At 34.8% G+C, this 144,179-nt stretch overlaps 6 protein-coding genes and 1 long non-coding RNA gene across 9 annotated transcripts in view; 5 read left to right on the forward strand and 2 right to left on the reverse strand.

Annotated features, from left to right (window-relative positions):
• Nucleotides 1-13,186: 13,186 nt before the first annotated feature.
• LOC125675108 (ras-like protein family member 11B) lies at nucleotides 13,187-28,491 on the reverse strand. Its single transcript, XM_048912607.2, has 4 exons — nucleotides 27,915-28,491; nucleotides 22,825-22,881; nucleotides 18,390-18,463; nucleotides 13,187-13,911 (listed from the first exon to the last, which is right to left on the reverse strand). The coding sequence occupies exons 1-4, from the start codon at nucleotides 28,045-28,047 to the stop codon at nucleotides 13,468-13,470; spliced, it is 708 nt and encodes a 235-aa protein (XP_048768564.1). The 5' UTR covers nucleotides 28,048-28,491; the 3' UTR covers nucleotides 13,187-13,467.
• A 10,180-nt stretch (nucleotides 28,492-38,671) lies between these two features.
• On the forward strand, nucleotides 38,672-42,610 carry LOC125675103 (toll-like receptor 4). 2 transcript variants are annotated; one of them, XM_056160222.1, is made up of 2 exons: nucleotides 38,672-40,974; nucleotides 42,484-42,610. In XM_056160222.1, exons 1-2 carry the CDS (start codon nucleotides 39,153-39,155, stop codon nucleotides 42,486-42,488), a joined length of 1,827 nt encoding a protein of 608 aa, XP_056016197.1. In that variant the 5' UTR covers nucleotides 38,672-39,152; the 3' UTR covers nucleotides 42,489-42,610. The 2 variants fall into 2 exon arrangements, with proteins under 2 accessions (XP_056016197.1, XP_056016198.1); XM_056160223.1 differs by having other exon boundaries at nucleotides 38,672-40,414.
• A 17,610-nt stretch (nucleotides 42,611-60,220) lies between these two features.
• Nucleotides 60,221-65,737, forward strand: LOC125674259 (uncharacterized). Of its 2 annotated transcripts, XR_008801814.1 has the most exons (4): nucleotides 60,221-60,255; nucleotides 64,232-64,280; nucleotides 64,580-64,972; nucleotides 65,062-65,737. It is a non-coding gene; the product is annotated as an uncharacterized LOC125674259 (long non-coding RNA). The 2 variants fall into 2 exon arrangements; XR_007370065.2 differs by lacking the exon at nucleotides 60,221-60,255 and having other exon boundaries at nucleotides 63,873-64,280.
• Nucleotides 65,738-89,484: 23,747 nt separating this feature from the next.
• On the reverse strand, nucleotides 89,485-93,439 carry LOC125674258 (uncharacterized). Its single transcript, XM_048911387.2, has 2 exons — nucleotides 93,009-93,439; nucleotides 89,485-92,537 (listed from the first exon to the last, which is right to left on the reverse strand). Exons 1-2 carry the CDS (start codon nucleotides 93,271-93,273, stop codon nucleotides 92,092-92,094), a joined length of 711 nt encoding a protein of 236 aa, XP_048767344.1. The 5' UTR covers nucleotides 93,274-93,439; the 3' UTR covers nucleotides 89,485-92,091.
• A 5,407-nt stretch (nucleotides 93,440-98,846) lies between these two features.
• Nucleotides 98,847-105,675, forward strand: LOC125676671 (fibroleukin-like). The gene is made up of 5 exons (XM_048914502.2): nucleotides 98,847-99,720; nucleotides 101,951-102,087; nucleotides 103,318-103,414; nucleotides 104,335-104,496; nucleotides 105,353-105,675. Exons 1-5 carry the CDS (start codon nucleotides 98,847-98,849, stop codon nucleotides 105,595-105,597), a joined length of 1,515 nt encoding a protein of 504 aa, XP_048770459.2. The 3' UTR covers nucleotides 105,598-105,675.
• Nucleotides 105,676-115,620: 9,945 nt separating this feature from the next.
• Nucleotides 115,621-126,433, forward strand: LOC125676670 (fibrinogen-like protein 1). Its single transcript, XM_048914501.2, has 5 exons — nucleotides 115,621-116,473; nucleotides 119,265-119,401; nucleotides 120,895-120,991; nucleotides 122,794-122,955; nucleotides 126,112-126,433. Exons 1-5 carry the CDS (start codon nucleotides 115,621-115,623, stop codon nucleotides 126,354-126,356), a joined length of 1,494 nt encoding a protein of 497 aa, XP_048770458.2. The 3' UTR covers nucleotides 126,357-126,433.
• Nucleotides 126,434-142,147: 15,714 nt separating this feature from the next.
• The window catches only part of LOC130053284 (fibrinogen-like protein 1), an 11,085-nt gene continuing 9,053 nt past the window's right edge, over nucleotides 142,148-144,179 (forward strand). The window contains exon 1 of the mRNA XM_056160227.1: nucleotides 142,148-143,074. Within this exon, the coding sequence (XP_056016202.1) occupies nucleotides 142,201-143,074 (874 nt within the window). The 5' untranslated portion in view covers nucleotides 142,148-142,200. The remainder of the gene's footprint in view (nucleotides 143,075-144,179) is intronic.

Raw genomic sequence — 144,179 nt, forward strand, 5'->3', positions numbered from 1 at the left:
TTACGGCTAATCATAGAATATCAGTCACAAGAGGGAACCAAAATTCCTGGGTTTTTTTTGTTTTTGAAAGAATATTTTGTATCCACTCTAATTAGTATTTAATGAAACTAGCGATGTACATGTATATCCATGACCGCGGGTCCTGTTCGTGATCATTTAATGACAGTCACCGGACGAGAAAGCACTGAAACAGCCCGTCTCTCGATCTCGACTGTAATAAATGGTCCACAATTTGTTCGGATATTATAATCTTTAATTTCCTATGCAGTTTCCTCTGTATTATCTCCTGTTCAGAAATCTCGTTTCCTATATATGATATCTTGTTCAGAAATCTCGTTTCCTATATGTGATATCTTGTTCAGAAATCTCGTTTCCTATATGTGATATCTTGTTCAGAAATCTCGTTTCCTATATGTGATATCTTGTTCAGAAATCTCGTTTCCTATATATGATGTCTTGTTCAGAAATCTCGTTTCCTATATGTGATATCTTGTTCAGAAATCTCGTTTCCTATATGTGATATCTTGTTCAGAAATCTCGTTTCCTATATATGATATCTTGTTCAGAAATCTCGTTTCCTATATATGATATCTTGTTCAGAAATCTAGTTTTCTATGTATGTTCTTCTATTCAGAAAAAGTTTTTCAGTTAAACAAATATAGATTATTTCGATCAACTGTAATGTACATATATTTGAATTTATATATATCAGTGATAATTAGAAATATACATGCACGCGAAAACACACACACACACAGAGAGAGAGAGAGAGAGAGAGAGAGAGAGAGAAGAGAGAGAGAGAGAGAGAGAGAGAGAGAGAGAGAGGAGCTTTATGAAAATGTTGAAATATGAGAAACAAAATGCACATGGAAAATTGTGAGCCCCTGCAGCAGTATTGGAAATACTCAGCGCCGAACGTCGAGGACAAAAACTGTGCGTGTTTGTTTGTGGTTGGATAAAAGTCTCCAGAAATAGCTTATTGTTGTGGTGAAATGTCTTTATTTTTACTTTTTGTTTCATTAAATACACGAAGGCCGACACCACAATTAGAATAGCGCTGGTAAACAGATTTTGTGTCATTTGTGGATAAAGATATCATTTTATTTACAGTCTACCATGAAGAACAGGTGAACAAATCGAAAATAAATGAATTAAGTAACCTAGAAACGCGCAAGTGAAAAAATCTGTTTAATGTTTGGAAATTTGGCGAAACCTTTGGCAATGAAGAGCGTTCTATCTACGTCGATAGAGGGACGACTTACTTGCATATGTTGGTTATTTGTTGATAAGTATTTCAATGGTAATGTCTTCAATAAGTTTCCTATCTTGTTCCTTTACTCTTTTATTGTCTTTAAAACACTCATAGGGACCCAATTTTATTTTTGTTAATGAAACGATTGCAACAATGACAGGCACACGACACAAGTGGAGATGAAGTTATGGACTTCCGGAGAAGATCTAAATCTCGCTGATATTTTTAGATATCAAAGATAATTCATTTTCTACTCGTGTTTATAAGTTGCTAGCGTTTTCATGTCTTCACAGCTTATCATTATGTTTACAGACAGCCTACAGTTAAGTCCTAATCTAACGCGACATGTACCGTGTATACCAGGTACTCGTTATGTCATTATTTTTGTCGATTTTGAAGAAGTTGATAGGTTTACTTAGATACAGCAAAAAACCTGAATGACGTGAATCAAAAAAGTCAAAGTATTTACAAGACTGATTAGACATGACAGGCAGACAAAACGATTATGTAGGTATACAACTGAAATAACGCCCACTTAACACGAAAACCATTCCGTTCATTCAAAATCATTGAATTCATCACAAATCCGTATTCCCAAGTTGACATGCGTACACGATTATTAATTCCGGAAAAAAAACCTACACGTTACTATTCTTGAGTTTATGATATGCTATGTAATGCTATATGTGTTTGATATTTACATGATGTACTTCGCGTTAAATTAAGCCATTTAGCATATTTACACTTATCATTGGTGTTACAGTGATAACAATCCATTGTGTTGCTCAATAAAAGCAAATTTTTTAAACTTGATACTACTCTCTCTCTCTCTCTCTCTCTCTCTCTCTCTCTCTCTCTCTCTCTCTCTCTCGCCAGGGAAAGAAAAAGAGACTGAAATTAACTAACAACACGAACTTTTAGATTGTCAATTTTTCGGGACGACCTATCCCTTCCTCAGGTCAAACGAATTTACATAAGTAAAATATGTACAAAGAGCTAGCACTAAATCTACAAACTGCATTACATGTTTGATCGTTTTGAGCAACAGACTGATCCACAAAGCGCGAAGTGATGATCGAAGACTTAATTATTGCATAGACTCGAAAAGGCAAAAGAAAGCAAAGTGGACCAACACCGAAATCAAAGGGTTAGTAGCCTAGCAAGTGAAACAATCATTAGGCATACCCGCATTCATCATGCTTTGGGCAGAAGGAACTCAACTGTATTCCGATGATACATCCATCCATTCTGAAAGCCATTAAAAAGGAATGACTGGTGTTTTCAAGGAACCCCTTATCGCATCCTTTAGACGCCCAGAATCCCAAAGGACATGGTAGTAGGGACTTGACTGGATATGCCTGTACCTAATGGAGGTTTCAAAACTTGCTCAGAACTCAGATGTTAATAAATCTCAGACACCGAGAGTTTTTGCAGTCCTGTCAAAGGTCGAAGTCATTGAAAATATTGGGATCCTCCCCTTGTAAATCTAACAACTGTATCTATCTCATAAATTGCGCTGTCTTCCATAAACAAAATGTAGGAGTAACAACAGACCTCGTAAAAGAGTTAACAACCACTGGTGTTCTGTCAAAACCAATAAAGATTTACCAGTGGTTACACAACCACCGGCCCAAAGCCAATAAAGATTTACCAGTGGTTACACAACATCTGGCCCAAAACTAATAAAGATTTACCAGTGGCTACACAACCACAGGCCCAAAACTAATAAAGATTTACCAGTGGTTACACAACAACCAGCTCAAAACTAATAAAGATTTACCAGTGGTTACACAACAACCAGCCCAAAACTAATAAAGATTTACCAGTGGCTACACAACAACCGGCCCAAAACTAATAAAGATTTACCAGTGGTTACACAACAACCGGTCCAAAACTAATAAAGATTTACCAGTGGTTACACAACCACCGGCCCAAAACCAATAAAGATTTACCAGTGGCTACACAACAACCGGCCCAAAACTAATAAAGATTTACCAGTGGCTACACATTTCAATGACGGTGATCACCAATTTGAAGACGGTTGTTGGTCATGACACAAATTGATCAGATACCCAGAGAAAGCAAACGAAAAAATATATGGATGCATAGACTGAAGTCATTCGACCATCACGGGATAAACAAATCCGCTGACTGCACCAAGATGAATATGAACTATACCTTTACCAGATTAAAAGCTTCATATATACTGGTTTAATCCTGTTCACAATTTTATAGCTGTATTTTCCATTTCATTTCTAACATGAAACCCTATTCACTAGTTTTACATACTAATTTACTAGTTTAGGTAGTCTAGTTTTCATTTGCACGTGCCCTTCAATGGCAAAATAATCCACCAGACGACCAGACAATAACCTAGACTCTTTGATCAGTTTAAGTTCTGTGGTTCTATTTCCCTCTTCAATACGAGTATATTGAATGTCTAAGGATAATTTCACTTCCAGGCCTGCTTATCCTTTGTCTCGTGACTCTGGTCCATTTTGTATACGTTTTCTTGACTATGTATTATTATTTTTTTACAGTTTAAAGGAATCATACTGGGTACGAGTTGAAATATGCACTAATTGCTATCATTAATTAACTCATCCTCCTTTGAAAATAATTATGTCAATGATTATCACTTCGCGATTTTCGGAACATCCCATTGGACGAATAGAATGTCCTAATTAGCTCACTAGAAATAATTAGCAAGCCAAAATAAAACTTTAAAATAAAAAGTAGCCAAAGGGGGGGGGGGGGGGGGGACAAAACAACGAGAAACATGTGACGTGCAGTGCATCTTTTATTTATGTAAAACTTTCTTCGTTTGCAACGACAATCTGACAATGTATTTGTTTGTGTCCTTGGTCATTGTAGGAGTCCTCGATTCTATCTCCGATCGATCCAAAGGTTTCCATCTCCTTTCTTAGTATCCCGTGGAAATCTGGGTTAGAATAGGTCCTCAGTACCCCTTGCTTATCGTAAAAGGCGACTAAATGGAGCGGCCTTTCGGATGAGACCGGAAAATCGGCGGCCCTGTGTCACAGCAGGTGTGACACCATAAATATCCCTCCCTGCTCAAAAGTCATAAGAGTTGAGCATATGGCTACATATGAGTGAAAGATTCTCAAGAGGGATCGACGTTATGCAGTATTCATTATTCAACTAACCCCTTCTTAGCTGCAATAACTTCGTGACGTGCATAAATACAAGCTTCTGTAATTCATTACTTGCCACAACCAGGAATCCAAATAAGCAAACATGGTAATATACCCCAAGTTTTTTGTTGTTGAAACAAGATGGGATAACAGTGAATTGTGCCTATGATAATACGAAAAAAATAGCATCAGTAAAAATGTCGCGTATAAACTTAAACGGAAAATGGAGGTCGAACACACTGCAGAAAAACACACACCCCGCAAATGTGGGTTTTGCATTTGTCCTTTAATGTTTGCAACCTTTTTATTTGGCAATATGTGTTATTCAGTTTTAAATTCATTTGAACGCAAAACCATTAATAAATTCCATTAAAATCTAACTCTATAAATTTGAAACTACCAGATCCAAAAGTATAGAATACGTAAATCCAACATAAGGACCAAATCATTCAAAATGTGATAATCATTCGAACATTTACTAATCTTTATTGGTTCATTAGGCAGAATATTAACGACAATAACTGCTACCGGACATTTAGTTCTATACAGTCTTATTCCCGTAGAAACAAAATGAGGCGTTCAACTATTACAACTATTACAGTATATCTATCAATTCGAAAAGAAATTTCATTGTATATTTACAAAATAAAAATGATTCATAGAGTTCAAATTAATTTGTGTTAAGTCATCATGTTTGTACTTGCTCATTTATGTTCACATGGGTTTCGATAATGACATTCTTTGATATAGAGACGCTCTTTACAAAGATGCATTGTACGTTTCATCTTTTAGATTATATATTTCGCTGCACAGCTGCAGCATGAGAGCATCTTGTCACCCTGAAATTGTTTATTTGCAACCCCAATGATTGTTATTCACTCTTCAAAATTCCTCTGACGCCACAAAGAGGACATATCGGGGAAAGTTTAAAGGTGCAATGTCTCTCTGAATAAATTTCACCGCAAACGTGTTCCTCTATTGTCTTTCCTGCTTGTTTCTCAAGTCGACGTAGTACCGGTATGTAATTCACGATCGATAAATAGAGAGGAAGCTTTATACTGAAGACGAATTTAGACTGCACTGCTACCTAGACGAAAAGAAAACCAACGAACTCAGGTGGAGAAAACTGATAACCGACGAGTACAACCTATGGAAACCGATAACTGGTGAGAAAAAAAAACCAACCAGAGATACATTTTCGGTTTCAGACGACATTAGTTAGGGGTCAAAAGTCAATGTAAAAAAAAACCCACCGACGATATAGTGTGTAAAATGGAAGAGTACTTGTTTGCACGGGTTGTGGAGCTTGTATTTCCTTCTGCTTAAAGAATAGACACATTTTCAGAAGGAAGTTTTCAGGAAAAGATATTCATGAATGTATTTCTCATATACATACATGTAACCGCCCACTGTCTTGTCACTGCATAGTCAACGATCAGTCTTTGACCAGTCACTGCCTAGTCATTGGTTAATTGTTTAAGAAATTGCATATTATGACATATTTACACTATCCAATAAAAAGAAAATAATAAAGCGCTATATACAGAAAGAGAAAAATTATACAAATGCTTCCGACCAATGCTTCTGTTTCCCTTAATAACCGGAAGGGATGAATACTAGCAGCAATACTGTGGGATCATTTGAATTCGTGGGGGCTAAGTTTGGAGGATTGTCAATGTTTTACACTTTTGTTTAGATGTCACTTTGTGTATTTTGTTGTGGTTCGAAATTCGTGAGATAGGGCTACCGATAAAATCCATAAAAAATGGGTCCCAGAATACCTTTACATATCCAATATGTGTTTAGCAATATTCCATCATCATTTGCATATAATGTTTCTGTCTCTCTACTAATTTGGTACGTGTAGGCAGAGCATGTTCTGGGTATGACCAACTTTTGAATTGTGGCAAGCTACTGACAAATACGTTGATCTTACAGGGGTTTCAATGGTATCGTTTTAAGTCAGCGCTTCACGAATTCTATTGTCTTTATAATGGCCCTATTTGCAAATACATCATGTTTTTAGGTCGAATGCAATCTGACGTGTTTCATACCAATTGTTAGGCCGTGTTTTCCCTACTTTCAATTTCTCTGCTTTCTGGGATTTTTTTTTTCGATTGATGAATTTTTGTTACCTTCATTGTTCTTGGGGAAAAAATCTTCATAATTTGTTCTTAAATTTTTAACCCCCCCCCCCCCCCCAAATGAAAAACAAAAAAGGTAAATAAATAAAAATAAGGTGAAAATAAAATTTTAAAAAGGATGAAGTACTAATCTACGAATCACAAAACTTAACTGGATTGATTATTTACTACATGTTGTTACGATGAGAAACATATTGTCCGATGTGAAGGAAAGGCCTACTTACTTTTAAACTAAAGACATTTTGAGAACGTTTAATGGACAAGACGACTTTCGTACGTAGAATCGTGGTTGATTTAAGCATTCCATGCAAAGAAAATATCTTAACAATGTCAATTTTTCCTTCAGTATTGGTTTAAAGCCTCTTTCAATGCAAGATGTTAATATCACAGAGCAGCTATTAGACACTTATACAAAATAAACACAAAGCGCAATGTACATTTCATGATATGTTCGGCGATTCCATCAATTCCCAACTCTTATCAGAAAGCCACAGAAACACGTTGTTGATGATTGAAACACCTTATACGCCAGAAGATGACTCCAGATTAAGTAATGGTGATGCGTGCGTTGTAATGGCCTTTAAAACACGTAATTTGGATGGAGTTCATCTTTCAAACACTCAGGAAGCATACAGCATGTGTGCTTTTATTTTGATTGAAGTCCAAGTGCATTTCTGCGATTCGAATTGCATGTTTATATGCTATTTAGATTGAATCATGCATTGATGTAGCAGTTGTTTATTTTCGTTATCCGTAAATCAATCTACATGCATTTCACTAAAGGCCTCTGACGCAACTCTTCATGAATATTATTCTGTCAGATATTTCATTAGTCTTCAGTTATAAATCATAGTAATTATTTCCGGATATGAATTATATGAACTGCCATGAAGTAGATATATAGAGAAGATCCTTTCAGTGAAAACAAATAAAGATAAAGAACAGTGATCACTCTCATATGTCATATAAAGAATACCGATTCGAGAATAGGGAAAACTTAAGAACAGGGCAAAATGCAAAATCGGACTTCCTGGAATCGCAAGAAGTGAGATCTGGTGTCTAGTAAGGAGTAAGCATCTCCTGTTGATCGGTCACACCCGCCGTGAACCCTATATTTCGATCAGGTAAACGGAGTAATTCGTAGTCAAATTAAGTATGTATAGAATCACATGACAGTTGGTATGAAACACGTCAGACAGCATCTGACCCAATGACAGGCTGTATTTGCAAATATGAAAATTATGATAACCATAGGATTTTGCAAAATGCTGTGTTTAAGGGAGACTGTTGAAACTCTTGTAACATCAACTTGTTTGTCAGTAGGCTTCCTCGGTATAAAAAGTGATCAAAATATGCTTATCGAAGCAGTTGAGAAACATAAATGGCATATGTAGGTGATAATGGAATATTGCTGCATAAATATGGAGAAGCTGAAATCATCCTGTTTGTCATAAAGTTGAGTTATTAGGTTGCCTTTAACGTCTATGTTCAGTAAAATATCTAGATATGGAACAAATGTGGAAGACTTTGTGGTGCCTTTAATTTCGAGTTCCCTGGGATGCGAAGAATCGGCATATATTTTTGATAGATATTCGAAATGAAGAACACAGCAGGTATTTTTGTCTTTTCTTTCAACGAGATGATTTTTGCCACTCCATCGTCAACTTTCCACAATTATGTAGCAATATTCCATATCTCACCTATATAGTCTCTTAACTTATTCGATACACGAGAAAATGTTCTGTATATGATAATAAAAAATAACCAAGGAAGACAACTGACAGATGTATTGATGTTACAAACAGGATCGTTTAAAGTCAGCATTTCGCAAATTCTATCGTCGTTATATTGATTTTATTTGTAAATACAATCTAGCATTGGATCGAACGTTGGTGATACCATTGTTTGGCCATTTTTGACTACGGATTACTCCGTTTACCTGATAAAGATATAGGGCTAGGGGATATGGCCGGTCAAAAGGGGACGCATACTCCTCGTTGTCACAGGATCATATCTTTGGAATGTCCACGAGTTTACTTTTAATTCTGAATTCCTTATAGGGTTTATGGCATGGTCCCGGTTCAGTTATTCCTATGTAATGTCCAATGGTGCATCATGGTATATCATGATACCACGATGCCATCTTACGACAAGGCATGTTACTAGAGGATGTCCCGCCTCATGGAACACTTGTTTGTTGCGGTAAAAGAAACGACATGCAGGTTTTACGGTTATGGTTTTCTAGTAATTGCTGTCCTTTTGATAACCTTTAACTCATCTTTTCCACGCATATCAGAAAATGTTACAAATGAAATGAGTTGAAAGCATGTCTCTTATAGATCAAACGTCTTTGAAATTGACTTAATTCGTGTTTGACACCGCAGGATGAAAGCGGGAATTAATGTAGCTAAAAAAATATATCGTCCATCAAACCTGTTTTACGATAAGGTTATAGCGTTGCCAAGGCCAATTTGATGGGGAAAACACGCACCGTGACCTTCGGAACAAAGGTTGTTTAATTTATAAAAGCCATGTTTTTCTTATATTTGTACTGCGACATAGTTTTTAACAGATAAACACGTTCACGTAGAAAGAATTTTATCGAATATCTAAGATTTTGGAATATAACGAAAACGTAGATAGAATATTTCTCAGACAAAATGTACTGACATATCTATACTGAGTACAACATGTAAAACTTATACGGTACCAATTTTGATGCACCAGATGAGCATTTCGACAAATTATGTCTCCTCAGTGATGCTCAACCGAAATGTTTGAAATCCGAAATAACAATGAAGTTTTAGAGCTATTATAGGCAAAAACAGTGTGCCAAAACGTGGAGTCAAATTCGTTTAAGGATAAGAGCTATGTGTGAGGGAGATAATCCTTAATTTTGAAATGAATTTCTAAATTTTATAACAGCAATTAAATATACATCCGTATTTTCAAGCTAGTAACGAAGTACTTAGCTACTAGGCTGTAGAGACCCTCGGGGACTAACAGTCCACCAGCAGAGGCCTCGACCCAGGGGTCATAATGTAAAACTTATACGTTACTAATTTTTATGCACCAGATGCGCATTTCGACAAATTATGTCTCTTCAGTGATGCTCAACCGAAATGTTTGAAATCCGAAATAACAATGAAGCTTTAAAGCTATTATAGGGAAAAACAGTGCGCCAACATATTACAAAATAAGTAGAGAATACCGGAAGTGATGTCATCTGAAGTAAAATAAGACAACGATATCCGAAGACTGCAAACCTTTTCCCTAACGTATACATAAGTCGGTCTCTTTCCCATTCTGGTAAGCAAACATTTTCTTTGAAATTCACACACACACACACACACACACACAAACTCTAATATTCCAGATTGCAATTTAAAGACATAAATGTATAGAAAGTATATACGAGAGAGAAAAAATCATGTTTAAATAGTGGTACGGCAGCTGACAGAATATTTTTCTATATCATTTCTAAAAATATGTTAAGACTGAGAAAGCCTTATGTATTTTTGTAGTTTGTTCTATAGGTTCGCATCTGAGTATTGTAAAGATGTCTTGAATAATTGTGTACAGAACTTCGGTAATCGAAGATCGTGATTTGAATCAGAACACAGACGATAAGAAGCAGAGGATTGAAATTCAAATAACTCACCAAGATAATCGGGAGCCAAACCTCGACAAATTTTAAATAATAGAACATATTTGTGTAAATCAACTAGCTCATAAACTGTCAGCCAACCAAGTTTCCAAAACAAAGGTTTAGAAGAGGAACCTAGAATTCCATACACAATTATCCTTGCAGCTCTTTTCTGTAAATTAAATATTGTTTCCATTCTAATTTTGGTTGGATTGATTTTTTATTGTTTAACGTCCCTTTCGAGAATCTTTCACTCATATGGAGACGTCACCATTGCCGGGTGAAGGGCTGTAAAATTTAGGCCTATGCTCGGCACTTACGACCTTTGAGCAGGGAGGGATTTTTATCGCACCACACCTGCTGTGACACAGACCTCGGTTTTTGTGATATCATCCGAAGGACCCCCCCCCCCCCCCCCATTTAATCGCCTCTTACGATAGACAAGGGGTACTGCAGACCTATCCCCGCGGGACCCAAATTTGGATGTATTACCCCTAGTAATCAAACAATAGTTAATAGACGGCAGGGTATATGCATTGTATTAAAGCTTTCGGGTATGCAGGGTTTAGAGCTTTTTTTTATCTTGCGTTGTGTAAATAATTTGTAGTTGATGTTTTTGCATACCGAGTCAATATGATTGATGTAATGTAATTTGGCATCGATGTGTACACCAAGAAGCTTCTCAGTCTGAACTATTTCAATTGAATTGTTTCTAGCAACACACTTTAATTCTCATTTTCATACGCCCGTCTTTAGACACAACAACGTCTGTACGTCCTTTAGTCCGCCCATCTATACATCTGTCCGTTCGGGGTATTCTGTTTCTAATTTCATTCCTCTATCACATGTCAAGCTGAAACTTGGTATGTAGCTTTTTTGTGGATCACTCTAGATCTTGTTGTAATTTTTATCTATTTCGACCTCTCTTACCGGAGTTTTGATCCTTTATTTGATATGTATTGTATATGGAGGGTAAATAATTTGTCCGACGAACCCCCCCCCCCCCCCCCACGCAATTTTCAAGTGAGGATCATTTTGTTTTATAAAGTGGTTGTGTAGATATTGAAGATGTGCATATGACAAGGACTTTTATTTTCTTCACTTTTTGAGAAAATTACAGATTGTTGAACTTGTCTGTTTTGAGGAAATATTACAAAGAGAGTACGTTATTCGGTTAACTCCTCCCACAGTTTTCAAGTAAGAACCACCTTCTTATTTTACAGAGTGTTTATATGGGTATTGAAGGCTTGCATGTGGCACGAATTACGATTTTCGTCACTTTTTGAGAAAATTACAGGCTATTGAACCTGGTTAATTATGCGGGATTATTACATAGAGTTTCTTTAAACAGTTTGCATGTGATGATCTTCTTATTTTACAGAGTATTTGTACGAGTAAGGAAGATGGCAAGGAGTTTGACTTTCGTCAATTTTTTAATGAAAATTATTGGTTGTTGAACTTAGTCCGTTTTGAGGAAATAATATATAAATCAAAGGACATGGTCTATCCTTATCACTCCTCTCGCAGTTTAGAAGCTAGGGTATTTGCAAATAACTTGAAGATGCGCATATTGCAAGATTCTCAACCGTTTTAAATTTTCTTTGACATTTTGAACATTTACAGGTTGTTGAACTTGGTCAATTTGGGGAAACATTTTACACACAGAACTCTTGGTTTGTCTATCTATCTCCTGTCGCAGTTTTAAGCTAAGACCTTTTATTCATTATTATGCAAATAAAGTCTGTCACAACCTGAAGATGGCTGATACTACCTGAAGCAAAGTTCTACAGATTATGGCTTAAGAAAAACACCCTATGTAAGCATTTGCACGGGCGTACTATGCACCGTTTGTGTACTCTCGTTATTTTCTTTGCTGTGTAAACATAAACATACATTTTATTTTATCTACGTTAAGCACCATTTTATTCTGCGAGCGCTAATTCTCAATGTCACAAAGATCTGAACTGAGTACATTTTCTAAATATCTTATACTGTACTAAGACCTCTAGAGTGTTGAGTAACATCGTCAGCAAGCACAAAACAGTTCAATTCTATACATGTAACGGAAGGTCATTTATGTATAAAGAAGTGAAAGAGGACCCAAAATAGAACCTTGAAGAATTCCTGCTGTGACAGAAAAGAGATCGGAAACACAAGTTCCAATTCTTACACATTGCGTCCTGTTATCAAAATAGGATTTAACCCACTTAATAGTCATATGGTCAAATCAAATGTTTTACTGAAATCTATAAATGTAATACAAATTAGTTCACCACGATCCATTGCATCTAGCCAATTTCTATGTTAGACCGATCAACAGAAAATTCCTACTCCTCCTAAGTACTTGATTCCATCTTCGGTATATCTAGGGGTCCGAGTTTGCCCTTATTCTTAATAGGAGTTTTGATATTGATCACTGTTCATTATCCTCACCTCATTAGTTTGATCATTTCCTTGCACATTTAAGCTTAAAACCACGTGTACTTACTTGGCTTAAGATGTCATCCTTTTAAGAACGCAGAAAACCCATGACATGCATATCTTGTTGTATACAAAGACTTTCAAAACATATCATGTCAGTGATCTTGACCTTTACATTTATTTTGTACGTAAATTACAGTTCCTGTAATACGATATTACGAAATTAAGAAAGGAATGTCGTTTTTATTTTGTCCATGAACAATTTGAATTTCGTTTTAACGATCTTGCAAAAATCATTCTACATTGAACATCCATCTTCGTTAGACAAGTGCACGATTTGCCGAGAGTAAGCGAAGACGTGAAAATCGAGGGGAATCAAGTATTTATTCTTGCTTGTCTGATAACACTTGGGTGGACAGAAATTAGCTTATAGCGAAGAAATGGCGAACCGGTAAGAAGGCATTTACGGTGACGGAAATAGCCGAGTAGTTACGATTGTTTCATATACATATTTGCCAGTCCATCATGATTTTTAACATGCAACCTTTGGGCAAATCTGAATAAATCACCGATTTCAAATTTTTTATTTCGTGATATGACCAACAACACAAATATGCACATGACAAATTAGTACATGTGAAATTTCTTTATGAAGTGAATTAAGAGGGAAAATGACGCGAAGTGTACAGTGTATATGAACGTGTTGACAACACGTGTACATATAATGACAAAATGTTAAAATGAACTGTAGAATGATATCACAGGTAAATATCTGTCAAACATTCCCGCCAAAATGTGATTAATAGTAATCCCAACTCTTCACAAAATTACACGAATTTAGCCATTGTTTCACATGGTCGGCGCACGTGACCTCCATTTCATTTCTAAGCCTCTAATTGGATTTCGGATCTGGAGTTTGGCTTTAATGGCGGGGTTTTGCATAAACTTGGATATTTTTTCTCTCTTTTTATGAGTCACTTTTACTTGTTTGCACAAAGACATGTACGCATTTGTCACAGAAGTATAGCTTTCACTAGCGGAGGTTTCAAAGAACAAGCAATTGTACTCAGCACAAAACTGTGTTGCTTCAACGTTCGTCACAGTACTCATGTGGACAAGATCGCTCTTGTTTGCTACCAAAGCCATGACGGTTTTACCGACAGTCTTCTTGGAAATAACATAATCTGCGAATTCTTTCAACTTTTCGAAACTTTTCCTCTCCGTTATGGAATAGACCATCATAATGGCGTCCGCCCAAAGAATTTGGTCATCTTTGATGGTGAAGCCATTAGCCTACAATGAAAGAAGAATGAATGAAACCCAAATCGATATTGATATATACACAAAATCTACAATATTATATGCATTTCTTAAATACAGACAGACAGACAGACAGATGTCTACAGATAGATACATACATAAGATAAATAAATTAGATAGATAGATAGATAGATAGGTATGTAGATACAGAAAGAGAGAATAGATGAATAGAGAAAAAGATATTTATTCCAAGGCTGTTTTGTTCTATTTATTCATCTATTCAAAGCTTTCAAAATAAAAGTTCCATTTTCCATTTCTAACTAACAAAAATAATCAAATTGTTGTTCATTCTACATAGGTAAACAAAGGATTATGCTTCCTCATCAACAGGTTTACTAAACACAAACATGGGATAAAACGTTGGGTGATCATTCGGCGCTATTACAACCTTTCATCATGCGATTCCAACAGATCTGGTATCGGCGTAGAGATATAAGGAGACAGGGTGATTGATGTATTTGTAATTCCACAAGAAGAGATCTGAAAGTCTAAATGTTTATTCTTAATTATGTCGGTCAGGTGGTACTTTAACGTTTTATATAGGTGTTTACTAATATTATGCGAACAAACAATCCGTAATAATTATATTAACCCACAAATAAAACTTCAAACGTCAACGTTTGCGTTGCATTAACATTGAAAAGAATTATGATTATTGGATATAACGAGTAATATTAACTGCATACTACTACCGTGGACTATATTGGGATTTAACACGTCATAGAGAATAGAGATATCAACTATGGTGGAATATTGGGATTTAACACGTCATAGAGAATAGAGATATTAACTATTGTGGAATATTGAGATTTAACACGTCATAGAGAATAGAGATATTAACTATGGTTGAATATTGGGATTTAACACGTCATAGAGAATAGAGATATTAACTATTGTGGAATATTGAGATTTAACACGTCATAGAGAATAGAGATATTAACTATTGTGGAATATTGGGATTTAACACGTCATAGAGAATAGAGATATTAACTATTGTGGAATATTGGGATTTAACACGTCATAGAGAATAGAGATATTAACTATTGTGGAATATTGGGATTTAACACGTCATAGAGAATAGAGATATTAACTATTGTGGAATATTGGGATTTAACACGTCATAGAGAATAGAGATATTAACTATTGCGGAATATTGGGATTTAACACGTCATAGAGAATAGAGATATTAACTATTGTGGAATATTGGATTTAACACGTCATAGAGAATAGAGATATTAACTATTGCGGAATATTGGGATTTAACACGTCATAGAGAATAGAGATAGTATCAGTCGTAGAATATCGGGATACTATCCGTCGTAAAGATTAAAGTCTTTATTCTTCATAGAATATTTGGACATTATCCACACTAGAGTATCGTATTTCAGGCTACCACAGAGTATCGGATTATCATAGATCTAGAGTATTGTGTTTTAGGCTATCATAGAATATTGTGTTTTAGGCTATCGTATAGTATCGGATTTTAAGGTTTTATAGATCTGATCTGAGACTATCATATATTATCAGGTTTTAGGCTGTCGTATATTACATGTATAAGGTTTTAGGCTATCGTATAGTATTGGGTTTCAGGCTATCGTAGAGTATCGGGTTTTAGGCTATCGTATAGTATCAGGTTTTAGGCTATTGTAGAGTATCAGGTTTTAGGCTATCGTATAGTATTGGGTTTCAGGCTATCGTAGAGTATCGGGTTTGTATCCGACCATTGGAGAGAATTTATCTCACGTAAAATAATAATATATCCTTGGTATTGACAAATCACTAGCATCGAAATTCAGAGATTTTCTGTGGAGTTGAACCGAATCTGGCCTGTGAAAACACCATGTTTTGTACATAACCTTTTCCCATGTCTCCCTGAGACTAATATTTTCATGGTATTAACACCTAGGATGTAGATCCTCGTGTTTCTGATAGCTAGCATTCTTATGATATTAGCACCTAGAATGAAGGTATTCCCAGCTGGGATCTTGGCAGTGATGTTGTCTAAATACACTTTCCGTGATTGCAGATAAATAAAAAGCTTTTCAAATAAAGATGCTTGTAATCAGAAGGATGTCTCGATTCTCTATATCTATGTACTTCATGCCAGCCGAGTGCATATGCGTACTCTGAGAAATCCCGTGTCCCAAATTTTCTCTGTTAATTTCTCAAATAAAGAATCTCCCGCACTCTAGTTTGAAATAAACAACGTGTAAATTTTCTCTGATTTGCTAATATCTACTAACTATGCACAGTTCCTTTGAAAACCCAATTGAATAGCTATAAGTGACAAACAGTCATTATTAAAAAAAAAATAATATTCTAAATATACTTCTGTCTTATTAATCAATCACTTGTTATTTTTGGGACGATTTACTAGTAAACGATAATGTGTTCAAACCTTGGAAAGAACTAGTTATTTTGGTATACACACTTGTCTCTAGTCAAGGGCGCGGAATATGTAAAATTATTATCGGCTATAATATAACCAATATAATTATCGTCGACTGTCCTATTTCGGTGACTGACCAGAATCGGTGACCTTTTGTTTACGTGTGCGCGTTGTCGTTTCCGGGTGTAGATTGCGTCATCAATTTTGCCTTCCCCCCCCCCCCCCCCGAAAATAAACAACTAGAAGGAGAGTATGCAAAAAATCAACACGAGCACCCCAAAATAAGCCCATTTACTTATTACTTTTTCAAGCAAACCTTCAAATTAATATAAAGTATACCAAAAGTCTAGAATTCTACACTATGTTATTTAATTCATTGACTTTTAGTTGTACATTCCTCCTGTATATTCGTTTTAACAGTTACAAACTTTTGGCAAACCTATACCAACAATGGTCACCGAAATGGGTGACGTCACCGTTTTAGGACCACAAAGTGATAGGTTTTTTGTTACGAAAATATATTCAATTAACGTACCAATGAATTTGGAATTTTTGAATGAAAGTAAAGGAATTTAATTACTTTAAAGGTAGGTGTGTAATTTATTTATTTAATCCATGTGATAAATGAGAAAATCGCGGTTTATCACTAAGGTCACCGAAACTGGTCAATCGAAAAAATATATAAAACCCGAGGTGTTAACAGAAAAAAAAATATCCTGCATAATTCACAACAAGAACTTTTTCCTATTCTACTACGTCTGAGAAATATACAGCACATTGTTTCCCTATACAGCTACGAATTTGGTCACCTCGTGACGTCATGAGTTTCTAAAACGGAAAACATTTTTTTAATCTGTTGAAGGAATGGAGAGATAACAGGGTCTACTATTATGAAAGATATTTCAAACACATAGTTTGAGGTTGGAGGATTATATCTATGCGATGAAATTTTCTGATCTGCTCTGAATACACAATTCAACAAAACTACACACACGTGGAAGAGGGTGAACTCGTCTATGCATCGCCATGTTTATTTAAACTTGCATCGATCCTTGAACGCAGACGACTGCTTTTTTGTTGAATGTTTAATATCCTTCAGTTGATTGATTAATCGATTGATTGGTCGGGATTTTTTTTACGTCCCGTCGAGAATTTTTGACTCATTTTGAGACGTTACAAGCTGAAGGTGAAGTACCACAAATTTAGACCTATGCTTAGCGCTCAGGCCCGTTGCAATAGGATTATAGTGAACTTAGTTTATCAATTATCGATTTTATCATTGTATGTATAAGCAAAACACGAAGTGTAAAAACATGCAGTCGGTATGAATGCGCAAGAGCCATAAAATAGGTTTACAATAAACAGCTGTTTTAAGGCAAAACACACTGTCTAATCGGGTCAAAGACATGAAACCAAGTATTACAATCTAAAACCACATATTTATTGTCCTTAAGTTAGTTATATAACACTGTTCTGGTAATTCATTGACGAATCGTTAGATATTGGAGAATAATGGACGTGGTGTTTCTTTGATCTCTATAATAACCGCGGTAGAATTGTTATTATATCAACAAACTGCAAAGTTCAATTATCACGTAGTAAAACTTTCAAACCATAGAAAGATCCCGGAAAATATATATAATAAGATATACATTCGAGATAAATCCATTTCATATACCTAAATTACAAACTGGGATAAGTTCCAGTAGGTAAAACACACGATGTGTTGATCAACACAAGTTAAACGTGAAAAGCGTGATGTGTTTTGCGACTGGGAAATCACCTTTATAAACCATCAGTCCCTATGTTTATACATCATTAATTCTACTAACTGAGAACGTTTACCCGAAGATCGCCTTTAAACCTTGGATCAGCTAAACCTTACCACTCAAAACGAAGAGTTCCTCGTGAAAACCCCCACCAACTGAGTACGCTGTGTTTTTAGCGACTTCTTTGCCAAATTATCTATCATAATTTAATATGCTTACTCTCCCTCTGGTGCAATAAAGCACAAACATCTTAATATGAATGAAATGATTGGAGGAATATGATTGACGCGCACCTGCCAAGCAGTGTCCAGAATGTGGACAGTGATTGTCTTTCCGTCCAGCGTGCATTGTTGTGCGTACACTGCTTCTGAAAAACAAAGAAGATAAAAACTACAAAAGTAATTTACACGAATAGAAAACACCATAAATTATTTTACACGAATAAAGAAGACATTTTTTTTGTGTGAAATCGTGACGGAATGAACAGTTATCATCTTTATCATTTTAGCTGCAAATTTTCCGAATCAAGATTTCACGGAGAATTTGATAGAAGACACGGTAAGGTTTGGTTAAACTTTTTTTGTGAGTATCTGAGAACATTTTAAGCAACGCCTTATTTCATCGTGTCCCGTGTTTTTATTTCCATTTCATTGAAAATCATGAATTATTGATATACAGATACATCTTTGACCTTCAACAATTGGGCTTCATGCAGAATATTCAAAATTCACATGATATACATCAAATACAATCATATAAAGGGAAGGCTGAACTAGAAGAGAACCATCTGCCGTGATATATTGTTTGAATTAAATGAAGGACATAAAAACATTAAAGCAGCAGATTCAAGAGCACGCCCAGCAGTAATGATATTCGTCAGTCTAAATGACGCTCATCCCCGGTTATCTTCAGTTACAGAAGAAGGCAAAACACCCCTGTTAATGGCACACCTCCTTTAGTCTCAGAGCAGGGATACATTTGATTATATGTAATTGGATGAAGCCAAAGATATTGTTTCTACAGTTAGATCTATATGTACATGGACGCACATCATCTATCAAAATTATACAAGTCCGTGATATTCAACAGGTAGGCGAAAACAGTTTAAATAAATTTACGACATCATTAAAATCTCCTGAGTTCAAGGCCAAGGCGGAGCCCGAAGAGAGGTTGAAAATTCAACATAGGAGCATTCAGAATTTTCTTCAAAAAAGTCTTTTTTCTCAAGAATCATAGGTCCTGAATTTTGTCAAATCAATATGCGGGTATGCAGTGCGGATTTAAGTTGACCGTATTACATATAAGAAGGGATACAACTGACAGCAACAGTACATGTACAATTAATCTACACGTGTTCTATTGTACAATTAATGTACACGTGTTCTATTGTACGATTAATGTACACGTGTTCTATTGTACAATTAATGTACACGTGTTCTATTGTACAATTAATGTAAACGTGTTCTATTGTTCAAATAATGTGTACACGTATTCTATTGTACAATTAATGTACACGTATTCTATTGTATAATTAATGTACACGTATTCTATTGTATAATTAATGTACACGTATTCTATTGTATAATTAATGTACACGTTTTCTATTGTACGATTAATGTACACGTGTTCTATTGTACAATTAATGTACACGTGTTCTATTGTACAATTAATGTAAACGTGTTCTATTGTTCAAATAATGTGTACACGTATTCTATTGTACAATTAATGTACACGTATTCTATTGTATAATTAATGTACACGTATTCTATTGTATAATTAATGTACACGTGTTCTATTGTACGATTAATGTACACGTGTTCTATTGTACAATTAATGTACACGTGTTCTATTGTACGATTAATGTACACGTGTTCTATTGTACTATTAATGTACACGTATTCTATTGTACAATTAATGTACACGTATTCTATTGTACTTTAACAAAACTTACACTGTACCAACCTGTTCACCACCTTTAATGTATGCACATGGGATCATCTTGGGATATGGGAATATTTTACCTTGGGATGTGGGATGTTTTATCTCGGGGTATGGTAGGTTAGTTACATACGTAAATAAAAATGTTTATGGATATGCTTTTCACAAACCACAATAAAAAATCAAAATATCGATTCAGGCATCTTCACACCATGGTCCTCGGAGAGAGAGAGAGAGAGAGAGAGAGAGAGAGAGAGAGAGAGAGAGAGAGAGAGAGAGAGAGAGAGAGGGAGGGAGTAGGGTTTCGATAGGTACATATGAGATTTTTAATTTTTTTTTAACCTTCTCAATGATTATAAGAGTTTTATTTAATTGCACTTGTAGTATGCAAATTTCTTGTAGATTCAAGCTTACCTACAAATGTACATCATAATCTCGAAGAACGTAGGTCCACATCTAAATGGGAAAATGCAGCTGTTTTTATGGCCTTTTGTTTGATATGTACCTTACCAATTCATGCGCAAATAAATTTTCAAAATTTGGTAGAATTTTTGGGAAAATAGTTTCAGGGAACTCGTTTTTGCCTGCAAGTACTTCATCCTAAAAGATATGTCTACATTCATATATATAGTCGAACGGATAGGATGTGTCTACATCCATACAGACAAACAGACGGACGGACAGACGGACGGACGGACTGAGAGAATGCATCTACAGACATACATACAGTCGGACGGACAGACCCCCCCCCCCCCCCCGATTCCGATATATCCGCCATGCCGGTAACACAGAAAGTTTTTTTATGAAGCAGTTAACAGATGCTGTTATGGCAACATAAATGTGTTTTTCATCATATCTGTGAAATTGTGCCATATGTTGACAAAAATAGAAACCAATCATCAGGCACCGAGGTTGTCTAAATAAAACAATTAATTAAGCAGTATTCTTTTATCAAATACAATTTCAACTTTAACATACACTGAAATTGTCTAAATAAAACAAGTAATTAAGCAGTATTCTTTTATCAAATACAATTTCAACTTTTACATACACCGAAATTGTCTAAATAAAACAAGTAATTAAGCAGTATTCTTTCATCAAATACAATTTCAACTTTAACATACACTGAAATTGTCTAAATAAAACAATTAATTAAGCAGTATTCTTTTATCAAATACAATTTCAACTTTTACATACACCGAAATTGTCTAAATAAAACAATTAATTAAGCAGTATTCTTTTATCAGATACATGTTCAACTTTTACATACACCAAGATTGTCTAAATAAAAAGATTAATCAAGCAGTATCCTATTTGATATCAAATTAAGGAGGGATGCTACGCTTGAGGAATTGTGACGTGGTAACCTACTGAGCTACTCAGCTGTGCAATTTAATCCGAAAGTAATAGACTAATATTACTGAAGTTTATATTTTCATTCATGTTTTAAAAAGGAAGTCTGCCATTATCACAATGTAGAGTACCACCTTAAATTCAGTTTTTTGGTTGAAAGCAACATTGCATTATATTAAATTTATATCAGTATATACGAGTCGAAATTCAAGGGACCAAACAGTTGTCCGCCGTTTACGTCAATCTATGGAAAAAAATACATTCAGCCTCGGTAATTTGATTATCGTGCGCTTCACACGTAATTTAATCCACAGTAAATATATTTTTCAAATTTAATAGGTTAAACCTTGGAGGACAGGGTTGATTTCCTTACGCCGTGTGGAGGAGCGGATTAGTTTTAATGAGATTTATTTCCTCTGCTTTTTGATTCAGCTTGACAGTAACAAGCCACTTAATAAATATAAAGTACTCAACACTCGTGTTTCAATCACTCCTTTTTACACTAACAGTTTATGTAAAGCTCTGCCAGTATGCGGGTTTATTGACTTCAGCGTGTAATGTGTTCTTGAATTCAACATGGATTGGTTTTGACAAAACTACTACAACAATATTTCTTTTCTCTGTTTAGATCCCCAGACTCCCAGCAGTTCTAATGCAGACACTCTTTCTCATCAAATTAAATCAAGAGAAATTCAGAGTAAGATCGTGTCGGTGTAGAGTTTTGTGAATGTAGAATTTCGCCACTTTGACAGTGAATGTTCTTGCTTGATATAGACGATAAGACGAAAATTAAATTGTTTCAGTGCCCTCATCCGACCGATTGAAATAAATCTGCCGAACTCGAGAGATTGTTTTTCATGATTTTCTTTATCACACTGTCTCATTTAGAGTACTATTCATACATGTAAAACTGTAAAATCTGAATAGAGCAAAACCATATCTACCCCCCCCCCTCCCTCCGCTGGCACCACAACAAAAAGTGTTTGATATAAATCAGGAAATATAACACAATTAAAATAAATCGGGAGAGATTGCACAATTTAAATGACCTACATGTCAGTGATATTCATACCACCGACGACCATTTTCACACAAGCTTACATAAAGAAAGGTGAGGATAACAAACAGTGGTCATTCTCATAACTCCTATAAGAAATATAAAATAAATATTTGGACGCCTGGATATACCATGTGTGAATCAGTCGCCTAGAAGGAGTAAGCATCCCCTGTCGATCGGTCACATCTGCCGTGAATTGAAATTCCGGATGGTGTTTTTAAAAATTATTTTCATCATGAAATATTGATTGAAGTAAAAATGAAACATGTTATTGTCTGTGTATGGTATCCATATCTGCCGGAATCATTCTCTCCATCCGAGATTGTACATATATTATGTAGTCAGTTGGTTGGATTTAAAAAGAATTTTAAAATACTTACCAATTTGAGAGTCATAGTCTCCTATAAAGCGCTTTGTCAGGAACCGCACAGTCAGAGCTATTAAAGAAAGAGGCGAGAACGAACTCATTAAGGAGATAGAGCAGTAGCCATATGCATCCATTAAGGAGGAATATCGCATCTATCCAAAATACCAGAAAACTATGATAGATAAAGATATATTGAAAAAAAAATTGCTTCCGTTTAGTGTAAATTATAATTCAAATTTCCATGGTACTTAGATGTTCGATCTATGGATTTTTTTTTAAAGAAATGGTGATATTTAAGATGTACTCTCGATTTCAGAATTTAATGATGTGTTAATCGTCTATAGATTTATCTACGATTAATACATCATCAATTTCTGAAATCGAGAGTTAAAAGGAGCGCAGTAAACGCGTGTTCTACTGCATTTATAGTATAAGATTCACTATTCATAAGATTTCAAAAATTTCTTTATTTTCAAAGCATTCTTGTTTAAATCCGTTTTTGTGGATATATTGCATATATATGAACATTTCGGCTAAGTTACATGTATATTCATTGTACGTAGTTTTCATATTACAGCGAAAGTTAGCAAACATAAGTATATATACCGTATACATAAAACTCAATCAGTCACCACGCTGTATTCAAAATTTGATAGGTAATTTCATATTCAATATGGTCTAGATTTAAACAAGTAAATATTAACATACTTTGGAACTAACCGAGCTTCATTTTCAATGTGGTGTATTTTTGTACTTATTCTAACACAAATAAGCATAAAAATGACGTCTACAAATTTTCTGGTGCGACCAGAGCCTAATTATTACGGCAATGATTTCCGTTTGACAGACAGTTTTACAAACTAAACCTGACGTCGCAGACTGCCGTTTGGCTGATGATGAGTCGGATGAGCATAATTTGTAATATTTTTGCTGTCAGTTTATGTTCTAAAGCAGTGCAATGACGAGGAGTTTTATATCATTTTTACTACCAAAGTAATAAATTCCGTAGATGCATCGTAATCACTGAATACTTGTAACGATGGTTCGTCTGAGCGTTTGTCTATTAGAACAGCTCGTCACTAAAATCAAGAGTTCAATGACTGAGATTGGAATTGCTGTTGTGCATATCGAAGCATAATTCTAGGTGGACACTTGAGTAATGTTATAACCCGAAGATGGGAGGATTTAATTTTATTGTAATAAGACATGATGTATACCGATAATGCAAGCCAAGCATTCGTCTATAATTATTTTATTTAGAAAAAGAGTGGACAACTGAGTATAAGACGTACTCTTCATGTATACAGCTATCATACAACAAGTGCTTACATAAAAATGAAGGTGTCGTAGAGTGAAAGGTATATATTCTACAGAGAGAGAGAGAGAGAGAGAGAGAGAGAGAGAGGTATATATTCTACAGAGAGAGAGAGAGAGAGGTATATATTCTACAGAGAGAGAGAGAGGTATATATTCTACAGAGAGAGAGAGCGAGAGAGAGAGAGAGAGAGAGGTATATATTCTACAGAGAGAGAGAGAGAGAGGTATATATTCTACAGAGAGAGAGAGGTATATATTCTACAGAGAGAGAGAGAGAGAGAGAGATTTGGGATTAGTTTTATAGATACATGTAACATAAACTACTAGCCATACAATCATGCCGTATTTTAAGGGATTTGATCGCTGGTAATAAGATTTAGGTTTAATCCAAGTGCTCCCTTTGGAATACATAGGTTTATACAGCATCAAAACTGCTATTGTTATTGTTGTTGATTTTTATCAACATCTACGAACAGATCGTCTACTTCACTTAAAAGAATCTGGACAGTTATTGGTACCTCAGACTGTACCAACAATCTAACCACCACACCTAGCAGATATCTTTGTGAAACAGTCACTACATTTATTGCAGAAAACCTCGAAGAGCTGATCAGTGAAATATTCTAGAAAAGAAGTAAATCAAAAAGTAAAATGTCGGGAAACATGAGTCATTTCAATAATCGATATCGTCTAGAATTGTTGTAGAGTGAAACACGGAGAACTATTTTGTGTGCAATCACCACAGATTATCTGTTGGTTTTCTAAGACTTTGGTATCTATTTATAGTTTATTATTTCAGCTTCTTGCACTTCCCCATCAGAATCGTGTTGATAAAACAAAGGATTATCACCGTGTCTTAGCATGATTTAAAAGACTAGAATTATTTCCGAAGTGTGCAAGATGTTCTCAAGGTTGTGGAAAAATTGAACACAGCTGCAGAACGGCACGTGCTGTTCAAACAATTATGCAGATTTAATTGTTTAATTATAGTTACTTCTTCGGGTTATCATCATTTCAAAATCTTGAATGCAAACTAGCAGTTTTTTTGATTATATAGAAATATACTCACGTCGCAAACTGTATACTGTCAAGCCGATTACAAAGTCTATCGGATTTATTACCAGAAACTTATTAATTAAATTTGCATGTTGTTTTCCGCATTTATATTACCTATTACATAAAACTGATTAGATATACGCGACACTCTAATGCATGTTGATGTTTGTTCAATGAAACGAAATTTTCGTTGATTTTGCAGATTTCACAGACACGTGTATGGGATTTTCTCACACATCACTTCAATTTATGTTCGTCAGTGCTTAGAGTTCATTTACGTGATAATATATAAATCTGCCATTTAAAAAAGTGACATCTTATGGAAAAAGAAACTCTCTTTATCTCCAGCGTAACGTTTTAAACCAAGACGATTCGAGAAGTAAACATGTTATGAATGAACACACCATATGGGCATTGTGACCTTGAAATTGAACAAGGCTGATCATGAGTATAGTGAAATATTAGTCACGCCATTTAATGCCTGCATTTAGATCTTTTTCTTAAATTGCTTCTTGAATTATATTCAGTGATGTTTCATTAATTTCGAAAATGGTTGTAAAATCTTTCACAAATTGTGAAAATGATAAATTATGACAATGTTAGGAAACCGTATTAAATCGAGTGGTCATATTCAAATTTTGTTACTAAATATAGAAATATGTCGGTGAAGACAATGTACTGTGAGTTTACACCCCATCTATCTACAACAAATACTGCGTTATATTAAGACAAAGATTATACTAGGAATGGCGAGAATCCGTTCTGTCTGGTATTTAGATCTCCACTCCGTAATCTGCCCGGATTTCCACTTCTTCATATTCTATGTCGTAATTTCAAGAGACATTGAATGGGTTTGCCTGACAAATGTTTACAGCGGAACCTCACGACATTTCCCCCTTTTTACATACTAAGTACTTATGTCTATTTCAGAGCTGGTAGAGCAATTGTTCATTACATACATTACAACACAAAAACCCATCATGACAGTGGTATTTAGAATGTAAGATAAGTAATGAAATGTGGAAACAAGGTACCTTCTAGATGTTTAACTGTTCATCGGATCATTTCTTATGAAAATATTCGCAATATTCCTCGTAATATATGATAAAAAGCTTCTGTTTGAGGGATTAATTGAACATGAAATGGCATTGACCGACGAACCCCTCTAATTTCTTTCCCTGGCTGGTCATGATAAGGTCGATGAACAAGGTGTGATTAATTTGAATTTACTACCGGCTGACATATCCCCATTCTTTATCACTTGCGTAACATAGATGTACGACGAATGTTAGCAATCTGACACGGGAAATTATCCCCCTGATATCGCGGGGCATTATTACCACCGCTGTAGTATATAGCCCCGGCGTAATATGTAGGTCACGATGAACGAGGAGAGGAGGGGAGGGGGATACGTTGGTCCGTTAAAAGTCAGGTTCACAGGCAATCTTCTCGAAAGTCAGATAATTTTGGATGACATTATCATGTAGCTGAAATTATATCCCCGTTTAATTCGAGAAATAGAAACACTCTAATTTAACTAAGTAAAAAATTAGGACGAGCTGTGCAAATTTGCTACCTGGGAAACGAATTTTACCACAAGTGCAATACCGCCCCTCACCGCTTCTAGATCAACCTCGTGTACTTTATAAACTCCACGTTAGTGATTAAAACTGAATCATTACTTATCTCAAGCATCCATTTACATATCTGAAGTTGCAATAAATACTTTCTAATTCATGTAACATCAGCTAAACGATTTGAAATAACAAACATTGCGTTTGTGAATAAGTTGCGTATGATGTAAGAGGAATGGGCTAATTAATATCTAATTCCACTTAACGCAACCAGAACAGTACGCATACACGTATACTTCAAAGGTTTTCAAATTCAGACGTGCAAGTCGATGTGGCTTATTGACTTGGATGTTTTTTATTTATCTTTGCAAAGTGCTTGAACATTTAGGACAACTTTTTGAAATGGAAGATAACTTTACATGTGATGGGGAATTACACAGCATTTCGAGACCACCTGCCAGGAAGGCAAATCGTAATACAGACACGTATACAGATGAGGCGAACAGCGAGCAGCACATAGCGTGACCGACAGTGGCCAGCCAGCCAAACACACTCCTAGAATTATACTCAGTTAATCAATTAATTCACGGGAGTAAAAAACAAAACAAAAACAAAAACAGAACATTTAAAAGAAAGAAAAACACAGAGCAATTCTGAATTATTATACATGGCATGATGTTGAATATGTAACCCAAGAAATTATCGAAAATGTGAAGAATTTGATTAATCTCAGAGTCCGTAACAACACCTTCCCCAGGTCTAATGAGTATCGTGGAGAGAGATGGTCGAATAGCCTCCTTTGAAGCATGATATCGGTAAATTTAATAATCGTTGATTTGCAGATTTCTGTCTGACTCGGTTACACGGAATTGACCCACAATTCAGTTTTGGTAAAAAGAAAAATGTTGGACAGAAAGCTACCGATTTTTAAATGCATCACAAGTATGGCACTCAAAGTTTCTTACATTAGTCAACCGTGGCAAATAGAGCAAACGAATACTGTGAATTTCACTTGAAGGATGTCACCCAATATGATTATCCCTTTTGTAGAAAGAACCTTTTACGATTATTGAAATCATGGTATGACTGTTAGACGTGCAGTCTGATTATTACAATAAGACTGCACTGTCATATTCATATTTAAAAATAGACTTACCGGACTTCCCCACTCCTTTTACTCCGACCACTAAAATATTGATGTCTTTCCCGTTATGGTGACCTCCCCTGGGTAACCTGGAGTCATCCATGACGGGTTTTGGGTCTTTATCCAAATAATTCGGAAAAGGCATCCGGCATTCTTATAGTATTACAGAAGCAACCTCTTAATCCCAGTTCAAATTCTCCGGATTCACTGACTGAACGATTGAACAAACCAGTTTACCGTTTTATCACATCTTGTAATGTTTCACAGTTACGTTAATATTCCATAAAAAGAATAAAGAAATCTTTAGTTGAAAGTTCGGATGAAATATGCACTGCAGTGTATATTTTCTAAGAAAAACTCGACTGACTATTAACAAATGTCATTGAATTAAAGAGCGGTATTAGAGAACGTATTGAATGAAGAGAGGATATCGTCATCCGCGTGAGCACGCTATCTAGAGCGCGTTCCTCGTCTCGTTTGCTTATAACGTCGTGACACGGCTCATGAACCATATCCCACTTCCACCTTTTAATGAAGCCCCCCTTCACTGCGCTGACGATAGGGTTACCACAGACTGAGAACGTAAACATCTTTGGGAGAGAGGATTAGATTCAAAGAAATATTATTTATCAGGTTTCTCCATAAAAACAATTTGTTTATGCATAATTCTAGAACATTCATTACGCGGGGTCAGAACAATAAAAGAAAATCGGGAAAAAAACCAACAACCCAAAACGATTAACATCATTCGATCTTTTATTTTGTCTGTGAAAAATTGATAATTCTGTTTTATGATTATTTAATCTTTGATTTCGTATATAAGATGCCTTTTATGTTTACATCAAAATGAATTTTCTCTAAAGAAATGCGGTATGTATAAGATGCCTGCTGTGAAGAAAATATCCAGTTTTCATACCCTAGAATTACAAGAAATTCCGTTTGTAGAATGCAGCCGATGTCAGCTTTGGTTGAACATGCAACAACCGGTGTTCAATGTATTAGTTTGAACCTATATCTCTTATCTTGTCTTTGTGTTAGAATAAACATACAACAGTTCTATAATATATAGATCTGTGTTTTTATGAACTAACAACAACATTTACGTGTTTACAACTTTTTATATGCTTTGTTCGTATTCGTATAAACTTACAGCAATTATATGTTATTTTGCGTTACAATGAACGTAGAACAAAACCATCTTATCTTTTTATTGATTTAAATGTACTCTATGTTATTTTGTGTTAGTTTGAATATATGCCATCGCTATGCTATTTTGTGTTAGTTTGAATATATGCCATCGTTATGCTATTTTGTGTTAGTGTGAATATATGCCATCGTTATATTATTTTGAGTTAGTTTGAATGTATGTCATCGTTATGTTATTTTGCGTTAGTTTGAATATATGCCATCGTTATGTTGTCTTTGAGTTAGTTTGAATATATGCCTCGTCATGTTGTCTTTGAGTTAGTTTGAATACATACCATCGTTATATTATTCTATATTAGTTTGAATGTATGTCATCGTTATATTATTTTGTGTTAGTTTGAATATATGCCATCATTATGTTGTCTTTGAGTTAGTTTGAATGTATGCCATCGTTATATTATTTTGTGTTAGTTTGAATATATGCCATCGTTATGTTATTTTATGTTAGTTTGAATATATGCCATCGTTATATTGTCTGTGTGTTAATTTGAATGTATGCCTGTCTTTGTCTTACGTAAATATACAACAATTGTATGGGGTTTTTTTTTTGTTACATTAACTTACAATTGTATGTTTTCTTTGTGTTACTTAAAACGTACAACAACTGTATACTGTCTGTGTACTAAGTGTAAACTGACAATGACACGTATTTTTGTATGAATTGACAACAACTGTATATTGTCTGTGTACTAAGTGTAAACTGACAATGACACGTATTTTTGTATGAATTGACAACAACTGTATATTGTCTGTGTACTAAGTGTAAACTTACAATGACACGTATTTTTGTATAAATTGACAACAACTGTATAGTGTCTCTGTGTTGGTATCAACAGTTACGTGAAAAGTGAAGATAACGAAAAGTATGCCAGTGTTTAGACCCATACGTATTGTCAAAATGACTTTAATTACATTCTACTTTTTTTCTGACGGAATTCTCAGTCATGAAAATAGACGTACTATATTTATTGAGATTCATACGCGCATTGTTCACAACTGCACCACATTCATGAGGAAATAGCGATCATTATGCAATTATATCAAAGCAAAAACATTTTTCCCCCTCTTGCTCTGGGTTGCAGCATAGGCTAGACATTTGCTGTTTAGCTTCTCAGTTATACAATTACAAATCTTTTTTTTTACCGATTAACTCACTTTTAAAAGAGTTAAACGTGTAACACTTTGCAAAAAATTGATTTCTTCAATTTTGTATTTAGGTATAAAATGTTGACATATTGATATATGCGCTTTGTAATAAATATCTACATGATCATCTAAATATACATATGATGGCTTACCACTTACATACATGTATATAGAGCGAAAGGAATATAAATTTCCACATACCATGTTCAGAGATATCTTTTGAAAATTGGTCAATTCGTATTCTTTAAATTTAACCGTCAAAGATCTTAAAATTTGAATAATCGTACCAATGATCACACTGGTTGGTCAGAAAAACCGTTTTAAGTCACGAGCTCTATTTTCAAAATTGTTTTTTCCCAGTTTTGTTATTGGTTCTCAGCATGTCTCTATATGATAGTGATGCACAATCTCTCCGGTAAGCATGTCTCTATATGATAGTGATGCACAATCTCTCCGGTTAGCATGTCTCTATATGATAGTGATGCACAATCTCTCCGGTTAGCATGTCTCTATATGATAGTGATGCACAATCTCTCCGGTTAGCATGTCTCTATATGATAGTGATGCACAATCTCTCCGGTTAGCATCGCCTGGAATACAGAAGGAAAGACAACCCAATGACACGCCGATCAATAGAGAGAGGGGAGGGGGTGACAGGTTTATCCTGCTGATGTTCAATCCCATTCAGTACTGAATAAAATAAGTTAAAACAAAGCAAAGTCGTCTTGGCAATGTTTCTTACGTCGGAACATAAATATTGTTTAAATTAAGCTTGTTCTGCGTATAGTCAGTTTTTAAATCGAGGTAAGCTACCGACAAACAAGTTGATGGTATACAGGAGTTTCAACAGTCTCGATTGAAGTCAGCATTTCGCAAATTCTATGGTCGTTATAACGATCTAGTTCGTCAATACAACCTCACATTGGGTCAAATGCTGTCTGACGTGTTTCATACCGATTGTTAAGCCGTTCTTGGCACACTGATTTTGACTACGGATAACTCCGTTTACCTGATCAAGATATAGGGCTCACGGCGGGTGTGACCGGTCAACAGGGGATGCTTACTCCTCCTAGGCACCTGATCCCACTTCTGGTATGTCCAGCGGTCCGTGTTTGCCCAACTATCTATTTTGTATTGCTTATAGGAGTTATGAGATTGATCACTGTTCGTTATCTTCACCTTGCATGTGCAGTAACAGTAGCTAACACTTGTTACGGTATAACTGGGCAGTCTGCACTCGGAAACCATGTTCAAGTCATTGGTTATATATGTATGTGGTTATAGATACAAGTGCAATTTGGGATTCAGGACAAGTTCCTAAATTTTGGATAGTGATTTCCTTTTCGATGATGTCATATACGTAGTAAATGAAAATGCACGACATGATATTTGAACATGTACAAGAAACAAGCTTATGATGACGATATACAGCGGTGCATGTCTTGCTTACATAGCACTTAGTTGGGGACCACTTCATTTCTCATAGACCTCAACACTAACCGTAGGCTCTCTCACCAATAAACTAAATTAATTTTAGACAAACAAATGCCAGCATTTCAGATTTCGCTCCAAGTGTTAATAAAACTCGACAAAAATTATACAGGGTCCCATTGCTCCATTTTGTGCTGTTTTTTTTCCCACCCCGACAATTAATCTAAACTTCTATGATATTTCTTTCAATTCAAATAATTTCACTCTTGATAATAGCCAATCACGCAACACATAGGCATTCATACCTCCGCTCAATCTTGAGTAAACTGCGTTCGGGTTATGCGTCCGGGGGTTTGGTACTATAATTCCAATTCTCTCCACAACAGGAGGCGCATAAGACCACAACACACTCTCTCCAAACCATTCCGTCTCTTGCTGCCATCTTGACCTCATTCCAGCTTCTCCAACCTGCACTCCTTCTTCCTGCTTCCACTGTCATTCTCTCGAGGTTGTATTTGGTCTCTTTCATGTTCTTTTCCATTCTGGTGTCCATCCTAGTGCCTTTGCAAAATCGTTGTCATCTTCCCTTGTAGCATGTGTCTTATCTAGTTCCACACTCGTCGCTTATTGCATTCGTGTTCGCCCCGATATCTTGTCTATTAACATGAATGATAAATATATTTAATGAGTTGGAAATAATGAAATGTGCTCTGTTATCTTATAAACGCATGTATTAAAGAGAAAAGGTGCTGATTTTCTACATTGATTAGTTATCTTTCCATAACAAAGTATGTGTGTTAATCATATAAAAAAGAAGGTAACGAACAGTGGTCAATCTCATAATTCCTATTAAGAAAAAATAATATGACAAACACAGAGACCATTGGGCATACCAGAGATGGACACAGGTGTCTTGGATGAATAAACATCCCCTGTTGACCGGCATAACCTGCCTTGAGTCATATATCTTATCAGGTAAATAGAGCAATCCATAGTCAAAATCAGTATGAGAATAACAATTGGTATAAACCACGTCAGACCACATTCGACTTCATGAAAAGTTGTATATTAGATTGCTATACATAATAGTGACCAGAACGTTAGCGAAATGCTGACTCTGAACGAAATTGTTGAAACCCCTGTAACATCAACTTATTTGTCAGTATCCTACCTCGATTTTAAAAATTATGATTCGCAAATTATGCACTCCCGTATCAGCCGAGAGACAAAAACACCACATGAAGATGATAATGGAATATTGCTACATAAATAAGGGAAGTTGACGATGGAAAGCTGAAACCATCCCGTTTGTCATAAAGTGGAGTTGTTAGTTTGTCAAAATTTGTCGTATGGTTGATTGGTGGATCCAGAAGAGAGGTCTGGGGTGTGGTGCACACCCCTTTAAAGTTTGCGATAGTGTGTTTTGATACACGTATATGAGCAGTCATGGTTATTTGGAGCACCCTTTTGAATGTATATTGTTTACGCTATAATTTGATATTTTCCGAGACTACCAATTTTAATCTTAGATGTGTCAATGGTAATCTTATATATGTATGTGTGTGCTCAGTTAATTAATTAATTTCAAAAAAAGTTCATTGACCGACATTGTTGGTAAATTTTGTGATAACTAGGAAGAATAACACACTAACACCAATTCGTGGTCAACAACCCCATGTGAAGTGTATGTATAAAGGCACACATACACTCAGAAATAGAAAGATAGATAGATAACAAATGTCGTGATGATAATGATAAGTTTAAGGTATCTTTAGATTCCAGCAGCAATATAGGAGCACTGATAATGAGTAGATATTTTGTTACAGTTGACCTGTTCTAACCAAAAACTGTAAACTTTCATGATTGAATGAACGTTTAGCCATTTACAATTACATCTACATAGAAGAACGTCTTCAAATTTTGATTTCAGGATTTTTCCCCACTGTGACTTGATTTAAGAAGCTGATATTTCGTATGTTTACAGATCAAGTTTATGTTTTAACACATGAGTTAATTTTACGAGAAATATGGAACGTTGTGTGGGAAATATTATCCCTAAATTATTGCTACAGTGCCTAAAGTGAGGAATCTGCATTTGTCTGTGGTTATTAAATTCTTTCAGTTTCATGCAGTTGAGTTATTGTAAGAGAGAGAGAGAGAGAGAGAGAGAGAGAGAGAGAGAGAGAGAGAGTAAAACTTAACCTTGCGGTTAATCTTCATTAAAGTATTTTTACTCTGTTTAGTTCTCTGTGTATTTTATTGTGTGGGATCTATATACATGTACATGTAATTTCAGGCATAATCGAGTTCGCCTGATTCACCACATCCTTTCATAAGAGATGGAATTCCGCTATCAAAAAAAAAATAATAATAATAATATCCGCCCACTTAAATATATATGGTCTGCATATTATATGTATATGTTCTTGTATATTAACATATCTAAAATACTATGGTGACACGTATTGCTTTTACTCTCAGAATGCTTGTTTATAAAGGCAATATTATGCTTATTTATTTTCAATATTAAAGGAATTCATTTTCTTAAACTCTGTTTTGACAATTATTGTGCATATGTCATATGTGTGTCATGTGTTGTATACATATAACACGTGTATTGTAATGCGGTTATCTTGCAGGTCTTTGTGTACTGAGTATGTACCGTACATAATAGAATCCCTTTTTACAAAGTGGTTTCCATATGAGTGAAATTTTTTTTACATGTAGTGATAATTGATTAGTAATATTTTAAGCGTACTTTTAAAAGTATCACTATTTAGTACTATATGTAGATCAGAGAGTCTTCGTCGGCACCGTACACAATCGTAATTTTTCTCTGACATAATTCAAAATGTTTGCAATATTTTGTATTTACATATATGCATATTTTATGCTGTAGAATCATGTGTATGTGTGTGTGTGTTTTATGGTGTTTTTTCAAATAACGGAAATTTTATCAAAATTGTTGCCATTGTCATCAAATATTTAAAATAAATTACTGATGCATTGTCATCTCACCAGTACATATAGAAATGATTATATGTCTCTGTATATTTTGATATCGGGTAATTGGTTAATTCCCATCAAAAATACGCATTTCGTTTGTCGGGGTCCAGTTGGGGTCAGGCTGTCCTGTACTCGATCTGCTTTCTGTTCCTTACATATCTATAACTTTTGCTATTTCCCCAAAACTGATAAGAGGTAATATCAGCAGAAAGTAACAGTATACATGATATAAGAGAGGGCGGGCAGGATGAGAGGAAGGAGGTGCATGGAAGAGGAGAAAGAGGTTTAGTGGGGAGGTTCTTATACTTCTTTTCTTATAACTCCTTCGTTTTTCCCTTTTCACATCTAATCTGCATCAACGGCTATACGTATTCGATGCCGTACCCATTGTGTTTTAACAGATAAAAGAAACAATTAACAAATACAGAATATAAAGAATACATTTGCAATATCGCGTAAGCCTGTTATATCTATATGTATCATAATCGTTGCCGTGCATATGGGTAGTGAACTGGCATGCACTACGCTTTAGTACCCAAATGAAATATGCAATGCATCACTATTCAGGGGAAGGGAGGGGGAGAGGGCCACCCCTACCCCCCCCCCCCCCCCTCATGTAAGGAGTCAAGTTCATGAGAAGGACCAACATCTTCATGGAACTTTACAATATTTACGCTATGGAGTTGATGCGACTAGAAGTAGAAATCCTCGTCCGTAATGTCACTCAAATGACTGTCCAGTGTACACTGGTGACCGTGTTTCTATATATTCTGATTCATTGTCCTTTTTATAGAAACTTCTTCATAACTGTAGTCATCTACACCAATGTCTGACGGTGACCCAGCGGACAACAAAACTGAGCCTGTATCGCTTACAGCGCTATACTCCATGATTAAATTATGCGCTGTTTATGTTGCAGTCATGGCAATGTAACAAGAAATGGAAATATTTAGTCAAAACAACTCATTTGCCTTACTTGTACTGAAGTTATTTTTCTTTAAATTCTAACAGATTATTATTGCAAATAAACGGAAAAATCATAATCTAAACGCTAACACTTTTAAATGAGTATACATACTTACATCTAACACACACTGACAACTTGCTCGTAATGATTAACTTATAAAAATGTACATTTTAGTCCTTTCCATAGCCTACATCATATTTATTGCCTATTCATCTAATGGAAATATACATATATACCTTTTTTTAATTCATGCATGCGAGACACTCAAATGTAAACAAAACTTTATTCTTCTAGATTATATAATACATGTACGTGAAAAAAGATAGAGAGAGAAAAAAACACAAATTCCGTGCGCTTTAGCCATTTTTCACACACATATACTTAGGCTGAATGCGGACATGTACGTGAAAAAGATAGAGAGAGAAAAAAAAACACAAATCCCGTGCGCATTATACCACCTTCACACTCACAGATTTTTCTTACGAGTCCTTACGGATCTCCGACTCGTAGTCAATCACAAGCATTCGTAAATCACTCGTCGGTATCCAAGTCTAAATCGTAACATTCCGTGCACTTTTATGGATTTGTGGAATACGTAAGGATCCGTAAGAAAAATCCCATATACCTAGGCTGAAGGCGGACACGCTTACACAGGGAAATAAATGTACATTGTATTTAGGTTGTAAAACAGTAGTTCTAATTCATAAAACAAAAACAAAAGCCCAATCACAGATTTACCGTTATAAATTTATTTACTTTTTCCACGTAAATATAGTTATGTATCGTTATATAATCTATTTGCGCAACACACACGCACGCTAATGTCAAATGACGTCAAAGTGCATTTTTATCGCGTTTAACTTGTAAAATGCATTACTTTCATGAAGAAATAGGTCTATGACACTTGCCCGTACATAAATATGACCGTAAGAAAAAAAGAAGCAAATGTTTCAACCTTTCCAAATATGATATACGTTTTTAAATATTGTGTTGTTTATAAAACATTTTACTAACAGAATATAACACAATTTTTGTCATTTCGGCTTAATTTTCCTACTTTCCGGTAACGATGTGCGATTTTGAATGCATGTTTTCGACTAGTTCCCAACATCGTACAGAAAAACTTTGAGTAGAAAAAATGTTTAGTTTTTACTCTACTTTTAGAAAATATCATATGTTTCATTATATTCCAATTATTAACAAAACGCCCCCAATTTAATCCTATCGGCACATAAAAGGCGTCAAAAGGCGTCACTGGGTGTTAAAGGGTTAAGAAAGAATTTCCTTATCGGTCAAACATGCACAACATTATCTTAATTACTATGCTGATTTTCATATATTTCTATTTGAAATGAAATCACGCTTGTTCGCGTGAAATACGCCTAAACTATCTAATGGTAATAATAGTCGAGCTTTACTTTTCGGCAGTTTTTCTAAACACCAAAGGTGCATGAAAGTGTTACTTGTTACAAAAAGACGCTTGGGAACCTGGAAAACAAAATGATTGCAAACATTTTATTACAGATGCAACATTTATTATGTTTATAGACTGCAATAAGTAAGTAGTCTTCAACCGAATTTTTCACACCTTTCTCTGACAGGTTTCATACATGTTAGAATGTCAGGTTGTTATAATGGCAGATATATTCAGTATTTAGTCCTCTTTAATTTAAAATATAGGTAAACAACCGCGCTAATGAGTGTTTTCAGTAATGATATCATGGCTATCCTACTTCATCGGTGAAAATGACGTCGCCTTTCTGTATATAATCTATTCATTCCAAGTGTGTGATAGTTTAAATCAATATTATATGTTTCAACAATTAATAGTACATGCAATATTTACAGATTCATATCAAAATTTAGATGCATTGGTCATTAATTGGATATCACTAATTTTTTTGGAAACATGGTCTTAAACAACACCACTACCATGCCATTTTGCAATCTATTTTTAGTAACAACATTCGACCGGTAATTCCCAAAATGTGTTTTATTTTCTAAATTAAAGAGGACAAAATGTGTGTTTTTTTTTTTTTTTTATTAAATTCCTGATTACTCTATATTAATTAGGGCACATTTAAGATACGCTCATATTGTATTGTATGTAACTTTTGGGTTGTTCTCATTTTCCTTCTGACAGGTGTAACATACATTTTATATAAGACAATACTTCTACATGTATAAAATGTATTGTTTTTACTTACAATGGCGTTTGTAATAAATGCTGTTTTTCTTAAAGTACTTTCTATATTTTGCAAAATGATATATGATAAAAACGGTAATTATTTGACATAAAATTTGACTTGTGGATATGAATAATTTTACTACAATGACAATAAGAGAATAGGTATGTAGATATGCCACATGATGACAAATGGATAAATTTATGTATATGCCACTCGATGATTATTGATGGATAAATTTTATTTTTTTTTTATTTTTAGATATTCCACACGTTGTCACATAAATTAGTAATTTAGTTATGTGTGGATTGGATAATAACTGTGTTTAAATATAGTTTTTGCCATCCTTCTTGGTTGAATGAGATGTATTTCAAATTTCACTCTACTTAAAAATTATAAACGACTCGTGTTACCCTGTCATGGTATAGCTCTCTCCCATTCGTCTCCTCTGAATGGGGCACCTGTCTCTAACCTGCTGGTGTGCGAGAAGTTGCTGGCATGGTTTTAATCAATCAAGCTAGTCCCATATTTTCCCCCCAATTTTTTAGTCATGTGTTTTTTAATTGTTTATATAGTTTTTTTTAAACTCCAGATTACTCTATATTAATTAGGTCACATTTAAGATACGCTCATATTGTATTGTATGTACCTTTTTGGGTTGTTCTCATTTTCCTTCTGACAGGTGTAACATACATTTTAAATAAGACAATACTTCTACATGTATAAAATGTATTGTATTTACTTACATTGACATTTGTAATAAATGCTCTTTTTCAATTCAGAGTATGTTACTATTATCTACTGGCAAAAAAAAAAAAAAAAAAAAAAAAAGAGCAGAGTGGACTCTGGTAGAAAGATTTGAAGGAACAACACAGTCTATGGTATAACACATACACGATGGTATAAGTGGATACGTTTTTGAATACGCCACATGACGCCGAATGGATATGTTGGTGGATGTGACACACGATGAAAATAAAAGGATAGTTTGGTGGATATGCTAAACATTAATTTATCCTGTCAATTTGAAACACTGAAAATCCTTGTAATAAGATTTATCGTTTACTTTTGTGTGTATAGAAATAAAAGATTCATGGGTCTAAACCACAAATTTTGTAAAAACTGTTAAAGTAACCGACATATCAAATCTTGGACTTCCGTTTTGGCTAATTCTTGTCAAAGTGGTCTTATCACTTTAAATTATTCTGACTCAATGGTCTGATGGACTGAGCATCTCTTAACACCCATCCCTCGTTTCTTCCGCTTTGACTTCCGTTTAAAACAAGACACTGCAAAATTACAAGGGAGATGTTTATCAAGAAAGATACTGCAACTATGTTGCAAATCACTGTTTTTTGTGTCGAATTATTTCTGCTATTTCCGTGTGTCTTCTTTGGAAAGGGCTATACTAAAGGAAACTTTTCATGTTCTTCCGAAAATAGATGTGTTTGCAGACAAGAAGGATCATTCTATAAAGCCAACTGTGTCAGTCTCTCTCTGAAAGATATCCCTTATTTCGCTACCCATGTTAACTGGATCGATTTGAGCAAAAACAAATTACAGCGAATTACACCGGAACGCATTCCACAAAATATTGTGGTTCTGATCTTGACGGAAAACTACATACAAGATCTGGAGGGTTTTCCTTTCGATGGTCTTACCAAATTGCAGATTCTTAGATTAGGACAAAATACTATAGAGTACACGAATACTAACTTTTATAAAGGAATATTCAAATCTTTGATGCATCTGAAAGAGTTGGACGTTAAAAGTTCTCCTACTTCGGTCGAAAAATGGACATTTCCTGCAGAGACGATTTCAGAGCTGTTGTCTCTGAATGTCTTAAGGATAAATGGCCTTCCAAACATGGTTATCCCAGTAGGCTTTCGGAAATTGAAGAACTTGCAATATCTTGATATTTCAGGAAAAACAAGCTACTGTTCCTTGAAGCATATCACTAGCTCTTTCTTTGACAACGTCCCGCAGTTGAGTCGTATCGATGTGAGATTTTGCAATATCCGTTATATTGATCGAGGAGTGTTCAGCAGGCATCCAAATATTTCCTTCATTGACATATCCCATAACCGCGGAATGGGATTAGCTGTCCTGCCTAATGTAACTCAAAATTTTAATTCTACGAAAATTAAAACCTTTAAATTCGACTTCATTACCTGCATGACTGGTGTGGGAACTATGCTGAGGCATTACCACCTGCGAAACCTTTACAATACATCCCTCACAGAATTGTCAAGTTCGTTTAATCGGATTGAACAATTTGAAATGGGAGTTTTGAAAAGTCTTCCCAAGTCATTGAAGAAGTTAACGATGAAATGGAATAGATTTACCCCCGGTCTGTACTTATTCGAACTGAGTCAGTTATCAGGACTTGAAGTTGCTGATGTGGCGAGGCAATATGAAGGATTATCTTTTCCTACAGTTTGGGTGGATTCTTGCGTAGAGAATCCAGACATACCACAGGAAAACAAGGAGATCGTGGACACATTTTATTCCCAAGACGCTGAAAATATTGAATTTATCACGAATACGTTTCATAACATGAAAAAACATAGGTATGCCACGATTTATTTACCTCCGAAATTGAAAGAATTGTACATGTATTCCTCTCATTTTTATGGGGAAGTCCGAATGTTCGGTATCCATGCAGAAAATTTAAAAACAGCTCGCATGTACGATAACGGCCTTAACTATTGGAAGGGACCAATGATAGGGGTAGAGAACATCACATATTTGGATCTTTCTAACAATCAGTGTTATGTAGTCTCACAGCATTTCTTTGAAAACTTATTCTCTGTTTGCACACTGTCGCTGTCAACCAACATCCTGGGACCGTCGTTTTCCAAAGATATCGATGGGAATATTTTCAGAAATCAAATACATCTTGAAGTTCTGGATATTTCTATCAATCAAATTGAGTATCTTCCAAGAAAGTTCTTTAAAAACGCTGTCCAGATGAAATCTTTAATCCTTGGCAATAACAAATTGTCTGACTGGCATTCTGACATAGCTCACATGACGAAGTTGTCATTACTAGATTTATCATACAACAGAATCAGCTCTTTCTCTCCGACAGCGATGCATTTACTTCAGAGAGGCATGGACAACAGACAAGGTAATATAAGCATTGACCTGTCGGGGAATATTTTTGCGTGTTCATGCCAGTCCTTGAATTTTCTGAAATGGGTTGCCGTAAATAAAGATCAGTTCAAGAATCTCACAAATTACAAGTGTTCCCAAAATGACGTATCTTTTCAATTTTCTGCATTAGATGAATCTGTACAAAGACTGGCGAGTTATTGCAGATCTTACTTATACATATATTTGCCTTGTGCTATTGTTTTAACACTTGGGATCAGTGTTTTGGTAGGGCTCTGGATACACAAGAACAAGTGGAATCTTCGATACCTTATTTATAAGAGTAAGCAGAAATTCCGAACCCGAGGCCAACTTTCCCATAGTCTACCATCCACCGTTCACTATGAATATGATGCATATATTTCATACGTAGGAAGTGACAGATCTTTTGTAGTATCAGAAATATATCAACGGCTGGAAATAGAGTGTGGTTTAAAGTTACTCATCCGTGACAAGATATTTCTTCCGGGTCAATCCAAATCCACCTGCATCATGGAAGGCTTGCAAGAAAGTCGGAAAACAGTGTGTGTCATTTCCAAGCGGTACCTCTCCTCCAAGTGGAGGGACTATGAACTCAGTATGGCTAAAGTGGAGGGTATTAAGGACCGAGGAAGCATGCGCTTTGTGATCCTTATCTTAATGCCTGACGTGTACAATGGTGTTTATCCCAGTAAAGTTATGGACTTAGTTAAACATGAATGTTACTTGGAATACCCGGATAATCAACGAGGTCATGAGGAATTCTGGGAAAAGTTAATGCAAAGAATAGATGAAAACATCTGAAATCCAATTTAACCCTTTCACCACAATCACGCACTTTAACGCAGTTTGAATGCGCATTCGTTTTGGTGGTTTTTTGCCCTTCTTATAGCGAAAAGTGTGGATTTTGTTTTGTTATCATCTTGGGTTAAGAAACAAATCAGTGACAAAAATGAGAGATTTGCCAGATTAATATTTCCAACATTAGCGAAGATACACTATATGTACGTGAATTTGTGTTTGTACATGTACAGTTTCCAAGTATGTATATATTCATGTATACATGTATGTATGTATCAGGGTATCAAGCCAATTTTGGTCTAAAAGCTATAGGATTATAGGGATTTTCGTTTTGCAGTTTATAGGACAAAAATGGAGATTTTTACAGCAGATTTATAGGAATAAATAGGGGCTTTTTTTTTTAAAGGAATTTGTATAAAAGTTTATTGTTTCTACGTAAAAATCTAGCAAGATCTTACTTGAGAAGAAATAATACTAAACATAAACAAAGACAAAATCCTTTCAGATGTGGACAGTTTTCCATTCAATAGACAGTTCTTATACAATCATCATAGTTATTTTCTTTGGTGCTGAACCATTTACTTGATAATGATATTCACCATCATTCATTGGAGACCCATGGTTTGCCGTAGTATGGTTGTTTTCACCTCCATTGTTTGGTTATTGAGTCTTTGATATAATCCACATTTCCATTATTATTTTTTAGGTTGACAGTTTAACCACACGTTTGTTATATTGAGCTGACAGAAGGACTGATATTGATCAGCATGGCAGTTTCAAAATGTCAGAAGTGGATAAATTGAACATTTAAAATAAAATAGAAAGATTTGAAATTGCTTATTTGAAATTGATATTCATGAATTGAATTTAAAAGCAAACCATACTTACAGTGACACTCATCAAATGGATGGCGGATTCAGTAAATGTTATTCATAATAAGAATATGCTAAAATGTAAATTTAAGAAGTTTTGAGATAATTAATTCAGTTTCTTAAAATGCCATTCTCTTAGTATTGTTTTGTCAAAATAACAAAAAGACATATTTGAATGTATAATAGGTATGATTGTATCAATAAGCATGGCTTAAATTTTGCTGCCCTGGCTACAACTGATAGATGGTATCAACTACAAAGTACTTTGCCAGAAAGAGCTTATCTGATCTTAATGCAAATATAATGTGAAGAGGTTTGAAATAACTTCTTTATCAATGATTAAGATATTCATATATACATATATTTATCATTTTGGAAAAAAAGGACGGTCAATTTTTTTTTTTTTTTTTTTTTGGATATATAGGGATTTTAATGACTTATAGGGAAAATAAAGGAACTTTCAAGTTTATAGGAAAATATAGGAATAAATAGGGACTTGGCACCAGTGTATGTAGGTATACAGTATGTATGTATGTATTTATTTACCTGCGAGGTAAATACGAAATTAGGGAGAAAATAAAATATGTACAAAGTCATCTCCAATTGGGATATGCTGATAGAGAGCAACCCTATGCAAAACCGTGTATTTCAAAACTCAGGCACTCAGGTAGACAGGAAGTATTACTCATCTCCGAAACCCACACAACATAAAAAAATGATCTAGACAAATAATGTCAGTAACAGGCACGGAACTTAACATTCTATCAGATTACAAATGAAACAACAAACATTGGTGCAAGCACCAAATTTATGGGCCGGAAAGATTATGGGAATTTTAAGAAATATTTTTTAAAAAGATGTTCCAAAGCATTCCTTAGTTTAAAAGCGCTTAAAAAATATTATTTTAAATACAACGCAAAGGCTGGCAAACTTTAGAGAAATTTCGATCAAATCTACTAAGTGAAAGAATCGTTAATTATACAAAGTAACTATTCATTGGTAGCTCAATGATGCAACTTATATCAAAATTTTAACTTAATTCACAATACCAGTGAACAGCTAGCAGGCTATATACCGTTTACGCTTGTCCAATGGATCAAAAATACGTTTGTCCGATCAATTGATATACTTTGCCTCCACTAAATATATTTTTCTTCTTTGTGACGTTGCACGTGAAAATTTCTGATCTTCGCAGTTTCCGTAAAGTCACGTGATAAAAATTCTTATATTTGAAAGTCCTCAAAATGGGGAACATTTTTTCACAATGCAGCGCGAGTTATTTCCCCTTGAAAATAAAGGCGCACAACATGCCGGGGTCCTCAATTCATAGCGTCAATATAAGGATTTACTATATCTTATTTCAAACATTTTGGACGTTCAAAACACAATTAGATAGTAGAAATTATATGCACAACCAACACCATGTACATTTTACTTTGACGGATTTACAATGTAGAGGTACAGACGTTGCAACACACGTGCATACCTACATTGTATGGTTTTGTGCAAGAGAAAGATAGATAGATCAAAATATGGTATTTATATTTTTCCGGGAACATCAATACTGCATTGGTTGTCGGATAAAAATCTAGGGAAGGGGGATGGGCTCTGTAAGTTTATGCCATCCGACATCGATTTTCATTCACTGATGATTATTATCATTTTCAACATTCATCGGTTTTAAGGGGGAGGGGTGTTGATGAGAAGTATGTGAATTTAGTATTTTTGTCAGACAATCAACATTTGATCGCATAAATTCTTTTCTAAAGTGTTTTTATTTGGTACATGTAGTTAACCCATAAAACCCCATGCAGACGATAAAAATGTACAAAATACACATCATGATATCAACAACTTAATTTTCTGGTTCAACCCCCTCCCCTTTGAAAATTTTCTAGATCCGCGCCTGGACAATGTTAAAACATGTACAAAATACATATCATGATATCAACAACTTAATTTTCTGGTTCAACCCCCTCCCCTTTGAAAATTTTCTAGATCCGCGCCTGGACAATGTTAAAACATGTACAAAATACATATCATGATATCAACAACTTAATTCTCTGGTTCAACCCCCTCCCCTTTGAAAATTTTCTAGATCCGCGCCTGGACAATGTTAAAACATGTACAAAATACATATCATGATATCAACAACTTAATTTTCTGTTTCAACCCCCTCCCTTTTGAAAATTTTCTAGATCCGCGCCTTGACAATGTTAAAAACATGTATCTAACATCCGTATCTAACATGTCGAATCTTTCTGTAGAAATCTGGGTTGGTTTTTGTTTCTTCACGTGGCATTTAATATATTTTTTTTATTCCAATCAACTTTAATATATTGCACAGCTCGACCTGCATTGCAGACACAGGCACTCGACGTTTTAAATATCTACAATTAAAAAAAAAAATGTCTTCCTGTAAACACATTATGTTTACAGGAAGACAATCGTTTTTTATTGTAGATATTTAAAACGTCAAGTGCCTGTGATTGCAGATACTTACATGTATAGCATTAGAGGGTGGACGTGGGAACTAGCCTCACATTAGAGGGTGGAGGTGGGGACTAGCCTCACATTAGAGAGTGGAGGCGGGAACTAGTCTCACATTAGAGGGTGGAGGTGGGGACTAGCCTTACATTAGAGGGAGGAAGCGGAAACTAGCCTCACATTAGAGGGTGGAGGTGGGGACTAGCCTCACATTAGAGGGTGGAGGTGGGGACTAGCCTCACATTAGAGGGTGGAAGCGGAAACTAGCCTCACATTAGAGGGTGGAGGCGGGAACTAGCCTCACATTAGAGGGTGGAGGTGGGGACTAGCCTCACATTAGAGAGTGGAGGCGGGAACTAGCCTCACATTAGAGGGTGGAGGCAGGAACTAGCCTCACATTAGAGGATGGAAGCGGAAACTAGCCTCACATTAGAGGGTGGAGGTGGCGACTAGCCTGAGGCGTTCTCCACATCGTTCTTTCTCCCAGGAAACGTTGGCCTTTTTTAAACGTCGAGTTATAGGCTGGTTCCCGACCTTTTTTGAATGATAATTAATTGTAGTGGAAATGTAATCAAATTCACCCAAGAATTGAAATAAAACATCAACCCTTGTCCCCTTATTCTAAAATTTCAGGACTTAGAATTCATTTTGAATTTTGAAAGATAAATAATCTCGGACAATTGTGAAACCAACTTACTCTCCGGCTGCCCCCTCCCCCCGGTTATAAAAAACAAAACAATGCAACGTGCCTGATTATATTTATATCATTATATTTTATGTCTTATGAAATTCTCGGGATTCATTGTATTACAACTTGAACAGAAATAAATACAGCTGTACCCCTCCCCCCATTTTATGTGATGCTTATGACCGCATCCAACATGCGATGTAATAGGAGTAACGGCAAAAATGAAGCCCAGGTCATATATGTAAATAAATTGCTCACTTACTTTACCACTGATGGCATAAAGAATGGATGGAGATGTGTTAAAGTATAAATTTAGTTTGCCACGCTCAATTTTCTTAAACCGTGAAATCGTTCCCTTTAATACTTTACCAAACTAATTAATATTTTTTCTTTGCGCATGCGTTACTAGAGAGGTGGTGAAATTTCACTGTCCGACAATTTTCAGAATTATAACAACATATAGTGTGAAGGTTTTGTGATCTGAATATTCAACAATAGAGGATAAGGTTGTTTCTTGAAAATGAACTTGTAAATGTGTGCATAACTTTATATTTTGTTGGTTTCGAACGGTGCTACAATTCCTGGTGAGTTGTTTTAACTCTGGTCATTGTTCACTTTCCTGACTTTGAAGGTATACCGATAACGTATTGCACCTGTGAACTGTGTATTGTGATATTTCTATCTGTGACTGTGTTATGCTAAAAAACTGAACTCTCTAAACGTAGACGTTCCCAAGAATCTACGGATACTGAACTCTCTCCTTCTTCAGTGCAACTATCCAAAAAAAAATGGCTAGTACGCAAAATTCAGTCGGTCCTTCAACTCCTATTACGCACTCAACTCCGAGTCCAACACAGTACCATGTTCCTTATCCACCTATGGGATTTCCAGGATCATACCCGATGCCATCACCGGGGGCATGTACTGGGCCTCAACAGGCCTTCATCTCCGACGTAGACGTCCAACGCATTGCCGAGGCTGTCAGGGGCATCATAGTCAAGGACGTCCAAACCACCATATCACCGCTGTGACTGCATTCGTGTAGCTGGAATTTCTGAGGATAGGACGGACACAGACGACGTCATATTGGATATTGCTGACAAACTTAAGATTCCCATGAAAAGAGAGGAAATTGCTGTATCGCACAGAGTTGGTCCCAAAACAAGTGATAAACCGAGGCAAATAATTGCCAGGATTACAAATTATGAACTGCGTCATCGAATGCTCAAATCCAGCAAACATCTGAGAAAAATCACGGGGATGGAAAATGTAGATGTAAACCAGGATCTTACGAAAACCCGGAACAAACTTTCATACGATGCACGGAAGTTAGTAAAATCAGGTAAAGCCAAATCTTCTTTTGTATGGGATGGGAAAATATTTGTGATCGATTACAGTGACAAAAAGCACAAAATCCTTTGTCCAGCTGACATGATTGAACTCCTCACTCAACTGGGTGTCCAACCTGAATCTGAGGGTTATTCGTCTGTAATGGAAATGTGATGTGTTTTCCAAATAAAGACACTCTTAACACTGCTTAAATGAGCTTAATGAGCTCCAAAACAACACTTTTTCTACATGAACACCTATGAATTACTCATAAGTAACTGTCTTAAAATTCCAATATTGTTATAATGTCAACACGTGTAAAAACAATCTACGTCAAACATACGCTTGACTATGATGTGTAAATGTTTGATCCCGATGTTTAATACCAGTTCTTCTTGTAAACGACCTATATTTCAAGAAGTCATTTTGTAAATTCAATAAATTTATTCATGAAATCTGAATGTTAGTTTATATATATATTTAAGTCCCATACTTATAAACAATATACCTTTTCGAACATAAATTATTATAATTACTTTCTTCAATTTCAGGCCCTCTTAAAATCTATTTTTAGATATATTAGCGAGTGAAATAGATCACTTTCCTTTCACTATATAAAGACTGAATAATTTTCACAACGTATTTCATAACTGTATATATGTTTTTTTCCCTAACTATCATGATTGTATTTGTTTTTCTGGGATACAACTCCCAATACAAAGCTGGAATTGATTCCCTCCTAAGTGAGGGGATGTTTTACTTATTTGTTTTTTGCATTTTACTTGTGTCCTTGAGCCTGATCCTTACTGTCTCTATTCTGCTTCTTATTTTCTTCCACAGACCTATTACATAATGCCAGTTAGTAGTACTATTCACAGGATCAGGACAGGTTTATACTATGATATGTCTCAAACCGTAAAATACAATTATACTCTTGATTTGTTGACAATATTGATGGTTAATTTGCTTGTGTCATATGGAACAAATGCTTTTTCCATTATTGTAATAATCTCTCTTAGCTATAATGCTACGAAGGTCAATACAACTTTTGTAAACGCAATTGACTGCTCAAATCCAACCCTGTGTAGAAATGATAGCGTATACCTTAAACATGTACTAATCACGAATCTTAATGCATTCATCTGTATTTTTGTATATTTGATATGGATTTCATTAACCCTACTATTGTGTGAAGATATTGAAAAAACCCTGGTCCATTCGAATATCAAACAGATTCAGAAGATTCGGTAGATAGCAATACTAATTCTCTTGATTTTTTGATAGAAAATTCAACTTCATTAGTGCATCTTAATATCCAAAGTATAAATAATAAGCTTGATATTATTCAAGCTGAGTTTGGTGGATTCGATATCATAACATTAAATGAAACCTGGTTAGATAAAAATATACTATCTCAGGATATACTGCTACAGGGCTTTCAGGAACCATTCAGGCGTGACAGATTAGAAAATCGATACGGAGGGGTGATTGTTTATATTAAAAATCATATTCCATGCAAACGCAGACTGGATTTAGAAGTCGAACAAATAGAATGCATTTGACTTGAATGTTGTATATACAAAATGAAATTCCTCATAGGAACGTTTTACCGACCACCTAATTCGGAGGTCAGTAAATGGGAATATATAGCTTACTCACTGGAAAAGGCCAAAGATACACGCATTGATAATATAATCATCACTGGGGACCTTAACTGTAATTTAACACAACCAATTCCAAAATGGGTGATATTATAAGTGATCAGGGAATGTCACAACTTATTTCAGAATGTACACATTTTACCGAAAATTCCGCAACATTGTTGGACCTATTGATTGTTAATAATATAGATATTGTTGAATTTTCAGGTGTTGGGGATAATATTCTCCCGAACACAGTACGATACTACTGTCCCATTTTTTGTGTATTAAAACTACCCAAATCACATACAAGAACTTATAAAAGAAAGATATGGTCTTTTTCTAAAACAGATTTCCGAGATTACCAAACTCACTTAAAGAATACAGATTGGGATGCTCTGATTTGCAAAGATATTGATCAAACATGCAATGGCATATCAAACTGCATTATTGATTCAGCCACAAAAACAATTCCAAATAAAATCATTACATCACGCCCTAATGAACCTCCATGGATGCACAACGATATTCGGAAATTTATTAGAATTCGTAAACGTCACCATTCAACTGCTAAAAAAACTGATTGTCCTTGTGATTGGGCACGGTATAGAAAAACAAGAAATATATATATCAACAAAATTAGAAATGCAAGACAAACTTATTACACAAAAGTAGCTGATACATTAAAATCAGGTATAGTAAATTCTAAACAATGGTGGACAAAACTAAAAAGAATCATTAGTACTAAAAACTCGAGTACTTATCCTCCAATTAAAATTGATGAACACAGCCCGCCGATAAGTGACACTAAAGGAAAGTCAGATTTATTTAATATTTATATTTGTTCCCAAGCAGTAGTAAACGATGAAAATATTGAGTTACCCTACGATGACAATCCTAGTGACATAAACACTCTTTCAAGCATAGTAATTTCTACTCAAGACGTTAAAGATGTCTTGGAAACACTCGATACAAACAAGGCCACTGGGCCGGATTGCATCAATCCTACTTTACTTAAACAAGCATCATCAACTATTGCTTTACCTTTAAGTAAGTTTTATAATTCATCGCTTCATAGGTCTAAAGTTCCAGACCAATGGAAAATAGCAAATGTTATCCCTGTATTTAAAAAAGGCAATAGTAGTATCGTCAGTAATTACAGGCCAATATCTCTATTAAGCATTCTTGGTAAATGCATGGAAAAGTGTGTCTTTAAATATTTATATAATTTTATTCATACCAATGCTATTCTTACGTCACATCAATCTGGCTTTAGGCCTAACGACTCTACAGTCAATCAATTATTAAGTATTACTAGTGACTTCTACAAGGCACTCGATCAGGGAAAAGAAGTTAGAGTTATATTTTTCGATATAAGTAAAGCCTTTGACAAAGTATGGCATAAGGGGTTATTATACAAGCTTGAAAAAATTGGAATTCGTGGTGAATTACTCGCTTGGTTTAGAAGTTACTTAAATGATAGGAAACAGTACGTCGTTATTAATGGTAGTAAGTCAGACATAGGATACATTAGGTCTGGGGTGCCCCAAGGGAGTATACTTGGTCCTCTACTTTTTCTTATTTATATAAATGACTTGGTCATAGATATTGCATGTGTGGTCAAACTGTTTGCTGATGATACATCACTTTATATTGTTGTCGATAATGCAGACACTTCAGCATCTTTGCTTAATGAAGATCTCGAAAAAATCAACAAATGGTCAAAACAATGGCTTGTATCTTTTAATCCCACTAAAACAGAATGTCTAACTATATCTAATAAGGTCAAGAAACCTTTCCATTCTTCATTGATATTTAACGATGTTCATCTAAAAGAAGTCGAATCTCATAAACATTTAGGGGTCATTTTCAGTAGTAATTTATCTTGGCAAGTCCATATAGACGAAATAGTGAAAAAAGTCTATTCACGCCTGAGTATATTACGAAGGGTCAAGTTTATCTTAGATAGAAAAACTCTGCAAAAAATATATTTTTCATTTGTAGGACCCGTCCTGCAATATGCTGACATTATATGGGACAATATACCAGAATATTTAGTTAATAAAATTGAAAACATACAGTTAGAAGCAGCCAGAATAGTTACGGCAGGTAATAGACTAGCATCCAGGCATCTTCTATATAAGGAAACGGGATGGGATCCATTGTCAAAGCGTAGAGAAAATCATCGACTTATTCAACTCCACAAGATATACCATAACATGTATCCCAATTATCTAAACAATATAATTCAGTCTCTGAGAAATCAAGGTCACAACTACAACACAAGAACAACTAATTCACTGCAAGAAATCAACTCTAGAACCAAACTTTACTTTAATTCATTTTTTCCATCTACAATAAGGAAATGGAATGCACTTCCTCGAAATGTCCAATTAATTCCATCTCTAGCTAGCTTTAAGAAGTATCTTAATATAAGTGTCATTAATATTCCAAACTATTTTTATTTAGGAACAAGAATCGGACAAACTCTTCATGCAAAATTGAGATTAGAATGCAGTGCTCTTAAAGAGTTTTTACCACGATTTTTAATGTAATTAAAATCAGAAGGAGTAACCTTAATAAAGCACGTTTCTGCTGTTATATTGTTTCATTACTCCCAATAATTGATACAAACATGCATTTTATCTGCATATATTCAAAGCTTCCGCTTCTCAAATCGTCACTAATGAGCTATCTAGTCACGTCATACGTCATGACGTCATACGTGTCAATGTGCTGCAGCAGCTACATTCGGCAAACCTCGGGTACCGGAATCGGCCGAGGTTTGCCGAATGGCAGCAGCTATGTATATGTGTGTGAATAGATTCTGCTGAAAGTCATAAATCATACAGAATGGATAGTTAATGTTCCGACATCGATGACATCCCGTTAGTATTTAATATTCCGCCATACATATTTGAACCTGCTGCTGAGCTAAATCTTAAAGAAATTCCCTCAGCAAACATTTATATTAGCCTAATACTACATCGACATTGACCACTCGGACGGAGATCCCGCTCACAGAAAGGATGGAACGTTTTCAACTTTTGGTAAATATCTGAATGACACATTTCGTTTGCCAACATTTTGACTGTGTTCCCTTGTAGATCATAATATTTTTAAAGCATTAGAGGTCTGTATATATAGAGTGTAACATGCATTAGCCAATGCTGATCTAATTAAAATCAGTTCTTCTCTAACCGTTACACTGGAGAAGGTAGAGAAGATTTGCTATTAATTAAATTGATGCATTGACCTAGAATGTGTCGAAGGAAACAGTCGATTTACGGATATCGATTTAATTTATAATTTTATTTTTCAAAAGGAGGGCGGGATAGAGAGGGGGTGGGGGTGGGGTGGGGAGAGAAATGGGACCAATAGTCGTAACCTCTACCTTATAATCGTCCCTCTCATTACTTTTAAAAAAAATATAAGGGGGGGGGGGGGGGCTGTCATTCATTATATTGCTGCAATTTTTTTCACCATGTTGGCACGCAACGTCATTTTTTAAAAATAAAGCCGCCGTATTTCAGCATTTTTGACGATTATTAACTGGCATTTTTTCGACTTTTTCATTTTCTTACTATTTTAATCTGGGGGGGGGGGGGGATAGTCATTTCGTACACGGTATCAATACTCAAAACTTAAATCGGGGGGGGGGGGGGGGCAATATATCGTTGCATATGAAATCAAAGGTGCATATATATAAAACAGTGTATGCTACACAGAAATTTCTGTGTGGTTGCCAGACCCGCGCCTACTTCAATGATTGCCTCAATATACCTGGTAGGTTATTTAAGAGTTCTCAAACTGAAGGCAGTCTTTGATTATGTCCAGTCCAAAGGACAACGAGCCTGTTAATTTGTAAACAGAAATGTTGATATCATGAATTAAATGGATTAGAATGCAATATGTAAGTTCGTCTCCGTTGGTTTGAAGTATTTCTAAATTTAGTTCTAAGCTCACAAAATTTCTCCGACTTGCCTCGTTGGTAAAAGTAAAGAAACTCTTCTTTTTTTGTGCTGATTATTACAGCTATATACTGTACAACACAATATAATGGGACTTGTAACTGTTGAATCTCTCCATTTTGTATCAATAGCCTGCTGTAATGTGCTGTTCACAACTTGTTTAAATGTTTTCATGCTTGCTCGCTTCACCGCGATTGACACGTATGACGTCACATACTAATGGCGCGAAAATCTCTAACGAGAATATGCATATCTGGCTTTTTGCACTTTCGAAACAAAATAATCACTAAAGCACGCTCTATATTGAAAAAATAATAATAGCACGATTCAAAACACCACATTTTCATATAAATTTACAAACAATAAAAATCGTGGTAAAAACCCTTTAATCTTCATATGTTTCAAAGAAAATTATTTAATTCACCCCTTTGCATTTGTGGAGAAGTAGAAAGTATTGATCATTTTCTTTTACGCTGTAATATGTACTCAAGAGTTAGGACCAATACAATTTTGACACTTCCATATCCACTTAATGTAGAATTATTGTTATACGGTAATGAAAATTTATCTGAAAGTGAGAACAACAACATTTTTTATTTAGCCCAAAAATTTCTTGTTGAAAGTAAAAGGTTCTGAAAGCTGTTCTACTACATCTACATGTAATACTGTCATATTGTATATAAAATATACTCATGTGCACCAAGGTTGTAATAAGTGGAAAACCTGTGTTTATTACTTATTGTTTATATGGCACAACTCTACAATTTATTATTTCAACTTTGTCTATAGTTTATATGCATTTGATCTGTATCGACACTTATCATACATATAAACGTGTGTTATTTTTTCTCCCAATACTCAATTCCAGTTTTTCTTTCTTATTCCTATTTCTTTTTGCATGTATTGTAATAATTAGTATACGACTTATTTTACTTAGAATTTTCATTCACCTCCTACTTGTAAGATATTTAGAGCGAGATTAATATAAGCCTTTTGGCTTGTTTCTCAATTTATTTGATGTATAAGACATTGTTTGTAAACATTATCGAATTATTTACCAATAAATATTGTTTAACCTAAACTAATTAAGTTCCAATCAATAAAAGTCGGGAGAGGCTACTAGACTGATGCATTTATTTCCCCATGGCAAATAATGATATGGTATAACTATTCTATTAAAAAATAATCCACATGGACACAAACTCATACAATACATGTATCGCTGTTAGTTATCTTCACCTTTCATGTACATTACAATGTAAACACACTTCCCTAAACTATTTTATATCGAAATACATGGTCACCCCTTGGATTTTTAAGGTTAGTTTCTTAACAAATTTTCATGATACTCAACTCAAAACCCATCTCATCTCTTTTATTTGACAAAATCGTGCAATGATCGGACAGGGCTTCATTTATTACGTGTCACGTGATTGGTCCGCGAATAATCCCGAGACCATTCGGATGATCCCAAGACTAAGCAATGTCTTTGCGAACCAATCACACGGCGCGTAAAACAAATTCGTACTCTGTGACTTCCTTTTTGGCTGTCAGTGGAAGAGATGAAGCCCTGTCCGATCAATGCACGCAAGATTGTGTCATATAAGAGATGAGATGGGTTTTGAGTTGAAGAGATTTGTAGTATGGCATCAGCCATCAAAACAAAAAAAAAATATCAAAAGGGTGGGGGTGGGGGTTAGTAATATCCATACTTCAGGTGCCTGTGGTCAAACATCGTCCTCTATTTATAGAATGCATCGATCGCTATGTGTAACATTCTTATTGATTTTCTTGATATCTAAAATTTTACAAATTATACCAAGAGTTATGTTTTTCGTGGTCATAAAATTGTATATAATTATAAACATTTGTAAAAATAAATAAATAAAGATTTCATACTTTATTAGAACACCTCAGCATTAACAGACATCTATCCCGCAGAAACGCATGCGACTTCAGCAGAATTCTTATTTCATATAACAGACCGGCTCGTGCCGGCCCCATCATTGCTAGTCAGGGTTTACGATCTGCTCCGCTTCTCTACAGAGTTGCAGAGAAGCGGAACAGATCGTAAACCCTTGGTTAGCGATTATGTGCCGACCCATAATGATTTGCAAAATGAATGCAAACCATTTTGAAGCGTTGGGCGCATGCGCCAGTGATTCGCGTTGCATCATCGACCCCTATCGCCTAATGATCTTAGTATACATGACCAATGGGGTTCTACAATATTTATACAGGGGCTTCTTCGCACACATTTGATAGGGGTGACAAGACTAGAAACCTTTTTAGATTTCCATGAAAGGTGAAGATAACGAACAGTGATCAATCTCATAACTCCTATAAGCAATACGAAATAGGTAGTTGGACAAACACGGACCCCTAAATACACCAGAGGTGGGATCAGGTGCCCAGGGGGAGTGAACATTCCCTGTCGACGGATCACACCCGCCGTGAGCCCTATATATAGAAAATACGTATATTCAGTGAGCACCAGATGTTACATGTTTAGTCATCATTTATTCACAAGTACTACATCTAAAAGGTGTCAATATATCAGTCATATAATGTTCTTTAAATCTATTTCTTTTCAAAATACAACAAACATATTTTATGAAATCAATTTCACAAATTGTACGATATACCTGTAAACATTAATTAATTTGTAAACACCAAATCATATACCAACGAAGTGTGGGGTTGGGATGGGGGGGATGATTGTCAATGGGTTTTTAAAGATGAAATAAAGCTAAGCAAAATCTGATTCTGACGATGAATTTCAAAGAATCAGAAACAATGTTACCTTTAGTACTTCAGTCTATGTGTTTAACATCTAAAAGACTTGAATCAAAGTTAATTTGCATAACCTCAGTTCAATCTACATACACATGTACTTTGCACATTTTAGTGTCATATCAATTTCTTCCCCCAAGGAGCAATTTCATTGTTAATATATCATGTTAAAATGCATTTCTTTTAGTCGTATCAATTTTGGGATCAAGTGTATTGTTTCCGTTAAAATCTTTTAACACACTTTATTGTATATAATTTGTTTTAAAAAATGATAAAAATCCTTTTAAATTTGAATTCTGAAACATGGACTCTATGTTGAATATTTAAGGTACAATGCAATTCATGTATTTTGAATTATAAACAAAAAGTGAAATACACAAGCCCGTGAAACGGGAAATATTTGCATCTTTCAATTCAGGAAATTACTTTGCATAACCGGACATAAAAAAAATGATACTTATCTGCCTGCATAATTTCCTGCCTTCACCATCAATGATGCAAAGCTTTGTAAGCCTGCATTTTCATCACGATTGATTGATTACAGTTGTATGCCGTTTCGGCAATATCTCCGCCATTTTACGGCGACTAACTAATTGAAATCAATTTAATGTGTATGTTTGTAAGTGTTTGAGTTTCCTCTGACGGCCCCCAGTGAGCCTACTCTTTTTCGAAAATCAGGGAAACGATCTTTTGCGTGCCAGGGGTCAGGTATCCTTGACATATCCCTTTGACGTTCCATCCGGCGGACATCCATCATGATTAATGGAAAACGTGAACTGTGTCTAGAGAACACATAGAAAAGAGTTGATAACTGGTTTAAAACTATAGAGGTTGCATTTATTAGAAATACGAATTTGTACTGCAGGTTTCAGTGTCTGGTAGACCGGTTCCTTCAATCAATTTTATTTTCATCAAGACATCTTCAAATGTGGAAAAGAACAGGGTATTCAAATATCCTGCTATTATAAACATGTTTGAGAACAGAGCATCATAGTGTGGCAGAAACACAACTATGGTGGCGAAAAGGTGACAAATTTCTTTCTAAATACAGTGTAAAATTAGATTCAAAACTTTGATCGCGCCAGATTAATAGATCCGCCATTTTCTAACAATCGCTGAAGTTTGAAACTGGATAATATCATCATAAAACAAAAACGCATCTGATAAAAACGCATTTTACAGAGAATGGGGAAAAACATATCAAAATAATTTCATCCCAACAATATTGCAGTCGGTGAAATTTTGGGTTGGTCACGTGAGTGCGTGATTAAGGGAACACACAAATATTTTGATTTTACCTTAACCATCTAAGCAATTTCTGTATGATAAAATAAATTAGGGATCTCAGACAGGTGTCTATTTTTTTAATATATATATTCACCCCCCCCCCAAAAAAAACAAAAAAACAAAACAAACTAAAAACAAAAAACAAAACCACCCCCCACCCCCCCAAAAAACAACGTGATGTAAATCTTACAAGGTATTGTATCCATGGATATAGATAAAATATGATTATAACCAATAATCAAAATATTATCCAACTTTCTAAAACTTGGTTTATTGACCTAGTCGCTGTGTGATTTATTGACCTAGTCGCTGTGTGATTTATTGATCTACGATGTTATTTTATAACACACACCCTACATTATTTTACCAAAGATACAAATTTTGTTTTATAAATCATATTTGTAAACTTAATTGGTAGTGGACTTCATAGTCGCAAATCCATGGATTCGTGAAGTGGAATGGCACCAAAAAACCGTTAATGAGATTATATTTACAAACAGTATATGTTCATTTACAATGACTGTTTTAAAATGCATACCAAAATATATTGTTAGATATACATGTGCATATGGTAGAGAGCGGTCTAAGTTGTAAGAACTTGTGTTCAATCCCTATTATGTAAATTCAATTACAATGAAATATGTTGAAACAAAAAATGAAATAGATAAAGATAGCAGATAGAATTCTCAAGCGTCTAACAGACCACGGTAGTGATCAGATAGAATGCTCAAGCGTCTCACAGACCACATTAGTGATCAGATAGAATGCTCAAGTATAATACAAATATATACATACCATAGTAGTGATTAGATAAAATAATCAACAATATTACAAATATATGCATACCATAGTCTTGATTAGATAAATAATCAAGTATAATACAAATATATACATACCGTAGTCTTGATTAGATAAATAATCAAGTATAATACAAATATATACATACAGAATACGTTAGTAATTAGTTAGAATGTTCAAGTAGAACAGAAATATATACCATCAATATAGGCTAGGCTAGTGTGTTTCTATCATAAGTAACAGAGAGAGATCTTAACTGTCTCTATGCCTGATGTGATACGGAATATTGACGCTTGTCGAAGGTAGGTGCAATAGGTATTCCGACATACATCATTGTGGAACCATTAACTCCTTTTGAAATGAATGATACCGCCTTTTACATTAATGGTTGTCTATTATTAAGTTTGTTCCCATGATGCTGGCTTTTAAAATTTACCGATATCAACGAATGGAGCTATGTCCTAATTTTGTAGTCTGTAAAACAACGGCACCTCTTATCTTTCTTATCCTTCAATCATTCCATTTCTCTTCAACGGCAATATGAACAGAACCTTTTCCTAAATCTGTATCTAAGTTCAGTGTCAAAAAACCCATATATGAAGGGATTCACTACATTGTTAAACAGATAGAAATTGTCGAAAAACATGAGCACCGCGTACAGATTCTTTTCTTTCCGGAAATAGAAATACCTATCTTCATTGTATAAAATATCTAAAACTAACTTTGGTATAAAGCAAACAATATTGAGCACAGTCATCAGAATGAACATCCACGTGAGTCGGTTGTTGGTAATGAAGATTGTGATGGATCTCGCCGAGATTTGTCTCGTGAGTCGTCGTTTCTGGATTTGTTCGGAATTTCGGTCTAGGCGAGACGAATCTGTACTACATGTATGTAAAGAGCTACTTTCTTCTGCAGAATGAGGTTTTGAAATTGTCTCATTCTTTCGCTGTCGTATTTGGTTACCCACGAGTGTGTACAACACAGTTAACGCTGATGTCCAGATCAACGAGTTTATGGTTAAGATGTACAAATAAACATTCGAACTTGTTTTGTTTTCGAATTCTTCCTCAGTACCGCAAACATAGGCTACGACTGTTTGATTTGGCATTCTTTCGGATTTCATCGTAACTACTGTTGATCCATAGAAGATGTATTTTGGAACAGAACTTCCGAAAATGAAAATGCTTGTAACTATTATTATAATGAATTTCCACTTTCGTGTTATTGTTTTACTGTGGGGTCTGCAAATCAAAACGTACCGATGAACAGCGATAGCAAAGTAAATGCAAGCAGAAGTGATTACCAAAGCGAGGCCAAAGAACCGTGTCATTTTGCATTCAATGGCATTGTCCGCGGATTTCTGAAACGGCTGAATCTCCATCTTAAATTCAACTCCACCATTAAAAATAAGAGTGACGAGATCTGCAAGAGCCATGAAAGGGATGAAAAGTCGACCGGAACCGAACACATTTTTCATGTCTCTCACGTACACGATCAGCACGGATATATTCCCCAGGCTTCCGACGATAATGTACAATACAAGGACGACGGCATTCGGAATAGCATAACTCATATATTCTTCGTTTAACAAATTCACAGAAAAATTCAACATTTTCCCCCACTTTCAAGTTAGCAGTGTTTCACGATCGCAGATGTTTTTTCCAATGAACAATCTTATGTATTGCTAGATGGATAAAAATGAAGTGGAAGGAAATTCAGCGGAGGAAATATCTGTTGTAGTATATATATATTGTGTCAATCCGAATCACGTGCACATAGTTGTCATCCTCCTTCTACCACTTCAAATTTATCTTGAAATAAACTTGTTTGGTTTCTGGAAATATGATTTCCGCGATCTCTTTTTCGTCCCGTGAACTTGTCACTGTGTGGATTATATATCTTTTCATCCCGAGTAAATGTGTGCACTCATTAAGAAAGTATACATCTATTTAACTCGATCATCACGACTGACGTCAGACCAACAAGGGTTTCCTGTATATATACATCATCCATATAGACATCGAATGTTTCTTTTCCATAGTCACCCATTCATGTTATAAAACATCCTATTAAACGTTAGTCATCAATGTTGTAAGATTGTAAGCGGATATTCTTTTAAAAATCCAGTTCATCACTTTCACTACACAATACGGTATAGCTGAACTTGTAATTTCAATGAGTAATATATATATATATATATATATATATATATATATATATATACATATACATATATATATCTGTGTGTGTGTGTGTGTGTGTATGTGTGTGTGTGTTGTGTGTGTGTGTGTGTGTGTTGTGTGTGTGTGTGTGTGTTGGTTTCTGGAAATATGATGTGTGTTGTGTGGTGTGTGTGTGTGTGTGTGTGTGTTGTGTGTGTGTGTGTGTGTGTGTGTGTGTTGTGTGTGTGTGTTGTGTGTTGTGTGTGTGTTGTGTGTGTGTGTGTGTGTGTGTGTGGTACACTTCTGGTATATCTTAAGGGACGTGCTTTCCTATTATTGAATATCTATTTTCTTTTCTATTTTCTTTTAAAGCTTTGATAAAAATTTGATCACTATTCGTTTGTATCACTTTCAGGCGCATAGCATTGGTTTTCAGCGGGAGACAGGGGTGAGTGGTACAGCCGAATACTTCACACTAATAAAAATATTTTGGCGAATCTTCAAACTCCATAGGCTCTCAACCTTAACAATATATAAAATATAAAAATGTATTCCTGTGAACAAACTATTCACTCGTGAATAGTTTATTTACAGGACGATATTTTTATTGTCAAATATATTTTAAAACGTCGAGAGCCTGTGTCAAAATCCCAGTTTGTTGGAAGCTTAAGTAAGTGGAAATTGTTTTTTTTTTAAACCAATGAATACTGGAGATTTAAATTGGAGTTAAATCAGCCGAAATTACATGTTCCCCACTAAGTTACTGTTTTTGAAAATTGCTCGTAACTAAAGCGTTTGTTTAAAGTAATAGTCAGATAGAAATATTGACCTGCTCATCAAGGTCTCCCAAGGGGTATCTACAGGATAATGAAAGGCGAAGATAACGAATAGTGATCAATCTCATAACTCTTACAAGGGATAAAAAAAGGTTGAGCAAACATCGACCCCTGGATATACCAGAGGTGGGATCAGGTGCCTAAGAGGATTAAGCATCTCTGTCGACCGCTCAAACCCACCGTCAACCCAATGTCTTGATCAGATAAACGGAGTATTTCGTAGTCAAAAAGTTGTCATATTGTTAATTTTGGGTTTACACCAAATTAACTAAAATTAAATTAAAAATTTACACTATGACAGAACTAAGAGCATTTCGAAATGAAGTGAAAAATAAAATTTCAAAGATACGTATGTAATCCGAAATGGTGCGAGATTTACTACACTGAACTTTAACACGATTAAAATATTTAACCAATTACATGTATGTCTTTGCTAAGACATTTAATTCTAGTGAAATCGTGCATCTGTATGTACGTATAAATGGCACCTGATCCCACCTCTGGTATATCCAGGGGTCCGTGCTTGCCCAACTCTTCATTGTATTCCTTGTAGGAGTTATGAGAGTGATTAATGTTTGTTATCTTCACCTTTTCATAAATAGAAAGATAGAGAGATAAAGAACTTATCATTTTTGCAATCAAATTGTATTGGTGGGATGCATGGCTTTTTATACATCTCGTAAATATACTATGAAAAGATTGAAATAGAGATTAAAGTAACTTTAAAAATGATTACTTCAACCCAAAATTCACAATCCTAAATGGTGTCTGTTTGTCTGTCTGTCTGTCTGTCTGTCTGTCTGTCTCTCTCTCTCTCTCTCTCTCTCTCTCTCTCTCTCTCTCTCTCTCTCTCTCTCTGTCTGTTTGGTGTGCTTATGTAATCTATGTACATGGCTTTTTGACAAATGATTTGTATTCTCCAGTTTACTATGTGTAAAGAACGATAACCCTAACATTTGAACATCATTATAAGTTCTGAATTGGCTTTGAGAATAAAATGTCTGGATCTCTCTAATAAGAGTGATATTAAAAGGGCATTAGGTGTAAAAGTGATGACAACCATTTCCCCCTCAAAATATCTTAATAGAATAGGAGTATATATTAATGACTGATCAAAACCTTTTTTTTTTTTTTTTTTACAAAAACAAAAGGAACCTAATAAAACTACGATAACCGCTTTTGATGTAAAGAAATAATCATATAAGGACGAATGTTTGTCTTGCAAGAGAATAATTATTTAATTACTGAAATTATACATTGATGTGCCTGCTTTAAGATTAAAAAATGTTTGAAATCATTAAATAATGGTTTCATTACTGAACTATATAATATAGGGAAATATTCATTGAATTCAATTTTTGGTGCCTAAATGGCAGCTAATGCCCATTTAAATGATAATCATTCTGATTAATGTACATTTTATTTATACATATTAATAACACAGAATGTTAAATGGTTTGGGTGGCTAAACTTTGAGACCCTCTAATAAACAAACTCAGGGCCGTAAATTACATGGAGGCGGAGGAGGCAGCTGCCTCCTCCAACTTTTGAGCCAAAAAAAATTTAAAATTTAAAGTTCATTAGAATTTATGTTGTATCCAATAACTAAGAACATGATATCTTCCTTAAAAAGCATTCCAAATCTTTCTTTTAGAATGAGTTAGTCAAGTAACATCTTAGAAGGCCCTAGAATCAAGGATTTTGCACGAAACGTGTTCAGTGTGCACAAAATGTGCTCATCGTCTGGGAGCCTGGGCGCCCCCCAGACCCCCGCCTAATTTCCTGCCTCCTCCAAATTGAAGGTTAATTTACGGCCCTGCAAACTAATATGCAAAACCACATGGTGTTTCACAATATGTGTTACATGCATTCATAAACATAAATTGTATGATGTTTAGCAATACACAAACAATGGGAACACCGTCAAGGCTACTTAAGATAAAACAGGAGACATTTACTTTATCAAAACACCCGATCATTCTACAACATACGGAGAACGTTTCGAAAATGCGATTCGGCGTCTAAATTCAAACATCGAATTTTGTAAACATATACTATTCTTTAACCCTCTCTCTACCGGTGCATTTCAGACTTTTAAAGACTAAATGACAATATTTCAAAATTGATTTAGATTTATATAAGCCCCGATTTGGAGGTCAAATTTATCTAACGATAGAGATACCCCATGGTGAGAAAATATGGTTTGAAAGGTTTTACGGATTTTACATGCATGTAACCTTGCAGAACGACATGAACCTATGTATTTAAGAAATAAGGTATCATTTAATTTTTTTTTATCGGGATATAAATACGGGTTGGTCACGTGATCAAATTCCATAAAGCCCGAAGGACTTTATGGAAAATTTGATTACGTACCAACCCGTATTTATATCCCGATAAATATTTTTATATGATACCTTATTACTTATATTTACATTTTTGATGGGTAACATTGCTGAATTGTGTTAACAACACGTTTCCATACATTTCACATTGTTGACGTCCACGACGAAGCGCCATATATTTTCAAAATGACGAAAACACAAAAGAAAGTTACATCAAATGAAGAATTGTTTTAATTATTAAGACGCTAAATAGCAAGTATATCAACTTCCCATATTTATGTAGCAATACTCTATTATCACCTGTATATGGTGTTTATATATCTCAACTGATTCGATATGCAAGAGCTTGTTCTGGTATAGTCATTTTTTTAAATCGAGGTAAGCTACTGACAAACAAGTTGATGGTACAGGGATTTCAACAGTCTCGATTGAAGTCAGCATTTCACAAATTCTATGGACGTTATAACGATCTAGTTCGTCACTACAACCTCTCATTGGGTCAAATGCTGTCTGACGTGTTTCATACCGATTGTTAAGCCGTTCTTGGCACACTGATTTTGACTGCGGATAACTCCGTTTACCTGACCAGGATATGGGGCTCACGGCGGGTGTGACCGGTCAACAGGGGATGCTTACTCCTCCTAGGCACCTGATCCCACCTCTGGTGTGTCCAGGGGTCCGTGTTTGCCCAACTATCTATTTTGTATTGCTTGTAGGAGTTATGAGATTGATCACTGTTCGTTATCTTCGCCTTGCATATACAATATTGTGGTAATGAGTTTGTGTGTAAATACATTTTTAAATCCCAAAATAAATAAGTTTATACATGTCACTAAATCATAAAGTATTACATTAATTGCTTTCCATAAGGTTATTTTAATAATTCCTTGATAAATCATTATGTCTAGTATGGATTTCCATAGATTGTCCTTAGTGACTAGTGTTGTTTATGGGTGATTGATTTGAGAGGTTTTGGTTGGTTAAAAGTTTAGGTCAGGTGATTTTCTTAGAGTGTTTTCTAGTCTATTCAATTATCTTTGAATATAACACTTTTGTCAGTTAAGATGAATGGTTGCATTTCCTATATACTATGCTATTTCTTTTTATGGGACTTTAATAATTGCAGTTCAGGTCAGTTTTTTTTTTAATCACATTGATGCCAAAGTATGAATGAAATGAGATTATCAATTCTTTTGCATTGTATGCTTTAAATATAATTGTGAATATTATTTCTTGCATATAGAGTTACCTGATGTGTTGATTGGTCGTACTGGTCTGGTACCACATATTGGGTAAGGATATATGATTAGGAATAATACACAGATGTGAATATTCGGCATGTATAGTATCATCTCATGATCTGTATGTATTTATGATATATTCAGTTTCTATTGAATTAATAGTAAAGATTTGCAATTTATATTTTATTCTGATCAAATCATGATACATATAGTAAAAGTAATTTAGTTTTACCATTTCTACAACACTAAGATAATTTCTGTGATATGAATAGGTGAAATTATCTGTCTTTGTTTCATGTTACTAGGTCTTATTTTATTGTGTATTGAATGTGAATATATGTTTGTTTCAGGCTATAATTTACAGTGCCATCAATACAATATTGAAAACAGCGATTGTATTTTTTTTTATGGTTACTTGGAACCTGGTAGCATATAAGGGAAAATTCTTCCATATATCTAATTTTAGGGGAGTGGGGTTATGATTTAAACGGGGGTGCGCAAGGCTACACTTAAAGTTGTGATCCGCTTTCACGTTTGAAAAGAGAAGACGTTGAATATCGACTTTGAAAGATATTATGTGGATATTACGGAGTTAACAGAAGACTGAGGTGGATGAACATGAAGAACAGGGCGGCAGTCGTCAGGTGTAGACAAATCATTTATAGACAGGACAGAGGACGCAGCTCAAATGAATCTCTGGAAAGAACTAAACATCGCAGAGAAGAATGTGGAAGTGCACGAAGGTAAGGGACGGTTTGGATTTGGATATGTAATTGTTGACAAACGTGAGCTCACGGAACGCTTCTTTTGACTCGATGAATTTCTGTAATAGGTTTCTAACGACGCCTAGCTTCGATGTCCCGACATAAACTTGGAAACCGACATCAATCACCTTATAGCTGCTGTGACACGGAAGCAGTGTGGTGTGTAGGTCTTAATGCACGTTGACAACTTGTCGGCCATACATCCTGTGAATGACCCTTTTGCTAAAGCCTAATGTCCAATTATGCATCACCGATGACCAGGGGGAAGTTGTAGCAGGCGAAATTTTAGACATACATTAGTAACTAAAGACATTGTTTACAGAAATGCTTTTATCAATTGTTGATGAAAATTCACTGCATGGAATAGAAATAAAACCATAATTACATTTTATGATGTTCATTTCATCTATTGATAGACTTCTGTAGTAAGTGAGAGCGATTGCTAGATGTGTATTGCCTTAGTAAAAGTAGTACCTATTACCTACTTTTAACAAATGTTCATACGCACAGCCCCGTAGTGGATTTATGCAGTGATATCATAAATACATATTGCTCGTAATAGTGTTATGTAGGAGAATACAGTTGAAAATGTAAATATATGAGATTTAAATTATATGGCGAAATACATGTCCTCGCCCTTCATTCGATTTTGACCAAAATTTTAAAGTTTCATGGGTAAGGTTTAATTTTTCATTAGTTTGCTGTATTTTACTTTTATTAAGCGTTGTAATTGATACAATTAGTTTGGTGTATATCTAATTGTCATAATCAACTTTTTAAAGAATAAACTGAAAGTTACGTCCGAAATGAACAACATTTTCATGCTCATCAATCAGATTCATTTTTGTATGTATGGAAACATTTACTGTCATAACTTTATATAATTGTATTCTATCGAAGTAAAATATCTGTCGTTCAATATTAGTTTCAGTTTTTCACTAGACATGGTCTGATCACCATACTGAATAAAGCTCCACCTACACACACCGGATGTTTACGATATTGAGGTTGACGTCATCTGCATGTCATGTCATGTACTTAAATGTCTATAGGTAAATGATAGAGAGATGGATAGAATGGTAGATAGATATACAGATAGATGATAGATATATCTAGATAAATGAAAGTAGGTACAGGTATGGAGGTGGATAGAAAGATATAGTTTTACAATTATGAATGGTGTATAGGTAATGTAGCTAGTTTTAATGCTTTCAATATCGATAACATTTTGTAATGTTTAATACTTAAATACAATACATTGAAATCAAATCAAATTAGAGTGTTCTCTGTAAAAGCAGAGTAGTTTTGATTACTAACTTATCAAAACTGTGACATCTACAGAAATGACAGATTATACAGGTCACGGTAGCGCAGTTATCAGGCTGGGGAGAGGGGGAATGTAGTGACTTTGAATCCTGCTCGTGCCATGACGTCAAAAAAAAAAAGAAAAAGGGTTGCAATCACTGCTTCGTCAAATGTTCAGCATTTAGAACCCCCATGACTATTGAGAGCCAAAAAGTTCAATATTCTATCTTTGTAATTATGTATTTGTTGTTACTAAATGCGCCATTGGTTCAATGTAAAATAGAAAAATGTTAATCGTTATCTTGACATTTGTAGTACATAACGGTATATTCTTTATTTGAATGGCGTAAGATGTAAAGGAATGTAATGTCTGTGTAGATGCGTAACAAGTGAATGCATTATTTATTCAATGTAAATTTGAAATTAGATCTTCGTCATCCGTATTTGAGCATTTGCACATTGCAGTTGCGAGTTATAGTAAAACGTTTTGGTAATCCGTCCAATGATAGTTCGACATTCGAATTTGCTCATTCGTTTACTGCATTTCAACATTTGTTCGTTGTTTTACCATTATGACGACAGAGGGCGCGCGCTACATCGAATCTTTTGGGAAACAGACTATAGAATCATATTGGAGGACCAGTTTATGTGACATTTCCTCGGAGTTATTATTTTCGCGGCCTTTTGAAGTCCGAGGTAAATTATTTTATTTTGTGCAAGGAAGATAATTTGATTTATTTTCTGTGAATGTAACTAATTCATAAGTATTAATTTGATAAATGAATCCAATGATAAAAAATACATCAAAAATGCATTTCAGAAATCACCCCAAATTCTTTACCAATTCATTCTTCATTCAATAATAAACAAATTTAATACTTGAAATTAATCGATTATCATTCAATCATAGTGCGTCCGATTATACTGATAATCAATCATGAAAAAATATTTCGATGGTTCATCACTACGACTGTTGAAAAGGTTGGACACACTTCCCTAACAGGGCAATTGTTACACTAAAAAATGGAATTGTTACTTTTTTCTAGTGTAATTAACTGTATCATGGGATTTTCAGTTGTTTCCCCTCTATTCTCGTGTTTGCTTGGAGTAAAAAATGAAGTGCAAGAATACTTCTACATCCTCTAAATATTTAGAGTCTAGGAAGCGTATATTTACATATATGTACAAGGACTCTACATGTGGCCAACAAGGTTTATAAATAACCTCGAACAGCTAGACTATGAAATAAAAAGATAATGTTTCTTTCTCTGCTTTAAACAGACAAAATGAGTGGTTTACAATAAAGAGGCTTGACAGAGAACAACTGGAACAATTTTTTGACAAGAGAAAAGTATCTCAAATTAAACTATATCAAAATACCCTCGGTAATGTTGATTAATGATACATTTTTAACAAAAATATAGGAGTTTTGAAATTGGGGTGTCTGAAATTGAGTTAGCTATCTTGTGGAGAGAAAAAGAAGGGGGTGATCAGATACGAAACAAGTGCCTGTGGAAATAACGTAAAAATCAAATCTAGGCCATGGCCCAGACTACTGGTTTTATGGCCTGGCCTATTAAAAGGAAAAATAGCCCGACTGGTCTATAACATAAAAACGTTAAATATGTTACATTCAAGGTTGGCTGTCATTTAATGAACACAACTGGTAAATGATAACTGATTAATTTTGTTTACAAATATAAAACCCATAGGCGTCGGAACCCGGGGGGGGGGGGGGGGGGGGGGGGGGGGGGGGGGGGGGGGCTAGGTAGGAGCTTAGCCCTTCTCCACTTTTTTATTCAAAGATAGACATAATACCCCCCCCCCCAACGACGTAGAAAGCTTTTTGTTGGTTTAGCCCCCCCCCCCACTTTCCGACGCCTATGAAACCAGAATAGTTTTTGCGTGTTTTAGAATTCTTACCCAATGTACATATTAACTATTTAATATTGTGAATTACGTATTTTAGTGACAGCTATGTAAAAATGGTGGGGAAGGGGCGCAAAAACGAAAATATATCCCAATCAAAGCAAATATGTACAATAGTTCTTGGTCTCGCATAAATAAATGTAACGTCCCTGGTGGTATATGGTTACTAAATGGCATACACTGTTTGTTTAAAGTAGACTCATGGAAAAAAATCAGTCCAGTCATCTATATTGATGCTTACAACAATGTTCTACATCAAGTCTCTGATCAAACTACTTCAGCAGCACATTTTCAACGACTTTTAGCGCCAACCGGTTAATGTTGAGTGTGCTAGACACCCAAGTAGTCCCGAGCGTTAACTGGTCATCCTATATGATTCTATAGTCTGTTTCCCAAAAGATACGATGTAGCGCGCGCCCTCTGTCGTCATAGTGGTAGAACAATTTACAAATGTTGAATTGCGCAAATGCGAATGTCGAACTAACATCGGACGGATTACAAAAACACATTTACCACAACTCGCATAGACTTAACAAACTACAATGTGCAAATGCTCAACTACGGATGACGAAAACCCAATTTCAAATTTACATTGAAAAGATAATGCATTCACTTGTTACGCATCTACACAAACATATATTCCATTTACATCTTACTCAATTCAAATGACGAATATACCGTTATGCACTACAAATGTCAAGATAACGATTAACATTTTTCTATTTACATTGAATCGATGGGGCATTTAGGAACAACAAATACATAATTACAAAGATAGAATATTGAACCTTTGGCTTTCCATACCTGACGGCTCTGAGCACTGGGCATGGGTCTAAATTTGTGATACTTCAACTAGAGCTGGTGACGTCACAATAAAAGTGAAAAATTCTCGACGGGACGTAAAAACAATCCATCAATAAATCATGGCAAACTAATAATAATTAATTCAGCTTCTCCTTAATTCGTCTACTCCCCATATTATATAATTGATATAAAACAAAGAAATAAACAAACAGACGAATTACATGATTGTTGATTGCGTTTAGTCACAGGAATGCTAAGGTATATACATGTATCGCCGGTTAGTGGTCATAGTGTAAAGTACCGAAGAAGGTATGGGCAGATTAAATGATTGAATATTGTTTTACGTCCCTCTCGAGAATAGTTCACTCATATGGAGACGTCACCACTGAAGGTATGGGCAGAAAAAAATTTGTCATGGATGAAAAGTGGAGTATACACTTGTGTGTACAATAATGTTTTCCAATTGAGAAGTTTTCAAATTTTCTTTATCAATTGAGGAGATGCAGTTTGAATATAAAGTAACCTGAGAAAAGATTAAAACTCCTAGATGCTAGATCTGAATAAGTAGATGTAGATCTACAGTCGGACAAATTAACCACCTGAGCTATCCGGTGGGGGCAGTTAATTAGATGAATTATGTAGTTCAGAACATTGTCAATTAATTCAATTTCTGGCAATTTTGAAATATCCTTTTACACATTCTTACACAATCAGGATGAGATAATCTGACATTATTTAAAAATTTTGCAGTGATGAAAAGAGATACTGTGTCCATTATCCTCGAATATATACCAATTAATATACTAATTAATTAATGAATTATCAGAACAATGATGGATAATAAACTTTTACAAGAAAAATAAATCTCTGAGTTTAAAATGTAATAATCATTGAGGCCACATCAGTTTCACGTCTTCGACCTGAGTGAACGTCGTGCATAGCCTTAAACCGTCTGTTACATGGACACATATTTTACGGCTTTCTCGCGATACTACCTACTGGTTTTACACTTACGCCTCGGTTTTTATATTTCAAAGCAATATTTCTTAATCTCAGATGTTATCCTGCCGCATACATAAAACCGCGTACTTTATTTTGTAAATATTGAACTCTAGTGCTCATGTTTTCATCATGCTTCAAAACAAGCATTCTGAAAGTAACGCATAAGCAATACAATTGCCCTACCGGCGCCACCTTAAATTGACGACTTTACTTAATATTGGAGAAAATGTACATGTGATGTTCGTTGACCTTGAATTGTGACCCGATACATTGGTACCAAGTCACCATGTTTACCAGTATCGAATTGATTTAATGCTCTGTTGTTCAGTTGACGCATGTAGTTTTTATCAGGGATGAAACAGTAGTCTTTACATGAAATACGCGAGGGGAGGGGGTGGGGAGGTGGCAAAAAACACACTGATATCACATTCGTATCTGTATGTTAAATACTTGTAAAGGACTTCAAAATACTACTTACTATCGACTGTTTGAAGGCCGATTGCGAATACCCCCGACTACAGGAATACGGTAAATAGAGAACTGCTAACGCATCAGACTTCGCTCACCGACTACACAAAAATACTCGCGTAATTAACAAATTAGCTATATATTTTCATTGATATGTTCCTTTTGTAATTATTGAGTTTGAAATGTCAAATTTTTTTTGTTTTTTTTTTTTTGTTTTTGCAAATTCAGCGATGGAGGCTCTTCGATTTTATCAATGCTTTTAGTAGTGAACGGCGAAAATAATGAAAAGTGATCAATCTCATAACTCCTATAAGCAATACAAAATAGATAGTTGGGCAAACACGGACCCCCGGACCCACTGGTACTTCAGAGGTGGAATAAGGTCCCTAAAAAGATTAAGCATCCCCTGTCTACCGATCACACCCGCTGTGATCCCTATATCACGATCAGGTAAACGGAATTATCTGTAGTCAAAATCAGTTTGCCAAGAACGATCTATCAATCCGTATGAAAAACGTCAGACAGCATTTGACGTAATGATAGTGTAATATGCCCGAGATCTATTTCTCTCATGATGAAATAAACATACAGTTCCGGAAATTTAAGGTTGATCGATCCTCATGTGATGTCATAGGTTTTTGCAAAAATCTTAACAAATTAAACTTTGCGCATGATAGAAATACATCTTTCCGAGGAATTTTATTTGCTGGATATAATAAAACATCTGGTAAACTATAAATACTGAAAAAGTTTATATTTCCCATAGATAATCAATTAATTATCATTAAAAAAATTGTCAAGGGCAATAACTCCTTTGCTGGAATTTTCTCTACTGGATGTATATTATACATTGGTTTCCCTAATATCCACAATCAATCTGCATATTTATGAATTAGCAGTTTTTTTTTTAAAACTGTTGATATTTAGATTTTGTCATTTCAACAAGTTTTTATCTATTTATATTATTCTGTTTGACGAAAATGTGTGATTTTCTTATGTTGATGTGTACTTCTGTTTTTATATGTCTGACATCTTTAAAAAGGTGGCAACATATACATTTTCTTTGGTTATTTATTAAATTAAACTATATTTTGTGGACATTAATAAAGTTTTTCCACTATTAACCATTGATATTGATAAGTCACATGAGGATGGAGCTACCTTAACTGCTTGTATTATTCAGGTATAAACAGTTACAGGCGAACAATAAAAATGTATTGGTCTTAGTAGGTGAGCAATACTCCGTATGTTGTAATATATAAAAGGACGGAGGGACAGGTGAAGGGTCGACTGGCACCGAACACAGTAGGATCTGGACAGTAATTTCCATTTCAAAATTTAAGAAATTAGTGTCTAATAACTGTTACCAAATTTGCATATTAAATTATCTCCGCTCGCTGCTATCAGAAATCATCTGATTGCTCTCGTGTGTCAACGCCCCGAGTGTCGTCTGTCGCCAGTATATATACCCTTTTACACTGGATACACAACGTTACCAACGTACACAGTGACGTACTGCACACATGACGTCACATTTGTTGGTGATTGTGCCAAATTTGGTAACCGGAAGTATGGAGTTACCAATTTCGATTCGGTAGGTTGTACAACTTATAAATACAACACAAATACGTAAAAACAGTGAGCGCCAGTGACTATAATTGATACAAACATGATGAGGAAACACCAATGGTTGGTTGCAGGTATATTTTGTCAATAAAAGTGAATTAAGCGCTATGTTTCGATGTATTTCTTTGCACCAAAGTCACCAACATATGCACCTAAGTAGTACATAATGACATGTCACTAGTCATGGGTTATTATCCAGACTCTGATAGGAAATACACAAGCGTTTATAGCTTGATGTGTATCACATTATATCGATTACTGCATACTCTTAGATACTCCCGTATTGTGCATTGTAGATTTGTAACGCTTATTTTATCATGTCTTATTTTATCAACATGAAGACCTGCACATTACAATAGGTTGTATTAGCAAACTAGACCGTTATAACGACCATAGAATTTGCGAAATGCTGACTTTAAACGAGACTGTTCAAACTCCTGTATCATCAACTTGTTTTCTGAAGCTTGCCTCAATTTTAAAATTGACCATACGCAGAACAAGCTCTTGCGTATCGAATCAGTTGAAAGACATAAACACTACATGCAGGTGACAATGGAATATTGCTACATCGATATGGAAAGTTGACGATGGAGAAGCTGGCATATGTCCAAAATGAAGGGGTACAATATATGGATACAAACTACACGTAGTCACCTTTATTTCAACATAGCCAATATATTCACATATGGGAAGAACGAGAAGCAAAGCAATATGTTTTTAAAACCTTCATCATGAGTTTGTACGTCTATACATGATATAGAATCTATGCCTTTACATCAATAACTCAATATATAAAACAAATGCAAAAAAAAAAAAAAAAAAAAAAAAAACAACAACAAAAAAAAAAACAAAAAAAAAAACAACAACAAAAAACCCGACAAACATAAAAAAAACGTGATGTAAATCTTAGGAGGTATTGTATCCATGGATACAGATAAAATCTGATTATAATCAGTAATCAAAACAATCAAAATATCTTAATACATTCTGTAATTCCTCGTCAATGATACATGTCTTATCAAAGAACACACGTAAAATTCAATTGCTCAGGCAGTATGCATTTCCCACGTCTCAATACCTATATAACATGCATACCATATTAGCGATTAGATATAATGCTCAAGCATCTCACAGACCACGGTAGTAATTAGATAGAATTCTCAAGCATCTCACAGACTACAGTAGTGATCAGATAGAATGCTCAATCGTCTCACAGACTACGGTAGTGATTAGATAGAATGCTCAAGCATCTCACAGACCACGGGAGCGTTTAGATAGAATGCTCAAGTATCTCACAGACCACGGTAGTTATTAGATAGAATACTCAAGTATCTCGCATACCACGGTAGTGATTAGATAGATTGCTCAAGCATAATACAAATATATACATACCATAGTAGTGATTAGATAAATAATCAACTATAATACAAATATATACATACAGAATACGTTAGTAATTAGTTAGAATGTTCAAGCAGAATAGAAATATATACCATCAATATAGGATAGGCTACTGCAATAAATGCAATTTCACGATTCCCAAAAGGCATTGAATAAAATTGTTTTTCAAATTAAGTTTACGTTCCATTCAAATGTGTTTCACTCCTGTAGGGACTTCGGTGAAGTGCCACAAATTTTGACCTATGTTTGGCGCACACATAAGTAAAAGGGAGAGATTTTAACTGTCTCTATGCCTGATGTGATACGGAATATTGACGCTTGTCCAAGGTAGGTGCAAGAGGTATTCCGACTTCATTGTGGAACCATTAGCTCCTTTCGAAATGAATGATACCCCTCTTACATTAATAGTTGTCTATTATTAAGTTTGTTCACGTGATGTTGGCTTTTGAAATTTACCGATATCAATGAATAGAGCTATGTCCTAATTTTGTAGTCTGTAAAATAACGGCATCTCTTATTTTTCTTATCCTTCAATCGTTCCATTTCTCTTCAACGGCAATGTGAACAGAACCTTTTCCTAAATCTGTATCTAAAATCAGTGTCAAAAAAGCCATAAATGAAAGGATTCATTACATTGTTGAACAGATAGAAATTGTCGAAAAACATGAGCACTGCATACCGATTTGTTTCTTTCCGGAAATAGAAATATCTATCTTCATTGTATAAAATATCTAAAACTAACTTTGGTATAAAGCAAACAATATTGAGCACAGTCATCAGAATGAACATCCACGTGAGTCGGTTGTTGGTAATGAAGATTGTGATGGATCTCGCCGAGATTTGTTTCGTGTGTCCTCGTTTCTGGATTTGTTCGGAATTTCGGTCTAGGCGAGATGAACCTGTACTAGATGTATGTAAAGAGCTACTTTTTTCTGCAGAATGAGGTTTTGAAATTGTCTCATTCTTTCGCAGTCGTATTTGGTTACCCACGAGTGTGTACAATACAGTTAACGCTGATGTCCAGATCAACGAGTTTATGGTTAAGATATACAAATAAACATTCGAACTTGTTTTGTTTTCGAATTCTTCCTCAGTACCGCAAACATAGGCTACGACTGTTTGATTTGGCATTCTTTCGGATTTCATCGTAACTACTGTTGATCCATAGAAGATGTATTTTGGAACAGAACTTCCGAAAATGAAAATGCTAGTTGCTATTATGATAATGAATTTCCACTTTCGTGTTATTGTTTTACTGTGGGGTCTGCAGATCAAAACGTACCGGTGAACAGCGATAGCAAAGTAAATGCAAGCAGAAGTGATTACCAAAACGAACCCAAAGAACCTTGTCATTTTGCATTCAATGGCATTGTCCGCGGATTTCTGAAACGGCTGAATCTCCATCTTAAATTCAACTCCACCATTAAAAATAAGAGTGACGAGATCTGCAAGAGCCATGAAAGGGATGAAAAGTCGACCGGAACCGAACACATTTTTCATGTCTCTCACGTACACGATCAGCACGGATATATTCCCCAGGCTTCCGACGATAATGTACAATACAAGGACGACGGCATTCGGAATAGCATAACTCATATATTCTTCGTTTAACAAATTTACAGAAAAATTCAACATTTTCCTCCACTTTCAAGTTAGAAGTGTTTCACGATCACAGATGTTTTTTCCAATGAACAACCTTATGTATTTCTAGATGGATAAAAAGGAAGTGGAAGGAAATTCAGCGGAGGAAATATCTGTTGTAGTATATATGTGTTATGTCAATCCGAATCACGTGCACATAGTTGTCATCCTCTTTCTACCACTTCAAATTTATCTTGAAATAAACGCGTTTGGTTTCTGGAAATATGATCCATATGATTCCCGCGATCTCTTTTTCGTCCCGTGAACCTTTTCACTGTGTGGATTCTACGTCAATCCATCTCGAGTAAATGTGTGCACTCATTTTTAAAGTATACAACTATTTAATTCGTTAACTCTACTGACGTCAGACCAACAAGGGTTTCCTATATATATACATCATCCATATAGATATCGAATTTTTTTCCATAGTCACCCATTCATGTTATAAAAACCCTATTAAACGTTAGTCATCAATGTTGTACGATTGTAAGCTGATATTCTTTTAAAAATCCTGTTCATCAGCTTCGCTACACAATACGGTATAAATGAACTTGTAATTTGTGAGTAATATATATATATATATATATATATATATATATATATATATATATATATATATAAATGACAAGTATCAATGAACTACATTGGTAACAAGAAAAATGATACCCTGTTGTACTGGGAGATAAAAATGTCGGGGCTTATTCAGTGCTTTTATAAATTTCTTTACTGGCCTTGTATTATGTCAGATCCGACACTTTAAGAAAGTAGGATGTTGTTGGGTTTTCCTGCTTTTATATATATATATATATATATATATATATATATATAGTTTGGTATGAAGCATTCGGGGGACATAAACTTAAATGTCAGGATTCAAGCATCCCTGGGGCCTTTGGGGTGGCCAAAAACTGCCAAAAGTTGACCAATTTTCAAAAATGTTCTTTTCTACAACCGCGTATATTTAAGGGAAACTAAATGCATAGTGATGTAGAGCAGGAAGGCCTCTACCGAAATTGTAAATTTCATTATCCCCGGGGTAGTGGTTTTGACCCCAGGGCAAGGCCAAACTTGCGATATTGTGTTTATGTGTAAAACACTTAAAATAATATCTTTTGTGCTGTTGCTAATACATTGAAAGTAAATAGATATTTAGAAAGAGCAGGTATTCCTTTACCAAAATTGTAAATTTGAAGATCCCAGGGGTAGGGGTCTGGTATTACGGTGGGCCAAATGGTCAGTTATTAAATGTGTGAACAATATAAATTTTTAACTTCTTGATAACTATCATTCCAATTCTTTTCAAATTTGATATGAAGCATCTTCGAAAGGGGGGGGGGATAAACGGTATATTTCAGGATTCTTGCACCCCCGGGGCCTTAGGGGCGGGCAAAACTGCCAAAAAATTACTAATTTTCAAAACAAAAATTCTCTACAACCGCACATGTTTAAGAAAAAACTAAATGCATAGTGACGTAGAACATGAAGGCCTCTACCAAGATTGTAAATTTCATAATCCCTAGGGTAGGGGTTCTGACCCCAGGATGGGGCCAAACTTAGTTTATAGTATTTGTGTGTAAGTTTGTTGACGCTGTATAATGTAAATGCATACTTAGGAATAGCAGAAAAGGATGTACAAAAATTGGTTAATTTTACCAACTAGGGTTTTTGACTCTGGGATTGATCCAAATTAGTGAAATGTTTTAATGTTAACCCACCTATTATATCATTTAAAGCCTTTCATCAATTTATGCACTTTTGAGGGTATTGAAGAGCACATCTTGTTTTATACTGTTGCTGAACGTTAGAATTTAGCTTAGATATTCAGAACAGGAATTTTTTTCTAAATTTGATAGCCCTTGGGATTAGTGATACTTTTTCACTAGTACTCAGATGACCGACAAGGCCTGTGGGCCTCTTGTTTAGAATGAATATCTAATCTGAAAATGCAATATTTCGTTAAGTAAATAACGAGAACAGAAAACATGGTCTGCATAATCATGTATATATACTTTTGTGGTCTTCTTAGTGATGTGGATATAGTTGAAAATGAGGACCTCAAATCACTTATTCTAAAAGGTCCTAAATACAGAGAACTTCAGTCTTTTAAATGGCGACAGAACTTCATCTCTATTATGAATTCTGTCGAAGATTATGCCAGACGATGGGTTAAATATGAAAAAGAAGAACTTGATACATTGTCACAATGGGTTAAAAGCATAAGAGGGATATTAAAATCCCGCATTAGACACATGCAAACAAAAGTACGTACCATCTATCCTTCTGTGTTTAGTAAACCAAAGTGATAAAAGAATTAAATAGGTTGCATTAGGAATATGTTTTGGTTCCAGCTGACAAAGCTAGTGACAACAATGTTTTTGTTTGTAAGGCTCATTATTACAACTGTATTTCAAACTTGGCATTAATTCCACTTTTGGTAATCATACTTATACTCCAACTGCCCTTTCAAAAGATGAAATTCACCTTGCATTCTTCAAAACCATGCTTCAGTTTTAGACACATTTAATATCCCAGTCATTGGGTCGAATGATTATGAGTTACCGTACCTATGCTGGATTCCTAAACTACATAAAAACCCTTACAAACAAAGATACATTGCTGGATCCAGTAAGTGCTCTACCAAGCCCCTATCTTTACTCCTCACGAAAATATTAACAGCTCTGAAGGAGAAACTTCAAACTTACTGTGTAACTACATATGCCAGAAGTGGTGTTAATCAAATGTGGATTCTAAAACATTCTAAAGAACTTTTAGTAAACTTGAAATAGCAGAATTGTTCCCAAATCAATAACATTAAAACCTATGACTTTTCAAAACTATGCAAGACCATTCATCATGAAAAATTAAAGACTAGACTTTTCGACATCATAGACAGTTGCTTCTTCAACAAAAACGGAAAACGAAAATATTCATATCTAGTGATCAGTCATTCAAAAACTTACTTTGTTAAACACCACTCTGATTCCATGCACAAGTACTCTGAATATGAAATAAAAAATATGCTAGAGTTCCTCATTGACAATATATTCGTGGTCTTTTGTGATCAGGTCTTCCAACAGTCTGTTGGAATTCCCATGGGCACGAATTGTGTTCCTTTAATAGCTTACCTGTTTGTATATTCATATGAAGCAGAATTTATTCAAAAACTTCTACACGAAAAGAAAAAATCTCTCGCTGTGGCCTTCAATTCGACATTTAGATATATCGATGACGTTTTTTGTATTAACAATAATAGCTTTCATTCATATGTCGATTTGATATATCCCTGTGAGCTCGAAATAAAGGACACCACAGAGTCGTCCACTTCTGCTTCGTACTTAGATATTTTATTGAAAGTAGATATTAACGGTAAACTGACAACTCAACTGTATGGCAAACGGGATGATTTCAGATTCTCCATCGTCAATTTCCCATATTTATGTAGCAATATTCCATTATCACCTGCATATAGTGTTTATATATTGCAACCGATTCGATATGCAAAGAGCTTGTTCTGGGTATAGTCAGTTTTTAAATCAAGGTAAGCTACTGACAAACAAGTTGATGGTACAGGAGTTTCAATAGTCTCGATTGAAGTCAGCATTTCGCAAATTCTCTGGTCGTTATAACGATCTAGTTCGTCAATACAACCTCTTATTGGGTCAAATGCTGTCTGACGTGTTTCATACCGATTGTTAAGCCGTTCTTGGCACACTGATTTTGACTGCGGAAAACTCCGTTTACTTGATCAAGATATAGGGCTCACGGCAGGTGTGACCGGTCAACAGGGGATGCTTACTCCTAGGCACCTAATACCACCTCTGGTGTGTCAAGGGGTCCGTGTTTGCCCAACTAGCTATTTTGTATTGCTTATAGGAGTTATGAAATTGATCACTGTTCGTTATCTTCACCTTGCATACATGTACTTGGTCTACTTAAATCCCCGAGGATCTTCATAAAAATATATACAGGTCAACTTAAAACCTCCAAAGTATTTACAAAATATTAAGGAGACCAGGAAATATGTATATTTATAACGAAACAATATTTAGTGTTGAGATGGCCATATTCATATTTTTGAAGCCTTTAAGAATAAGAATAAATTTAACTAAAAGTGTATATCAAAATGTCTGAAATAAAAAATATGAGAAAAGTCTACTTAATGCCTCAGAATAAGTGCGGTCTTCTTAATGCCCAACTCCACCTTATATATAGTTATATATATATATATATATATATATATATATATATATATATATATAGATAGATAGATTGATTGATTGATTTTCATGCATACAAACTCTGGCATGTAGTGTGGTCCATTTCTCTCCAGTGTAGAATTTATTATTTCGGTATTTTTTATCTTTTATAGTTGTTATGAAATAACCTAGGATAGTTTGCCTATTATAATTTCTATCCTAAATATTTTTCAAGAATCTTATCAAATAGAATTTTTCATATTGAATATTGGACTGGCTGTTATATTACAATTGTAACAAACGGAAATGCGTTCTCAAATTTTGAATTAATTGTGTTAATTAACCACAATAAGCTAAATTGGCTGATAGCATAATCATCAAAATCTTCGAATGTATGTACTTAGTATTGTACTACGCGGAACATATCGATCTATTCGCGACGAACGTTGTATTCCGAATGTTTTATACCAATTAGGGAATACTTGAAACTTCCCTCAAAACGAACTCCATAATACTTCTAATTCAAAATCATTTCAAAATGCCAGGAATATAAATACTTACCCCAATCCGCTCTATGACACACAAATATTGTAGCTATTTATTAAAGTCCCTTAAGCAGAAAAAGTATATGCCCAATGTATTCGTTTTCCTTTCGTTAGAGGACACTAATCTAATTATCTCTATGCGGCAGCGTAAACTTCACATAAGAAATTAACCGTCCTATATATTGAACTTTTAAAAAATCTGTAATAGTTCTGAAGTTATCATTGAAATGTATCGATCACAGAACATCCCACGCGACTACAAATCACCAACATGTATGTATCTAGGGACAATACCCTAACAACAGTCGTTGTCATCACATTCAAAGATTGTGAAACAAGGTAAGACGACTGATGAAGAGAAACAACATGAGTATAATATTCAACAATTTCGTTGAAGAATTACGACTGATAAGAGAGCATGAAAGACGAAAATAACGAACAATGATCGATCTCATAATTCCTATAGGCAATACAAAATAGAGAGTTGGACAAACACTGACCCCTGGACACACCAGAGGGTCAGGTGCTTATGAGGAGTAAGTAATCCCTGACGACTGGTCACACCTGCCGTGAATCCTATATCTTTATCACGTAAATGGAGTTATCCGTAGTCAAAATCATTGTACCAAGAACGGACTAACAATCGGTATGAAACACGCCAGACAGCGTTTGACCCAAAGTTAGGTGGCATTGCCAAACTAAATCAATCCATCTATGTTTGTGGGTTTTGTTTTCATAATCCAATAGTAAAACAAACAAAAAATGGTTTCAAATGTAATCGTTTGGACAATATAGACCGAGGACATCAACCGGATCACTGATTGATTGTAACTTGTTTAACGTCTCCCTCGATAATTTTTCACTCATATGGAAACGTCACCAAGATCGTTCAAGGGCTATGCTTGGCGATTACGGCCATTGAGCCGTGGTTTTTTTTAGCCTGCACATCTACTGTGACACTGGACATCCGTTTTAACATCATCTCGGAGGACCCGTGACATTCACACCCCATGCCGAGCGTTTGGCGATGGAACTGGCACTACCTATTTTAACGACTTTGGTCTGTCGTGGCCGGGATTCGAACCCCGGCCTTTCACATGAGGTGCGAACGCTCTAACTGGAATACTGAGTAAGGTAAACGCAAACCTTTGGAAACAAACATAGGCGGGAGGAGGTGCATAACGTATGAGGAATAAACGTTCTCTTTTGACCAATCAACCAGCCTTATATCTTGATCATGTAAAAGGAGTAATCCTAGTCAAAATCAACCCATATAGAAGGGGCTATTAGTGGGTTGGAAATATGTCAGACAGGATTGAACCTAATGACAAGTTTTATATGCAAATTCAATCATCAAAACCGTCAGATAAATTTGTGAAATACTGACTGATGAAACAACTGTAAAATCCAAGATATAGCCTGACTCAATTTAAAAAATGCAGAATGTGCTCCTTTTGATGCTGTTGATTTGGGAAAGAAAAAAAATGAAATTTACAAAAATATCACTGCGATTGTTTATTAAAACTCACTTTTGATTTGCACTATTTCCTGCATATGTTGTGGTACAATACGTCGGAAGTCTCTCCTTAAAAGCAGTCAGTATAGCTGTAAGGAGGAAAGATACGTGCTTGGTAGAATATGCACAGGAGGAAGCATCGTATCTCTGTTTGTAAGAGGTGTTGTGAAGTGTTGGTAGGACATGTAAGTACTGTAATACTAGTACATATTTATTCGTTTCATTGACAGAAATATCAAAAGTAAAAATCTTCAAAAACAAGCTTCAAGTTTCAATACATTTTGAAAGAGATCTTGGGATATAAGTGGAATCAACAAAAATGGAAATAATTTAAAGCCAAATGTGTTCAATATACGCTCTTAATAATGAGCCTTACAAACAACAACACAGCTTATAGATGTTTCTCAGCTAGAATCAATACATATTACTCATGTAAGTTATCCATTCATTCCATCACGTCTGGTTTACAGGACATGTGATGCGCACTTTTAGTTTAATGATTGAAATTCTCATACGAAATTTGGATATTCCTATTTTAATTGTTATCCATTCTGACAAGGTTTTAAGTCTTCTTTATTATATTTAGCTCATCATATGGCATAATCTACCACATTAATCATTACCGAGATAACGTTTTCTCGCTAATGGACCTTTTGAAATAAGTGACATACAACTATTTCTTAGGAAAGTGACGACATTGAACAGTCAGCAATCTCATAACTCTCACAAGGAATACAAAATAGAGAGTTAGGAAAACACCGACCCCTCTATATATTAAAGGTGAGATCAGATGCCTAGGAGTAAGCGTGTGATCAGATAAATGGAGTAACACGGAGTTAACATTTGTTTACCAAAAAACGGCCCCACAGTAGGTTTGAAACACATCTGAGAGCATCTGACCCAATGACAGGTTGTATTGGCGAATTGGAACGTTATAACGATCATAGAATTTGTGAAATGCTGACTTTAAACAAGAATATTGAAACTCCTGGAACAGCAACTTAGTAGCCAGATTTGTATATCGCTACAGAGGTATTTTATTGAAAGTAGATATAAAGGACAAATTAAAAACTCGACTTAATGACATGCAATGATTTCAGCTTCCCATCATCAACTTCCCATATACATGTTGTAATATTCCATTATCACCTACATATGGCGTTTATATTTATATACTGATTCGATACGCAATAGCTTGTTCTGCTTATGGTCAGTTTTTAAATCGAAACAGGTTACTGACAACAAGGGTGATGGTGCAGGGATTTCAATATGCTCGTTTAAAGTCAGCATTTCACAAATTATATGGCCTTGTCGATACAACCTATCATTTGGTCAAATGTTGTCTGACATGTTTCATACCCATTATTAGGCCGTACCTGACATACTGCTTTTCATTACAGATAGCTCTGTTTACCTGATCAAAATATAGGGCTCACATCGTGTGTGACCTGTAGACAGAGGATGCTCTCCTCCTAGGCACCTGATCACACCTCTGGTATATCGAGGAGTCCGTGCATGTTTGCCCTAATCTATATTTTGAATTGCTTATAGGAGTTTTGAGATTGGTCACTGCTCATTATCTTCACATTCCATCTAACTACATGTACGATGCAGATGCGCAGGACTTTGTGGTGTTATTTTTTCCCAAAGTTCATGGGGATATATCAAATCAACAAATGAATGAAAATGATATCTGTTAATAGTTAAAACGTTGTCGATATATCTCGCTTTTTCATTAAAAATGGAAAACGGAAATATTTATATATAGTGATCAGTCATTCAGAAACTTACTTTGTTAAACATCACTCTGATTCCACGCACAAGTACTCTGAAGTTGAAATAAAAAATATGCTAGAATTCCTCATTGACAATATCTTCGTGGTCTTTGGTGATCAGATTTCCAACAGTCTGTTGGAATTCCCATGGGCACGAATTGTGCTCCTTTGTTAGCTGACCTGTTCCTATATTCATATGAAGCAGAATTCATTCAAAAACTTCTCTCGCTGTGGCCTTCAATTCGACATTTCGATATATCGATGACGTTTTGTCTATTAGCAATAATAACTACCATTCATATGTCGAATTGATATATTCCTGTGAGTTCGAAATAGAAGACACCACAGAGTCGTCCACTTCTGCTTCATACTTAGATATTTTATTGAAAGTAGACATTAACGGCACACTGACAACTCAACTCTATGACAAACGGGATGATTTCAGCTTCTCCATCGTCAACTTGTAATATTTATGTAGCAATATTCCATTATCACCTGTATATGGTTTTTATATATTGCAACTGATTCGATATGCAAGAGCTTGTTCTGCGTATAGTCAGTTTTTAAATCGAGGTACGTTACTGACAAAGAAGTTGATGGTACAGGGGTTTCAACAGTCTCGACTGAAGGCAGCATTTCGCAAATTTTATGGTCGTCATAACGATCTAGTTTGTCAATACAACCTATCATTAGGTCAAATGCTGTCTGACGTATTTCATAGCGATTGTTAAGCCGTTCTTGGCACACTGGTTTTGAATTCGGATAACTCCGTTTACCTGATCAGGATAAAGGGCTCACGACGGGTGTGACCGGTCAACAGGGGGTGTTTACTCCTCCTAGGCACCTGATCCCACCTCTGGCGTGTCCAGGGGTCCGTGTTCGCCCAACTATCTATTTTGTATTGCTTGTAGGAGTTATGAGATTGATCACTGTTCGTTATCTTCACCTTGCATCTAGATATCGAGCAGAAGGCCACAGGAAGACATATTTTCTTTTTGCGTAGGAGTTTCTGAATAAACTTTGATTCATAAGAATATAAAAACAGGTCAGGTAAGAAAGGAGCACAATTCGTTATCATGGGATTAAATCCAATACGTTGTTGTAACAAAACTCATTTTCATTCAAAGGTAGTACACAATATAGTTTTCCGCACCAGATTGATATGTGGATATTTTACCGAGCATAAATGTTAAAGGCGAACAAAGAACTTAGTTTGTATGACAAATTGGTTTACCCCTGTTTTCCAACCGTTAACTCCCCATATGCATGTAACAATGTCTTATTATCATTTCCATATGTATGTGTGCCTCTCAATTGTGTCAATACGCAAAAGCACGTTACATGTATTAACATGATCAGTTATTTGAACGGGGTAAGCTACTGACAATCAGGTTGATGTTAAAAGTAAAGGGCTTTCGACAGTTCCGTTGAAATTATATTGTCATTGTAACAATCTAACTGACTTTTCATTCGGTCGAATCTTATATACAAAAAAAAAAAAAAAAAAAATCAAAGGAGCTTTTAGTATACTTGAAATTGCGAAATTTCCCTCAAATCAATAACAGCAAAACCTATGACTTTTCAACACATTGCACGATCATTTCTTACGATTAATCAAAGGCTATACTTTCTGACATCATAGACAGTTGCTTCTTCAACAAAAATGGAAAACGATGATATTCATATCTAGTTATTAGACTACCAAAACATTATTTGTTATATACAACTCTGATTCCACGCACAAGTACTATGAAGTTGAAATTAAAAATATTCTAGAGTTCCTCATTGCCAGCATCATCGTGGTCTTTTGTGATCAAGTCTTCCAAAAACATGTTGGATTTTCATAGGCACGAATTGTGCTCCTTTGTTAACTGACCTTTGTTATTCATATGGAGCAGAAATTCTTTTAAAAAAACCTATGTGAAAAGAAAAAAAATATCTCGCTGGTGCCTTCAATTCGACATTTAGATATATCGACGACGTTTTAGCTATCAACAATAACAACTTTCATTCATATGTCTATTTGATTTATCCCCATTGGTTCGAAATAAAATACACTACAGAGTTGTTAACTTCTGCTTCATACTTAGATATTTTATGCAAAGTAAACATTAACGGCAACCGGACAACTCAACTGTATGAGAAACGTGATTATCTCAGCATCTCCGTTGCCAACTTCCCATGTTTATGTAGCAATATCCCATTATCACCTGCATATATTTTTTTTTTACATCTCTCAACTGATTGGATACGCAAGAGTTTGTTCTGCGTGTGGTAAGTTTTTAAATCGAGACAGGTCACTAACGAACAAGTTGATCGTACAGTGGCTTCAACAGTCTACATTAAAGTCAGCATTTTGCAAACTCTATGGTCGTGTACAACATGTGATAGGGATATTTAATAATTATCGATGTGTTCTCTCTCCGCTGTTTAACATAATTACTTCCATCATATTGTGTTCATATGCATTTTGACAAATATAACTTGATCCAGTATAGAAATTAGAGCATTGTCGATGATTAACAAATTGGAATTAATTTATTACGTAATTAATAGAAGCAAAAATACAAACCATCGAATGACTTATTTTTAGAATCCCGAGTTCATTACATTTGGCGGAGACTTATGTTCGATGTACTTTGATAGAGGTTTTAAAAACAAAATGTTCATCGGGAGTGTCTGGATAATGCAATGATTTTTGTATAATAAGTATATACCATACAAATTCCTAGGGTCTTTGTCACATTATAACTAAATTACGGTTAGCTAGTTTGGGTTTTGACTTCTCATGAAAAGTGTGAAATATATTGGGTCGGCGCGATATCAGATCTAGTCTAAGATCACGGGTACCTTGCTCCGACCCAATATATTTCACACTTTCCGCAAGAAGCTAAGCACTTCTGTTGATTTCAAATACACGGATTAGCTGACCGCCATTGTTCTACTGAGGCGAAAACCCCTTCGAATTTGCATGGAATGTACAAGTTATACACAGGTCATTGCTATAGTCATACATCATAGTACCGCTAACCCGACAAACATTTTTTATATTTGGAATAAGTTATTGAATGACGAAGTATGACCAACTGCAGATTGAACTTTATAGAGCCCCGTGCTAACATTACTTATATTTTTCAATGTATCAGAAGGGGTATGTTGCCGGTTAAGTTGTATAAATTTCTTGACAATCAATATAATAACAACAAAAATGGTGCTTAAATTGTCCGATTACGAAAACCTTATATTGGGAGCGTGTGTGTGTGTGTGTGTGTGGGGGGGGGGGGGTAGTAGTCTGAAACTGTCTCAATTTCCCCTTCCGACTCCAATTACTTAAATCGTGCAGTGGGTAGGTCGTTACAAGCTACGAGGCTAAATCCTTAACTTTCAAGTTTTCAAAGTACACCCTCTCCGATTCTACGTGAAATCAATATTTAAGGATGTATATCCTCGGTGTCAAATGCAACTAGTTCATGAAAAAAAAACCCTAATATCAATATAAACAGAAATGACTTAATGATTATTGGATTTTATTCACATACGCTATCGATTATTAAAATCTTTAATTTAATCTTTAGATGCATTAGTTAATGAAAGCAAGAGAGCGAGAGAGAGAGAGAGAGAGAGAGAGAGAGAGAGAGAGAGAGAGAGAGCATTGGTAAGCGATTATTATAATATCCATGAATGTATGCAGATACGGGAAGTTTAATACGTTCAGTATAAATCTTGAAAGTACAATTTCTTTCTGATTAATTATCCATCCCCTTTCCTTCTGATATTTTTTTAAATTTCCATTTTGTTTTCTTCACATGTTAAATTGTCTGGCTGGTCCGGGTTAGGACTAATGAATGACCCCCCCCTCCTAAAACGATGTTGCGTGATTAGCTGTATATCTCCCTCTCAGTCAAAAATAAAATAAATGCATGCTATATATACTGCAACATCATTGGATGTACTGGATAATTCTTCGATTTCACCTTCATAATGCATGTTAATGCAAGAGGACTATCTAGGCTTTTCTTTTCCATCTTCGCTAGCCGAGATTATTCGTCCACGAAGGTACAGTTGACTCAAAACCCATTGCTAGATGATATTAGATGAATTTTACCCCCTTATTATGTTATAACTGACCAAAACCTAGTACGTTTATTTTACAACTTTCATTGAGAAGACGCGCAAGTAATTGAGTTACTGAATAAAGGAGAAAACGTCTGCATTTTTATTTCAACTCTATACTTTTGTTTAAGACTACATGTACTCAATTCAATTTATTGGATCTCATCACCATTATGCAATGGTATACAAAAATATAAAGACAAAAGGCTATTATCTATACACTTGGTAAATGATACATGCGTGTAATAAAGTATTTATCAAGTTAGAAAAAAACTTTTAAAAAAACCGTGTTATTATTAATGTGAAGTATGGGCATTTTAGGTAGGGGAACACATTTTATTTTATTATTTTCTTAATGAAAGTACGGAGTTTTCTAAAGGTTTGTTTAAAAGTAAAGATATTTTTAATTTTTATTTGTTTAGGTGATGAAAATTTGATTCCTTGCCCAATTGCTTCACAGTTGAGTACATAATGAAATTAATATCCAATGTAAACATGTACATGTATATAGCTGACCTTAATCACATACATGTATTCCCAATTAGAATGAAAACATTACGTAAAAATAAACCATTGTTTATGGTACACATTTCTTTGAACTGCTATTTATCAAATTGAAATTACTGGCATGTGATTGTCGTTGTTCATGATCCTTCTTTTATTTGGTGAAATTGTGCTGCACGTGCCGTGAAACAATGTACCGACGAGTGATAGGAATAACACAGGTGTTTACATACATGATGTCGAGGATTTCGGCGTTTCATAAAAAGATGTGAACGTCTGCAGGGAAGTTTACATACGGATATGTACCGAAAACACCAACGTACAATTCAACAACAATTACAAGAATTGAATGATTTAAAATAGCTAATTTCTAAATAAGTAATGGGGTGGGGGCATGCATACTGGCCAAGCGAAAAGGTTTTTTGGGTGAATCACTTCGGAAATTATTTCTTTGTTTTATCACACGAAGGTACACGGTGGCATCGGCGGAGGTACAGGTGACATCCATGGAGATGCGCGGTGGCATCCACGGAGATCCTCCGTGGACTTCAATGTCTAGTTCGCGCGGAAAAATAGGACTTCAAAGGTGCCGACAATTTTAAAGGTCCACTGTGTTTGGGGCAAATTTGTTCCACCGCGTTGCGTGGAACACGCATAAAACTCGTGTCGTGTACTGTACAACCACGCATCCGTTGGCCTTTTTTTTTTGGTAACAACTACCATTATGTTCATTGCCTTTTACATTTATCGGATGGAGAATATTCTAATGAGCTTAAATAATTCGAATTTTCAGTATGTCGTATTATCCTCTGTACTGGTGAAGTTGTCTTGTCAACAAACAACAAAGCCCCTCAATTTTATACATTAAAAATAAACATGACAATTGTTTAATAGCTAGTAATATGGATACATGTGTTTCTTAACGTTGTGCGCAACGTTCCTGATATTTTTGCCTGAAATTATTGAAAAGCTTTTCTATACAAAAATCCAATGTATGGTATCTGAAGTAAGCTTAAAATTCATATTGTAAATGATCATACTATATTTACCGTGCATCAGCCTAGTTAACTTGATGGTTGAATTTCTTAATCACTAATTCAAAGGTCCTGGGTTTCATCTTCAATCCAAAATGCATAACCTTGGCCACTGTTATAATGACATCGTAATGCATATATATATATATATATATATATATATATATATATATATATAGTTATAGTTATAGTTATATATATAGTTATATATATATCACAGACACTTGACGTTTTAGTTATCTATAATAAAAAAAATTGTCTTCCTGTAAACATAATATTATGTATCGGCAACATCCACATTTCGATACTCATATCTATGCAATATCCATATTTGTTGTACAAAGTCTGACTGACTTTCCATAATCTGTTTTTCTAAAATCAAAACAAAAAACGTGAGGGGGTAACTCTGCTATGGGGGAAGATCTACTATATAGTAGACTTTCCCTGAAGGGGACTATATAGTACTATATAGTCATTTTTCCGGGGGGGGGGGGGGGCTACTATGGGGAAAGACTACTATACAACAACGGTATAACAATCCGTATGAAAAACGTCAGACAGTATTTGACGCAATGATAACGTAATGTACCGGAAGTCTATTTCTCTCATGATGAAATGAAAATACAACTACGGAAATTTAACTGCTTTTATTACTCAGGTATAAAGAATTACAGGCGAAGAATACAAATGTATTGGTCTTAGTAGGTGAGCAATATTCAGTATGTTGCGATATATAAAAGGACAATACGTTTTTAAAACCTTCACCATGAGTTTTTACGTAAGGTGAAGATAACGAACAGTGATCAATCTCATAACTCCTACAAGCAATACAAAATAGATAGTTGGGCAAACACGGACCCCTGGACACACCAGAAGTGGGATCAGGTGCCTAGGAGGAGTAAGCATCCCCTGTTGACCTGGTATAGAATATATGCCTTTACATCAATAACTCAATATATAAAAGAAATGCAAAAGAAAACCACCATCACATGGCGCATCACATCCTCATTGCAAGGAGCGTCACATCTTCATTGCAAGGATAAGTGAATTCGACATAGTTTTCACTAGTATGAGTGCATTATCCAATCGCAAAGGTCAGTCACATCCCAAGTTATGCCGGTAGCACGTACAATTCTAGTTATGCCGATATAATGTTGTTATCATACATCCTGTATGCTGTTAGTAATTGCCTTATTGTCGGTATTATGCACGCATATCAATGTCTTGTACACGTTGTATTTCCGATGTTATTATGTATTTCTCTATGTCGTTATGATGTATTTCTCTATGTCGTTATGATATATTTCTCTATGTCGTTATTATATATTTCTCTATGTGTCGTTATGCTATATTTCTCTATGTGGTTATTATGTATTTCTCTATGTCGTTATGATGTATTTCTCTATGTGGTTATGATGTATTTCTCTATGTGGTTATTATGTATTTCTCTATGTGGTTATGATATATTTCTCTATGTCGTTATGATATATTTCTCTATGTGGTTATTATGTATTTCTCTATGTGGTTATGATATATTTCTCTATGTCGTTATGATGTATTTCTCTATGTGGTTATTATGTATTTCTCTATGTCGTTATTATATATTTCTCTATGTGGTTATGATGTTTTTCTCTATGTGGTTATGATATATTTCTCTATGTGGTTATTATGTATTTCTCTATGTGGTTATGATGTTTTTCTCTATGTGGTTATGATATATTTCTCTATGTGGTTATTATGTATTTCTCTATGTGGTTATTATATATTTCTCTATGTGGTTATGATATAATTCTCTATGTGGTTATGATGTATTTCTCTATGTGGTTATGATATATTTCTCTATGTCGTTATTATATATTTCTCTATGTGGTTATGATATAATTCTCTATGTGGTTATGATGTATTTCTCTATGTGGTTATGATGTTATTCTCTATGTGGTTATGATATATTTCTATATGTGGTTATGATTTATTTCTGTATGTGGTTATGATTTATTTCTCTATGTGGTTATGCTATATTTCTCTATGTGGTTATGATGTATTCCTCTGTCTTTATGATGTATTTCTCTATGTGGTTATGATGTACTTCTCTATGTCGTTATTATATATTTCTCTATGTCGTTATGATGTATTTCTCTATGTCGTTATGCTATATTTCTATATGTCTTTATGATTTATTTCTCTATGTGGTTATGATGTATTTCTCTATGTCGTTATAATGTATTTCTCTATGTCGTTATGATACATTTCTCTATGTGGTTATGATGTTTTTCCCTATGTCGTTATTATATATTTCTATATGTCTTTATGATATATTTCTCTATGTGGTTATGCTATATTTCTCTATGTCGTTATGATGTATTTCTCTATGTCGTTATGATACATTTCTCTATGTGGTTATGATGTTTTTCCCTATGTCGTTATGTTATATTTCTATATGTCTTTATGATATATTTCTCTATGTGGTTATGATGTATTTCTCTATGTCGTTATTATATATTTCTCTATGTCGTTATGATACATTTCTCTATGTGGTTATGATGTTTTTCCCTATGTCGTTATTATATATTTCTCTGTGTCGTTATGATGTTTTTTCTATGTCGTTATCATATATTTCTCTGTCTTTATGATATATTTCTCTATGTTGTTATGATTTATTTCTCTATGTCGTTATTATATATTTCTATATGTCTTTATGATGTATTTCTCTATGTCGTTATGATGTTTTTCTCTATGTCGGTATGCTTTATTTCTATATGTCTTTATGATGTTTTTCTCTATGTGGTTATGATTTATTTCTCTATGTGGTTATGATTTATTTCTCTATGTGGTTATGATGTATTTCTCTATGTGGTTATGATGTTTTTCTCTATGTGATTATGATGTTTTTCTCTATGTGGTTATAATATATTTCTATATGTCTTTATGATATATTTCTCTATGTGATTATGATGTATTTCTCTATGTGGTTATGATGTATTTCTCTATGTCGTTATTATATATTTCTCTATATCATTATGATGTATTTCGCTATGTCGCTATCATATACATACTTATGTCGCTGTTGTACACACGCTTATGTTGTTATGTATGTCCTTACACTCCCTTTGCATGTCATTGCAGCATACTTTGTTTCTATTATGAAACAAATGTACAACACATGATATATAATGGATTTCATGAAAAAATATTTACAATACAAAATGTACACCCTTCTGATATTTTGTAATTTCCACTTATTATATTTGGAAGCCTGAGAAGGTCCATCGACCAAACGCGGTGTTGCTGTAAAACGCCCCCTGACTTTTCCACGCACTTGCTATTTGTACTACATCTCCTTTTTCTAGGTTCAGAACAACAAAACCAGTGGAAACAGCGTCATCATATTGCTTCTCCGTGTCTGCGTTCAATGTTCCCACAATATGGCCATTGTGCAAAATATGGGTCGAAATTTCGCCGTAACTACCAGAGGAGCCCTTCAGGTGACTTCCGGAAGCAACGACCGTCCATGAAAAAGCAAACACACCTGAAATCGGGGAGGTAAACACTCCCGTGGTTTTGTTATAACCAAGCCCGTTGTTAGTGACCACTACATCGTAAGTAAACATATGTCCCGAATTCTTCTCTATCCTGAAGTCATCGGAGACATAAGCGTAAAAAGAAATAGGAACGTCGGACTCGGAGTCTAAAAATAACAAGAAATGTTTGAAGTTTCATTTTGTGTTTTTGTTTCCTTGAGATACATCTACTTTATCAAATGTTTAAAAATGGGGAGGGTGGGGGGGGGGGGGGGGGGGTGGGGGTGCTGCAACATTTTCAACCAAGAACATCGGGATAAAATCAAATTTTGGAACAAATTGTAAATTAAGAAATGAATTTATCTAAATATTTAGAATGTTTCAATCTATGGCATAATAATTGGCGCTGGCTAATTTCTAATGACAAAGTATGAGCACTATCATAACGTCATTGTGCAAATGGCAAATGTATGGTCAGTAAACCACGTGGAAGGGGCATATTAGCAATATTAGGTTAGTAAGAGGCATACTATCGTTGTGTACACTGATAGTTTCAGCCAATGAACTATCAAGATTTTTATTGGATGCAGTATAATTATAAAAGAAGAACACTATGCATGGGATGGTGATATTCTTACCTTGTATCCGTGATGCGGCCGCTCCCTTGCCGTTTCCTGGGTACATCAATCTGTTTCTCCAGTTGCCGGTCTGTTGCAAAGTTTGAGTAAAACTTTGTGGCGAACAATCATGCGAATTGCAGTTCAAAGACTCGATGCCGATTGTCAAAGCCACGAATCCGGATATCATAATAACTAACAAAATAACTATCCACACTTTAACGTCTAAACACAGCAGTTTGCTATGGCGGTCTTTTGGCTCAGAATTCATCTCTAAAGAATCCATGTTTATTATGATTGTTTTTCTTCTGAACTTCACATGTACGCCTTGAGTATACACATTTCCTTTTCTTCAAACCCTTGCGATATTACGAAATTGCATGTAAATAAACGATTGCTTCATTGTAGACACACTTCGCTTTACAGACTATTTAGCTTACCAGGGCTGGTCTGATTACATTTGTCTGTTGTGGTCGTTGTTATAGTTGTCACTGCAGTTTTGAGTGTTTGACTTACTGTTAAAAATCAAAGAAAGTTTCAATCCAACTTGTCACAAATATTCTTGTGTGTGGATTATTCAGCTTTGTCTAAATTAAAAACCACACCCCATCTGAAGGGAATATGCCTAAGGAATAAGTTGAAAAGAAAGTCTTACCTTGCATCATTTAGTTTCCATAGAAATGAAGATTCAAATATATTCTTGACACACTGATTTGACCACCGATCACTCCGTTGACCTGATCAAGACATAGGGGTCAAGGTGGGTGTGACCGGTCGACAGGGAATGCCTAATCCTTCCTAGGCACCTGATCCCACCTCTGGTATATCCAAGTATCCGTGTGTGTCCAGATGTTATGTTTACCCAACTCTTTATTTTATATTACTTGTGGGAGTTGTGAGATTTCTCGCTGTTCGTTATCTTCACCTTTCATAGAAGCCATAATTAATAGCGGTTACAGTTTTTGTAAAAAAAAAATGTACAGCTCGGTTCCATAAACCAGTAATATCAATTGTTAGATATAGAAAAAGCGTCCTCATTGATATAAATCTAATGTATTTCAAACTACGATTCCACCGTCTATTTGATGAGGATTTTAAGGGCTTATTTTTGGAATACAAAAATTATTTTACAACCAATGTACCTCGACACTAGCCCTTTGTAAGAAGTAATTGCTGGACATTCTACTCTATAGACGTTGACAAGAGAATGACTAACAATACGTATAGTCGATGTTTGGTCTAATATGCATGGTGAAATTAAACTCTTAGGGTGAGTGTTGTGGCCCATAGGTATGTTTGATCATTTTAACAAGCTCTTCGTTGACGTCTTGTTAGAGTATAATCCACTTTGTCTTCTGACCTATATGTGATTCTCTGAATGAAGTACTTGAAGCCACTCCATGCAACGAACGCAATTATTTACGTCGGAGTCCAATTACTACCGTACGAATTAAATGTGTTAATATATGGCGTAACTTTGATATGGTATATCACGTGACAAATCAGTAATGTGCTCTTTCTGATACATGTAGGACAATGTTTGCTTTATGGTATTTGGATGTACAGTATATAAATTCGGAGCTGTGAAATCGATGAGAAAACACTGTAATGGGGAGGGTATCTAAAGACACTTACATAAAAAATAAACAAACAACATACTCAAACAGCCACTTCAGATACTTCAGGGAAGGTCATAAGCTGTCAAGGTAGCTATTGATAGCTAGCCCCCAAAAAACCGCTCATTGATTTTTTTTTCAATTTTATGTATTATAACATTTTGACTTTATCCTAAAACATATAAGAAAATCAACAAAAGTAATCAGGTTAATTTTCGAGGAAAGCGAGATTGAAATCCCCTCTTTTGCAGCCCCAAAAGGCAAAAAATGCCAAAATTGAACAAATTAACACAGAAGCCAATAAAAATGTTATTGACACCAGAAATATTGTTTGTCATATATAGTTATGTAAATTAAACACAAACAGATAAAAAATCAACATTGATTAGAAATTCAAAATGCATCTAAGGAAAATATTGGGATGATTCGACTTGGCAATTGGCCAAATTTACCCTAAATATGGCGTTTCTAAAATACTATCAGGCATGCATTTTCTGACAACAAAATTCTGCTCATAAAATTTCTGATTTTATTTCATTTTTACAATAAGTCAAGTAGTATCTAAAATATTGAATAGAAAAAATATACCAAATGAGGTTTAATCTGAAACTCTGTCAGATTTTGTAACCCTACCCCCTCCCTTCAAAAAATGAATTTTAAGAGATACAGTCAGCAGAGATAAACTATTTACCTTAAATGATTAAGCATTCCCAAATTACCACATTGAGTATTCAAACTCACAATACTAGAAGTTTCTATGAGCCATTTAAGAATTATATATAATGTGTGCTATTGCAGTTGACTTTTTCGCACTCACAATGATTGACTAAATATTTAGTTATTTTTCTTACAATTTCTTGTAATAACTGGACCAAATCTATTACCTATACATATTGTTTTATAGCAATTTATATCACTATACAGTATAATACACCAAATATGTTTAAATAACCATTTCATATTTCAATAAATAATTAATATCAATGGAAAGAGACCCATGGAATGCCCATGGATCACTACATGTAAGTGGAGTTGTGGGGGTCCAGGGGATATGTCATCATCACTGTAAATGGAGTACCTGTTCAAAATATAGGTAAATATATCTAAATATAGCGAAAAAGATGAATATCTGATATACCAGAATTGTCTTTACAAATGTTTATCAAAATAAAATATAGTACCTCTCTTGCTGTTATACTTGTTGACTCGAAATCCACTTCAACCTGCACTGGCTGATGCCTATAAAAAAGATCATCATAATTGATATTTGCACAGTTAGGTCTATATTATACCATTGAGTAATTAGACTGCGTCAGACAATGTGAATTTTAAAATTGTGTCTCAACACATATTCAGTGAAAATTTAAATACCGATGTTTCAAAATTATAAATTGCAATATGAAATGACATGTATATATGTTTTCATAAACTGCCATAGACTTATTATATCTGTTTTATTTACAAAATATGGGTCAAGAGAAGGGCATACGTGTAGTATATATATCTTACTTATACATACAGTGCATACATTTGCCTATGAGAGGGCATTTGCAGACTTGTGATTAATTTACATTATTTTTAAAAAGGTTTTGCCAACCTACATGTTTGTGTGAAACACGAAACCTCCGGTTTGATATATTTCTTAGGTCACTGAAATTTCAAAGTAATAGTATATGTATACCATAGTCTAGGGAATTACAATTCAACACATGCCCCCCCCCCTCCACTTTCTATCCGGTTCCCTCATACCCCTAGATTGTAGGTCTATATAGATATTTGTTTTCCATTACTTTTATACATGTAGTTCAAGATATGTTATTTTCGTAACGTTTATTTTCATAACGATATTTTCTTAATAAAGGAGTTGTGAGAGCCCATGTTTACAAATGTGGTATACATCTACAGCAACAAACCACTTTCGGAACCCCTTTTTGTTTTTCGACTATTCTATGACGGAGTAAGGAATTCCGGAAAATGAATTCACGTGAAAATACACAATTTTTACTGATCACGTGGTTGCTATCCGTCGCTACCTTAAAAGGGACAACAAACGACATCAATTTACTTTCAGAATCGATAATTTGTGATTAAAACCCTTGTACAGGAATGTGCTTGTTTTTATACATGTACTAGTATTCTGTTTGATTAGAGTAGGATGAAAATGTAACGAACAGTGATTCATCTAAAAAAAAAAAAACCATGAAACATACAAAACTAAGAGAAGGGTAAACAAGGAACCATTGGAGTACTAGGGATATAATCTGGTGACTAGGAGGAGTAAGCATCCTCTGTCGACCGGTAATACCAGCTGTGAACCCTGTATCTTGATCACGCACATGGAGTAATCAGTAGTCAAACCAGTGTGTAGAAAACAGCCTAACAATTGGCATGAGAGAGCATTTGACCTAATGACAGGTATCCCTATAATTCAGAAATAAAAAATTTAACACGCAAGTTGTGTAAGCATTTCAAGAACCAATGAACAAAATCTAAATTTGTATAAAACGAAATATAACAAAATATATGAAATATGCCATATACTGTTAAAGTTTGTAAACCAAGCAATAATGATGATTGCACGTATTCTGTCAAAATTACTTAAAGGCAAGTATCAATCAGATGACATATGTATGACACCTAGCAGAAGCTCAGCAGGAATATCCTTAATAATGATTACTTATCGTCTGCAATGAACACAATTATATACAGAAGTGTATCATTTTGTTATAATGGACATCATTTTACAATCGTATATACGTTTTTATTTCATATATTATTTTGCTATCGTATGTGTAATGACGCCATCATATGTAATGTTTTGCTATCTTATACATTCTATTGTTATCTTTTTAGATATTTTGTTATCCTAGGAAAGGTGAAGATCATGAACAGTGATCAATCTCATAACTCATATAAGGAATACAAAATAAAGAGTTTGACAACAAGAGGCCCTGGGATATTTCAGGAGTGAGATCAGGTGCCCAGGAGGTGTAAGTATACTCGATCGACCAAGCATACCCGCCGTAAGCCCTTAACCTGGATATTTATCAATATGTTATCTTGTGTGCTATTTTGTCAGCTGACCTAAAATGTTCATGTTGTTTTGTATCTTGTTCGAGAATTCTTCAATGACTCCAGCTTAAGATTAATGACAAAAAGTTGGTTTACATGTATGTATGACATTCCATTTCATGTGAACGAATTCTATTACGGGGATGTAAATTTTATTTCGTATGAACGAATATACTTCAAAATAATTTCAAATATATACAAGTCTTATGGAGTCTCAATTGCGAAAATTCTCAAATTTGATATTGTCTGTCACATTGAAAATTAAAGAACCCTCTGAACTACTGAACGTCTCAATATAAGTGAAAATTTTTCAACGGAACGTAAAACGAACAAACATACAATCTAAATTATTTTCTCCGATTTTTGAAACTCTATATCTGTACATGTGTAAAAAAAAAATCAATATACTTTCCTACGTTGTTTGACAGACGCCTATGTTCATGGTCGAAAAACCTTAAACTGAGTAAATTGTTTCAGGATGAAAAGGTGAAGGTAGCGATTAATGGTGATCAATATCATAACTCTTACAAGGAATTCAAAATTAAAAAGTTAAACACGAATCCCTGGTCATCTTAACTGCCTAAATATGATGCAAAAGTCAATCGTTGATACATTTTAAAGTCGTGAGGATTATTTAACAACATTTCCATTGCTCACAATCCACTGAGATAAATATTGTCCGCTAAGGTTAAATTTTCGTTTATCAAAACACCAACGAATAATATAAAATCGACTGCAACTGTGAACTTGTTGTGATTTCGAAATAATTCATCCTGCGGAGTCCAATTAACATCATACATGAAATATCGAGGAAAGGGTACCTGTTATGCCTTTGATTTTGATTCTGTTTATTTCACATCAGCTTACCCAATCTTCATACAGATATAGAACATAAGTGTTTCAATTACTGGATTTAAATTACTCTCTTCATATATAGCGTATAGACCTAAGATTTCCCCCATGATGCCAGATAATTATATTGGATGTACACTGTGTTGTTAATCAATCATACGGCTCCCATTAAACTCCGGGTTTTTACTGTATTTTATGAATATGTTAACGTAGGCTGTTTTTGTTTGATTGGTTAGTTCAACACGCAGTATTCTAATTCTTCATTGCATAAAGAGTTTTGATTTTCAGTTCGGCAAACACTTGTTCATAGTTTTTCGAAATGAAAACTCAAGGTGCGATGATGAAGTGTGTCATGGTTGGCTGTTTTCTTTATCTACACTGGATAATTGGTGCCCAGTCGCTCTTGGAAACCAGTTACAAAGACAAGGATAATTCATCCTCTTTAATCCAACCAAGCGTTCTTCATGACATGCTAAAGCGCGAGAGTCAGGTCAGATTAACTATGGTAAAACACATCCAAGATTTAGTGATGGTTACAGCAGATAACAAAAAGACCAATCAAGCACTAATGAGAAATCTTAGTGATATAACTACAATGTTACAGGTTATCACCGAAAAAGACCGCTTAATAGAGGAGGAAAACGTTCAATTAAAACTTGAATTAGACATCCTTAAAGATGCAATTAAGAACAACGAAAAAATTCAACAGAAAAACATTCATAACCTTGATATGACTACGATACCTCTTCTTGTAGCAAAATGGGAAAGAGATTATTCGGAATTCAAGCACCAATTAAAGACTATGATTGAGACAGATCGTAACATGGAGGAAGCGAGAAATAGGCTTGATGATGAAATAATGAAGCTAAAATTAAATAGGAATTTGACGGTGGAAGCGCTACAACGCCTAACGGATACGGGGCTGTCTCTCGCTAGAAAACAGCTCTCGGCTCTCCAAGAAGCAAATGAGGAATTGTCATCTGATAATACCGAAATGGAAAAACAGTTGGCGATATTAAATGGCAGTCTGCGAAATACTGTGAATAAAGAACAAATAGCTGTCTTTAGATTTGATTACAACCAGCGTTTTCAGATGTTTAATCAAACGTTGAATAACTATTCGCTATCAATTAATGAAACTTTGGAAAGTTTTCTTGCAGAAAAAAGAAACGAATGTGATGAACAAACATCAGGTAAATATAAAATCACGTTGATATCAATACAAAGCTCATTTTCAAGATTAGTTGGTCGTTTCTTGAAAATACTTTGTAATTATAATATTCTTATCTCATAATTTATATCGAATTACATATTAATATAAGGAGAGATCTTTAGTATTGGTCTGCTGAGATGTCCATGAATATGAATAGGGTTCCTTTATTAGCTGATCTGTTGGCTTTTTTGCTGTTGAAACAGAATTGATTCAAAAGGCGCTCTGCTTGGAGGGTCTGTGTTTTCCCCCTCCAAATTTTGTTTTCTTGATGGTATTTATGATATTAGAACTTCTTTATCCTCACTCTTTTCATCTTTTGATCATGGATTGTTATCAGTAGACATATCAAAGTATTACACCAAAACAATTGTAACGATCTGGTGTGTCATTACAAACTGTCATTGGGTCTAATGCTGTCTGACCTGTTTCATATTCATTGTTAGACCACTCTTATTATAACTACAGATAATTCCGTTTACCGCTACCTGATCAATATCTAGGGCTCACGGCGGTTGCAAGCGGTCGACAGGGGATGCTTACTCTTTCTAGGGAGAGGGCTGAAATAGGCTATGCCTGCTACACAATCCCATTCACTTATTAGTGAATCAAATATTGTTTTAATTAATTACTCCTCCCAGACACCTGATCCCCCTCTGGAGTGTCCATGGGTCCGTGTTTGCCCAACTCTCTTTGTTCTATTGCTTGTAGGAGTTATGAGATTGATCACTGTTCGTTATCTTCACCTTTCATAAAATTCACAAATTCTGACCCTTTCAGTATTTTGTTACTTTATCATATTCCGTCAAGCATGAACCAGATACAATTTGGTATGATATTGACTCTATCATTTAGAGGACAATCTCATAACTCCTATAAGCAATACAAAATAGATAGTTGGGCAAACGCGGACCCCTGAGACACGTAAGCTGCATATATTGATCAGTTAAACGGAGTAATCCGTAGTGATAATATGTATGTAAAGAACGGCCTATGGGATTTGTGAAATGCTGACTTTGCACGAGACAACTGAAATCCCCGTGACAGGTACGTATTTGTCAATATCTTGCCTTCATTTAAACATTAACTATATGCTGAAACAAATCAGATGACAGACATAAACAGCATATAAATGTGATAATGGAGTACTGTTACACAAATATGTGAAGCTGACGATGGAGAACTGAAATAATATTGTTAGTCATAACGCTGTGTTAGTTTGTCCTTAACATCAATGTTCGATAAGCTATCCAAATATCAAAAAGATACATTATAAGACGATGTAGTGTCTTTCATTTCGAGGTCACTGGCATATATTGTGTCGTTATATGAATGAAACCGATCATTGTTAATAGATAAAAGTCGTCCATGCAATAATCCTAATGCCGAGGCTACAGCAAGAAACATTTTTCTTCTCGTGTCAAAGCTTTTGAATCAATTCCATTTCATAAGAATACATAAGCAGGACAGATAATGATAGAACAAAATTTGCACCCACGGGAATTCCAACAGACTGTTTGAAGATCTGATCACCAAAGACTGTTTAAAGACAATCACTGAGGAACTCCAGCATATTTTTATATCAACTTTAAAAGGGTATTTGTGATGTTTAACAAAGTGGTTTTTTTTGGATGACTGAGCAAAAATATGAATATTCCCGTACTCTATTTATAACATTTCATATTTTTATCGATACAGTGAAACATCTGTTACTAGTAATGAAATTTGACAACGTGAGCTGTCCGTTGCTAAGCAGTGAGACTCGACAAAGAGCGACATCTGTTACTAAGCAATGCAAATTGATGCTGTCTGTTATATGTTTTGCAAATGACTGCATATCAGTTTCATATATGGTACATTTTGTAGATCAGAATCAGACTAACTTGAAAAGTTCGGAGTCGCGAGGCATAGATGCATTTCTAGTCTTAGTCAAAATAAAAAAAATATTTTCACAAATGAGAATTGAAGTGTATTGCCAATGGCGGGATTTTCAGTATTATTTTTTTTGATAATGTCCGATAACTGTAGATTCAATCTTAAAGAGGTAGAAAAAGAACGAAATGATTTTTCTACAAGAAATGCCTTTATCGCATTGATTGTCAAGTTTTCGTTGCATATTATAATTTCTCATAAAACGTTAAAAGACATGCAGATTACTATATTACTGGTGAATTTGCTTCAAATATTTATTATTAATGAATATTATCTAAAAGGTGTCAAGGGAAGCTGCATGGAAATTTTAAAAGTCGATCCCCAAACACAGGGAAAAGATGGCGTGTATCAAATCCGTGTGGACTCTGAAGTAAAATCTGTGTACTGTGACATGAGTACAAAAGGAGGCGGTTGGACGGTGAGTGTCATTAATCACTACTGCAATAGTTTAAATATTCTAGGACATTATGGAACCATATTTCTGGAAATTATCGACACTCTAGTAACTATATGTATGAAATAAATAGCTAGTGTGGGTTAATCAGATGGATGCTTGATAGTTTATACTTCTAATTCGATCATATATAGATGCAGATATGACCTTAGGGTAAGAAACAGCTTGACACTATCTGGCTAAAAAGTTTTAAATACAGTGGTTTCAACAGTCTCATTTAAAGTCAGTATTTTGCAAATCTATGAACGTTATAACAATTCAGTTTTCCGTTACAACATATCATTGGGTCAAATACTGTATGACGTGTCTCATACCAATTGTTAGGCTGTTTTTAGCATATGAATTTCACTGCGTATTACTCCGTTTACTTAATCAAAATATATGGCTCACAGTGGGTGTGGTCGGTCGACAGGGGTGCTTACTCCTCTCAGGCACCTGATCCCACCTCTGGTTTATCCAGGGATCTGTGTTTGGCCAACTCTCTATTTTGTATCACTTCTTTGAGTTGTGATATCGACCACTGTTATTTTCACCTTTCATTAACAATATAGAGTATATGTGCATTATCTATGCAATAGAATTAAGATTTTAATAAAGAGGCGTGGCCTAATTATGACATCACGCAAAAAACAAAAACAAAAACAAATCACAACCATGAAATGGAATAATAGAGATTGCTTACATCGTCTAGAATACAGAATCTTTAGATTGTAAAGTTAATTACAGATAGAAGCAATTTATTTGTAAATATGCAACAGTGGTTGTTGACAGATGGTTTGGAAACAGAAATAGCTGCTGTATTTGAATGTAAAGTTTCGACGAACATGTGAATTCAACAAAAATGTTTCCAAAGTATTACTCAAATTCATGGACAACAAGCAATGTGTCTAGTTCTTAATATGTTTATTCCAATCACTGTTTTCTTATGGTGCTGGATGAAGTTGTGTATGGCCGTAACAACTGACATTTTCTAATTGAAATAACACAAGCTTTTAGAAGTGAATGAAAAAAGTTTGTAAACTATAAGTCAAATATATGTCCCCTAAGAGAATATGAAACTCGTTAGAACATAATGGTTATAGCATCATTAAAAACTGTTGTTTATATACCTCTAAATAATTAAAGGGGGCGGGGCGAAGGGATATCTAATATTGAATATGATAGCAAAACAAACTCATTGTCATGTTCTTATAGGCCATTCAGCGGAGACAGGATGGATCTACAGATTTCAACCGGACGTGGAGTGAATACAAACAGGGATTCGGTGATCCTTCGACTAACTATTGGATTGGTAAGGTTATATTACTCTATAGTATTCATGAGAAGAATCACCTATTCCTTTACCAACAGCTAAGATAGAGTTTTGTCTGGACAATGCTGTCAATCTTAACGCGAGTTCCTTGATTTAATGAAGCAGGCATCCATTCTCAATGAATGATCTTGATGAATAATTTTAACACACCTCTCTTTGAATAGATTGCTTACTGTAATACAGCCTTAAGCTAAACTATTATTCCTTTTGAAAGCATACGAGTTGCATAATAGAAATTATTTAACCTTTGCTATTTCTTTTATCATTTTGTTATTTGAATGATTAAGTATGGTAGGCTTTTAAGGAGGAATGATGGTCTCCGACAATGTGGGTAGATTCGATGGCATTCATAAGCTGGTTTGTTTTCTTACATTAAAAAAAATGTTTAAAATAACACTGAACTAGAAAAACTGACTGCTAAACACGCTTTAAATGAAAAGGTGAAGGTAACAAATAATGACCAATCTTCTAACTGCTATAAGGAATACAATTATGGAAATCTGGTTTGTTGAGTGGTCCCTCCTTACCCTACTTTGAATTTTGTATACTTTATATGATTTATGAGATTGATCACTGTCTATTATCTTCACCCCTTTATGAGGGTACACAAATCTGAACTTTAAAGATCATGGGATTATCATCCTATGTAATAAATGGTACAACCTCAATAACTTTGCTTCCACGCTGCACTTAGTACAACTTAGATAAACCTTTTATTTACGAAATTAGAACAGTTTTTAAGAGAATTGGTTAACTTCTTTTTTAAAAAGATATTTTGAAACTTATAACTTCTTCTGAAAGGTGAAATTCAAATGATACGGTTTAGTTTAGAAAATTTATGATCAATATTTCTTAGTCTATTTCAAAGCCTAAAATGTTTACTACCTTTTATCAATCAGGGAATGATGCTATCCATGCTTTGGCAGAGGAGAAACAGACACTTCGTGTCCAACTTCAAGGATTCGATGGCACAAGCGCTTATGCAGATTATTCATCATTCTTTTTCGGGAATGAGGCAGAGAAATATCGCTTACTTTTGTCGGGCTACTCGGGAACAGCGGGTAAGCCTGTATACCACATCGTGCCCAAAATATGTATTAATTACAGAATATGGAGAACAAATTAAATATCGTACCTGACGATACCCGTGGCTTACGGTTTCCTTGTGATGTTACTTTTGTGCATTTGTTTAACAAATTGATTGATTGTATTTTGCTTAACGTCTCTCTCGAGAATTTTTCACTCATATGGAGAGGTCACCAACACTGGTGAAGGGCTTCGAATTTAGGCCTATGCTCCTCGCTTATGGCCATTAAGCAGTGAGGTTTTTTTTAGAGTGCCACACCTACTGTGACATGGGACATGATAGAATTTACCAGGTCTCACAAAACTCAATAAATATTACAACCATGATATAATTATTCCGTTTTCATTAAATCTAAGAGACACTGCTAATATTGTTCATGTCTGATTAAAGCTTAAATACCCCGGTACATTTATAGAATCGTTCCTGTCTGAGAGACGCTTACAGATACTGGATGAATCGTCAATGTCTGATTAAAATTGATAGGTACGGATAAAGTCATCCAGGTTTGAGTGAAGGCAAAAACACGAATAAAAGTCCTAGGTCTTATCAAAGCTTACATCCATCATCTGCCCAGTTTTTACTTTCACTGATTGATATTTCAGACACTCTACATTATGTACGTGGTTCTCAATAATTCTACTTGGACGTTTTAAGTACATGTGAATGTTGACATGATGACATCGCTGATATATGTATATATGATGTAACTAAAAGTGTCTATATATACTATAATTTCTTTAGAATAAAAAACCACGGAAGACAAAGTGAATGTAGTATGATATGCAATATTCAATTTTCCAAATTACATTTGATTCATTCTTGTTTTGTAGGGGACGCTTTGATTTACCACAATGCAATGAATTTTTCTACACCCGACCAAGATAATGACTATGCCAATCGTCACTGCGCAAAAATATGGGGAGAAGGCTGGTGGTTCAATAGCTGTTTTAACGCCAATCTAAACGCAGATTACGCAGATTCTGCTGTGAATGATCCTAAATACATGACCTGGTATCCATGGAAAGCACATGTTGCATTGAAAGGATCACTGATGATGATCCGACCTAAAAGTTAAAATGAACATTTTGAATTTTACGAATCAGCATATGAATGAAAAATATCATTGTAAATAAATAAAACATTGACGACATAATATTATCTAAATGTCGAGTTAAAAGACATAGCTACATATTTTTCTCATCATGTAAAGACTTTTGAATATATTCTGCCTCATAGGAGTATGAAAACAGGTAAGCCAAAACAGAAACACAATTCTCAACAGTAGGAATGCTAACAGATTGTTGAAAGATCTTATCACCAGAGACTACGAAGATATTACCAATGAGGAAATCCTGCATATTTCTTATTGCCACTTCCGAGTACTTGTGCGTGGAATCAGTTTGATGTTTAACAAAGTATTTTTTAGATGACTGATTACTTGATATGAATGTTTCCTTTTCCCCTTTTTTTCTGTTGAAGCAACTTGGTATGATATCATAAGGTATAGTCTTTAATTGACAGTGAGAAATGGTTGTGTAGTGTTGAAACCTCATACCTTTTGATTTGAGGAAAGCTTTGCGATTTCAAATTTATTAAGATTGATTGATTAATAGTATATTAATATTTCGTGTTCCATTCGAGAACTTTTCATTCATATGGAAACGTCACCATTGCCAATGAAGAGCTTCAAAATTTGGGCCTATGCTCAGCGCATAGGTCTTTGAGCTGGGAGTGATAGTTATCGTGCTAACCCCGCTTTGACATGGGAACTTGGTTTTTGTGGTCTCATCCGAATTGCACCCCATTTAGTCGCCTCGCACGACAATCAACGGGTACTGAGGACCTATTCTAACCCGGATCTACACGGTTTGAAATTTACTTAAACATTTTACATAATCCATGATGTCATATACATGTAATACTTCACATAAATCAATTTTAAGCGAATATGGTATTAGGAAAAAATCAATCTATCTGAAATAAGTTCGACGATATTTATCCCGATTTCACAAGAAACAAGAAAAAGATATCACAGCCCCACAGAGTCTCAGGAATACTTTGCCCCTTTCTTCCAGACTGTATTCAAATCGTAACTGGATGGCACTGTTCATTCCAAGTGCGCTTTTTACAGATTCTTCTGAAGATAAAAGAAATTTCATTGGAAATATTTCTACATGTGGATGAATCAGACTACATGATTTGAATGATAAGGACATTTGCATCTCTTTTTTGTTGACTTGAAACAGATAATTTTGATCTGGTACATGTAATTGAAAAATCTGCAGTGAAAATCAACGTGTAAAGGACGGTCTGGTTTGAATCATGTCAGACAGCATTTGATCCAATGATAGGTTGTATTGGCAATCTAGATTGTTTTGTATTTCTTATTGGAGTCATGAGATTGATCACTGTTCGTTATCGTTATCTCTCATCGTTATAAGGAGCATGGAAATTGTGAACTGCTGACTTTGAACGAGACTGTTGAAACCGTCGTAACATCAATTTGTTCGACAGTAGCCTGCCACGATTTATAAACTGATCATATGCAGAACAGGCTCTTGCATATCAAATCAACTAAACGTTATAAACACCAGATATAGGTGAAAATGGAATATTACTATATAAATGTGCATGGGAAGTTGACGATGGAGAAGCTGAAGTCATACCGTTTGTCATAATGTTGAATTTTCACTTTGCCGTTAACACATTTGTTCAATAAGATATCTGAATATATGTACAAATGTGGAAAACCACGGGGTGGTATCATGGCAAATCATTTACTAAATGGTTTACTTCTGAAGTCCATGTCACCATGATACAATACTATCAAAACAATCAAACAATCCAGATGTCATTCAATTCATACTACAGTTCACGTACTACACCGCACTTCTAAAACGATTCACATAGATATTCGACAATGGAAGTTTATTGTTCTTCGGTGTTCTCACAGGATAGAGGGCGACAGATATTGGTATTTTATATAAACCAGGTTGAAACCACCGAGGGATACGGGCGATAATCTCTGCAATTCACGCCACCAGTTCTTTGAACTCAAATTGCCTAAAGGGGATTGCATGATATATATCAGGGGTCCGTTTTTGTCCAACTCTCTATTTTGTATTCCTTAAAGGAGTTGTGAGATTGATCACTTTTCGTCACCTTCACCTTTTCTTAAGTACCCGTAACATACAACAGTCTTGTATTCCATCGCATTCAAATTTCAAGTCTACACCTTCTGTTTACTATAAATACAATTTTATTACTACATCCAAGCTTTTTGATTACAAACGACACAGTGCTTAGAAATACCATCTCATACAATTCCTTTGGCGTTCTTTTTCTTTTCGCTATACTACACCTGAACATTTCATTACTAGCGATGTTGATAAAATTGAAAATGACAACTTGCAATCACTTAATCAGATCAAATGTGGATTGTCTAAAAATTCAAAAAGCGTCATAGCAAATATTAGAGCATATGCTTCCCCAAAAAACAACACTATTACCAAAATATAGAACTTGTCAGCATTTGACACCACCATTCCTCACAATGAATTTAAGAGGAAGTTTCTTTGACATCTGATGCATATATTTGTTAAATCATAATAGAACAAGTACGTATTGATATTTTGTGAATAGTCAATCAAGCACTATGTTGTTAATTAACAGTGACTCTACACATAGATACTCTGAAGTTCATACAAACATATGCTAAAGGTTCTCAGTCTTTGGTGATCATGTCTTCTAACAGACTGTTGTGGTTCCCGTGGTTACAGATTTGTCTTCCTTTATCGCCTCACCTGCATTTGTATTTTAGAAGGCAGAATTTATTTCTTTATATGTACTTTTAACTCGACATTTAAATACACCGATGGCGATTTAGCTATTCATTATAAATCTATTATTTGTTATATCGATTCGATATATCCCGGTAAACTTGAAGTAAATGTCATCCTAGAATTTATTTATCTATTTCATTTTTTGATATTTTACTGAACATACTTATTATACCTTAACGACAAACTAATAACTCAATCACATCTTCTTTATCAACGATTTCCCCACAGTCATGTAGCAATACTACATAATCACCTGTGTTAAAAGATACCACGTTTCAAATATCGAAATCCCCATGCCCCGACAAAATCGTTTCTCTCATTTACGAAAAAGCGTAGGCTCATTGGGAGCCACCAGGGAAACTTCATAAGGCGTCAATACCGACCATATCTCGTGAAGATGTAAATATACCTAACATTGATCAATTTCATAATATAACTCACGGCGGATGTGACCGGTCGATATGTTTACTCACCCTAGGCACCTGATCATACCTCTGTTATACCCAGGTGTCCGTGTTTGTTTAACTCTTTATTTTGTATTGCTTATAGGAGTTATGAGATTGATCACTGTTCGTTATCTTCACCCTTTTCCTATAAAGAATACAAAAAAGAAAGTTGGAGAAACACAGGCCCCTTATTATACCATCGCTGGAATCAGGTCTCTTAAAGGAGTAAGTATTCCCTCTCTACTGGCTACACCCGATGTGAGCCTCATGCATTGGCCAGGTAAACGGAGTTATAAGTAGTGAGTATAAGAATGTCAAAAACGGTCTAACAATTTGTGTGAAAGATGTCAGACAGCATTTGACCCTATCATAGTTTGTATTGGCAAACTAAATCATCATAATAAACATAAAAGTTGCAAAATACTAACTTTAAACGAGACTGTTGACACCTCTGTAACATCATGGTATTTGTCAGTAGCCTGCTCTGATTTTAAAAAATGATAATAGGCAAAACAAACTCAAGTATAACGAATATGTTGAGAGATTGGAGGTGATAATGGAATATTACTACATAAATATGGGAAGTTGACGATGGAGAAGCTGAATCCTTCCGTTTGCTATATAGCTGAGTTGTTAGTGTACCGTTAAAGAGACACCACAGCCAATTTTCCACATTTTCATTAAGCGGGTACTGAAGACACGTATTGATAAATAATAAATATCATATTGATGCTGACAAATTTGAACAATTTGAACGCATCAATTTGCTTTCAACTGTGCTTTAAAAATCATCCGAAATTCAAACGTCTCTTCATACTGACTTGGACTTCTAAATTCATATTTACATCAAAGATTTGGAATGACAGTAAAGGCGTTGTATACAAATTAATTAAATACCCCAGGGGGCCCACACTTGCCTTTCAAGTACGAAAGTATAACTTAAGCTTGTTTATAATTAAGTAATCATTACTCATGGTTGTAACAGAAACACATCCATTTCCCTATCGAGCTATCGTTATGTTTTTACCTAACAGTGTCTTCGCTAGTCCAAATGGCAGATTAAGAGGAAGACCAATACTCCTGTATTGCACGTGTACTGCAATTTTGGTAAAACAATGGAAAATCAGAATATTAAAGGGATCGACATGAAACCTAAATAGGGTAATAGTATATCATTTGTAGATATGAAAAATTATAGTTATTTTGTCTGCACGTGCGTGCATGCACATACACGTGCATTACAAAATTATTAATAAGTCTAACTATTTTGTTGTTCATTGAAATGGCTTGATATTCATATCATAGGTAGTTATTGAGACCCTTAACTGATTTGCATGGTCAAAATTACCAATTTGCACGCGCATGCACTTCTCTTTGATTGGATAATACTAAAACGTTTGTAACTCTCTTATTGATGAAGCGAATGAATTGATATTCAAAATGTAGATAGATAATACGTGTATCTATATATTGGTGTAATAAAAAATGCCAACGTACATGGGTATGCGCGTGAATCGTTTTTCAAATGTTCAATGTTTAAAAGACGATAAAAATTTTGTTTTTCATCAAATTCTATTGTTATTAGGAGTTTTGATGTATCTTGGTACTACCTACAAATTGATGTGGTTAAAATTACTGCTCAGCACGTGCATTTACGTATACTGAATTCTGATTGGACGATTTTAAAATCGCAATAACTTCCTTATATTTGATGGACACGTTATAAAATTCAAACAGTGGGTATATTGTACCAATGCCTGTGGAATGACATCAACAAAAGTGCTGAATCATACATTCGTGCACGTGTATGCACATGCAACACTTTCTTTCATTTCTTGGTACCGAAATGACCACATTGAACGCACTACATGTAATTAAACGCTAAAATAAAATGATTTTTGCTATGGGTTTACAATGTCGTCACTTTTTAATTAGGGGAGGTTTTGGGAACATATATAACGGTCCCCGTTACAATTAGAACTAGTTATTCTTATTTTTTTCTAATCTTTTTTGTCTGGGAGTGTTCTCAGAAACTACAAAATGGATTAATATGAAACTTTCCAGAATGATAGCATACCGTTTGTAGATGTGCAGAAGGACAGTCATTTTGTCTTCACGTGCATGCATACGCACGCACGTGCATTTCAATTTTGATATAACATCTACGAAATCAGAATTCACAAGGGATCAATATGAAACCTTAATAGGATGATAGTATATCATTTTAAGATGTGAAAAATGATATTTATTTTGTCTGCACGCGCGTCCATGCGCATGCACGTGCATCACAAATTTTCACATACTAACTTTGTAACCAGTCTAACTTTTTTGTTGTCCATCAAAATGGTTTGATATTCATATTATTGGTCAGTATTGAGATCCTTAACTGATCTGCTTGGTCAAAATTACCAATCTGCACGCGCATGCACGTGCGCTTTATTTTGATTGGATAATGCTAAAACGTCTGTACCTCTCTTATGAATAAAGCGAATGAATTGATATTCAAAGCAAAGATAATATGTATATCTATATATTGTTGTAATGAAAAATGCCAACACACACGTGCATGCGCGAGCATCGACTTTCAAATCTTAATTTTTAAAGGATGATAACGTTTTTATTTTCTATCAAATTATTTTGATCTTGAGGTTGTGCGTGTGTCTTGGTATTCCTTTCAAATTGTTGTGGTTAAAACTACTGCTTAGCACGTGCATGCATATGTGCTGAATTCTGATTGGACAATTTTATGAAATGCATACTGTGGGTATATGATACAAAGGCCTGTTGAAGGGTATCAAAAGAAGCGCAGAAACATACTTGCGTGCGTGTGTATGCACGTGCATTACTTTCTGTCATTTCTTGGTACTGGAATTACCATATTAAACGCACTACCTGTAATTAAAAGCTAAAATAAATTAATTTTTTGCTATAGGTTCACAATGACATCACTTTTTAATTGGAGGAGGTTTGGGGAACATATGTAACGGTCCCCGTTAAAATTAGAACTAGTTTTTTTTTATCTGGAGATGACAGGGATATATCGAATTTTAATGTGAATGGAAAATATTATTTTTCATAGATAAAACGTTGTCAATATATTCAAATGTCGAATTGAAGGTCACAGTTTCTTTCCTTCTCAAATATCATTAAAACATGCGTGTAATTCATTGGGTATGACGAATTCAAATATTGACAGGTATGGTATAAAGTACATGTGCCATTATCTGGTTCGAATATAAATAGCAAATTAGTCCAAGATTTTTTTCCCAAAAAGAATGTTTGAGTTTTTGGACTGCAGAAAATTACCAGTGATCGTATCAAACATAAAACTTTTTTCTGCTTTCTGATCTGTTTAACACCAATTGTTAGTCGTTCTTTGTTAACACACTGATTGCGTATTACTCCGTTCCACTGGTTGATATATTGCTGTTCGTTACCTTCACCTTTTTCATGTATGTTCTTATGTGTTGTGTTTTGTTATTCTCTACATTTTCAAAAAGAAAAAAAAAATAAGTAAAGAAGAATAAATTTTTTTTGTGGCCTTCAATTCGATGTTTAGATATATCGATGACGTTTTGTCTATTAACAATGATAACTTTTATTCATATGTCGATTCGATATATCCCTGTGAGCTCGAAATAAAAGACACCACAGAGTCGTCAACTTCTGCTTCATACTTGGATATTTTATTGAAAGTAGACATTAATGGCAAACTGACAACTGTATTACAAACGGGATGATTTTAGATTCTCCATCGTCACTTTTTCATATTCATAAAGCAATATTTCATTATCACCTGCATATGGTGTTTTCACAACTCAACTGATTCGATACGCAAGAACTTGTTCTGCGTATATTCAGTTTTTAAATCGAGGCAAGCTACTGACAAACAAATTGATGGAATAGGGGCTCCAACAGTCTCGATTGAAGTCAGCATTTCACAGATTCTATGGTCATTATAACGATCTAGTTCGTGAATACAACCTATCATTGAGTCAAATGCTGTCTGACATGTTACATACCGATTGTTAGGCCGTTCTTAGCACACTGATTTTTACTCCGAATAACTCCGTTTACCTGATCAGGATCTAGGGCTCATGGCGGGTGTGACCTGTCGACAGGGGATGTTTGCTCCTCCTTTGCACCTGATCGCACCTCTGGTGTGTCCACGGGTCCGTGTTTGGCCAACTACCTATTTTCTATTGTTTATAGGTTATGAGATTGATCACTGTTCGTTATCTGCACCTTTCATAAGACAAAATTTACAATTTCGTCGATAAAAGTAGGACAGGGTGGATAGTATCTGTACAGAAAAACTGAGATTGCTTCCGTTTCTCACCGTCAACTTTCAATATCAAAGTAGCAATATTCCCTTGCTACCTGTATATGATGTTTTCTCTCTCAACTAATACACGCGGGACCATGTTTACGTATGCTAATTTCTTTATCAAGACAAACTGCTGGCAACTAAGTTTCAGGGGTTTTAACAGTCTTGTTTGAAATAAGCATTCTACTAATTATATGATCATTATAATCATTCTGTCTAATGCTGTCGGGTGTGTTTCATACCAATTATTAGAACGTTCTTTGCTTTTGACTACGGGTTTCTGAACGTTATACACTGCTGGTGACGAGTTTGACCAGTCGTACGGGGATTCGTACAACCCCTTGGCATTTGATCCCAGCCTTCCAGGGATGTTAATTGGTCAACAGGGGATGCTTACTCCTTCTAGGCACCTGATCCCACCTCTGGTGTGTCCAGGTGTTTGTCCAACTATCTATTTTGTATTGCTTATAGGAGTTATGATATTGATCACTGTTCGTTATCTTCACCTTGCATTTAGAAAATCATGAGAATAATCGCCTTTCACAAATTTCCCTTTTTCAGTTTTGAGCACGATGTACACACGATGCATTTAGGATGCTTCCGCCGACGTATCTCTTCAATAAGACTACATAGAAAATGAATTAACACAATCTATTAATCTCCATAATTCGTAAATCGAGAATTCAACATGTATAATGTATAACTATTACAAAAAACAATGAACGAAATTATGATATGCATAAAACGAAATATAAAAATATCTCAAATATGACATCGACTGTTAAAGTCAATGATGATGATTGCATGCATGCTGTCAACATTACTGAAAGGCAACTATCAATCATTTGACATATGTCTCAAACCTAACAGGAATGAATGTTTTTAATGATTACTTGCCGTTTGCAATGAACAAAATTACGTACAGTGGTGTATCATTTTGTTATAGTTTACATCATTTTGCAAGCGTATATACTTTTGTTATTTGATGTATTATTTTATCTTATATGTGATGATCATTATATGTATTGTTTATGCTTTTTCATGCGTTTTATTGTTATCTTTTTAGATACTGTTTTATTTTATATCTTCTTAAACAGTTTGTTATCTTAGGCATCATGCTGTTATGTACCCTAATAGTGTGTCTGTTGTTGACACGTCGTTATGCTGTCTTACACCTTGTTTGAGAATGTTTCACTTACAACAGCTTAAGGTTAACACAAAATGTGAAACACATGTATGCATGACACTTCATTTCGTGGAAACAAAGATGAATATCTTGGGAACGAAATGAATTTGTTGGGATCGAATTGTATTTCGTGGACAGATTTATTTTCAAAATGCTTTTACTATTCTGTTATAAGTTAGTCGTCGTAGTTGAATTAAACTATTTCACTTTGTTTTATGCTACATTTTAAATGATTTATGCCAGTGTGAATTATATCTACCGCATGTAAGTCTCGTCAACTATCAAGTGCGAAAAATGGCAGATTTAACAGTCTGTCTGATTGAAAACTCGAGTGTCCTTGAAGCATTTGTCTTGGATTTTGAATTGTGCTATATCTGTACATATAAAAAGGAATAAACTCCTTCAATTTGTTCACAAGACGCCTATTCCCAGGAACAAAAACAAAAAAACAAAACAAAAACAAAAAAACACACACACACACATTGTAAAGCTTTTCAAAATAACGAGATACAGAAAACAAACAGTGCTCAATTTCATGATTGCTAAATTAGGAACACAAAATTAAGAGTTTGGACAACAGGGTCTACTGTTCATCTAAACCATCTACGTATCATGCATCAAAAGGGATTTGCGATAAAGTACAGTTTAAAATCGTGACAGATATAAAAGAACATGTCCAATGAGATGAGTAGTATATGTTCCAGTTAAAGTTTCGTGTATCAAAATACATATCAGTAATAAAAATTCGACTGCCACTTGGAGAGATTGTGAAATACTATCTCCTGCCGCGTCCAATTAACATCATACATAAAATGGCGATACCAATAATGTAAAATCGATTGTGACTGTGAACGCGGTGTGGTTGCGAAATAATTTATCCTGCCGCGTCCAATTAACATCAAAAATAAAATATCGAGGAAAGGGTACCAGTTATTCCTTTGATTTTGATTCTGTTTATTTCACATCAACTTACGCTATCTTCATACAGATATAAAACATAAGTGTTTCAATTACTGGATTTAAATTATTGTTTTTATATATAGCGTATATACATAAGATTTCCCCCATGATTACAGATGATTATATTGGATGTACAATGTGTTGTTACTCAATCATACGGCTCCCGTTTAGCTCATAAGTTTGACTGCATTTCATGAATATGTTAATGCAGGCTGTTTTTGTTTGATTTATTTGTTGAATACACAGTACTCTAATTCTTCATTGCAGACAAGGTGTTTGTTTCAGTTCGGCAACCATTTGTTCATAGTGTTTTGAAATGAAATTTGAAGGTGCAATGATGAAGTGTGTCATGGTGGGCTGTTTTCTTTATCTACAAGGGATACTTGGTGCCCAGTTGCTCTTGGAAACCAATCCCAAAGACAGAGAAAATTCATCTTCTTTAATCCAACCAAGCGTTCTTCATGACATGCTAAAACGCGAGAGTCAGGTCAGATTAACTATGGTAAAACACATCCAAGATTTAGTAATGGTTACAGCAGATAACAAAAAGACCAATCAAGCACTAATGAGAAATCTTAGTGATATAACTACAATGTTACAGGCTATCACCGAAAAAGACCGCTTAATAGAGGAGGAAAACGTTCAATTAAAACTTGAATTAGACATCCTTAAAGATGCAATTAATAACAACGAAAAACTTCCACGGAAAAACATCCACAACTTTGATATGACTACGATACCTCTTCTTGTAGCAAAATGGGAAAGAGATTATTCGGAATTCAAGCACCAATTAAAGACTATGATTGAGACAGATCGTAACATGGAGGAAGCGAGAAATAGGCTTGATGATGAAATAATGAAGCTAAGATTGAATAGGAATTTCACGGTGGAAGCGCTAGAACGACTAACAGAGACGGGGTTGTCTCTGGCTAGAAAACAGCTCTCGACTCTCCAAGAAGCAAATGAGGAATTATCATCTGATAATACCGAAATGGAAAAACAGTTGGCGATATTAAATGGCAGTCTGCGAAATACTGTGAATAAAGAACAAATAGCTGTCTTTAGGTTTGATTACAACCAGCGTTTTCAAATGTTTAATCAAACGTTGAATAACTATTCGCTATCAATTAATGAAACTTTGGAAAGTGTTCTTGCAGAAAAAAGAAATGAATGCGATGAACAAACATCAGGTAAATATAAAATCACGTTGATATCAATACAAAGCTCATTTTCAAGATTAGTTGGTCGTTTCCTGAAAGAAGACTTTGTAATTACAATATTTTTATGTCATACTTTTATATTGAATTGCATATTAATATAAGGAACGATCTTTGGTGTTGGTCTGTTGAGATTTCCATGAATACGAATAGTGTTCCTTTATTAGCTGATCTGTTGGTTGTTTTTGCTGTTGAAACAGAATTGATTCAAAAGGCGTTCTGCTTGGAAGGTCTGTGTTTCCCCCCTCCAAATTTTGTTTTCTTTATGGTATTTATGATATTAGAACTTCGTTATCTTCACTCTTTTCATCTTTTGATCATGGATTGTTATCAGTTGACATATCAAAGTATTACACCAAAACAATTGTAACGATCTGGTGTGTCATTACAACCTGTCATTGGGTCTAATGCTGTCTGACACATTTCATATTCATTGTTAGACAGTTCTTGGCACACTGATTAGAACTACAGATAACTCCGTTTACCGCTACCTGATCAATATATAGGGATCACGGCAGATGCGACCGGTCGACAGGGGATGTTTACTTGAGAATAATTCGGATATCCCTTATTCTGTTTCGAGTTTTGAATTGTTTACGCACTTCCGTGATTAGAGATATGAATTAGACAATCTAATTAAAATCAGATGTAGGATCCGCTCGCATACTCGCTACACAAACATCTAACAACATCCCATAGAGGGTCACGTCAGAGGTCAAATTCGGTATCACTCTAGACTTATCGGCTTCAACAAACATTCAATGATTTTGCCAGCGGTGATTTCATTGGTCAATCGAATTTGACCTCTGACGTGACCCTCTACGGGATGGTGTTAGATGTTTGTGTAGCGAGTATGCGAGGAGATCCAACATCTGATTTTAATTAGATTGATGAATGAGATGACTCTGGACAGAAAAAAATTGATCAAAAATATACAACGGATAGACAGCTGTTATTAGAGGAATTTAATTATTAAAGAAGAATTACCGTGAGTGAATGGGGTCCTGAAACTAGCTGGTAAGCAGTGTAAATAACTTTTAATCGACAAATATCTCTCATGGAGTACGGAAAGGGGTCGATTGAGTTGAAAGCCTTGTTATATATTATGAATCAGTGGGATAAGATTTTTTTAAAACGTGGATAAATCAGTGTTCTGTGATAATGACACGTGTATTTAGGCTTCCTGGAACATGAAAAAAATGTATAGAGAGACAACATAGATCAGAGAGAAATATTTTTCATGGTTCGAATTTCCTCCATTGTTTACATATAGGTTATAGTGCAATATCCTTGACCCAGGCTCCTATGGTCACTGGCATATATTGTGTCGTTATATGAATGAAACCAATCATTGTTAACATAGAAAAGTCGTCAATACATCCTAATGCAGAGGCTACAGCAAGAAAAAAATTCTTCTCGTGTCGAAGTTTTTGAATGAATTCTATTTCATAAGAATACATAAGCAGGACAGATATTGATAGAACAAAATTTGCACCCACGGGAATTCCAACAGACTGTTTGAAGATCTGATCACCAAAGACTTTGTAAAAACTATCACTGAGGAACTCGAGCATATTTTTATATCAACTGTAAAAGGGTATTTGTGCTCAAAATCATAGTGGTGTTTAACAAAGTATTTTTTTTGGAATGACGGATCAAAATATATGTATATTCCCGTGCTCCATTTATAACATTTCATATTTTATCGACGCAGTGAAACATATGTTACTAGCAATGAAATTTGACAACGTGGGATGTCCGTTGCTAAACGATGGATCTCGACAAAGAGCGACATCTGTTACTAAGCAATGAAACTCGATGTTGTCTGTTTTATGTTTTGCAAATCACTGCATATCAGTTTCATATATAATACATTTTGATTTGACTAATTTGAACAGTTCGGAGTCGCGAGGCATAGATGCATTTCTAGTCTTCGTCAAAAATATATCTTTTCACATGTAAAACTTATACGGTACCAATTTTGATGCACCAGATGCGCATTTCGACAAATAATGTCTCTTCAGTGATGCTCAACCGAAATGTTTGAAATCCGAAATAACTATGAAGTTTTAGATCTAAATATAGCCAAAAACAGCGTGCCAAACAAGTGGAGCCAAATTCGTCCAAGGATAAGAGCTATGCATGAGGGAGATAATCCTTAATCTTGAAATGAATTTCTAAATTTTATAACAGCAATTAAATATACATCCGTATTTTCAAGCTAGTAACGAAGTACTTAGCTACTGGGCTGTAGAGACCCTCTATGAGAATTGAAGTGTATTGCCAATGGCGGAACTTTTCAGTTGCTATTTTTTTCATAATGCCCGATAACTGTTGAGATATTTGTTAGACTTATGCCAAATAATGATAGGTTTTAATTTGTTCAAACATTGCAGTTAAATTCAAGATCATTATTGCCTTGAATCAGCTTTGCTTATTTTTGAATGTGAAATCGAAGCCCAAATTGAAGAACTGCAAATCATTATATAGCTAAGAATAAATATTACATTACATCTTAGGATTCCTGTATCGTTTAACATATCCAATTCCTTTTCGAAAGATTTCCATGAAGTCATTCAATCTTAAAGAGGCAGAAAAAGAACGAAAAGGTTTTTCGACAAGAAATGCCTTTATCGTATTGATTGCCAAGTTTTCGCTGCATATTATAATTTCTCCAAAAACAAAACGTTAGAAGACACGCAGATGACTATATTACTGATGAATTTGCTTGAAATATTCATTATTAATGAATATTATCTGAAAGGTATCAAGGGAAGCTGCATGGAAATTTTAAAAGTCGAACCACAAACACAGGGAAAAGATGGTGTGTATCAAATCCGTGTGGACTCCGAAGTAAATTCTGTGTATTGTGACATGAGCACAGAAGGAGGTGGTTGGACGGTGAGTGTCATTTATCACTACTAGAATAGTTTAGATATTCTATGACATTATGGAACCCTTTTTCACAAGCATTATTGACACTAGAAGTAATTGATAAATATGTGTATGAAATAAATAGATAGGACGGGTCAATCACATGGATGCTTGATAATTTATACTTCTAATTCGATCATATATAGATGCAGATATGACCTTAGGGTAAGAAACAGCTGGGAACTATGTGGCTAAAAATTTGTAAATATAGTGGTTTCTACACTCTCATTAAAAGTCAGTATTTTGCAAATTCTGTGTTGTTATAGCAATTCAGTTTACCGTTACAACCTATCATTGGGTCAAATGCTGTTTGACGTGTATCATACCAATTGTTAGGCTGTTCTTAGCACATGGAATTTCCTCCGTATTACTCTGTTTACTTAATCAATATAAATGGCTCACGGTGGGTGTGGCCGGTCGACAGGGGATGCTTACTCCTTTAAGCACCTCATCCCATCTCTGGTTTATCCAGGGGGGTCCCATTTTGTATCGCTTGTAGGAGTTGTGGTATCAACCACTGTTGTTTTCACCTTTCAGTATATGTGCATTATCTACGCCGTGCAATTGATTCTAATAAAGAGGTGTGACCTAAAATATACCGGAATGTATAAAACTATTGTATCTTATATCATTTGAATGCGCGGCGTGGAACTTTTTTCCCATGCATATCATGTTTTATATTTTAATAATCTTACTTCACATTATTGATGTTTTTTCTAGCATTGTTTTGATATCATCTGTCTTAATGCTATTCTAATTTCCTTTTGATACTTTTATAACATGCTGTATCATTTTTATTGTGTGCAGCGCTTTGGAGTGGTTATTTGTAATCATATATGCGCTATATAAATAAATAATAATAATAACAATTATTATTATTATTATTATTACATCTCACAAAGAAAAAAGAAACAATACACATCCCTTCAAAATACCATGAAATGGAATAATAGAAATTGCATGCATTGTCTAGAATACATAATCTCTAGATTGTAAAGTTCAATGCATATAGAAGCAATGTATATGTAAACATGTAACAGTGGCTGTTGACAGCAGGTTTGGAAACAGAAAAAGCTGCTGTTTTTTAATGTGAAGTTGTCATGAATATCTGAATTCAACAAAAATGTTCCCAAAGTATAACTCGGATTTATGGATAACAAGCGATATGTATAGCTTTTGATATGTTGATTCCAAGCACTATTTTGTAATTGTGCTGGAGGAAGTTGTGTATGGCTGTTCCAAATGCCATTTTTTAATCTATTAGAACTGAATGAAAAAGAGGTTTGTAAACTATAAATTATATATCTGTCCCCTAAAAGAATATGACACTCGTAAGAAAATAATGGTTATAGCATCATTGAAAACCGTGGTATGTATGCCTCCAAAGAATTAAAGTGGTAAGAAGGGAAATCTAACATTGAATATGATATCAAAGCAAACTCAGTGTCGTTTTCTTGTAGGTCATTCAGCGGAGACAGGATGGATCTACAGATTTCAACCGGACGTGGAGTGAATACAAACGGGGATTCGGTAATCCTTCGACTAACTATTGGATTGGTAAGGTTATATTACTCTGCTGAATCACTGGTAAATCCTAGAACATTTTCTCTCTTTCACAACTGTGTGACTCCAATTCAGGAATTACATTTTAATGATTTAGATGCCAAAGAAAACCACTTATGTCAATTCACTATTAGAGAAATACATGTGAAATATCGTTTGACTAGATATTTCTTTCCATAATTCGCAGTAGTTGTTTACGAAGACTGAGGCTTTGATAGCAGCCTTCTAAGCACGTGCTCCTATCTCTAGTGTGTCCCTGGGTCCGTGTTTGTCCTATTCTTAATGGCGTATTCTTTATAGTATTCGTGAGAAGGATCACTGTTCGCTACCTCACCTCTTCCTTTACTAACAGCTAAGGTAGAGTTTTGTCTGGACGATGCTGCCAATCTTAACACGAGTTCCTTGATTTAATGAAGCAGGCATCCTTTCTCAATGATCTTGATGAATAATTTTAACACACCTCTCTTTGAATAGATTGCTTACTGTAATGTAGCCTTAAGCTAAACTATTATAAAATTTAGAAATTCATTTCAAAATTAAGGATTATCTCCCTCATGCATAGCTCTTATCCTTGGACGAATTTGCCTCCACTTGTTTGGCACGCTGTTTTTGGCTATATTTAGATCTAAAACTTCATAGTTATTTCGGATTTCAAACATTTCGGTTGAGCATCACTGAAGAGACATTATTTGTCGAAATGCGCATCTGGTGCATCAAAATTGTTACCGTATAAGTTTTACATTATGACCCCTGGGTCGAGGCCTCTGCTGGTGGACTGTTAGACCCGAGTGTCTCTACAGCCCAGTAGCTAAGTACTTCGTTACTAGCTTGAAAATACGGATGTATATTTAATTGCTGTTATAAAATTTAGAAATTCATTTCAAGATTAAGGATTATCTCCCTCATGCATAGCTCTTATCCTTGGACGAATTTGGCTCCACTTGTTTGGCACGCTGTTTTTGGCTATATTTAGATCTAAAACTTCATAGTTATTTCGGATTTCAAACATTTCGGTTGAGCATCACTGAAGAGACATTATTTGTCGAAATGCGCATCTGGTGCATCAAAATTGGTACCGTATAAGTTTTACATTATTCCTTTTGAAAGCATACGAGTTACATGATAGAAATCATTTAAACTTTGTTATTTCTTTTATCATTTTGTTATTTGAATGATTAAGTATGGTAGGCTTTTAAGGAGGAATAATGGTCTCCGACAATGTAGGTAGATTCGATGGCATTCATAAGCTTGTTTGTTTTCTTACATTAAAACAAAAAAAATGTTTAAAATAACACTGAACTAGAAAAACTGACTGCTAAACACGCTTTAAATGAAAAGGTGAAGGTAACAAGCAATGGCCAATCTTCTAACTGCTATAAGGAATACAAATATGGAAATCTGGTTTGTTGAGTGGTCCCTGTTTACCCTACTTTGAATTTTGTATACTTTATAGGATTTATGAGATTGATCACTGTCTATTATCTTCACCCCTTTATGAGGGTACACAAATCTGAACTTTAGAGATCTTGGGATTATTATCCTGTGTAATAAATGATATAACCTCAATAACTTTGCTTTCACACTGCACTTTATACAAGTTAGATAAACCCTATATTTACGAAATTAGAACAGTTTTTAAGAAGATTGGTTAACTTCTTTTTGAAAAGGTATTTTGAAATTTATAACTTCATCTGAAAAGTGAAACTCAAATCATACGGTTTAGTTTAGAAAATTTATGATCAGTATTTCTTAGTCTATTTCAAAGCCTAAAATGTTTACTACCTTTTATCAATCAGGGAATGATGCTATCCATGCCTTGGCAGAGGAGAAACAGACACTTCATGTCCAACTTCAAGGATTCGATGGCACAAGCGCTTATGCAGATTATTCATCATTCTTTGTCGGGAATGAGGCAGAGAAATATCGCTTACTTGTGTCGGGATACTCGGGAACAGCGGGTAAGCCTGTATACCACGTCGCGCCCATAATATGTAGTAATTACAGAATAAGGAGAAAAAATCAAATATCGTATCGGATGATATCCGTGTCTTACGGTTTTCTTGTGATATTACTTTCGTGCATGTGTTCAATAAATTGATTGATTGTATCTTGCTTAACGTCTCTCGAGAGAATTTTTCTCACATGGAGAGGTCACCAAGACTGGTGAAGGGCTTCGAATTTAGGCCTATGCTTATGCGCTTATGGCCATTGAGCAGTGAGGGTTCTTTAACGTGCAACACCTACTGTGACACGGGATATCCATTTTAAGGTAATTTCCGAAGACCCGTGACATTTATACCTGATGACGAGCGTTTGGAACTGTCACTACCTATTTGTAGTGAGTTCATTTTGGATTTTGTCAGATTGAACAATGACTAACGATAAGTTGTAGAATAAACAATAACAAATTTATTGTTTAAAAAAAATAAATAATATAACAAAAATATGCACACTCACTCCTTTCACTCTCAACACAAATTTACATGAATAAGCAATTGGTAATATAGATATCTGATACGTTGTAAACAGTTCTTTTGAAAAGTTCGATAGTACGTATCAGATGTAGAGGAAATGTACAGGTATCAACTTTTCAGGTTAAAATAATATTCAAAAGTAGTATAATTTAGAAAAAGTTCCAAATATTCCATTCTCCTTTTCTGTAATATAATATTCTTTAGTTTTGTTTATAAATTTCGAGTCACTTTAACTATATAATGTAACTAATCTGCATTCTTAAGACACTGTTCCGGTTTCCCGCCAACTTGCAATAAGCACGCCCAGAACGGAAAAAATCCACCACCATGCAAGACTTGCACGAGTAAATCTGCCTTCGGGTTGAAACTGGTTTTGTTAAACACCCATGTACGCACTGAAAGTAATTTCATAAAAAAAAATACCAACTTGCAACCAAACAAGAAACTGAGAACCTACAAATAACAAGACCATGCTAGACTAATCATAATACTCACGAACTATCAGAATAAAAACAAAACACGCTTACCGGCTAGGAAAAAGATTTGCCTTCCAAACAATCTCCTATTGCAGTAGTTATATTTCTTCAAATGTCCTACATAGAATCTGACAGGAAAATAACTATCCCCTGAACTTCTAGGACATGTCATCGTGGCACCCGGCTGATGTCGTTCCATGTTCTATCTAACTCACAGCCAGCCAAACCGGTCTCCTTTATACTAGCAACTAAAAATAACTCACACCCTACTCACTCTTACGATAACCCATTCGCATCAAAATCAAAACAAATGAAAAATACAAAATGCTAAATCAGAAAAACTGAATCAACTTCATTACAGTGTTTTAACGACTTCGGTCTGTCGCGGCCGGGATTCCAGACCCGGATCTTCCGATAGCGGGGTGAACGCTCTAACATCTAGGCCACCACGGTTTGTTCAACAGAGGATGCTTATTACTCCTATGATCACACTTTTGGTGTTACTAGAGGTCTTTCTTTCCTCTTGACCCGTTCTCAATTTTCTAGTCTTTAAAAGATACATAAAATCAATCACTCTTCGAAATCCTCAGTTTTTTCATTACGTTGGGAAAAGTACATAAATGTTCTACTATGTTGAGGTCTTATTACGATGGGAGTACGAACGACATCGGCGAATATTGAGTCTGAACGAAATGTTAATAATTACACAATACAACACGCAAATGGAGTGTATCGCACAGGGCTAACTAAAGCTTATAGACATCAAATGGAGTGTATCGCACAGGGCTAAATAAAGCTTATAGACATCGCCACAGGGCTAACTAAAGCTTAGAGACATCGTAAAAGCATCCCGGTCTTACTAAATGCGCTGAAAGAATGTGTTAAGTCTGACTTAAACTGATATAAATTGATAGAATTGTCAAAGTCTGATTAAAGTTTATAGACATTGATAGAATCGTTTAAGTCTGATTATAGTTTAAATACATTGAAAGAGTTTTCGGAGCCTGTCTAAAGTTGATATACATTGAAAGAATTTTCCATTATGTTCGTGGTTGTCAGTAATTCTACTTGGAATTTTTAAGTGCATGTGAATGTTGACATTGGTGATATATGTATATATATATATATATATATATATATATATATATATATATATATATATATAAAATTCAATAAAAAAGCAGGAAAATATACAGTTTCAAAATATATTTAAATCACTAGCGCTTTCTGGATTTTAACATCCATCCTCAGGTGAATACAAATTAATAATGAATACAAAGTTGTTTATCTTAGAGACGTCTATTGTGACGTCATGACGTCATGATAGTCTTTGCGAGGAGGGAATAGATATGCAAGTCGAAAAACTTACTATACTGCATTATTTGCAACGGGTGTGGCGAGGAATATATTGGACAAACCGGAACACAACTAAAAGCGAGGATGCGTGTCCATCGCCAACAAATTAACGATCCCAGTATAAGAAATACCCCATGCAGCGAACACTTTGACACCTGTGCTAGAGGCAACTACAGCGTATTTCCATTTTATAAACTTCAAACAGAATCAACGTCCATGAGACTTGCTAAAGAAAATTATTTCATTAAACTGTTTTCTCCTAAACTAAACAAACTTTAATCAATGCATATATGAAAAATTCTGATTGTTAAACCTCTTAATTCATCAACTTTTATCATGTAAATGTTCATGCTTATTTTGTCCAAGTCACCTTTCCCGACCTTTTTGTATTATGACGTCATGTATCTATTCCCTCCTCGCAAAGACTATCATGACGTCACAATAGACGTCTCTAAGATAAACAACTTTGTATTCATTATTAATTTGTATTCACCTGAGGATGGATGTTAAAATCCAGAAAGCGCTAGTGATTTAAATATATTTTGGAACTGTATATTTTCCTGCTTTTTTATTGAATTATTTTGACTGTGTGATATCAACTCTTTCTATTTGGATTATATATATATATATATATATATATATATATATATATATATATATATATATATATATGATGTAACTAAAAGTGTATACATATATATATACTATAAATCCTTTAGAATTAAAAACCAAGGATGACAAAGTGAATGCAGTATGATATGCTATATTCAATTTTCCAAATTACATTTGATTCATTCTTGTTTTGTAGGGGACGCTTTGATTTACCACAATGCAATGAATTTTTCTACACCCGACCAAGATAATGATTATGTCAGTCGTCACTGCGCAAAAATATGGGGGGAAGGCTGGTGGTTCAATAGCTGTTTTAACGCCAATCTAAACGCAGATTACGCAGATTCCACTGTGAGTGATCCTAAATACATGACCTGGTATCCATGGAAAACACATTTTGCGTTGAAAGGATCACTGATGATGATCCGACCTAAAAGTTAGAATGAACCTTTTGAGTTTTACGAATCAGCATATGAATGGAAAAGATCATTGTAAATAAATAAACCACTGTCAATGTGTCTAAATGTTCAGTTGAAAACCAGATACATAATTTGCTCACCATGTAGAGGCTTTTGAATATATTCTGCCTGATAAGAGTATGAAAACAGGTAAGCCAAACAGAAAGACGATTCGTGCCAATGGGAATGCTAAGATATTGTTGAAAGATCTTATCACCAGAGACTACGAAGATATTGCCAATGAGGAAATCCAGCATATTTCTTATTACTACTTCAGAGTATTTGTGCGAGGATTCAGTTTGATGTTTAACAAAGTAATTTTTGGATGACTGATTATTTGATATGAATGTTTCCTTTTCCCATTTTTTTTTCTGCCGAAGCAACATGGTATGATGTCATAATGTATAGTCTTTCATTGATAGTGAGGAATGGTTGTGTAGTGTTGAAACCTCATACGTTTATATTTGAGGACAGTTTTGTAATTTCAAATTTACTAAGTTTGATTGATTAATAGTATATCAACATTTAATATCCCATTCGAGAACTTTTCCTTCATATGGAAACGTCAACATTGCCGATGAAGGGCTTCAAAATTTGGGCCTATGCTCAGCGCATACGGTCTTTGAGCAGGGAGTGAAAATGGGAACTCCGTTTTTGTGGTCTCGTCCAAAGGAGCCCCCATTTAGTCGCCTCCCACGACAAGCAAGTGGTACTGAGGACCTATTCTAACCCGGATCTACACGGTTTGAAATTTACTCAGATATTGTACATAATCCATGATGTCGTATACAAGTAATGCCTCACATAAATCAATTTTAAGCGAATATGGTATTAGGAAAAATTCAATATATCTGAAATAAGTTCGATAATTGTCCTGATTTCACAAGAAACAAGAAAAATATATCTCAACCCCACAAAGGGTCAGGAAAACATTTCCTCTTTCTTCCAGATTGTATTGTAATCTTAATTGGATGGCACTGTTCATTCAAGTGCGCTTTTTACAGATTCTTCTGAAGATAAAAGAAATTTCATTGGACATATTTCTACATGTAAATGAATCGGACTACATCATTTGAATGATAAGGAAATTTGAATATCTCTTTTTTGTTGACTTGAAACAGATAATTCTGATCTGGTACATGTACATATAATGGAAAAATCTGCAGTGAATATCAGCGTGTAACGAACGGTCTAACATTTGGTTTGAATCATGTCAGACAGCATTTGATACAATGATAGGTTGTATTGGCAATCTAGATTGTTTTGTATTTCTTATTGGAGTCATGAAATTGATCACTGTTCGTTATCGTTATCTCTCATCGTTATAAGGAGCATGGAAGTTGTGAACTGCTGACTTTGAACCCTCATAACATCAATTTGTTCACTAGTAGCCTGCCTCGATTTATAAACTGATCATATGTAGAACAGGCTCTTGCATATCGACTCAACTAAGATTCAATAAGATATCTAAGTGTATGTACAAATGTGGAAAACCACGGTGTGGTATCATGACAAATCATTTACTAAATGCTTTACTTCTGAAGTCCATGTCACCATGATACAATACTATCAAAAAATTCAAACAATCCAGATGTCATTCAATTCATACTCTAGTTCACGCACTACACCACAGTTCTAAAACGATTCACATTGACATTCGACAATCGAAGTTGATTGTTCTTCAGTGTTCTCACAGGATAGAGAGAGACATATATTGGTATTTTATATAAACCAGGTTAAAACCACCGAGGAATACTGACGACAATCTTTGCGATTTACGGCATAAATTCTTTGAACTCAAATTGCCGAAAGGGGATTGAATGATATATATCAGGGGTCCGTTTATGTCCAACTCTCTATTTGTATTCCTTAAAGAAGTTGTGAGATTGATAACTGTTTGTCACCTTCACCTTTTCTTAAGTACCCGTAACATACAACAGTCTTGTATTCCATCACATTCCAATTTCAAGTCTACACCTTCTGTTTACTATAAATATAATTTTATTACTGCATCCAAGCTTTTTGATTACAAACGACACAGTGCCTAGAAATATCATCTTATACAAGTCCTGTTACCTCCTTCATCTTTCCGCAATATTACACCTGAATATTTCATTACTGGCGATGTTGATATAATTGAAAATGAGAACTTGCAATCATTTAATCATACTAAATTGTCCGACTCCAATACATTAACTGGAGACAGAACCTAATCTCAATTATGAATTACGTCGAAGATTATGTCAGACAATATGCTATATATGAAAAGGAACATCTTTCAATCTAGTCAAAATGGATAAAAAGTATAAGACGAATATCCAAATGCCGTAATAGACACGTTCAAACGAAAATGTGTACCATCTATCCTTGTATATTCAATATACCAGACAGAGTACATGAGGAGTATATTTTGATTCCAGTTGACAAAGAACTATGCACGATAACTCTGGATCCACACCCACAATTTTCAGCTCGTATATTTTAAAAAGCTTTGCAATTTTGCTATTGAGAGTTTTTTTTAATGCAAAGTAGAATACATAAGTAATGGAGTATTAACTTTATTGCCAGCGGTAATCAATTAATTGCTGTTTTTTTTTATTAAGGGGTAGATAAAGCTGTTCCTTGAAATCAGGCTATAAAACGTCATATATTTTAAGCTGCTTATTGATATAAATATTATAATTAGCCCTTATTTTAATTTGTTAAAATACTTGATATTATTGTGTAAAAAATGGGTTATATTCATTTTTCACAGTTGAACCCCATTTGCGATTGATCGAATTCGAGGAGTGAACTTTTTCACCGTGTTTTGTTTACAAACGTATACTTCCCTCATGAAACAAGAAACGTTTTGATATAAATTTAATAAATGATGATTTATGATGCATTTAAAAAAGCAATTTGTTTTTCAAAAGGGATATGTTTTAAATATATTTTCCGTTTCAAATTGACTTCTATTGTGAAACACGCAATTTAAACCGAAATGTTAGAGTTAACACACTTTGTTTTGTCAGGTAAATCATCTTTTATAAAAATCCATATGGATATCTACGTTGACTTAAACTTCATTCTAAAGTGTTAACGTTTAAAAATTTACCAGAAGGTAGGCGGCGAAATACTACTATCGTTTGCAGTTCTTTATAACAATATTCCCTTTGTTTGTATGGCTTATATTATAATACAACCATATTTCAAACAAACTCGGCTTTAATTCCACAGTTGATAATCCATCTGATAGCCCAATTTCAAACCACAAAATTCTTCAAACTCACGCTTCAGTTTTTGACACATTCAGTCAGTGGAACGAATGGATATGAGTTCCAACACTACATTGTATTCCAAATTGTACAAAGCCCTTACAAAGATACATCGCCTGATCAGGGAAATCTTCTACCAAACCCACATATTTGCTCCCCACCAAGATATCAACTGCTGGGAATGAGAAGCTTCAACTTAATTTTGCCACAACATATCCCACCTCTGGTTTGTCCAGGCGTCAGTGTTTGCCCAATTATCTTTTTTGCATTGTTTGTGGGAGTTATGAGATTGATCACTGTTCGTTATATTAACCTTTGCTGCAAGAAGAGGTGCAGATCAAATGTGGATTGTCCAAAAATTCAAAAAGACTTGTAGCAAATGTTAGATCATATAATTCCCCCAAACAACACCATTATCAAAATCTGGTTCGTCAGTACAGCCTATCATTTGGTCGGGTGCTGTCTGCCGTGTTTCGTGCCGGTTGTTGGGCCGTTCTTGGCGCACTGGTTAGGGCTGCGGATGACTCCGTTTGCCTGATCGGGGTGTGGGGCTCACGGCATGTCGGCGGGGGATGCTTGCTCCTCCTGGTCACCTGATCCCACCTCTGGTGTTTCCAGACACCCGTGTTTGCCCGGCTGTCTATTTTGTATTGCTTATGGGAGTTATGAGATTGATCACTGTTCTTTATCTTCACCTTGCATATATAACTTGTCAACATTTGACACCACCATTCCTCACAGTGAATTTAAGAGCAGGTTTCTTTGACATTTGAGGCATATATTGCATATATTGAGCTCGAAATAAAGGACACCACAGAGTCGTCCACTTCTACTTCATACGTAGATATTTTATTGAAAGTAAACATTAACGGCAAACTGACAACTCAACTGTATGACAAACGGGATGACTTCCCACATTTATGTAGCAATATTCCATTATCACCTGCATATGGTGTTTATATATCTCAACTGATTCGATATGCAAGAGCTTGTTCTGGGTATAGTCAGTGTTTAAATCGAGGTAAGCTACTGACAAACAAGTTGATGGTACAGGGATTTCAACAGTCTCGATTGAAGTCAGCATTTCGCAAATTCTATGGTCGTTATAACGATCTAGTTCGTCACTACAACCTCGCATTGGGTCAAATGCTGTCTGACGTGTTTCATACCGATTGTTAAGCCGTTCTTGGCACACTGATTTTGACTGCGGATAACTCCGTTGACCTGATCATGATATGGGGCTCACGGCGGGTGTGACCGGTCAACAGGGGATGCTTACTTCTCCTAGGCACCTGATCCCACCTCTGGTGTGTCCAGGGGTCCGTGTTTGCCCAACTATCTATTTTGTATTGCTTGTAGGAGTTATGAGATTGATCACTGTTCGTTATCTTCACCTTGCATTTGTTAAATGAAAATAGAACAAGGAAATATTGATATTTTGTGAATAGTCAATCAAGCACTATTAAGTAACAGTGACTCTACACATCGATACTCTGAAATTCATACAAACATATGCTAAAAGTTCTCACTGTACTCAGTGTTTGGTGATCATGTCTTCAAAGAGACGGTTGGGATTCCCGCGGTCACAGATTTGTCTTTTAGCAGGCAGATTTTTTTTTAAATGTACTTCTAACTCGACATTTAAATACACCGATGATGATTTAGGTTTTCATTATAGTTCTCTTATTTGTTATATCGGTTCGAGATATCCCGTAAATGGTATCCTAGAATCTTCCATATCTATTTCATGTTTGGATATTCTACTGAACATACTTAATATACCTTAACGACAAACTAACAACTCAATCACAGCTTCTTTATCAACACTTTACCCCAAAGTCATGTAGCAATACTACACAATCACCTGTGTTAAAGGATAGCACGTTTCAAATATAGAAATCCCTTGCTCCGACAAAATCGTTTCTTTCATTTACGAAAAAGCATTGGTTCGCCGGGAGCCACCAAGGAAATTCCACGAGTCGTCAATACGGACCATATCTCATGAAAACGTAAAGATAACGAACGTTGATCAATTTGAAAACTCACGGCGAGTGTGACCGGTCGATAGGGGGTGTGTACTCCTCCTAGGCACCTCCTACCTCTGATATATCCAGGGGTCCGTGTTTCTTCAACTCTTTATTTTGTATTGCTAATCGGAGTTATGAGATTGATCACTGTTCCTTATCTTCACCTTTTCCCTATAAGGAATACAAAAAAGAAAGTTGGAGAAAGACAGACCCCTCATTACAACAGAGCTGGAATCAGGTGTCTTGAAGGAGTAAGTATTCCCTCTTTACTGGCGACACCCGGTGTGAGCCTCATGCATTGATCAGGTAAACCGAGTAATAAGTAGTTTGTATTGGCAAACTAAATCATCATTATAACCATAGAAGTTGCGGAATACTGACTCTAAACGAGACTGTTGACAACCCTGTAACATCAAGGTATTTTTCAGCAGTCTGCTTTGATTTAAAAACTGATCATAGGCAAAACAAAGTCATGTGTAACGAATCAGCTGAAATATTTAAACACTATATGGAGGTGATAGTAGAATATTGCTACATAAATATGGGAAGTTGACGATGGAGGAGCTGAATCCTTCCGTTTGTTATATAGTTGTTAGTTTACCGTTAAAGAGACACCACAGCCAATTTTCCACATTTTCATCAAGCGGGTTTTGAAGGCAGGTATTGATAAAATAAATATCATATTGATGCTGACAATTTTGAACAATTTGAACGCATCAATTTGCTTTCAACTGCGTTTAAAAATCATCCGGAATTTAAAAGTATATGCATACTGTCCACGGAGATATCAAGCAGTAGCTATAATACGGCTGGCACATGCAATTCCCCAAAATTTTATTCATACCCAATAAAAGTTAAGGTCATACGCCAATTTTATCGTATGTAAAGTGAATTTCACAAAAAACATTGTTAGATGCCAAAACTTGGCCTATTTCATAAATTGGAGGACACTATATAATCTATAGAAAATGATCATTTTGTAAAGTTAAATAATACCCAATACAATAAAATTTGTCCAGAAAGTATAAACAATATTTGAAGGAAATTCCTTAATAATTAAGATGAAACAATAAAATTGCTGGGAAACAATGCTGTTGTTGAGCATTTGCTGACAGAAGTAGCCAAAAAGCCAGTAATTTGAGTTACCTCCCTTGGCGTAAAAAATGTAAAATTATCCGAAACTTGCCTAAATTGTAATTTTCGAAGAAAACAGTATTTATTTAGAACATTTTTCACTTATCTCGATTTTTTTTATCAAGTGTAAACGTGGAATTATTTTTTTTTTAATTTGATGGTGAAAAATAAATATTCAGCCCGGACCTTATCAAAGTTTCGTGGGTAAACAGATATGGCTGACAAGTGATAGAAACGTGAAGTTTTTCTTGGAGTGGTCCTTATTTTAGGGACTTGTCAACCCTTAATAATTGTTCAAAAGACATAAGTGGATATTCAAGATATTTTAAAGTTGGAACTGCGTGTAATATTCAACCGAGATTGACCCCCTGCTGTACAGATCGGGGTACTTCGAATTCGACGTAAAAGTTTAACTGTTTAAACTATCGTGCACGGTGCAGATGCTTACTAGTATGCCGAGGTCATTGCGATTCTTTGGGGATTTACTGGAGGCAACCACCACTAAATGTAGTTATCTACTCCACAAAGGAAAGTGTAAAGCAGACAGAGTAGTAAACTTCAATGTTTCAAGGGAAATATTTATTCTCGTTGGAAGTGGTAAGTATAGATGTCGAATTTTCTCTGTTATTTTTCTTTGAACACTGTCTTTGATTGCTAGACAATTTTCATGCAAGTTCTCATGATGTGTCAATGCAAACAATTCATTTGATGAAATGATTCTTTTTAAAATAATGATTAAAATAAATCCCCACAGTAAAACAAAACCATTAAATCAATCGGGGGGTGGGGTGGGGGGTGGGGGGTAATGTAGGGATTTTTAAAATCTGTACTACAACACAATGTTTATCCACAAATCATTGAATTAAGAAACAATAGAAGCACACAAAAACAAGATGAAAGTGGTGAACAGTTCAATAAGTGTTTATAAAAATGTTTATTGTCCTTCAAGCTATGTACATATCAGCATGCATGCATAAAAAATAATATATATTAAAATTATATCAGATTATTTTTGACTGATTTTTTTTACTAGCTACTTTTCACATGTGTTTGTTTTTTGGATTCCTAGATTTAATAACTATTAAAGGATGAATGAATCAGTGTGAGAGGGTAGTATATGTACATGTATGTATGTGACAAACACTGAATAATAAATATTAAAAAAATAATGATATATATTTATTCATGTAATTATGCAACTATAAGAACCATTATGGGGGTGGGGGTGGGGGTGGTGGTGTTAAAGGTTGATGTATATCATTAATTTCTCTAAATTTAAGCTGAATGGATTATAAAATTCAGATGGTTTAACATGACACAAAATCTGATGATTTATTTGCATGCACACAGGTACTAAAGTGTATTAGTGTGACATACATGTATATACCAATTACCAAAGCTTGATAATGAATACAACGCCCATTTCATTACAGATTTGGAAAATAATTATAGTCAAATCATCCCTACTGCAAGCCAATTATCAGACTGTATCAGTGAGTATATTTATTTATTTCAATGAAAAGATTTTAAATTCAGAACATGGTACATCTGACCTTGTCATAATTCATAAATTATGTAAGTTTAGAACTATTACATATAAGAGCTTTTAAGTTAAAATTAGAATTCCACATTTGACATGTATATTTCTTGAGACAAATCCTGACCAAAGTCATCCAATGTTATGATGTCCCAATCCTTTTGTTTTAACTCACTTGGCAGACATACATGTAGAATATAAAAACTTTAACTTTGACAATAACATAAGAATGGTTAGAGATGGGGGTTGGATATTTCAGAAATGTGTGTTCCTTATGTCATATGATAGAAACATTTTTACCTTACGACCTTGACCCTTCATATTGCAGTTTTATGTGATGTCACCATGCCACACACAACACACACATGCATGTTTAATTCATGACTGTTATCAAAGATTTTAACCCACTCGACAAGTTTTAAACTTTCTTCAGACAATTCTTGTTTAGATAATTTCAAATACTAGCTCGTGTATATATATATATATATATATATATATATATATATATATATATATATATATATATATATCAGAGGTGATGTTTTGAAATCAGAATGTGGTTTAATTTTTGAATCAATGAATATATAGTTTTATTTTTTTTTTAGCTCACCTGAGCTGAAGACTCAAGAGAGCTTTTCTCATAAAAATTTGTCTGGATTCTGTTGTCATCATAGTGGTAATAATTTTTCCCATTTTCATCTTCTCCAGAACCAATGGCCCAATTGAATGAGATTCATTTTCGTTTAAATGAAAGGTCATGCCCCCTTTGAAGGGAGATAATCAAGAAAAGGCAAAAATAGGATGGGGTCATTTAATGTAATGAAAATATGCAAGCAATCCCAGGTTGTGTAGATTGGAGTTAGTTCAATTCATGACCTGGGTGTAGGATGAGGCTATAATAGGGGGTCAAAGTTTTATAAGGGATAATATAAGGAAACATCTTTAACAATCCTCTTCTCAAGAAGGGTATGTCAATGATTAGTCATATTCATATGCAAGGATCTTCAGGTAGTGTAAATTTTATTTTGTTCAATTCAGAGGCTAAAGAATTAGGGTATGGAGGAGATCAAAGTATGATGTGGGAATATACAGGAAATTAAAACAAATTCTTTTCAAGGTTAACAGGACCACACTAAATCCTTTCAAACTGCAAATGTTCCTAATTTGTGTTGATTCATTTTTCCTTTCTATGCGCCCATGACTAGAGTCGGGGGGGGGGGGGGGGGGGGGGGGGGTCTGGAACTTGCTCATGTTAGTAATAAGGCTCTCATATTTCATATCTTTATTCCTTATAATAAGACATTTCTTTTGATATCAATTTTTTTTTTACTTTTGTGTTTGGCCTACTTTTAACAAAATATAACCTACAGTAGGCAATTCTCCTGAACTATATATAAGATAGTCTAGCCTTTTATGTTTAGTATTTAGATATCTTAAGGCAAGAACTTTCATTTGATACCATGCTGTTTGATATTGTGACCTTGGTTTTGAAGTTTAACCCAGATTTTATTATATTGATATTTTACATAAAGATATACAAAATGTGTATATTCTTTATTATCAGACTTTTAATTTAGTACCTGACCTTAGTCTTTAAAATAGCAAGATTTTCAAAAACTTTAAATTGGTATATAGTTTCTCAGCCACTTTGGATTGGGCTTTGAAATAGATTTCACATATTATAGATTACTAATGAAAAGAGCTTTACTTTTGAACTTCTGACTTTGACCATGTTGACCTACTTTTGAAAAACATTCATTATTACCAGATCTGTTATATCTTGAGGGATAAGGTATTGGGTTAGTTTGTTTCACATGAAATGCCTAATGACCAGAATTTATTTCATATCATGACCTTTGACCTTGTGACTATATCAAACATATGATCTTGACTTTCTTAAAGCATTGCTTACAGTGCTATTTAAATATGTTCATCATTTTATTTCCATTAATTTACACAACTGTTGTTATTTAGATCTCAGCTGAGTCCAAGATAGGAAGAGGCTTTGGAGAGAACACAGAATTACTACAGACAAAAGACTTGTGAAGTTATAAGGGGAATTGCAGAACTCATAGCTCCACTTCAATCTAGATATGTTGACAGTTATTTCACAGAAACACTTTGCAGCTGACAAAGATAATCAAATGATGACCAATACTTTAACTCTATGGTTGCAGCATATTTCAATTTTTGAAGTGACAAATTTTATTCCTGTTTGTGAATCAATATTCAAAAGAAACACTGCTATGGCATTAGACATAACTTAGAAGAGAGTGGTGGGGTGGCAAAATAAGATTCCATACTGTGAAATGTATCAATTGTTAATATACATATATCAATATAAATTCAGTGCCAATTTTCATAATTTCTAGGGGAAAAGTTTGTTTGTAACAAATGTCAGAAATATGCACTAGCTCTTTCTTTGCAAACCATGCTTCTAAGTACCAGGCATTAAGACATGATTTGTTTATTGTCATTTGTTAAACATAGACAGATCCAGTGATTTGAAAGGGGGGGGTCCAGAAAAATGATCTCAAATCTGCATTAGGTCATATCCGATGAATTGATAAAGTAAATATGTTTATTATTGATTGCTAGTTACATGTAACCTTTTATGCATCAGTTGAAGATACTTTATGAACATTTTCCGTCACTGGGTAAAATTCAACAAACATTTTGTGTATCTGGAAGTGGTCAATATATATTTCAACATCAAAGTAAACATGCATTAAAGCAAGTCTGCCAATCTGATGTAGGCAGAAAATGGAATATGGCATGTTATTTCATGAATGCAAAGGGAAATGCTTTACAAGAGAGTCAAAAAATGTCTGGTTAATGCTAAATAACTATCTAGATGTCCCAGAGAAAAGGAGAGGGTGTGTTCTACCCCCCCCCACCCCAACCCCATCGGGATCTGCCAATGTCAAGTTTGGAATGTGAGTGAATGAATTAAGATTCTTCATGATAGGCAATTGATTAAAATTTGATTTACTGATAATTTTAACTTCATATATGTGTGTTAATTAATTGACTATTATCTCAAATCCTGTGTCAGAAATGACCTCTAAAAATCAACATTGTAAAATTTTATATAATGAATTACATAGGCATTTTTTTTGCCTTTATTATATAGAATGTATACAAAGACATGAAATTTATTTCTTAATGTTCATATGTTCTAGTAATTTTTCATGAATTTTAATCATTTAATCATTGATTGGTTATATCTACTTCATATTTATTTCTATTTATGTAGTTCAACAATCTTCATTTAAGTAGTTGACCTTTTTGCACTTATTGAAAATTTTGAGATTTCAGTTCAACTTTTCACCATCAAACCTTGCTTTTCCCACTGAATTTATTTTTGTAACTTGAAATACACCTCTTCAAGTTTCTGGTTATACATAATTTATTTCTTTTGAGACATTGTATTGGGTTTTATGAGATCTTATAATTTGATCATTATTTTGTAAATTATATTGGTGTGAAATATGTGCAATTTTAACAATTAATAAATTCATTCATTGGATGAATATACACACAAAAACCCTCTTAGTTATTGCATATAGTGTATATCTAACATATAAAATATTGCTTTTCTCTATTTCTTTGTTATATGACATTTTAGAGCTGTTCAAACATAGCACTTTTTTCCAATATTTCGTGACCTTTTTGCACCGAATATTATCTCAAAGTTGTTTTTCCATGTCGAACCCATACTAAACATGATAGAAACTTTTTATTTGGCAAATTTCATATTGGGGTCAGTAGGAACCTGTGCACAAAGTTTCATGAAAATCTGAGAGATAGCATGTGCCGACCTCTGCCTGATATCATAATGGACACCCTCTTAAATTCATAATTACATCACATGGTTTTGAATGAAAGTTGTGTGCGAAATTGATTAAATACCCTCTAGGGACTCACACTTGCTTTTCGAGTATGAAAGTGTCCCTTGCTTATAATTAAGTAATCATTACTCATGTTTGTAACAGAAACACATCCATTTTCCTATCGACCTATCGTTATGTTTTTACCTAACAGTGTCTTTGCTAGTCCAAATGGCAGATTAAGAGGGAGACCAGTATTTCCCTAACATTTTTCGCCAGAGATTATGAGTAAAACTCCCGATTTTTGGCACCCAAAATGGCTGAATACTTTGGCTAATATTTGATTTGGACATGCCCTACTCCCATCCCACCATCGGAAAACCTTGATTTGCCATTGAGTCCTTCGTACGTTTCTACTAGCTCTTGTTTTTCCAACGGTCATACTGATCTAAACATAAATTTCAGTTCATGTATGAGTTTTATCTCATTCTATTTTTACCTCTTTTCTCACAGAATTTGTCAAAATTCTAGGTCTCTCAACTATGTTTTATCTCACTGGACGACGTGCTGCATTGTTTAACGTCTATGCGCATACGTCTGAAGATCGAACGGAGAAGACTAAATGTTTTTGCTGTATAAACCATCAAAAAAGTATTGTTGATTGATTGATTGATGTTTTCCGCCACACTCAACAATTTTCCAATTATATGGTGGCGTCAGTTTTTATTCGTGGAAGAGAGAAGCCACATTCAATGTACCTGGGTTGTCTCAACCCACCTTCCACAAATAACCTGGGAAATTTTCTCACTTACCGGCGCGAGCGGGATTCGAACCCACACCGAGCAGAGGTGAGAAGCCGTGTGATTTTGAGCGCAATGCTCTAACGACTACGCCACGGAGGCCCCTCAAAAAGTACTAATTTTGCGTCAAAACTATAATATTTAATTTTAGATAAGTGATATGTTTGCACATATTCATACATTCAACTATGTAACAGAATTGGAGAAAGCTCTGGGAAAATTGCCATGTCATGGTCTTTGCGCAGAATGAGCTGTAGTGTCTCTTTAATATTCATTTTCAACAAAATATCTAATTACGAAGCAGATGCAGAGGACTATATCATGTTTGTTATTATCTCGAGATAACAGGGAGGAATCAGATTTACATATGAATGGAAAAGCTTATTTTTAATAGACAAAGCGTTGTCGATAAATTTAAATGTCGAATTGAAGGTCACAGTTTCTTCTCAAATATGCTTAAAAGTATGGGTACACTTTACTGGATATGGTGAAATCAAATATGACAGGTATGGTATAAAATGCATGCGCCATTATCTGGTTCGAATTCACAATATGCACAACAAATTAGTCCAGGAATATTTTCCCAAAAAGAATGTTTGAGTGCCAATTTTTGGACCGCAGAAAAATCTCAGTGATGGTATAAAACCAGCATCTTTTCCCTGCTGGCCGACCTGTTTTACACCAATTGTTAGTCGTTCTTTGTCAACACACTGATTGCTTATTACTCCGTTCAACTGCTCGGGATATTGCTGTTCGTTAACTCCACCTTTTCATGTTTTTGTTATATGTTGTGTTTTGTTATTCTCTACATGTTCAAAAAGAAATCAATAATACTACTGCGGCTGTAAATAAGTAAATTAGACAAAATTTATAATTTCTTCAATAAAGTTAGGACATGGTGGATAATATCTGCACTGCAATACTGAGATTGCTTCTGTTTCTCACCATCAACTTTCAATATCTAAGTAGCAACATTCCCTTGCTAACTGCATATGATGTTTTCTCTCTCAACTAAAACATGCGAGATCATATTTACGCATGCTAATTTCCTAATCAAGACAAACTACTGACAACTAAGTTACAGGAGTTTTATCAGTCTTTTTTTAAGTAAGCATTCTACTATCTATATGGTCGTTATAATTATTCGGTCTAATGCTGTCTCTGATTTTGACTACGGGCTTCTGAACGTTATACACTGCTGACGACGGGTTTGACCAGTCGTAAGGGGATTCGTACAACCTCTTCGTATCTGATCTCAGCCTTGGTTTATCCAGGGATCTTAATTGTGTATTTAGAAAATCATGAGAATGACCGCCTTTCACAATCTTCACTTTTTTCAATTTTGAGCACGATGTGCACGTGATGCATTTAGGACGATTCCGCCGGCGTATCTGATAATTAAGACTAAACAGAAAATGAATTAACAAAATCTTTTAATCTCCATAATTCGTAAATCGAGAATTCAACACGCATAATGTGTAACTATTACAAAAAACAATAAACTAAATTTTGATATGCATAAAACGAAATAAAAAAAATATCTCAAATATGACATCGACTGTTAAAGTCAATAATGATGATTGCACGCATGTTGTTAAAATTACTCAAAGGCAACTATCAATCATTTGACATATGTCTCAATCCTAGCAGGAATGAATGTATTTAATGATTACCTGCCGTTTGCAATGAACAAAATTACGTACAGAGGTGTATCATTTTGTTATAATTTACATCATTTTGCAATCGTATATAATTTTGTTATTTGATGTATTATTTTATCTTATATGTGATGATCATTATATGTATTGTTTATGCTTTTTCATGCGTTTTATTGTTATCTTTTTAGATACTGTTTTATTTTATATCTTCTTAAACAGTTTGTTATCTTAGGCATCATGCTGTTATGTACCCTAATAGTGTGTCTGTTGTTGACACGTCGTTATGCTGTTTTACACCTTGTTTGAGAATGTTTCACTTACACCAGCTTAAGGTTAACACAAAATGTGAAACACATGTATGCATGACACTTCATTTCGTGGAAACAAAGATGAATATCTTGGGAACGAAATGAATTTGTTGGGATCGAATTGTATTTCGTGGACAGATTTATTTTCAAAATGCTTTTACTATTCTGTTATAAGTTAGTCGTCGTAGTTGAATTAAACTATTTCACTTTGTTTTATGCTACATTTTAAATGATTTATGCCAGTGTGAATTATATCTACCGCATATAAGTCTCGTCAACTATCAAGTGCGAAAAATGGCAGATTTAACAGTCTGTCTGATTGAAAACTCGAATGTCCTTGAAGCATTTGTCTTGGATTTTGAATTGTGCTATATCTGTACATATAAAAAGGAATAAACTCCTTCAATTTGTTCACAAGACGCCTATTCCCAGGAACAAAAAACAAAAACAAAAACAAAAACAAAAAAACACACACACACACATTGTAAAGCTTTTCAAAATAACGAGATACAGAAAACAAACAGTGCTCAATTTCATGATTGCTAAATTAGGAACACAAAATTAAGAGTTTGGACAACAGGGTCTACTGTTCATCTAAACCATCTACGTATCATGCATCAAAAGGGATTTGCGATAAAGTACAGTTTAAAATCGTGACAGATATAAAAGAACATGTCCAATGAGATGAATAGTATATGTTCCAGTTAAAGTTTCGTGTATCAAAATACATATCAGTAATAAAAATTCGACTGCCACTTGGAGAGATTGTGAAATACTATCTCCTGCCGCGTCCAATTAACATCATACATAAAATGGCGATACCAATAATGTAAAATCGATTGTGACTGTGAACGCGGTGTGGTTGCGAAATAATTTATCCTGCCGCGTCCAATTAACATCAAAAATAAAATATCGAGGAAAGGGTACCAGTTATTCCTTTGATTTTGATTCTGTTTATTTCACATCAACTTACGCTATCTTCATACAGATATAAAACATAAGTGTTTCAATTACTGGATTTAAATTATTGTTTTTATATATAGCGTATATACATAAGATTTCCCCCATGATTACAGATGATTATATTGGATGTACAATGTGTTGTTACTCAATCATACGGCTCCCGTTTAGCTCATAAGTTTGACTGCATTTCATGAATATGTTAATGCAGGCTGTTTTTGTTTGATTTATTTGTTGAATACACAGTACTCTAATTCTTCATTGCAGACAAGGTGTTTGTTTCAGTTCGGCAACCATTTGTTCATAGTGTTTTGAAATGAAATTTGAAGGTGCAATGATGAAGTGTGTCATGGTGGGCTGTTTTCTTTATCTACAAGGGATACTTGGTGCCCAGTTGCTCTTGGAAACCAATCCCAAAGACAGAGAAAATTCATCTTCTTTAATCCAACCAAGCGTTCTTCATGACATGCTAAAACGCGAGAGTCAGGTCAGATTAACTATGGTAAAACACATCCAAGATTTAGTAATGGTTACAGCAGATAACAAAAAGACCAATCAAGCACTAATGAGAAATCTTAGTGATATAACTACAATGTTACAGGCTATCACCGAAAAAGACCGCTTAATAGAGGAGGAAAACGTTCAATTAAAACTTGAATTAGACATCCTTAAAGATGCAATTAATAACAACGAAAAACTTCCACGGAAAAACATCCACAACTTTGATATGACTACGATACCTCTTCTTGTAGCAAAATGGGAAAGAGATTATTCGGAATTCAAGCACCAATTAAAGACTATGATTGAGACAGATCGTAACATGGAGGAAGCGAGAAATAGGCTTGATGATGAAATAATGAAGCTAAGATTGAATAGGAATTTCACGGTGGAAGCGCTAGAACGACTAACAGAGACGGGGTTGTCTCTGGCTAGAAAACAGCTCTCGACTCTCCAAGAAGCAAATGAGGAATTATCATCTGATAATACCGAAATGGAAAAACAGTTGGCGATATTAAATGGCAGTCTGCGAAATACTGTGAATAAAGAACAAATAGCTGTCTTTAGGTTTGATTACAACCAGCGTTTTCAAATGTTTAATCAAACGTTGAATAACTATTCGCTATCAATTAATGAAACTTTGGAAAGTGTTCTTGCAGAAAAAAGAAATGAATGCGATGAACAAACATCAGGTAAATATAAAATCCCGTTGATATCAATACAAAGCTCATTTTCAAGATTAGTTGGTCGTTTCCTGAAAGAAGACTTTGTAATTACAATATTTTTATGTCATACTTTTATATTGAATTGCATATTAATATAAGGAACGATCTTTGGTGTTGGTCTGTTGAGATTTCCATGAATACGAATAGTGTTCCTTTATTAGCTGATCTGTTGGTTGTTTTCTGTTGAAACAGAATTGATTCAAAAGGCGTTCTGCTTGGAAGGTCTGTGTTTCCCCCTCCAAATTTTGTTTTCTTGATGGTATTTATGATATTAGAACTTCGTTATCCTCACTCTTTTCATCTTTTGATCATGGATTGTTATCAGTTGACATATCAAAGTATTACACCAAAACAATTGTAACGATCTGGTGTGTCATTACAACCTGTCATTGGGTCTAATGCTGTCTGACACATTTCATATTCATTGTTAGACAGTTCTTGGCACACTGATTAGAACTACAGATAACTCCGTTTACCGCTACCTGATCAATATATAGGGATCACGGCAGATGCGACCGGTCGACAGGGGATGTTTACTTGAGAATAATTCGGATATCCCTTATTCTGTTTCGAGTTTTGAATTGTTTACGCACTTCCGTGATTAGAGATATGAATTAGACAATCTAATTAAAATCAGATGTAGGATCCGCTCGCATACTCGCTACACAAACATCTAACAACATCCCATAGAGGGTCACGTCAGAGGTCAAATTCGGTATCACTCTAGACTTATCGGCTTCAACAAACATTCAATGATTTTGCCAGCGGTGATTTCATTGGTCAATCGAATTTGACCTCTGACGTGACCCTCTACGGGATGGTGTTAGATGTTTGTGTAGCGAGTATGCGAGGAGATCCAACATCTGATTTTAATTAGATTGATGAATGAGATGACTCTGGACAGAAAAAAATTGATCAAAAATATACAACGGATAGACAGCTGTTATTAGAGGAATTTAATTATTAAAGAAGAATTACCGTGAGTGAATGGGGTCCTGAAACTAGCTGGTAAGCAGTGTAAATAACTTTTAATCGACACATATCTCTCATGGAGTACGGAAAGGGGTCGATT

Source organism: Ostrea edulis, chromosome 3, assembly GCF_947568905.1.
Source record: "Ostrea edulis chromosome 3, xbOstEdul1.1, whole genome shotgun sequence".
Lineage (NCBI taxonomy): Eukaryota > Metazoa > Mollusca > Bivalvia > Ostreida > Ostreidae > Ostrea > Ostrea edulis.

Bases quoted from the DNA above. Each gene is read 5' to 3' on its own strand.
- LOC125675108 (XM_048912607.2), bottom strand. From the start codon at position 28,047: ATGCCTTTTCCGAATTATTTGGATAAAGACCCAAAACCCGTCATGGAT. The intron at 22,882-27,914 runs GTAAGTCTATTT...TTTCTTTAATAG, and splicing joins AAAAGGAGTGGGGAAGTCCG to CTCTGACTGTGCGGTTCCTG. The intron at 13,912-18,389 runs GTGCGCGTCAAT...CTTTCATTGTAG, and splicing joins TTCTGGACACTGCTTGGCAG to GCTAATGGCTTCACCATCAA.
- LOC125675103 (XM_056160222.1), top strand. From the start codon at position 39,153: ATGTTTATCAAGAAAGATACTGCAACTATGTTGCAAATCACTGTTTTT.
- LOC125674258 (XM_048911387.2), bottom strand. From the start codon at position 93,273: ATGGATTCTTTAGAGATGAATTCTGAGCCAAAAGACCGCCATAGCAAA. The intron at 92,538-93,008 runs GTAAGAATATCA...TGTTATTTTTAG, and splicing joins GGCCGCATCACGGATACAAG to ACTCCGAGTCCGACGTTCCT.
- LOC125676671 (XM_048914502.2), top strand. From the start codon at position 98,847: ATGAAAACTCAAGGTGCGATGATGAAGTGTGTCATGGTTGGCTGTTTT. The intron at 99,721-101,950 runs GTAAATATAAAA...ATTATCTAAAAG, and splicing joins ATGTGATGAACAAACATCAG to GTGTCAAGGGAAGCTGCATG. The intron at 104,497-105,352 runs GTAAGCCTGTAT...CTTGTTTTGTAG, and splicing joins GGGCTACTCGGGAACAGCGG to GGGACGCTTTGATTTACCAC.
- LOC125676670 (XM_048914501.2), top strand. From the start codon at position 115,621: ATGAAGTGTGTCATGGTGGGCTGTTTTCTTTATCTACAAGGGATACTT. The intron at 116,474-119,264 runs GTAAATATAAAA...ATTATCTGAAAG, and splicing joins ATGCGATGAACAAACATCAG to GTATCAAGGGAAGCTGCATG. The intron at 120,992-122,793 runs GTAAGGTTATAT...TTTATCAATCAG, and splicing joins TTCGACTAACTATTGGATTG to GGAATGATGCTATCCATGCC.